The 144,179-nt window shown below is 39.9% G+C and overlaps 3 protein-coding genes and 1 non-coding gene across 8 annotated transcripts; 1 reads left to right on the top strand and 3 right to left on the bottom strand.

Moving 5' to 3' along the window:
* Positions 1 to 5,963: 5,963 nt before the first annotated feature.
* Positions 5,964 to 41,233, bottom strand: MTMR12 (myotubularin related protein 12). Of its 2 annotated transcripts, none has more exons than XM_075739611.1 (16): positions 41,057 to 41,233; positions 32,570 to 32,624; positions 31,246 to 31,382; positions 29,393 to 29,465; positions 28,054 to 28,184; positions 27,299 to 27,392; positions 24,629 to 24,752; positions 23,385 to 23,460; positions 21,530 to 21,636; positions 19,228 to 19,352; positions 15,543 to 15,621; positions 13,819 to 13,889; positions 12,622 to 12,794; positions 11,721 to 11,888; positions 10,617 to 10,778; positions 5,964 to 9,598 (listed from the first exon to the last, which is right to left on the bottom strand). In XM_075739611.1, the coding sequence occupies exons 1-16, from the start codon at positions 41,114 to 41,116 to the stop codon at positions 9,014 to 9,016; spliced, it is 2,220 nt and encodes a 739-aa protein (XP_075595726.1). In that variant the 5' UTR covers positions 41,117 to 41,233; the 3' UTR covers positions 5,964 to 9,013. The 2 variants fall into 2 exon arrangements, with proteins under 2 accessions (XP_075595726.1, XP_075595725.1); XM_075739610.1 differs by lacking the exon at positions 41,057 to 41,233 and adding an exon at positions 39,605 to 39,757 and having other exon boundaries at positions 8,869 to 9,598.
* A 13,824-nt stretch (positions 41,234 to 55,057) lies between these two features.
* ZFR (zinc finger RNA binding protein) lies at positions 55,058 to 103,819 on the bottom strand. 3 transcript variants are annotated; one of them, XM_075739503.1, is made up of 20 exons: positions 103,625 to 103,819; positions 103,240 to 103,324; positions 84,930 to 85,212; positions 83,089 to 83,233; positions 82,070 to 82,288; positions 80,528 to 80,775; positions 79,392 to 79,583; positions 76,966 to 77,254; positions 75,863 to 76,056; positions 73,864 to 73,983; positions 72,764 to 72,909; positions 71,188 to 71,350; positions 69,367 to 69,572; positions 68,976 to 69,126; positions 67,407 to 67,548; positions 62,371 to 62,468; positions 61,453 to 61,548; positions 58,361 to 58,472; positions 58,153 to 58,250; positions 55,058 to 57,425 (listed from the first exon to the last, which is right to left on the bottom strand). In XM_075739503.1, the coding sequence occupies exons 1-20, from the start codon at positions 103,659 to 103,661 to the stop codon at positions 57,246 to 57,248; spliced, it is 3,204 nt and encodes a 1,067-aa protein (XP_075595618.1). In that variant the 5' UTR covers positions 103,662 to 103,819; the 3' UTR covers positions 55,058 to 57,245. The 3 variants fall into 3 exon arrangements, 2 of the variants coding, with proteins under 2 accessions (XP_075595618.1, XP_075595617.1); XM_075739502.1 differs by having other exon boundaries at positions 76,954 to 77,254; positions 103,625 to 103,781; XR_012832948.1 differs by lacking the exons at positions 55,058 to 57,425; positions 58,153 to 58,250; positions 62,371 to 62,468 and having other exon boundaries at positions 58,443 to 58,472; positions 76,954 to 77,254; positions 103,625 to 103,781.
* Positions 88,089 to 88,225, bottom strand: LOC142599618 (small nucleolar RNA SNORA66). Its single transcript, XR_012833196.1, has one exon. It is a non-coding gene; the product is annotated as a small nucleolar RNA SNORA66 (small nucleolar RNA).
* Positions 103,820 to 111,764: 7,945 nt separating the features above from the next.
* On the top strand, positions 111,765 to 127,285 carry SUB1 (SUB1 regulator of transcription). 2 transcript variants are annotated; one of them, XM_075739465.1, is made up of 6 exons: positions 111,799 to 111,827; positions 112,747 to 112,823; positions 113,788 to 113,860; positions 115,568 to 115,687; positions 121,870 to 121,978; positions 123,776 to 127,285. In XM_075739465.1, exons 3-6 carry the CDS (start codon positions 113,789 to 113,791, stop codon positions 123,853 to 123,855), a joined length of 381 nt encoding a protein of 126 aa, XP_075595580.1. In that variant the 5' UTR covers positions 111,799 to 111,827; positions 112,747 to 112,823; position 113,788; the 3' UTR covers positions 123,856 to 127,285. The 2 variants fall into 2 exon arrangements, with proteins under 2 accessions (XP_075595581.1, XP_075595580.1); XM_075739466.1 differs by lacking the exon at positions 112,747 to 112,823 and having other exon boundaries at positions 111,765 to 111,827.
* The last annotated feature ends 16,894 nt before the right edge of the window (positions 127,286 to 144,179 follow it).

Below are 144,179 nucleotides of genomic sequence, written 5' to 3'. Positions count from 1 at the left end.
GACCCGATAGAAACCTAATCCACAAAAGCAAAATACCTATTTCCACAAAATCAGCTGGTGGTTACGTGAGACTAACAGCAAAGGCGGTGTGAGCACACCGCTGGGCAGAGTGCAGCAGGACCCTTCTGGCAGCTGTCTGCGGTGGCCCCACATCAGGGGTAACCCAAACCCAAACGCTGCTGGGACAACAGCATGGAGGAGCACCCACTGCTGCTCCTCCGTGTGGGTGGGGATGAAGCAGAGGCACGCACCATGAAAGCGATCAAAAGGGACTTCAGGCTCTTAGGACAGTCACTGAAGGATTTGGGAGCGCAGGTAATATTCTCCTCCCTCCTTCCAGTTAAGGGCAGCAATGGTGGTTGGAACAGGTGGACACAGTCCATAAATGCATGGCTCCATGGCTGGTGCCAACACCACAACTTTGGGTTGTTTGACAATGGGGTGGCCTACATGGCACCAGGCCTGATGAACCCTGATGGGATTCATCTCTCTCAAAGGGGCAAGAGGATCTTTGCCCAGGAGCTAGCGGGGCTCATCGACAGAGCTTTAAACTAGGCTCAAAGGGGGAGGGGGGATAACATCAGGCTTGCCAGCGACATGTTGTGGGATGATGTGCCCAGGTTGGAGGGACAGGGCGCTGGCGAGGGCCCTCGGCCTACTGCTCAGAGACGTGCTGGATGCACTACAGCACGCTCAAAGCCTAGAGGAGACGAGCCGTGGGCTCTGGATGCAACAGGAACCAACAGGGTAACACTGGGAAGATACATCAAAAGAATTCCAGCCACCCCAGCCAACAAGTCAGCCTCATCGGGGGTACAACTGAAATGCCTCTATGCAAATGCACGGAGCATGGGGAATAAACAAGAGGAGCTGGAGATGTGTGTGCGCCTGCAAGGCTATGACCTTATTGGCATTACTGAGATGTGGTGGGATAGCTCCTATGACTGGAGTGTTGGGATGGAACGATACAGGCTCTTTAAGAAGGACAGGCAGGGCTGACGAGGAGGGGGTGTTGTCCTCTATGTCAATGACCAGCTGGAGTGCATGGAGCTCCACCTGGGGATGGATGAGGAGCCCACTGAGAGCTTATGGGTCAAGGATTAAAGGGAGGGCTGGGGAAGGGGATGTCATAGCAGGGGTCTGTTACAGACCACCTGACCAGGGGAACCGAGCAGATGAGGCCCTCTATAGGCAGATAGGAGCAGCCTCATGCTCACAAGCTCTGGTCCTTATGGGGGACTTCAACCACCCTACATCTGCTGGAGGGACAATGCAGCTGAACGCAAGCAATCCAGGAAGTTCCTGGAATGTGTCAATGACAACTTTCTCCTCCAAGTGATAGAGGAGCCCACAAGGAGAGGTGCCACGCTGGACCTTTTTCTCACCAATGAGGAGGGCCTGGTAGGGGATGTGAAGCTCAAGGGCAGCCTTGGCTGCAGTGACCATGAAATGGTGGAATTCAGGATCCTCAGGGCAGCGAGGAGGGCACACAGCAAGCTCACTACCCTGGACTTCAGCAGAGCAGACTTTGGCCTCTTCAGGGCAGAATACCATGGGACAAAGCGCTGGAAGGAAGAGGGGCCCAAGACAGCTGGCTAATATTCAAGGGTCACCTCTTCCAAGCTCAGGAGCAATGCATCCCAACAAAGAGGAAGGCAGGCAAAAACACCAAGAGGGCCCCATGGATGAACAAGGAGCTCCTGGACAAAGTCAAACACAAAAAGGAAGCCTACAGAGGGTGGAAGCAAGGGCAGGTAGCCTGGGAGGAATACAGAGAAACTGTCTGAGCAGCCAGGGAGCAGGTTAGGAAAGCCAAGGCCCTGATAGAATTAAATCTGGCCAGGGATGTCAAGGACAACAAGGAAAGCTTCTACAGGTATGTTAGTGAGAAAAGGAGGACGAGGGAAAATGTGGGTCCCCTCTGGAATGAAATGGGTGACCTGGTTACCCAGGATATAGAGAAGGCTGAGGTACTCGACTTCTTTGCCTCAGTCTTCACTGGCAAATGCTTGAGCCACACTGCCCAGGTCACAGAAGGCAGGGACTGGGAGAGTGCAGAACCGCCCACTGCAGGAGAAAATCAGGTTTGAGAATATCTAAGGAACCTGAAGGTGCACAAATCCAAGGGACCTGATGAGATGCATCCACAGGTCCTGAGGGAACTGGCAGATGAAGTGGCCAGGCCACTCTCCATCATATTTGAGAAGTCCTGGCAGTCTGGCGAAGTTCCTGCCAACTGGAAGAGGGGGAACATAACCCCCATTTTTAAGAAGGGTAAAAAGGAAGACCCAGGGAACTACAGGCCGGTCAGTCTCACCTCTGTGCCTGGCAAGATTATGGAGCAGACCCTCCTGGAGACTATGCTCAGGCATATGGAAGATAAGGAGGTGATTGGTGACAGCCAACACGGCTACACTAAGGGCAAATCGTGCCTGACAAACTTTGTGGCCTTCTATGATGGGGTTACAGCGTTGGTGGACGAGGGAAGGGCAACTGACATCATCTACCTGGACTTGTGCAAAGCATTTAACACTGTCCCACATGACATCCTTGTCTCTAAATTGGAAAGACATGTATTGGATGGATGGACCACTCAGTGGATAAGGAATTGGCTGGATGGTCACACTCAAAGAGTTGTGGTCAACGGCTCAATGTCCAAGTGGAGACCAGTGACGAGTGGCATTCCTCAGGGGTTGGTACTGGGACCAGCACTGTTCAACATCTTTGTCAGCGACATGGATGGGGGATCGAGTGCAACCTCAACAAGTTTGCCGACGACACCAAGCTGTGTGGTGGGGTTGACACGCTGGAGGGAAGGGATGCCATCCGGAGGGACCTTGACAGGCTGGAGAGGCGGGCCTGTGAGAACGGCATGAAGTTCAACAAGGCCAAATGCAAGGTCCTACATGTGGGTCGGCGCAATCCCAAGCACAACTGTAGGCTGGGCGAGGAATGGATTGAGAGCAGCCCCCAGGAGAAGGACTTGGGGATGTTGGTTGATGAGAAGCTCAACATGAGCCGGCAGTGTACGCTTGCAGCCCAGAAAGCCAACCGTGTCCTGGGCTGCATCAAAAGCAGCGTGACCAGCAGGTCAAGGGAGGTGATCCTGCCCCTCTACTCCGGTCTTGTGAGACCCCACCTGCAGTACTGCGTCCAACTCTTTGGTCCCCAGTACAAGACAGACATCGAGCTGTTGGAGAGAGTCCAGAGGAGGCCACGAAGTTGATCAGAGGGCTGGAAACTATTTTTTTTAAGAGTGAACCCACAGTGGAAAGTCCAGGATGAGAAACTGGAAAATGCAGGAAGTGGCTTGTAGGAAACAAATTGGGTTCATCTGTGTAAGGAATTTAAGAAGCTTGGTAAGGCACATCCTGTTTTGATTTGTGAATTGGGGCCATAGTGAAAGTTGAAATATCTTCTTGCATCATCACCAAAACATGAAGCAATGAGCACTTACGCCCTCTGCATAAAATTTGCTTATCTGTCATCACATCCATGCATGAGCATGCTTTAAATCAATGCTGGTAGAAAGACAAAAGGAAGTGAATCCCACTGACTACAAAGCGAGCTAGCCAGCGAGCCCACAAAGCTCTGATATTTAAAAGCTTACTAGTATTTATAAAATACATGAAGATTTACACTCTTAATTAACACAACTGTACATTAATTCTAGCTGTGTTAGCTGTTCTTAATTGTAAATTTTCTTTGGATGGGAATAAAAAGAACAATAAGTATTGTAAGTAATCTTTCAGAAGTGACACAAATGTCAGTTGATTTCCAGGAAACGCAATGGGTCCCTGGCCTGAATTTTGGCTCCTACAATATCATGAAAAGTTTATTTCGAACACAAAACCAGACATTACCCAAGATAAAGAAAAAAAATTAATCCAGAGAAAACTGGGAGACCTGATCTAACTGTAAATAAGCACTTTCCTATCTGGTAGATGCATTGCTTTTAGCCTTAAAACTACAGATTTCAATCATGCCTGAGCTGCAGGTACAGGGGTTTTAGTTCAAACTAAATGTATTAACTACTGACACAGTAGGTGAGAGAGAGGAGATGGATGGAGGCAAGACTGAAGGTGCTATGGTGTGAGCAAGGGTGGGAAATGCCAAAGTAAGGATGAAGTTGAGGGAAGTGTGGTACGGCCGGACAAGTCAACACCATGGGAAATCAGTCTAGTCTAGTTCTGCTGTTCACAAAATAAATTAACAAATGCACTTCCTAGCTGAATGTTACCTGCCTGCTTTAAGCATCCAGGCATAACATTAAGTGAAGTACCTATTTCATTTTACTGGGTCACTGAGGTAAAATACAGAAGCCAAATGCTCACTGGAAGTGGAGTAACATGCTGCAGTTGAGCAACTGCATTTACTGTTCCATGATGAGGTTTCACAGCAGTCCACAACGCGGCAGCATCCAGCATCCCCTGCCCAAACACTTGCCAAAATGTTAGCAGTCCTCTATCAACCTCTTCTCAGCCTCTGTAACAAGTTTAAAGCTGATACTCTTTAAAGACAAACTTACCTCCCCGCAAGCCTCTCCAGGAATCAGAACTGTTTGCAGTCTCTACCACGTTCTTCTACCACAGCCTGAACCACCCCTTCCTGCTCCCTTTGTATTCAGTGTGGAGGTTCCCTCCCCACAAAACTGTTTCTCCAGCTCAAACATCAGCTGTCCTCACCTTCTGTGTCCACTCCTTTCCAAGATAATTCTACTATTCCACTAGGGAAGAGTTCTGCCATCCTGCAAGGGCTGACAAAAACTGTTTGTCACAACTTAACTTTACTATAAAGCAAGATAAAGGACTCAAGTCCATGAGAAGCAGCATTTTGCCTCTGCCACCCCCCCCCAACTATCAAATTAATCCTGGAAGACCATATGTAGTTCTGTATATAACGCTAGTTTTAGACTCAAAATTTTGAGTTCACTGAATGGGGGTTAGAACTAGATGATCTCTAAGGTCCCTTCCCACTCAAACCATTCTACAATTCCATGATCCATCTCCTCCCTGTTGCGGAAAATGAAGTCCATCCCACATAATTTCTGAGTTTTATGCAAAACCTAGCTCTTTTCAAGAAAGCACCAGGCAGTAAATACCACATATCATAGAACCATTTGGGTTGGAAGGGACTGCAAAGATCACCTAGTTCCAACCCCCCTGCCATGGGCAGGGACACCCTCCACTAGACCAGGTTGCCCAAAGCCCCATCCAACCTGGTCTTGGACACTTCCAGGGATGGGGCATCCACAGCTTCTCTGGGCAACCTGTGCCAGTGCCTCACCACCCTCACAGGGAAGAATTTCTTCCTAGCATCTAATCTAAATCGACCTTCCTTCAGCTTAAACCCATTGCCCCTTGTCCTGTCACTACACTCCCTCATAAACAGTCCCTCTCCAGCTTTCCTGTAGGCCCCTTCAGGTACTGGAAAGCCACAATTAGATCTCCCCAGAGCCTTCTCTTCTCCAGGTTGAACAACCCCAGCTCTCTGAGCCTGTCCTCACAGGAGAGGTGTTCCAGCCCTCTGATCATCATTGTGGCCTCCTCTGGACTCGCTCCAACAGCTCCATGTCCTTCTTGTACTGGGGACCCCAGAGCTGGACGCAGTACTCCAGGTGGGGGTCTCACAAGAGCAGAGTACAGGGGCAGAGTCACCTCCCTTGACCTGCTGATCATGCTGCTTTTGATGTGGCCCAGGTTATGGTTGGCCACACACTGCCATACAAGTGCACACTGCCAGCTCATGTTGAGCTTCTCATCCACCCACATCCCCAAGTCCTTCTCCTCAGGGCTGCTCTCAATATGAAGTTTCCAGCTAAAGATTAGAATGAAAGTAACCTTTGGTGTGACAAAACTAACCCATCATAAGACGTGTAGAGCAGAAAGTGTTCTACTACCTCCTGAAGAAATTATGCTTCGATGTTTTGGGCATAAATGGAAAAAGTTAACTGGAGCAAGAGATCAGGAGGCAGAGTTGGCTGTAATTATCTTTATAGAGTACATGTTTGCATTCCAATATGGTGTACATCAATAGTTGAACATTTTCACTAGTGAACACAGTCTTAAATCAAAGCCAAATGGTCAAAGTACATGCACCGATCTTTAGATGTGGGTGAGGCGGATGCACACCTTGTGTTACAACATGACCCAGCACTTCACAGCTGCTGCACCAGCTATTATTGTATAAGACTTCAAGAACAAGCGTCACAGGCTTTGAACATTCTCAGTGGCATGATTTGTAATTTGTGATTTGCACTAGTGCTGTTTTTGTACAGAAGTTAGTAATTTGTAATCTCTGGAAAAAATCTGAAGTTTTCAATTTGTACTCTGCGTATCACTGACCAGCTCCCAATCCATGCTCAATACACATTTGGTCTGAGACATACCCCACTATAGCAATTTCAAGAAGTTGCATAGTTTAACATTGTAAGAACAATGTTCCCCCTTAAAATGGGGGAAGACAAGTACATTGCTAAGACCAAAATAAACAGTGTTTTTAATAAACCCCCAAATAGTGACAATTCAGCAGACACTTTCTACACCATTTTAGTAACCTTCCATTGTCATCCTACTACACTACACTGAACTTTCATTTTCCTTGAGCTGACAGCACCTCTCCAGTAAGTACAACCAGGTCAAAACTACACAGCTTCCTCCCTCTAACAGTCTATAAAAATCCAGCATATAACTCAAAAAGCGTTGCCACTGCAGATTGTCAGAAGTGTGCTATGATTTAAAACATCATTTGCAAAATATGACCCTAAACATACATTCTCATTTCAGGACAAATACATTAAAGTATATTTTATTGACATTCTCCAAACAGCCCACTAGACAGAAATAACAGTATAAAAAAACCAAACTGTAAAGCTTCTAGCTTGCATTCAGTGTAAGAACTTGGAGGTATAAACAGAAGCCTGGAGTAAAAATATTAAGTACATTTCCAATCCCACAGTGCAGAAAACCAGTAACAATGGTATTTACTCTACATTAGAAGTGTTCTCATGTTCAATTCCACATATATGTTTCTCTTCCATATAAACTTCTAACTTATGTACAAATAAGATGTCCAACATCTGTTCTTTAATATAAATATGTAATCTTCACGACTGAAACATTATAACAGTTTGATCAAAAGCATAGAAAAATCCATTTAATATTTTTTCTATGGCAGTGTTTAAAAAACCCTTGAACCCTAATGACCTTAGAATGATAGGTATTTCTCTGCCATAAAAATGCATTGCTCATTCAACATGCAAAGTATTATTGCATACATGAGTCACTTGAACTACAATAATAGAGTCTGAACAGCATGTGCTGGACAGCCCGTTCTAGCAAGTGCTAGTTCTAAGATCATGTGTCACAGAAGAAAGCGTACATACTATTGTATTTTTAAATAAAACACTATAAACTCAAGTATTGTCCTCGCACTACTAAGACTTAAGGCAATCAGCAGTTGGGAGGCTTCAGGTTAGCATAGTTGCATTAAGCTGTCCCCCTTTCTCCATTAATACATGTATTTTAACATAGTAACATTTATTTTTAGAGGGCTGCTGATATTTTTTTGCTCTACATATTAATACAACTCAGTGTGAAGTGATTAATCAGTAACCCAGCTTAATATCCCCGATTACACTGAGCTGATGTAATTTAAGTAACAGTTTCTCCACAAGTTAAGTTTTCCAGCATGGATTTCTACATTGGTATGAAAAAAAGAGAAAATATTCAATGTCTACCCTCTCAGTATAACTGATTTTATAACTTGCATCCATTCTTGAGCTATTCTAGAATTTAAGGGTTCAAAATAGATTTGATAATCAAATAATATTCAGCTTTACAAAGAATGATTATTTGCAGTAAAAATACTTTATATATAAACATACACACAGTAGATCAAAGTCGACAGGCATTTCTTTATGGCTTTTTTCACTGAGGTACTGTTATAACATCCAGCAACAGGATGCAAGTGCTCATATGGTATGAACACCACATTCATAAGCTGTACCACCAAGTCGTGACAAGTGGCAACAGACTGCAAGTCCAGCTTCACTGCACGATTACAGAAAAAGAGTTTTCCCTTCTATGTGGAAGGTCTCAGTGCAAGCTACGGAAAGCCTCAAAGGCAACTGGCATAAATGGGAACATCAAAACGAAAGTCTCACTCTGTTAAAAGGAAAAAAAAACCACACTCATGGAAAACTAGAATCTGTCAGGCCATTTCTTACAATTAACAGCAAACATATGGGACTTAATATCCCAAGGCAGCAAGGGCATATAGCACAGCAGCCACACAATAAGACTTGAAATGTGTAGTTAAGCTCTTGCATCTGATCCTTAAGTTAAGTGCATGCACAGGCTTAGAGCAGTCAAGCTGCTATTGTAATACCACACAAGGTGAAGCGCTGCAAGCCAAAGTTGAACACTGTCAGAAAAGATGAGGCTGATAAGCACATGACTTCAGTTGATGCCACAGTAGACAGAAAACCCCTGGTGACCACAACTTACTCCTCAGCTGTAAAAAGCTTATTTGTGAATGCACATCTAGTTACACGTTTCCCTGTTTATATTAAATGGGTGGGAAATGCAGATCTATTAAACTCCTAGTCACCTTACTTTAGTACCCTTAACATAAGGGGAAGAGGTTTTATGTGATAGTAATTGTTGCTGTGTGTATTTAGTATTCCACCTTTACATCAGAAAATAATGGGGTTTTGTTGTTTGGTGGTTTTTTTCTTTTTTAAACAAAGTGGCCATATGGCTACTCCAGCTTAGACTTCTGTTCTTACTACACTATACTAAAAATGTGTTTCTGCAATAAATACTGTTAGAGTGAAATTGAAGTTCAAAATATGCTGTTAATTATGGCAACTAGTTCTTTCCAACCAAGGTGGGTTTTTTTAACCCCACAAACCCATTAAACAGGCTGCAGATGCTTGACGGAGTTCCTTATATGAGGATGCAGCACAACATTTAAAACTCAGAGCTTCACCACATACAATTCATATGTTAATTTATATACACTTTATGACATCACCACTTAGATCAACAAATTCGTCATCCCTCTTGACCAAGTCATCTTCGTCTTCCAAGTCTTTCCAGGTGCTAGTGGGTAAGGCTGGTTTGATAGACTGTCTCTGAAGTAAAGCAAATGGAAATAAGGATGACAAACGGGGAGAATTTATCAGCATTGGAACAGAATGTATATCTCCAGAAACAGCTTGACTATGCTGTTCATCCATTTTCACCTGCAGCCTTTGCACTTCCTCCATCAAGTCCAAAATCTTGGCAGCTGTAGCTATTGTACCACCACCATGAAGCTGGGCTTCAGGAATCCATCGTAAATACCGTTGTGCCCAGACTTTGATTTCAGGGCCATCAATGCGAGGTAACAGAAGACCGTGATAGTCAACAGGTTTACTATGCCAGCTATCATAAAATTCCCTGAAGGTATTAGGAGGTTCATCTGAAGAATTCATGAACTTGCCGATTCTTTTACCCAGGATGTTTTTAATTAAATGATCTGTTTCCTCCCTGAAAAATCCTCTCTTCGTGGGAGATTTTGTTTGTGTCAATGGCAAAGAAAGTTGCCGTTGATGCTTTAAGAGGAAAGAAAAGAAAAATATACTGAGGTAAATATTGATGGGACTTTAGAAAACATCTCAAGAGGAAGAAAAGCATAACCTGTATTCAGAAAATACTTACAAGCAAAGTCACTTAAACACAGCCACTGCTTTGCTATATAGTCTAAAACTATTACTCTTCAATGGCTAATACACCAAATACTTCACACAGCGTACTTCGTATTCCCAGATACCTTCCCTAAACTCTAACTATAGCAATGAAGTAACACCGAATAAAGCATTTTTCTTTGAAAAAACTACGATTCTTCACATACATTCAAGTATTACACACTTCCACGTTTAGTTTAAGCTAGTCACATAAATCAAAGAGCATTTCATTTACAAGTTTTTATCTAGCGGTTCCTTACTGTATCCCACTGCGTAAGAGTTCTCTGATTAATGCTGTAGATGATACTGACAGTCTCTCACTCAAGAATGCTTTGTACAGAACAGAATTTAACCAACAGGGATATTACAATTGAAAGAGGCTACTCCAAACAAACTTTTCCTACTGAATTTTTGCTACTTTCCAGTAATGAGGTGGTCCATCCATAATCTTCCATACTGTAGTTTTTGTTGGTGGTCCCCCTCCAAGTGCATACACATGCTCCAATTACACTCAAACAAAATGAGGGAGGCAATTATACACCTGCTGTGTATTTCAGTTAGGTACTCTGTGGAACAACAAAATAAAACTCACTTCAAACATGTCAGTGCAACTCACCTGGATGTTAAGTCCCATGAGTTACCACTACACTTGCACAAAAGTATAAAGAAAAAAACCCCTCTAAGTTCACAGCTATCTACAGCAACTGTAAAACAGTGATTTATAACTGAGGTGGGTGTAAACTATATCCAGGTGACTCTCAGGTATACGTCTATTTTGTCAATTAAAAAACTCTGCACCAACCCTTCCACTGTGAGTACATTTGAACTATGAGTTGTGCAAAATATTTTTGTCACTCAAAAACTAGTTAAGCAGCACATATCTTACTTTGAATCGTGCAGTTTTCCGTTGACTTTTATCTGGTTTTGTCTTCTCTGCATAAAAAGGGTTGTTCAGGAAAGCTTGGGCCTCAGGGTCAAACTGCACAGACCAGTCCCACACAGTGAGAAATCTGAAAGGACCGCTTTGTGTCTTGAGGCTTTCACCGCTCTGCCAAAACAAATAGGTCAGAATTAATACTGCTAGAAAGGAATTCTGACCAAGTCAAGGTGAAATGAAGAAACTGCCTTTTCACAGAAAAGGCCAGAGTTGCAACACCACTCATGATTTCTGTGTATTCAATAGCTGAACATGAGATGTGAGTGAGTACAGACACAAACACTATCTTTGTATTATTGTCTGTAACTTCAGACAGTATTTCATTTCAATACTGCAATCAGACTGTACTAAGAATGCCTTTCACAGTTGACAATAAGATTAAATAATCTAAGGAAAAAACAAGTTTGAAAATACTAGGAGTATGAAGTAGGGTAGGAGATAGACACTTGGATTCTTCAAACACATGGGGAATGTTGGGATTGTGGAGTAACCTCTCCAAACTTCAAAAGTTAACTGCAGTTATGCAGTGCTACAAGTTTAAATTTTATGATCAATGCTTTATTTATATGCAAGACAGTGATATTCACTCTTTTATTTTAGTGTCTGTGCAGTGTTGCAGAGGATACTCCCATTGCTTCCAGCTTCTTGGGCTAGAGAAAAGCATGCATCAAATGTAAATCAACATTTAGGAAACGTTTATTTTGGAATACAATAGAATATACTATACAAGAATTTTGTAGATAACTTATTCTGCAGGACAGCAGGATATTCCTCTCAGGTTAAGGAGCTCCATTTTCATTGGAGAGCAATAAACATGAAGCAATAGCTACACATTAGAAGTAATATCTTTGAGTTGTTTTCCTTTTGTCATCATGAACTCTTAAGTAATGAACTTGAATCCTTACACCCAAAGTTGCACTTATTCATGCTTCAAGGCACCACCCTTCAAATAAGTATGGAAAAACGTGCTGCTAGGGAACAATTCTGAGTGTTTCAAACCTTGTTGGTCAAACCTGTTCAGCACACTGCATCCAAAAAATTACAAATGCTTACCGAATTAGTGTCTTTTTGATGTTGTGAGTTGAAGAAGAAAGTGCTAAAAATAGGCACATAGAGGCTGTCTGACAAGACAGTTAAGTAAGTTTCTGTGAACTCAAATGCTGGCGGATACTGTTGTACCAACTGCCAAACACAATTTAGCAGGAGCAGAAAAACAGGAGCCTAAGAAGAGAAAATATTACATCAGTCTCAGAAAAAAAATATGTTCTACCACGCAGACTATTTTTATAGTATTTAGTGTCTCCAAATACAAATCTTACAATCTGGTTAACTATGAACTGCTGCGTATAACTTTGGCTGAACTCTGAAGAAGTATCCTCTGAGCTACCCTTGGCCAGAAGAGATGAACACTTTTTAATCTGAGTTTGCACACATTAACTTGCTATGGAAGTTGCTGCTATGCAGCCTTTTAAACTTGGCAAAGCAAAACTAGTTTATATCAATTCTTGATCAGAACTAGTCAGTTTACACTTATTTCCATTCTGTACAGCAATCTGATCTATTCCCAAAATATAAACAAAAAGGAAGAGGTGAGACTGCAACATTTAGCAAGACAGCATGAAGTTAAATTCTAGATGTGACAAGAACAGGCAATTCACGTCTGTTATTTCTATGGACACTACTATCACTTAACACAGTATAAAAGGACATGAGATACAGGTCTTTCAAAAGACTCCAAGACTAAATGCAAAATTTTACATTTGTTCTCTTTATAACTAAAGACATTGCTGAACTCTAAACAGCAAAAATTGTGACACTGTAGAAAACATCAACCCATAAAACAAAACAAAATTAAAGAACCTCAAAGTAATTGGAACTTCTGGGCTGACATCTAAATCACTTCTTATGCCAAGTAAACTTTTAAGTAGTAAGGAAAGTAATAAAAAACTCATACCTCCTCTTTGTCACTTTTATGTAAGTGGTTACAACGATCCAAAAAGCCATGTCCTCCAATTACCCACTCCTTCTGAATAAGGCTCTGAAACCCTGACTTTGTTCTGCTGTATGAATCCATCATCACTTGAACCAGACTAGAGATTACACAGCAGAGATCAGTAGCACTCTCTTCTACAGAAGAGAACAGAAACCACATTGTCTAAGCTATTCCTAAAACTTTGTGTAAGAAAGCAAAGTATTGCTAGCTTCACATAAACAAAATTGTATTTCAAGATCAGAGAAGTACACAATTTCTTGCAAGTGTTGTAGCATAAGACAAAGTTAATCCATGTTTCCAATACTTCCCTTTGTAAAAAGGTAAGATTTCTTGTACACTTATACTAGGATAATACTTTCACAATAAAACCTGCAAAAATCAAGCTTTTATATGCCCTTCAGTATCCACAATGCACACACTGTTCCTTCTTCTCTATGCTATCAGGCCAGCTATCTGCCCTTATCCTTCCTAGCCTATATGTATCTTTTCACAAGGTGTGAAATTGCCTCCTCATGCAACATGCATTCTTTACTCTTCAGGTGCCTTCTAGAAACGCCTCTTCCCCATGCTAGGTTTCTCAAATGGCAGTGTGTGGAAAAAAACAACTAAATTACTAATCCAAAAATAGCTTAATGGTTAACATTGAGTTTGGTTTTCCATGTGATTACTTTACTCAATGTAGGAAAACAAACAGCTCAAGATGTGTACAATAAGCATATTCTTTCGTGTATTTTTAATAAAGAGACTACAGAGTATTCAGTGTGTATCTAGAACATAAAAACATCCTTTTAGAAAGTTTTCATGCTCTGTGTTCTTTGTGTAGGTGCGTCCCTCCACCCCCTTAAAGTACAGCAAAAGGTTGATGAGACCTTTAATAAAATAAGAAACAGGAATGCATGAACAAGAGGTAGCATGACTCTCCTGCCAATTTATCAGCAGCTTTCTCAGGCACAACACATTTCCCTGAGCCTGGAACTATGTTTACCATGTTTTTTTCAACTATAGGAAGCATTTCCAGGAGTGAGATTTAGGTGTCTGGTACTTTTGAGTACTCTATGAATTTTACCAGCCTCTACCATAATTATAAACTTACAGCTTAAGCTACATCTAAAGAAATTCAAAAGAAACTTTAAAAAAAAAATCTCATTAAATTCTTACCTATAAGGAGAACATTTGTATGCTGTCTTTCCAGACACTCAGCAACTTCTATTGCTTTCTTCAAGACTCGCCTGTTGTGGTACAGGAAGATATAAGTGAACATTTTCATATCATTTTTACAATTCAGTTTCTTACATTAGTTTCTCCTAAAAGGGGTTAAATGTCATATTACTGAAACTTGACTAGTGCTTCAAAACAACGAAAACCATGCTCAACTCGTGTAAATGAAGAACCATTTAGCCTCAAAAGCAATCTTTCAACAGGTATCTTTATTTGGCCATTGGTCATGCATTTCCAGTTGTTATGTTTGTACATGTGTAATACAATATTCTGGATCAACAGCAGCCACCACACACAACCTAAAGTATTACAATTGCTAGAAGCCAGATCTTTATCCTGTCAACGTCACCACACTTATGTTCTACTACATACTACATTTCTCCCATAATCTGGTTTTAAGAGGCAGAAGGAAGGATCAGCAATCAGATCTTGTAAACATGCAGACAAAATTTATTCAGAGATTATCATTAAACAAGGAAGACTGAGTGGAATTAAAGATCACAAAACCAGAGGTAACACTGTTGGTTTCTAGACCTAACTCTTCATAAAATTGGTTATTTTCAGAAAAAGTGTGCACACAAATCGGGATTCTTGCAACTGCTTAGGTCAGTAATAGAAGCTGAGAGTTTATTTTGTAAGTGTGGAGTTGTCAGATTCTTTATGCTAGCACCTAGAATAGCTAAGGTGGCATTCCATCTAACTGCAAGAGCCAAGAAAAGGCTGATCCAGGAAACAACTGGATCCAAGTAGGGAAATGACCAGTCTCAAAACAACGTAAGAATAGGAACTTGGGCTGGCATTTATTTTAAGCTACTTGTAATCTTGGTTATGTCAATGCATTTCTCAACATACAATCTTCACTAGAAGATCTAATTCATCATACATTTAAATTCTGGATTAAGGAATGAATATCAATATTTATTGATTTTTATTAGGACTAGAAAGAACTGAAGCTGATTGCAGAAGACTGCAGCAGCACTTCATGGTAACAAGCTGATCACACAATAAACTGGCAGACAATAGAGTTAGCACGAAGTAACACTGAAAACAAATAAAACCCCTCAACATTCCACTATAACAAGCCTTAAGTTAGCCAACACCATTCCAACACTTACTCACTGTGGACTGCTGAGAGAAGAAAAAAGAACTTGAGGAACAATCAGGAGAGGAAGGGGACAAAACTGAGAACAACTGTCATTTTATAAATCTTTGGTGGGCTAACATCTTGAACACTGCAGTTCATCCCGTCCTAAAGGATATTACAGAAGTAGAAAGTACAGAGAAGAACGGCAAGGCTAGTCAGAGACACATCATGCAAGAAACAAATAGGATTCTTCAGTTTGGAAAGAATGTGACTAAGTGCAGGAGGGAAATTACTGGATCTATAGTTTTAATAGGTTTGCTGGAAGAGTTGTAATTGGAATGATCTGCTGCTTCTCACATCCTTTAATGTGGGAGGCTTAACACAAACCTGCACTGTAAAAATACTGTCTCACTTATTTCTCTTGTAGAAATAAGATACATAAATGGGACCATAAGTCTGTCTTAATTTTCTTTCCTACCAGAGATGAAGAATGTCGTCATATTTCAAGAAACTAGCTAGAAAAGCCACTATTAATGCATTTGACAACAATTTGAAACTCAGAAAATTAGATATAACAAACCTGATTATCTCTAGCCAGTTTGTGTTCTCCAGTAATGAAAACCATTTCACATCAGTTGCCCAGAAGTCTGTACTGTTATCTGCAAAAAGAAAACCAAAACTGGTTTGTTCACATATATGTAGTGCTAATTAACAGCCATCCATTGTATTACTCTTACGTTATGAACTGTTACAGAACAGCCAATACTAAGGAATCAGTAAATCCTCATCACTGTCAAAGTTAACAACTTATAACTAAATGAGGAAGTGAAGTAGTCCTACAAACACCAGTAAAGTTTTATAGCATCATAGGCTTTTAGAAAAAAAATGCTGTATGTTCATAGCAGCCAAACCAAGTAAATAAATCTGTTGACAAAATGGGAAAGGAAAAAGAAACTGAGTTGAATCAAAGGAGATGGTTCTTCTAAGTTCCAGTTGCCTTGACTCTAAAGCATGATCCATATAAAGATTAATAAGGAGGCTGGATTTTGAAAGCCATTACAATTGGAGCCAGAAACACAAGTGGGTTTTAGGGGGGTTACACAAATTCATGGGATGTAAGACTATATCTGAAAAAGGTTTTAAACGGTTTTCACTGCAACTGAAGAGGTATTAAAATACATTGAAAAGGGAATAGTTAAGACAAACAAGGAGGCCAAGTACAATACTACAAAGTCATTAAACTTAGGAGTTTCACTAGGATTTTTGTAGCTGGTTAAATGCAACCTAAATCTCTATTGCTTTTATTTCTACCAAAGTCAGTATTCAGACATTGGAAAGCTCTTGCAAGCTGATATGGTCAATTAAAATCATAATAAATTACCTTTCCTGCATAAGAGACAAACCTTGAAGCCCAAGGTCTGTGACAGTTCTATTAAGAAACAACTGAGATACACCACACCTCCCTCCTTCCCTACTCTCCCTTTGATAGCTTCAATCCGGCATGTTTCTGTATAACTTCTTTTCACCTCCTAAAGTCTCTCAATATGCTTCCAATGTTTACCTACAACACATACTCACTTCTGTCTTGTTTTCTGCAGCTTGCATCTATGAGACTCACGTGCATAAGCATTTATCTATTTTGTTCCTGTAGCTGTTCTGCCTCCATGTCTGCTTGTGCCCCTCATTCTGTTCATTACACATTTAAAATAAAAATCTTTCTTTCCCTGAGTCATTTCACCCTGGCTATAGAAACTAGTTCTCCACAAAATAGGCATTAGAATGCATCTTCAAGCTCCCTAGTCAGTTCTGTTCACAGATGTAGTTTTCTCCAATTTTTTTCTGATTAACATCTTCAAATTCACATCAAGCCTTTACGTATGATACCCTTTAAAGCATGTACATTACAGTACTTCAGGTAAGATACCCTTTACTCCCCAGTTCACCCTCTTTCCATCTGAATTCTAGAATATTCCCTTGTACTCAAATCTCATGTTCCATTTAGCCTGTCATCACTATTTGAAAAAACTCTGTCCATTCTGAATCAAGGCAAAATTATAGTACTAATTTCTAGTCCTTCAAAACCACCCAAAAATCATGATACCAAGGAAAAGGGATTTCTGTCTTTTTTCCCGTAGAAATAACAGGCTTTCATCTATAGCGCTAACATTTACATTCCATACCGAAGCTTTCTTTAGCTTTCTTACACCATGGATAGCATAGAAGAGTTTTACTCCAGGAAGCTAAGTAACCACATTAAGTGTGGCTGGCTGTTTGTTTTGTTCAATCATGCTCAACCATGATTAGACTCAACCACTTCTATGCAGGCCTCTACAAACAATTGCTTAGTCTGGCAGTTCTTGCCCCCCCGCCAAAGTAATCTCCAAGTCAAAACTGGAACTTATTTTTAAAGGCACAGCAACACATTTGCAGTTTGTTTTACCTCTTAATCAAGGTATTTTGCTCAATAACATCACAATAGAGAGCAAGCTTTCCCTTCCTCCCTATCTTCCAGGACAATGAAGAAATACTCCACTAGGATTTGAGAACTGAAATATTCAAAATCTCATTTAATATATGTGGGGAAATGGCATACAATGAGACTTGTGAACAGTCTACCAAAACCAGGATCTGCCTTTGCATGATTTCAAATAAGAGGAATAATTTAAGAGGATTCAAGCTTTCCCCATTAAAATCCTCTTTCAAGCAGCTGCCTAATATTGTGGTTTCTGCTTTGCTTAATGAGGATTTTCATAACTGAAACTTGAGCTTGGGCATGTGTTCAGGAAATTTAAGTTACAGTGGAAGTTATGTAAATCAAATTAGGCATGTTTAGAACAAAAATAATGGTTAATGTGTTCAGACTTTGAAAAACTGTAGTAAGGTAGTCTATTCCTATAAGATCTTAATACTGCAAGAAGTTACCTGAACAGTTATCTCAGACTGCTAGTGCATAGTGCTATATTCAGTGAGTTACTGTCCACTAACAAAGCTTATTTAAAAAGCTGTAAGCCAAAAACATTTACTGGAACGGAGTTTTAACATACTCCCTTTTGCTTCAAGTAATATAAGACAATCATACAATTATACCACTGAAACATGCAATATTTCCTGAGAGACGCTGAATGACTTAAATTCAAGCTTTAGCCTTTTTCTACAGAAGTGTAAGTTACCAGAAACTACATAAAAAGACAGGTAATTGTTTTTAGCTCCTAAGATTCACTGTGGATTTGACAGTGTATTCTGGAAAAAAATCCCCAATATGAAACTCTGCCAAATATCTCATGTATCTTAGACTTCTCTTCAGAGTGTCACTGGAATCTTTACTACCTATTTACCAGAAACCTTTCACACTCATTTGCAATCAGTATCAACTTACCATCTAAATTCCACGTATAAAAACCAATAGGACTTGGGTACTGGCTGTAGGCTACATTGCAAGTATACAGTTCCTCAATGATGATCAGTTCAGTTATGTGCAACACCAATAGCCACAGGTGATCTGCCCCAGTGTTCAGCATACCACCAGAAAGAGGTTATTGCAACATTTACTCTCATTATCTTGTAGAAGACCCACTGTCCAAAAATGGCCTAACGGCACATTGCACAGTTGCAAGGTGGTGTGGAGCTTTTTTCATGCCAAGAGGTGAGGTCAAAGTACTGTTTCATGACAACAAAATAGTTAAAGAGTCCCAGAAAACAGTTTGAAAGCCTAGATTATACTTTCACATGGCTCCCATTTTTAATCTTTTTAAGTGGACTTACTATTTACAGAAGTCATGTTTAGCCCTACAGTCAGAGTGACAGAATTTTAAGCAAGCTCATGCTTCATGTTTTGAGAACTGACTAGTTTGTAACAAAAGCTAGGGCAAAAATTAATTCATATTTACACTCAGCTCTTGACATAGCACAAAGGCTTGAAAGGTTAATATTTAACATTGAATTTCAATGGACTACAGAAGACTGAAAAATCTGTCCCCTAAATTTCAATCCAACTAACATTTAAACTCTATGGTCACTCTATTTAAAAGTCATTTTCAGATACTGTGGCTGCTTAGCAAGAGGTAGTAAGTCTAAGAACTACAAGTCTCCATTAACGTGCCAGTCATAAGCACCATCTTCAGTTTCATATTTAAAAGTCTGCTTTTAACCACTGTCAAAAGCAAGACACCTATCAGGACAAGGACTGCATTCATGAGACACAAAAGAGCATTGTTATGCTTTGCATCTCAGTTGCTTTAGAGACAAAAGACTAAAGTTTGACTTACCTATCAAAAACAGCTGTTTAAATTTTGTGTATGCAGTCTGGATATCTTGCAGAGATGGAAGGCTGCTTGACAAGTCATCAGTCTTCAGGAGTTCGTAGGGAGGTTTGCTAATTGTCTTATAGATTCTAAATCAAATCATTAAGAGATTAAAGCCTTCTGCTTCACAAGTCAAATAATGCACCAATTATTATGACTGAAGACAGGTAACAGGCATGGTTTGAGAAACAGCTGTAAGATGAAAAGATATACACCCTGGAAAGCGAATGACCTCCATGAACTTTTAAATACTGGCTGGAAGGTTGCCTACAAGTTTATGACAAGTTTTGCTGCTTTGTTACACCAAGAAAATTATATCTGTGCATATCTGTGCAGTTGTAAATATTACAAGCATTACTTGATTTTTATTACTGCTTCTTTAGTATTGTCTTCACTAGACACACCAAAATTACTTTACTAGCGGGCTACTTAGAGATAAATCCAGAAAGAGGATATGGATAGAAAAATCCAACACTGCCCACAGACACTCAAATTTTTTCTTGACTTTTACCAATCAAATTATATTTTGATACCTCACTGCCAGGTCTGCTAATGAAACACAAGTGAGAAAGAAGAAACAGTTGGGACTCAAACAAGACAGTATACCTACCTTGTACTCCCCTACATATCTGCTAATTTTTCCCTAGGAGGAGAGGAAAAAATACCAGGCCAGATGAAGCTTTGGTTTGAACCCAGAACATCCTTCTCATTCAGGCTCCAGAGGTCAGATGAACATCAGCTTAGTAAATACCTCTGTTGTCATGCTGTCTTTTTATTGTCAAGATTTAGGAAAAGCTGCTCTAGCTCATACTTCAGAAGTGAAGCCTTGCAGGCACGTGCCCGGACAGGACAGAATACTTTGGTTCCTCTATGTGGTAGCACAGAAGCCTGCTTTCAGTGAGAACTACAGGAGTCCACATGGAAATGCAGGTTACTAGACCTACTGGAAGATGCATCAGATAAGAGAACTGAGGGGAAAGCAATCAATTGTCACTTACGATACTTCTTCCAAATTGAAGTAAACAATTTGTGCTAGAAGATCTGGCTCTAAACAACTTTTACAATAAAAGAAGCTGTTAATTGTAAATATCTGCTGTGTACTTGAGTTCAGACGACTATTACAATGCCATGTTAACACACACTTATGGACAATTTGTAGATATATTTTTAAACATTAGTGGTTAACCACCAGAGCTCCCCAATACTGCCCCGAGTCCAGACAGCCACAGACAAGAGATCAAAATACTATTTGATACTTTATTACAGCTTACTGCTAGTTTTAGTCACTTTCACACTATGAAACAGCATTACAAAGAGCTGTAAGTCATGTAAACTTCCCCATTTCAGGGGAGAAATATTAGAGATCTGCAGGACAGATCAAAAGCCTTTCCCATGCATGTATAATTAATTCTAAAAACAAAAGAGGTTTTAAGAGTCTTATCAAGTTATTTTCTGTTAGTTCTGTGTGATTAACAGGTTCTCCATCTATAAGGAGAAAGGAGCTAGCAGGGAAGCAGTACAAACAGTAGATACTAGCCTGATCTAATAGCTTGTTGCTAAGATAGAAGCTCTCTCCAGGACACCCAACAGATTAGAAAAAGCCAGAAAAAAAGACAAACAAGTCTTTTTGTTTTAACTTTCAGCCAGGCAGCTGTGCTCTCTTGCCCTTATGTTAACTTTGACTTTTTCAGACTGCTGAGCTAATTCAGGTCACTAACTCAGCTGAAGCAAAGTGCTGTCTGCCGTCACATCTGAAAGTAGCAGTAGTGAACTGCTAGATTGCCTCAGTCATTTTATGTCACTTTATCTAAAGTTATTTAAGAACACAAATCTAGTCCTGAGAAGGCAATAGAGTTCAGAGGGATTTAAAACTGTTTGCAAATTCACGTTTAGAGATGGAAGCCTAGACTTCACTTACTTGCAAACACAATTGAGCCCATCAGCTAATGATACTTGAACTGTACTTAACCTACTGGCTTTGGTGCTGCTTTACCTAATAACAAGCCACAATTTGTACAGATTCATCTGATATATATATACACACACACATATTTCCGCAAATAAGCCTTCAGTGATGTTACAGTTCTGCACAATTGACCAATGCTGTTAGGCCAAGGGCTTAAACCCATTCCTACTACTGTAAACTACTTTTAGATCTAGATCTTGTTTCCTGATGTGTGCAAGCTTAAAGATATAGAATATATGGGAAAAGAGAAGCAAGGTCCATACCAAGCAAAGTGTTGTGGACAGAATAGCTATTACTGACCCATCCAAGAAGGCTTTTTGTGTTTGTGAAGTGCTGTCATCCTGTTCTTTGGGAAATGCAGACATTTTGAGAAGAGCAGCACCGTTATGGCAAGACCAACACCAAATCTGCAGAAAGACATTTACCAGGTGATAAAAATTGGTAAACTGTCCCATACAAAGCTTAAGTCACTGAGTGATTACAAGAAATTTCTCTATGCTGTGCGTTATTGTCTTTTTGGTGTATTCAACAAACCCATCAGCAGAAGCAAGCTTCTACACCTGCACCAAAACTACATGCCTCAATACACTGTGTTATCACTTGCAAGTTTTAAGTTCAGCTTTATACAGGGAAATGTGCTGATATCTCCTGACATTTTATATTACTTTCTCAACTGTGCTCATAGCTAAAAAAATTCATCAAAATGTCTATGGCCAAATTATGTTGGAAAATACGCCACAGCAAGGTGGCTCTTGTAATTAACTCATATTAGCCACCAGTTTCTCCACACAGATATAATAGTGTTTTTTTATAGTTCAGCCTTGAGAGAACTCACAATAGATACTGTCGTACCTGTCATGTGAGCTACACATAAAGGGTCATCCAGGCACATGAAGTAAGATATTAAACAAGAACTCCACAACTAAATCAGATTGCGTAGTTACAGGTATTCCTTGTAGCAAGTCAGTCCTCAAAGCTTATTTCCCTTTACATGTAATTTAATGATTCACAACGACCGCTTGAAGCTCTGAAGTAGATCTTTAAACTTGCTTTGAAACTGGGAGTCAGAATCATTTTCATTAGGAATATTACACAAGCCAAATCAGGAAGTTAGAGTTCTGCTACCAATTTACAGTAGCCAATGGGTGCAGAAACCTCACAATCATCAAGAGTGGAAAAAGTTACTATATAGCCCTTTCACTGCCATCTCAAACTGATTTAACATGGTCAAGCTACTCTGACAGTAGCTCCCCAAAAAGACTTTGGAAGTAATTAGGAGATTTCTACATGGCCTCTGGAACAATGCAAGATGCAACTAAAAAAAATACATCACTTCTGTTTCTGTGTAACAGCCACTGTAATTTGTCTGGTTGATTATCTGAGGAAAAAGTGAACCAAAGTATTTTGAACTTCACTATCTGAAAGGAGAAATTGGGCAGCATAGTACAGCACTGTCTTCTCCACAGACTTATTAAGAGCATGAAGTAAATATGGTTCTCCTTGGCAAACTTGATGGACATGCAGCAACTAAGGTAAGACCTCATAAGTGAGGTTAGTTTGCTCATATCTGCTCTGTGTTAAACTCTGGTATGGGGTAGGAAGCCAAAGCCAGCTTGCTACAGGGTGCAAAACAGTATATTTAACTTCATTTTCTGTTGAGACTGGTAGAACTTGTTTTTCAGCTAGGATACTTGGTTTTGTAAAAATGCTGCTTCATCACAACCATACTACTTACCACTACCCAAGCTAGGCAACCAAAGGTATTCAACTATATCTGCACATTTATGGTCTTCAGTTGAATATCCAAATAGCATTTCAAGCCCTACATCCTGCCCCAGGTAGATGCCAGTCAGTCTCATGAAAAACAGGCTGGTGGATAGACAGACTACTAATATATGAAGACTACAGGACATGAGACATCTAAGTAAATGGGTGTTGTGAACCCCCATTTTGCTTTACACTGCTTAAGGGGAATACAGAATACTTTGAGCACTTCTCCTTCCAACATCTATTTCTCCTTCTACACATGACTAGGTATAAGGGCAAGCTGTTAAAAACAACTTCTAAAAATAATATGCAGTAACATCTGAAATGCTTGTTGAAATTATGCCTTCTCAATAAGATTTCTTACCCTTAGTCATGCACGTATACTTACAGGAATGCCTCTGCCTTCATACTTCAAGATACTCTCTTCAGAAACACATATGGGAACAACAAAATACAAAGGCAGCCTAAGATAACAAAAAAAAGTTTATTGCACTTAAAAACTGAACAAAGAACAATGTTCAAGCTCTTTTAATGATAGTGAGTGCTCTAGCCCACGATAATTACATATTTACTCTTACAATAATCCTTCCTACTAGATAATTATGTTATCCTCAACACCTTCCCTTTATTTTCAGCTGCATAAGGTATTTTCTTCCAATCTTGAGCCGTTCATTAGTTTCACTGCAACATTTCCCTGCCTTTCCAAGGCTGCAATTAAGTCCTACATTTAATTGTAACATCTAAGACTGATTGTAAGGACTGCCTTAGTTCTCTCACTCTTTGTTCTTTCAAAATATACCCTTGTACTATTAGATAGCTAGTTCTGTTTCCATGCCTTGTAAGCAGTTTGCATCACAATTCAAGGATGTCATTTAATGTATCATGAATTTCCAGTATCAGCCAACACTATGTTCAAGGCCCACAGAAGCAACAAAGGTAACTAACCTCAGCTTGGGTCTCTCAAGAGAGAATTCTAGAATAAATAGTTAAGATTTCTCTAAAAATTGGTGTTTGCTTCCAAGGTGTGTAAACCTTTCAGGATTTCACTATTGTACAACAATAGTACACAAAGCCTTGCATACATACTAAAGGGTTCACCGATAGGTACTACTTGGCTAAACTGATAATAAGGAAGGATAAACCTGCCACTAAAGGCAATGCAACTTACCTTCCATCAGAACATCTTGCAGAAATACTTTAAACCAGTTACTCTTTCCCCACCCAACCCCCAACCAAAACAACAGAAAATTTCAAGTGCATGTAACTCAAAATTTTACGAGAGTGAAGGTACAGCACTGAGAAAATGTCATCCTAACCAAAAAGTATGACAAAAGTGTAGGTACCAGACCTGCATATTTTCTACTCCATTTTAAGATGGTACTCTCCACCCGTAAAGCTATCCAAAGCTGACCAAGGTCATGAGTAGCCTGACCTAATGTTGAAGTTAAACCTGCTTGAGCAGGGGTTGTGTAAGATGACCTCCCAAATCAAAGTATCCCATAAATCAAAATGGAAAACAGATCCTAAAAAAATCCTAAACTGTATAATGCTCAGCATCAAAGGTAGCACTGATTTTTGCAAATCTTAATGAAATGTATATCCAAAGTTCGCTATTAGCCAGGGCAAGCTTACTTTTCAGAGACTCTGTAGCGTTCATTGGTAGTCACTGCTTTGTATTTCACATTCCCTTTGGTCCGCTCCAACTCATCACGCCAGTCCTCAAGAGTATCAAACATCATAGTTTGGTTTCTGCCATCTGTCAGACATCAATAATGTTAACTTGGGAGACTATTATGAATTCTAACATGAAAGCATTCCTAAATCAAGTAGTTAGTTTTCATTAAGGTGAGCAATAGAAGCAGTGTGTTGTACAAAGGCATTTTGTCTGATCTTTAACAAATCATCTGTCAAATAATGCTCTAACTCATAACTTCAGGAATGGTTTCTCTTACAGAAACTAATCAGTTCTTATGGAACTTCCATACAGTTGAGGCTGTCCTCACATCTAGCCTAAAATTCAGGATGCTGTGCAACAAATACTATTGTATACTAGTGCAGCTGACTGGCATCTGACAATATAGACTTACATGTAGAATTAACAGTCATACCAAAAGCCTTTCTGCAATTCAGATATTGCATTTCATTTAAAATTCATTCTTTCATCATGGATAAGAGTTTTGCACTGACTAGAACATTTCAGACACTTGATAAATGCAGAAAATTGATTACAGCAGAAAATTGATTACATCGATTCAGTCTTAATCATTTCAGCTGAGAACTTTTCCTGTATTTCTGTCTAGTCACCTCAGCAACAGTTACAACAGCAGGTTGATTTAGCCTCAGATCCCGTATAATAACCATATAATCTATGGAATAAGACCAATTGTTTTAGACACCCATCATACTTAAGTATCCTGCAACATCATCTAACAGTGAAATACCAAACAGAGCTAGAATTTCCACAGAAGATCCAATAGCAAGTTGAAACTCCCCACTGTAAGAAGATAAGGGAGATGAAATATTTACAGCTGGAAACTGAACATTATTGATGAGCTCTAAGGGATAAGTTAAGATTTTGAGAGTACCAAACCATAAAAGGTAGAAAACCCAGTCTCCTAAGTCTACGTAATCTGTCCTGTAACAACTTCATAAAGAATGAGACCTAGCTATTTATTATTGAAGACAGTTATTACAACATGAAAAATTTCCGCCACAACACTTCAAAGTTGCTATAAAGATTAAGCTTCTCCCACATTTGCTTAGTCTCTACCTGGAAATGCTTACAGTCTTTCTGATGTTTGTAGTTCAAACTGAACACTAGTTACAGATGAAGCCTGCAGAAACTACCTGAGCCAGCAATATGCCCTTGCAGCAAAGGTGGCCAGTGTATTCTTGGACTGCATTAGGAAAACCATTGCCTACAGATTGAACGAGGTGATTGTTATTCTCAGCTCAGCAGTGGTGAGGCCATATCTGGCATGCTGTGTACTGGAGAGCCCAGCACTGGACAAGACAGGCATGGGCCTGCTGGACCAAGTCCAGTGAAGGCCCATTAAGATCATTAAAGGGTTCTAAGCCCTCACTTGATATGAAGAGAGACTGACAGCTGGGATCATTCAGCCTGAAGAAAAGGCTCAGCAGGGGCACAGGGTGGCAAGAAAGCTGTACAGTGTATATAAACACCTGATTGGGGGCAGAAGCAGGGGAGGGGAGTAAAGATGGATCTAGACTCAGTGGCATCCAGTGACATGACAAAAGGCAGTGTGCACAAGATAAAACTACAGAAAATCCCATTTAAACATAATAATAAACTTTTTCACTATGAGGACAGTCAAATAATGAAACAGGCTGTCCAAAAAGGTTGCAGACTTTCAATCCCTGGAGATATTCAAAACCTAACTGGACATGACCCTGGTAAGCTTGCTGTAGTTAAACCTACTCTAAACATGGGGAGATGGACAGGAACACAACTAAATGATCTCCAGAGGTTTCTTCTAACCTCAATGATTCTGCAACTCCAAGACATTTTGGTAAGTGTCTGACTAATACCTTGGGTACATGAAAACTTCCTCTGTGAAAGGAACAGGTGTTCCTGGTGTATTAAGAATCAGGTTCCTAATTCAAAACAGTGCTATTACTTCAGCTGAAGTTTGAAATGCTAGAAAGTGCACTGACAACTTTTTATCTTGAATTTTGGAGCCTACTATAATATTCAGCCAAGTTTGGTCAAGTGGGAAGATTATGTAATAAGTTAGCTATAAGAGGAAGTCAGATGTCCACTGGAATGTTGCTATGCAAACCTATGCTTTTGTTGCAGTTGCCTGGGAGAAGCAGATTGCTTGCAAATAAGAGCAAAGAGGGAAATACTTTGTCAGATGCCACTGAAAATGTAATAATTTAAGAATTAAGAGCAGGAAGCTTGGTTCACTGCAATTGTACAGAAAAAACACATTGATAAAATAAGCAAAATATTTTCTAGATGAGAGCACTCTAGTCAAACACATGAAAAGCATTTGCACATATTGATCTCACTAAGTTTTCAATCCAGTGATTCTACTCTTGCTTAGAAAATTTCTGTGCAACTGCATTGAGGGACACAGAAACCAGGAGTACACAATCTAGCAACAAGTTTTTAGCAACAAGTCTAACAATGCATCACAAGATAAAAACAAATCTTCTGATGCTATCTGCCAGCAGGACAGAATCATAAGCCGAGCACAAACTCAGCTACTAAGTGTCCCAGACTTTTTAAGGAACTAACAGTATGCAACAAATAGAACTGAAAACCAGAAAAACATTTACCTGTGTTGTTTGGGGCAGCTGATGCATAAGAGAACAGAAACAAGCGTTTAAGCAGCTTAGGAGTCTGGCTATGATGAACTATACCACTGACGATCTAGGAAAGAACCAAAAATTAGCACCCAAACACAGACTTAGACTGTCAGTGTAAAAACCATGACTTTTTTTTTACCCCTCTCTCCCAGATTTTAAATAAAACTGTTCAATGGGTTCTATCCCCAACAGCTGAAAACTGACTTTTAGAAAGCCTTCTCTGTTGTCTGCAAGACGCTATACCTACTTGGCTTAACAAAAAGTATTATATCTGTTAAACTTCCAGAATGACTCTTATTATTTAAATAAAGGTAGTGGGCTCCTAGTTTGGAGTCCAGATGAACCTGTCAAAAGATCCCAAGTTATCAGGAAAATAACTGCTTTCATATGAAAAAGACTGAAGTCTAAAATGTAATAAAATTGTAACGCTATTCCGTTTGTGATACAAGTTTGCACGAGCTAAAGCTAATTTCATGTAGGACTCTCAAGCTCCAGTTTTCTTCAAAGAGCCATCTGATCTTTTTAACTGCTATATATAATGATGTTTAATGAGTAAGACTAGCTAGAAATCAAAGTCTTACTTTCTCTCTCAATTGAGAATGATCAGAAAACACTTCAAGTTTAAGGGATCTCTCAGGGCAAACTTCATCCTTCCCTCATCCCCACGATTAAATACCCAACACTAAGCTTAAAAAAGGAAAAACAAATTAAGTTACTATACTTACTCTTTTCACTTCCTCTTCTTTTGTGTATCTCAGGCAGAAATGAAATACTCTAAGGTCCTTACAGTAGATAATCAGCTTCTCGGGGTATTTTCTCAGTTGTCCAGTTAGAAGTTTCTTTTTCTCATCATAAACTGCAAAATTAAGAAGTCTAAGTAAATATCAAAAAGAACTTTGCCATCAGTTGATAAAGCTATCCCTGCCTGGCTTTTCAAAATTGTCAAGAAACTAATTCAAGCCCAAGTTTTAGCAAGTCAAAAAAAGGATCCTACAACAGACTGGCAAGCTCTTGTGCTAATATACTCAACTTTCTTTTTTAAAACCCACTCAAAGTACTTCTTGCAAGGTAGAAACCAAACTTGCAGCAAGCCAGCTGGTCAGTAATTATTTCTGTTCACATTCTGACTGCATAATAAGTTCAAAGTTTTGAGATGCATAATAGTAGTTTTGCTTGAGGGAAAGTGCCCAAACAACTGGGATCATTCTAAGTTCCTAAAAAAAATATTATTTTTTTTTTTAACTACCATAGATCCCCCAAGAGCAACTTGAAGCACTGCCACGCAGGCCATTGTATATGAAACTAAATAGTGGTTCATAACCAGACTCCACTAGTCTCGCCCTAGTCCACTCCATCATGAATACACACCACCCTTCATAAATACTCTGAATACTCTAACACTAGCCCAAAGTCAGGTTTCTCAATAAAACCTTCCCACTACTTACAAATTAACAGCCCCATTCTCATTTACCATTTTTAGCAACACAGGCATACCTGTAAGCCCTGCTGTAAAAGACTCATTGAATTCCTTGTAAATTAAAGCCTCATTTTCTATCTCCTTTGATATTTTGAAGACATCATGAATCCCACAAAATAAAGTTCCCTTAGACAAAAAAAAAGTATTGTTTGGGAATTTGGTACTTGTACTGCTCAGCAGTGCTATTGCTCAAGTGAAGTGACTACATTCATATTTATAGAAATAGTTGATACACTGGAAGATCCTTGTGCATCAATCTTAATGAGAGACTTTTCACAGTACACTCTTCTCTGCTTTGAATCACGGCATTTTGACAGAATGGTTTCATCTGTACCAGCAAGATAATTAATCAAAATGTAACTTTGACAAGCTTGAGGGATAAGACTGGATTCTGATAGATCTCTTATCTGTCATTTCATCATTAAATAAAACTGCAGCTGTTTTTTCCAGACTACCCAATCCTAGTTTCCAAAGTGATAACTCTCAGTTTTCTAAAAAGGATGTACATGTACAGATAAAGAGCACCAGCACTACAAGAAACTTAAAAGTGTAAGGCATATTAAACAAAGAGGAGAAAGCTGACCTACCTCCGTAGATTTGATCTACACATTGCAGGGTTATGTCATTTTCTCCTACGATCTTATTCTTAAATTGTGGCTCCTAGGACATGAAAAAATTCTTATAAGTCTCACTACTAAGCAGTAGCACCTTCTCACAAATAAAGGATGTATTCAGTACTTATTTTAATATCAGCATTACTTCTTATTCTTATAAGCTGTGTAAGGCAGAACACCGAAGAACAGTTCTTAAAATAGATGCAGGTTACACAGGCATAGTTTACAAACTGTAGATCCAGTTTTACTTAAGTCTCAGCCATGCTTCAAATGTAGATAGAGTTTTTATTTTTAAAATAGCTTCAAAGTATGCATTTCTATTGAGAGTCACTTTTAAAACTAGAACAGTAAACAGGAAATACAGTAACTTGATGTAATCCAAGCCCTTTTATGACAAGTTTTCTTGCTATGGGAACCTCACAGAAAATAGAATGTCTCTTAAAAGAACAAGTATCCCAAGAATATTCCAACATAACAGCCAGATTTATCACTGGGTAAAATGAAGACACCTACAACCCAATTCTCTTATCTACTGTTTTGCCAAACTTGAAGTGATTTGGGGCTCCCTTCACTTTTATCATTCCATGAGCTCACAGTTAAAAATTACATTTGAATGATGCCACAATTAAACATCCTTACGTTAAATATTATTACCAGAAGACTGATGTACACTACATCAGCAAACTACATTTTACACACAGATGTGAAGTTATTTCCAGGTCTGCACTACTCTGAATCAGGTGGCCAATACTGAACATTTGTTAAGAGAGATATAGTTGACTTAGTTTATTATAAACCCAAGACTTAAAGTTAGTGATGGAACAGAAATCAGCATAGTCACCACCAACTTTAGCACAAAACTCATGTGATCTTTGGAAAGGGCTCTGCAGCTTTGTCCCAATTAATTCCAGAAGGTCCAAAAATCCATATTTGGCTGCAAAAGCCTTACTTCAACATTTAAACTCCCTGAAATTTTGCCCCAAGAAACTTGCAGCAATCAATGTGTGTCAAATCATATTCTTCTTCTTCTTCACTGTCATCATCACCTTGCACTCAAGAGCCATATACTAGGCTCTCCTTCACTTTTATCACCTAAATGGACCAGACTGTTTCAGATGCTTAAGCACGTCCAAAAGAGTGCAGCATTACAATTTGCGTTTGACAGCTCAGTTTGAGTACCAAAGGAAAAAAGATTCAACTCATTTCTAAGACTTGGGGTATTTTTAGCTTTTTTATTGTTCGCCAGCTCAATAGCACCAGGTTTTTAAATCTTTGCTGTCAACACCCGACTTTGAATGGAATAATTCTTTACTGAGCCACACAATTATCTAGAGCACTTCCACTGAATATCAGCTTATTTAGTCTTGTGCAGCCCTGAAATGATTCTGCAGATGTAGCCCAAAATCAAGTCAGACAGATGCTATACAACATTAGAAGTATGTTTCACCTTCACACTGTTGCAATTGCTACTAGATAAGTAGTCAGAATTCAGGCTTAAACTGTTGATTTAATTTTCAATAGATTATTTTTCCTTAAGCTTCACAAAATTACCACCTCACAAGGTATAAATTTATAAACTATGTCTAACATAAGAGTCCACATACAGGCTTGTGCCATTTTTACTCATAGTTGTTAGAGCTTCAGGAAGGATCTGAATTGACTAAGCAGATGCAGACTGATTAAAATTAGTCTGCAGCCATTAAAAGTTTTTATAAATCTATATTCATTCTGTATCCTTATATAAGGGAAAGATATGATTGTTTTGTCGGAGACACTATATGTCTTTAGACACTGTTCGGTCATAATTAGAAGACTTGTCTTCCTACATCATCATCTGAAGCGGAGTCATCAAGGAAAGCAATCTTGAAGTTTGTGCATACAAGTTTCCCATAGGTGCCACGATTTGACCCATCTTCTTGTATATACTTGTATACTGTGTTTGCCTCACAAAGCAGCAGTTCACCTGTATAAAAGAAACACTGACTTGCAGCATAACTGACAATTATAATTGAATTTATTTAACTCTCAAACTCAGCATTAACTTCCTGACAGCTTCTCTTAAGTGTATGCCTGAAGATATTTCATCACTGTTACACAAAAAGACTAAAAGGCAGCTCCTGGAATCAGTACATTGAGAGACTTCCAGGCTATTAACATTACTCAAGATGGACTGAACATTGTTCAATTGCACACGTTTATGAGTTTTGTAACCAGAGGTACCTGTGTCATTGCCTACTCTAAGTATAGGAGTACAATGCATGGAGTTGCAAAGAGCAGCCATACAAGTGTGTTAAAAAAACCACAACAAAACCCACTGAAAAGTAGTTAATGCAGTCAATAAACAAGTCAAAAACTGTTCCAATTTTTTCTTATTGCTAAACTCTAAGAATGTGGAAACATTCGAGTTGATTATTACAAGTTCATCATAGTTAATTTTTCATAGCTTTGACTGGAGATGTTGCTTATTTTACAGGTCCCAGGGCTATTTAAAAGTTCTCAAACACAAGTTTGCATAAATAATGCTCAGTGAAGTTGTCATCTTAAAATTAGCAGGAACTGAACTTCAAGTTAAGAAAGTAAAAAACAGGTTTTAACAGGTATATTCAGCCAGACTCTTGGTCTTTCCTATAAAGTGCAGAAACCCCAACAGAACAATACTAGTTTATTCTAAGCTTTTACTTGTATTTTATCTTAGTAATGTCATCTTTCCTGTTCTTGGAAAACATCTTTTAAAAAGAAAGAATTGTCTCTTAATAAAAATAAAATCTTAACAGTGAATGAGGCATCAAAAGGCCTAAGCACCTCACAGTAGAAGCAGAGCAACCAAAAGGTAAGTTCCCACGCAAACAAAAACCCACCTAACTTTAAGAAACAGAGCAAAATGAAGTATAGACAGTTCTCCACATTCAGCTTACCTGAAGGTACTGTACTCTATAAAAATTGGAAGTTTTATAATTTTTTTCAACAACCCATGCAGATACAGGTATTTAAAACATTTCAACCTGTGTGGGTCACTACAATAAAACCTCTATTTTACTACTTGGGACACTGATGTCACATGTGTGTTTGCTGCAGACATGGGAATATTTAAATATTGTTTACATTATTTTTTTGTTATTTAATTCTAATAATACAAGATACAGCAGTTACCTGGTAATAGGTGAGGATTTACCTCCTTTTCTACGGGTTCCTTTATGTGTATTTCCTAAAGGGAGAGAGAATAATTATTACTCTCCAAAGATCATTCTTTCAACACACGCTGTAAACAGCAGCACTATCCATCTTAAATTCCTCACATTCTAGCAAATAGGCAAATTAAAATTAAGGAAAAAGCTTCCTAAATTAAGGAGAATAAGTTTGCAATGTGCTCCTTCCACTAAAGGTCAGTGGTCTACTAGCTAAATAATTAAGTCAGTGGCTTGACACCCACAGTGTCAGTTACATACAGTTGTAAATACAAAAAAAGGAAATGCATTACTTGTATAAGTGACAGAAATAACGCCTTAGCAATACTTTTTAAGTTCTCTCAATACATGTAAATGGGTAAGCAAAACTAAGTATTACAGCACCATCTCCCAGAGTTCATTCATGAGCTTTTCCACACGACTTAAATTTGTTTCTAATGTACCCTTCACAGAAGCTTTTCAAGCTTCATCCTTCACTATCTGTTTCTGATTTTCTTACATGTATTATTGCAATCAAATTACAAAAGTTACTTAAGCAGTACTACCAAGATTATAGGGAAAGGGATTTCAGAATCTCAGAATCAAGAGGTAAAAGCAGTCACAGGATATCTTTTAGTTTTGACCCAAATTACACAAAACAAATCTATAAAATTCTCAATATCACTTGTTCTAGCCCTGAGGCACTGATAGTTGGGCTCAAATCTCCAGCTGAAAGACTATTAAACTAGAGGACGTGCTACACCCTTCCTGCTCAGCCAATTCAGAACTTCCTCCTCCAAGTCCGAATCACTTCACATGCATTGGAGTCTTTCTGGAAAACTATTAGTTAACTGGAAACCCCCCTGGGGCCACAGCAGTAAGCAAGCTAATTTTAGTTTGTTACCAGTATCCAAAGTCAGATATTGCAAATCAAGGCAAGTAATCAAAAGGAGACGTAAGCAATAACAGTTTCGCTGGATGATATAGAGAGAAACAAAAGCCCTTAAGAGCACAAAAATAATCTCCCATTGCCATTCATACGAACATTTGCTCTCAACACTCAGAAGACCCAAAACAAAATTTGAAGGCTGCACAGAAAAAGTAAAACCACCAGGAAACCATGTCATGAGAACAGCAGAGACATTCAAGACAGGTTGAAGAGGCAAAGGTTATAAAATGAAAGTGGTCATGGTGTAAAGAAAGAAATCTGTAACGACAGCTGATAGCTAATGCAGAAAACAAGCCACAATTCGCTGCCTTTGACTTCTAAGTCTGGATGTCGTACAAGTAAATTTTAAATTAAAGTTCACGCTTGTCAGCTAAATAAGTTGCTACGCAAACATGGCTCAAACTGAACACTGCTGCATTCAGAGAAGAAACACATACACATTTTCCCAGTGCTGTCTTCACCACTGGTAGCTCTAAGCTAAACTTTGGCTTTACTAGTGCCTTTATAGCTATGCCTTCTATCACTATTTGTGTGCAACTAAATGCAACACTGTTTGCTCACAAACTACATGCCAACAATCATTGCTACAGAACAGTAAAGCAGTATACTAACTAGTTGTTTTCCCAATAACTTTTACTTTGGGAGATATCTAAGGCATGCAGTAACTACTGTTTATGCATACACACTGCTTGAATGTTCATGCTTACTGCTGTGAGTACCAGTTTAGGCAAGTGTTGGCAGATAAGACCTGAGGAAAAAAACCAAGAAAACCAACCAACAACAAAAAACCCCATCCCAAAAAAACCCAAAACACAAAAACCCTGGACCCCAAAGAAGTTCTTCGAGCTTACTTCCATTTGTTAAAATGCAATGAAGATTTTGTAACAGGTGTATAGAGGCAAATAATTGTGAACACATGGTTTGGGTTTTGGTTACAAGTTAAATTGGTTATCTCCTGAAAGGAATTAGAATTTTAATTAAATAGCATCAGAGCAGAACAGAGACCTTAGTCAAACACTGAGACCAGCTTGTAAAGTCCATTTTTCACTCTTTGTTGACAAAAACCCACAGACACTGAAGTGCTTACTATAGGCAGAATTCCTATAATATAAAACTTCCAAGAGCTGAGCCTCCAGAAGAGTTCTATTTGAAAGTCATTTATATTCCTGTAATAAAATCATAAATATTCTAAAGACAGTTTACATTCATATGCACTAGAGATAACTAGAATGTAAGCCATGAACATTGTTGAAGAATATTAAATATAAATTATTTAATACATTAAATATTAAAATATATTAAATGCTGCAAATGTCACATTTTGTGTTGTTCTTTTAAGACAGAAGGCAAAGGTCTTTATGAAAACTTAACTCACCATAAGTCAATGCAAGTTGTGTAGGAACTCAAAAGTTTAGCTAATATCTTTACTCTGTTTCAACTTTATTTTTCTAGTGCATTTCAGTTATGGGGCAACACACGATCTTCAGAGCCCGCTGACACTGAAGTGCATGCTCCTCAACATTCCTTTAATCAGTCACACAGTTCGTACTCACCCACCCGCTCCTTTTATTCCTGAGTTTGTCTGACTACCTGGTGAGGTAATTTGGTTCAAAAGATCAGCTGGAAAGGCCGAACTTGTGCTACATTTGGCTTTGTTGTTACTGCCTATTGTTAGTGGAATTGGCTCATCAACAGGTCACATGAGCACAGAAACAAAAGAAATGGCAGCAGCAGGAGCAATGTCTCTACTTCCACAAGCTACTAAATCCACTCAGACCTCAGGAAACTTCATCCTCTGACCATTTGTTGAAGTTAAGCATGCAAGCACTTTCCATATATGACCACTGAAAGCCATGCACACCTCTAGATAGACACTTCTTCATCCATAGCTTCCCCATTACAAATGCCCTAAGCAGCATCTTGGCACTTCTTACTCAAGATACAACTCAGGAAACCTTACTACCAGCAATAGCTAAAAGCAGATACCCATAGGACACCATGCAAATGAGGAAAATTAACTTTGGATTGCCTCAGAAATTATAGAAACAAAGACCTCAACTTTGCTGAAGGCCTTAGAAACTTCTCACTCAGAGATGCTTCCCACCTGTGTGCTTACTTTGCGCTACATTCCTTTTTCCATGTTATCAAACAGTGGTACGCAACACGGCAACACCCCAAAATTATCAATTATAACAGTATAGAGTACCAAACCATACCAAAACTGCAGGCTGACATGTCACACCATACTAACTTACAACGCATCATCCTTCTTGTTAGTTCAAACTGACTTCAGTTGATAGCACTATGAAACCATGAAGTGCCAGGGAAAGGAGACACCGTGCTCCTTGCAGATTCTCTGCTTCAGTAGAGGAGAGATAACACAACAGAGAAACTGCTTTTCTTAAGCAAGAAAAGATCAGCCTTTCCTTTTTACCTGCGTATAGGAAACAACTGCAGTTTGCAATACGCAGGGACTACACTCAGCTCTCCCCAAAAAACGTATTTTAAGGGGCTAAAATATATTTCCCAAATCTGTCTGGGGAGACACCTCTTTCCCAAGTGTTGAAGCACAAGAGCCACCACATGTGAGGCAACATTGAGTTAAGGCAGAAAGATCAGGTAGCAATTATGCTATATTAATAGGGTCCTAACTAAGAGTCAGGATAGGAGACGGATCCCAAATGATTCCTGCTCTTTGTCCAAGAGCCTCCCACAACTGAGAGCAATTTGCTGCCTCCTACTCCACAGGGAGGTAAACAACTGTAGACATAAAGTAAGTAAAAAGTTAAAAACATTCCCTGTGTGCTAGCATCCACATTACTCCAATCTTAACAGAGAAATTGCTTGGGTTTTTTTAATCAGTATTGCAAAATATGTAGACAGGCCTATTGACACTGGACATTGCTCATCACTCTCAGCAGAGATACCATGCATAGTCTGCTGCTGCAAATTACATGCTGTAAGGTCTCAACCTACCTTACCCCACAGTAATGCTTCCATTCATCCATAGCTGAATATTTGTGCTAGAGGTAATTCCAACAATAGAAAACAAGATTTTTAATAAACATGTTGGGGAAAACATTGTTTATTAGATTCAAGCAATGAAGGAACCAGTTACCGCTTCCAGGGTTTCAAGAGCACTGGGTGAAACACACATTCTTTCAAGGCTGACAACAAATAGTAGCACTGTGAAAACACAGGATATTCTAATGTTACATAGTTTTCCACAAGCAATCTCTCCTCAGGAAAGCTCTACATCATGGTGAGGCTTGCTGTGAACATCTTTTCTTTTCCTTATTTACTTATACTTCGCTAAAAGTTCAACAGAGGGCTGAGATAGCTTTCTTAACTATAAATTTATCTTTATCAGTTGTAAAAGTCAAACTGTATACTGAAATATTTGCAAGTTATTTGTGGTGCTTCAACAAGTATTTCTGAGTAAAATCAGACTTATGTCTAACAGTTCCACTGGAATTTCATGCAAACGAGGAAATACCTGTGGACAAGTTTAGCATATACTTTGTATTCAGACACAAACCACAATACATACTTTGTATTTTCTGAAAGAGTATTTCTTGGTCAAACTAGCCTAATCCCATGTTGTATGCCACAATCCAGAGGAGACGCTTACTACACTTTAATAACAGTGCTGAAAATAATCTCTAAATGCTTGTTTTCCTTCCTTTCATGGCTCCAATAGCCCATTAGATCATAACGCATGTTTTCCATGTCCTTTTCATCTTTTATCCTTTCCTCCTTCCTTACATTGTCCTGTCCATCTCCTCTGACTTCAATGCCCAGCTTCCACCACGTCAGTCCAGAGTCCAGCTGTCTGCTTTGGTAACTCCTATTCCTTATGCTACCCTTCAATTCCATCACTCCAGTTTAGAAGTAACATTACACTATTTTAAAAGTGACCACTACAGAACACATAATACTGTACCAAGATTTACAAGCAATGAGTATTCATAGTGGTTATGAGCTAACAGCAATACACGACTTGAGACAAAGCACAAGAGGTATGAAAATTACTGTGATAACTCAACAGCCTGAGGTACGCTCCAGATTTCAGGGACAAGCACCATGAAGCTTTAAAGATTAAGGGCTAATAGAAAACCTAATATTCTATAAGAATTAACATGAACGATTTAAGAATTCATGCACCAAAAGTAACATTAAGCTTCAAATCAAATTTTAATGTCTACATTTTTATATTCAAATTAAGATTTTTAAGGAAGATATGATCCAGCTTGTTAGTCTTGTAAGTTTTAAGTTTTAAAATGTTTTTTAAAATTTTTTTAATGTTTTAAGTTTTGAAATATTAGAGTTAGATAACATGAAGTAATTCCCTGGTTCCTGTTTTTATGTCTCTACAAATATTGCTAGTCTATGATCAGATGTGTCAAAACATTGACTTTATACCCTAGTATTCACCCCACTTCCTGCAAGGTAGCCAAGTCTGTCCTGAGGGGAAGTGTGTCACTAACATCAACATCCTACAGTCTTGCTCTCAACAAACCATTGATTGATCTGTGGTTCCATATAGCAGAGCATAACTAGGTTATATTTAGTTGGATGTCAAAAACGCTGCTTTTCCAGACATTCTGGGGTTTCACAGCAGAAATCACTTCTGCTCCTTTAATAAACTGTATTTTCTGTTCACTCCTTACTTCTGTCTTGCCATATATTAACACGAACAGAGTTCCTGTTTTTTTTCATATTCAAACAAATCCCCAAAGCAGTTTAAAGCCAACTTAATTATGTTTTTCTTAACATTATCTGGTGTGTCCCTCAGGTGTCTGAGGGTGGACTAAACAAGATGGGGCTACAACAAAATTCAGGTCTGCTTGTTGCATTTTCTCGTTGCAGGGCTCCCCTAACCTAGAAGCAGCAGCTTAAGGTCTCAAACAACTTCACAGGCAAACAAGGACAAGCCAATGAATCTGGAGGTTGCAAGCAAGGACTACAGCATAACACTACTATATTGCTCTGTATTGCAGAGTGGTTGATAGAAAAGCCTGTTGCAAGTCAGAAGTATAAACAGATTCAAGGCAAGGCTCCATAAGTTCACAGACAGGTCCACCATTAACTCAAATGCAATTTAGATGTAACCTCAGGCTCATGAAATCTCTGCTAGACCCTGTCAAAAGGTAGGAAACCACCAGAAGCATGAGACTAAACACACCTGCTGCCTACGCTCTTCCCCAAGCATCTGGCAGTTATACTATCTTGATGAAAGGAAAGTTCCCACTTGATCAAACTATGTTCCACATAAGACGGATCGAAGCATTTCCACTGTTTTATCAGTCTAGTCCCAATTTTTAAACCCAACGACATGAAAGTTAATACATACAGCAAACTTGCATTCAGAAAGATAGAGGATACAGTTCCTTGAGAGATGCTCATTTCTGCTTATTTTAGGATATCTAATCAACATGCTTTTTTCAGATCCCCAAATAGCCTCACAGGTTTCATCATATATCTAAAGTTCTATTTTTATTCCTCATAAAACTCACTAAAGTCTTCATCTTCCTGTGTAACCATCCCATTAAGGCAGTCATAGGCTGTCAAAAAGAGAGTAATACCCAATAGAGCAAAGAGTTAAACTTGCTTTACTTGCTACTGCCATCAGATCTGAGTTTCACTGAGCTTTCGAAGGTGCAAAATTCTATGACAGAAGTCAAGCCTGTATTTCAGAGCTCCTACTGCAAGAGCCCATGAAAGTCTTAAATCTAAGTGCATAAAGGAGATGGTTAAAAAGAGCTTGAGGACATAAAGAATTAACGACTGCAAGCTCTAGTGCTTCAGGATATTTCATTAAGAGCTTCATCTTCTAATATTAAATACCTTCGTTATTCTTCCTGCAGCCATCAGGATTGTATTTGAAGAGTTACATTACTGTAGTTATAATCAAGTTAAAGTACTCTTTGTTATGTGGTATCGTCCTGTACTACATATATTTGACTTGTACTTTTTCCCACTGGCCATTTTTTCCAGCAAGCTTTAATCATCCAGCATCCTCATTTAAATGGTGAAGTGTCTTTCAGTAAGTCCAACAAGTGAAGTTCTTACCTTCACAAAATTCAGTTCCTTGAGCACACACATTTTTGTAACACTTGTACAGCGTGCGTTCCTAAGGTAAAAGACTGACTTCACATAGAGATTTATTTGCTGACTCCAGAAATATTTGTACCTATCATTTACATCCATTTTCATTGGGAAATACAAGGAAGATAGAAAACTTTTAAAGTAAACTGATGAAACTACAAGTCACCAGGGCTGAACAATATATAAAACCAGAGTTGCTACCGCAAAACATGAACATAAATTTTAAACAGCACAGCTGACTTAAGCCATAATAACTCCACATTGTTATTTCAGATTCAGTGAAAAATAAAACCAGCAGATTCTCCAAGGTCCTATCAGTGTACTATATTAGTGTTATCTGTACTAAATAACAAGATAAGGAAGAAATTTTTGTCTAAGCAGCTCTCAAGAGAACTGAACATTTAAGAACTAGTTTGACATAGCTTACAAAGAACTATGGAGGCAAAAAAACCCAACTCCACAAATGGCTAGTTTTCATGAAGTTTGGTCTTCCTAGAAAACAGCTGTTTACCAGGAATAATAATGAAGGAATACTGAATAACAACACTGATCTAATACCATCTGCTAACAACATGACCTCAGTAAATTAAGTCTAATCAGACTGCCAACAAAAGTTTCAATAAATAAGTGAAAGGACAACAGGAAGAACAATGAGAGATATGCATAGCCAAGAGTTCAACATCAAGCTGTTAAGGAAAAAGACCCAGGGCCTTACAGAGACAGAACTGAAAGCAATGAGCTTACAAAGACAGAGCACACATTGGGAATGATGTTAAGGGACATTAAGAAAAACAGGTTCGGAAAGCCCCACCTTACAAGCTGCACAGTCACAATGACAGCCTGACATCTGATCACTGATTACAAAAAGCAATTCAAGCGAAGTACCACAAAAATAGTAAGCTTGAATTGACCAGCCAACTACATTTTATCGGCTTTCTCCAGAAGCAACAAGCAAGATGCTTCCACCTCGTTCTCGGGGAAGCACTTTCAAGGCACCAGACACGCAATCCCCGAAACAGCACACCTAACAACCCTCGCACCAGCCCTGCTACAGCCACATTCCCGTCCCACAGGCGCACCACGAAGCTCTTCACGACTCCCCGCGGAAAACTCCCGCTGCAAAGCCCGAGAGAGGGGCGAGGGGAACGGCAGCACGGAGGAGCCCGCGCAGCTGCCTCCCGCCCGACCCAGCCGCGCACGGCGGCTCCCCCGGCCCTGACGAGACCACCAGCCAGGCCCACGCCGGGGCACGGAGGGCTCCCCGCCGCCCTGCGTGCTGGCGCTGCGGCAGCCTGACAGCTCCCCCGCCCGCACCCCCCGCGGCCCCTTCCCTCAGGGCGTTCCCCCGCAGCCCCCTCAGGGGCCGCCGGCGCCCCCTCTCACAGGGCGGCCGCGCCCGCCCGCCCGGCCCCGCACCTCCGGGCTGATGTAGGATACGAAGGAGGGCTTGGCCGCCTTGGCCCCGCTGCCCAACATGGCTCCGGCCGCCTCTCGTCTGCCCCTGGAGCCCGCGGCGGCACCGCTTCCAGGGGCTTCTCCTCAGGGGGGGCCGCGGCGGAGAGAAGCCGGCGGCAGTTGCGCGAGAGGGCAGTATCCGGCAACGTAACTAACCCCACCTCTCGCCCAGTGCCAGCCCGCCCGACATTTCTAGGGCAACGCCTCCCCGCTGCGCCCGTTCTCACTGGGCACAGCTGTTGTCAGTCACGAGCGCGCCCTCTTCCTATTGGCAGCGAGGGGGCGGGGCGGTGGCCGGTGGAGTTAGAGGCCAATGGGGGCGCGGCCCAGCCCGGCCGCCGGGGGCCGCTGTTTCTCGTGCCCCCTCAGGCGGGATGGTGGCGGGGAGCGGGTCCCTCCCGCCCGGCCGGGGAGCTGCGGCCTGGGGCCGGCTGGGGCGGAGGCGGCTGCCGCAGGGCTGGGACCGGTGTCCCACTGCGTCGGGTGCTGTTGAAGCACCTGTGCCTGCGCAGGTAATGAGCGCCCGCTTTTCGGCGCTTCATACCCACGCAGGGTGGCGGCGGCGGCACATGGGCGGCGGTGGGGGCGCAGCCACATCCGTGGGTTTTTCCCGGGGGTATCCCCACCCCTGCCCGGCTGCACCTGCGTGACCAGGCTATGTCCTGCACTGCTGGAGCTAAACGGGTTCCCACTGAATTTTTTTCATTTCAGGGTAAGCACTTATTTTTTGCACCACTGCAAAGACTGCCCGCTCTTGCCAGTTCTTTGGTCGAGTCGTCACTTCGGTTTAATCACCCACAGCACTGTTTCTTAACTCAGCTGCGAAATGCCCGTGTTGTATCCATGCAAGTAAAATCTAAACAATGCATTGAGATGCTGGGGTTTACTTGCAGCAGGAGGTGTGGAAGGAAAATGACACAAAATGGGCTCTCCATTAAAATAATCCTCTAAAAAGTCCTCTAAAACCTGACTGCTGATATATCCCAAGAAGTCCTTTGTCTAATGTCTATTAAAGCGTTACAGCTGCAGCCTCCCTGGAATGTCATCTTTGGACACGGTATAATCAGAGCTGTAAATAAACACCAGGTTTACCAGGTATCTAGGTTACTTTTAAAAGCTTAACTTTTATGTGGATACAGAACAATGCAAATATTGTGAACTGCCTGTGGCAATGCAGCAGCACTACCCAGCAATTTAAATGACGAATGGTAACCCAGGTGACAATTTGCATACAGAGTAGACTTTATGGAAATATTTTTACAAAAATGAAACATGTTTTACCAACTTCAGTAGACCATAGGATGTAAAAATCAATAACTCCTTCGAATATTAATGGTAAGTACTTTTCACATCGTGCTCTCTCTTTTTCTTGTAATACTTCCCTTTATTTACCTTGCTCCAAACCCAGACTTAGGAAAACTAAACGAGAAGGAAAAAGAGGAACCTGGAGTCATAAGAGAGCATTTATAAAAATAAAATGGAGTAACTGTTTTAATTCAGAAATAAATTAACATCGCTATTTTCAGTCTTAAGGAATGAGCAGTCTTTCAGATTTAGTCACCTTCTGCCTGAAAAAAAGAAAACTGAGAGATTAGGTTTTATTATTAGTTTTACAATAAAGGCTATTCTGGTGTGGGATCCCACACAGAAGAGCTCACGTTTCACTCCACAGCTGTTTCCACATCATTCCTTTACTTTGCATCTGACTTCAGCTGCATAGGTCAAAAGTACAGACCATGAGATTACATTGGTGTAAACCTAGGGTGAGGGGAAAATTGGGACAGCACTTCCATGCTCTCTAGTGTATTAAAATACCCAAAGAAAGAGAATAGCACTGTAAAAAAAATTAATCTTTAAAGCATCTGAATTTACATTGGCAACAGCAGGATTACCTCCAAGCACGCACTGAAGTTTACAGCAGACTAAGGCAAAAAGCAGCTACTTGCTGGCATAGCACATACTGGAGAGGAGGGGGTGTTTTGACACCAGGCCAGTCTTAACTCCAATGGGAAGTGCAAAAGGAGCTTTAATTCCCACATAGCACATGGGAATTCATTCTTCAACATCTCATCAAAAAAAGCTCTACATCCCCCAAATTGGAACGTAATCACTATTCTGCAACAGCAAAATATCCACATGGCCCCATGTCCTGTCCCTGGTAATGGACAGGGGGTGATCCTTCCTGGGGTTCGCCGCCCAGGCTGCCAAATGTGCCGGGCTGAACTCATTGCAGGAGGGATTTGAAGTCCTTTTCCTGGAATTTAAGGGGTGGATTTGGATCCCCACTTCATCAATGGAATGGATGAAATAAAACTATCACACGTGCACATTTGCTTACCTCAGTAAAGTACATTTGCATCTGAAAAGGCCAGCTGCAACCACAGACACCATGCCCCACAGAGGGCTTTGGTTATCTTCCCTTTCCCCAGACAGGCCTCCGTGCAGTCTTCTCCCTTTCTCTGTTAAAATCTCGAGTGTCTGTGAGCGCTTGTCACGAAAGCCAACTTCAGCCCAGCCACCTCATCTCCATAGGTTCCCCCTGCAGACAGTGGAGGGAAAGAGGCTCCTTCTGAAGGTAATCGGGGTAACCAAATAAATTCCTTGTTCAGAAACAGCCTCAAGAGACTGCCCAAGGCTCAGGGCACCTCAGGAAATCAGCCTGGCCAGGCTGAAGCTGGCTTTTCTGAGTATCACCCTTCCCCTTCCATCTTTACACTCCCCCTGTAGTCATCTACTGCTTCTCATTTATGTATTTATATATTAACTTTTCTGTTCTTTTCATGTGCCTTCTCCCTCCAGCATTTTTACTCTGTAGTGTTTTTCTGAATTAGCCCCTCCCTGTGAGGAAATAAGAAATAAGACGGTTCAGTGTTGTATTATTTGGGATTGTTCTCATCACCACAAAGACTTTTTAAAATATAATTTCTGCAACAAACTGAAGTTCCTAGGATGGTGTATTAACAGGATCTGTCTTCCCAGGTTACTTCTGAATGGGAAGTCTTGTTCCATGCTGCCAATGACTTTCTGTCCATTAAAAAAAAAAAAAAGCTCATAAAATCATGTAATTTATTTTTGTTCAATTTTAGATGTATGTCAATGACAGTCATGCAAATGTAGAAGAGTAAAACTTTTCAAAAGTCAAGTTCTAGTTTGTCTGTGGTGGGTAAAGAACATATGGCATTTCACCACCCCCATCTTATCCTGATATTTTGCATTCTTTCTAAAAATATATTCATGTTATTTACCTTTAAAGCTGTCTGCAGGAGAGAAACTCACAAACCAGCTCTGCTCTTCCCAGGAACAGAGACTGCTTTGTTTAAAAAACTTACATGCCATAAATTTGAGTCATTCTTTGAGCTGAATTCTCAGCTGTGCCCAGGCTTGGTGGGAACAGCTGATGGAGGGGAGCCACAAAGGAGGTGTTTGCAGCTTTCCTATCAGTTTTCTTTCAGTGATCCTCTTAACTACAGCAAGTTGTATCTCATATTTTCCTTTGTGGCAGTCCTCCTCATCAGGATTGCTTTGGCTCTGGGAAATGAGTAGCCCAGATAAGGCATTATCCTATGCAGTATCCGGAGCACAGTTGGCAAAGATCACTGAATATGGCTTTATACCACCTTTCGGCTTTTCTGAGCTGGGACTTTGTAGACTTTGGTGCCTTGGGGAGTCCCAAGGGTGCTCAGGTGGGCAGGGGTGCAGGTCACTGTGTGTTGTGGGTGCTTTGGTGTAGGTTGGGCAGTTGTAATGAATTAAATGTTAAAAGCCATTGCTCAGTGTTGAGCAAACCTGCGTGACTACATCTGAATTTCTACTCCCTATTTCCTCATTCTGAAGAAAATAAAGGGAGGTTTTGCCCTGCTGTAGCCCTGCAAAGGCACAGATGCATGCAGAGCTTCTATTCCAGAATGGTAAATCACTGCAGGACTCTGCAGCTGTGCTCCCCCTTTGACCCTTGAACCACAGCTGGATCCATGTCTGGACACTGCTCTTAGTAAATGCAATTCCAATGATGACACAGGTAGAGATTTTGAAGTAGCAGCTGGGAAGAGAATCCCACAGTTACCATTTGTCACGGTTTCCTGATCCTCTTTTTCTATCCAAAAAAGGTACCTGGGTACAATTTGAAGATTTTTCTTGCTTTATGCTTTCCTGGGCATTACCAGAACAACTGCCTTTATGTGTAGAAATCTGGAAATTTCTCTGGTATATGCATAATTAGTCTGACACTTCCCAGAGCCTCACAGATGGCTGTGTGTGCTCAGAAGGTAGGAGGTGTCCCAAAAGTGTTGGATTCACCCTGGGTATGCAGAGATTGACCATGCTGGGTCTGATACTCCCAATTTGTATTGTTCAATTAAATAACTCAGTTTAGGGCTTAGTATCAAACCACATTAAAGTAGCTGAAATCAGTATGCAAGAAATGTAGAAGACAAGACTAAACTGGAAGTCAGACTACTGGAAACTATCAAAGAAAAAATTGGAAATGAGGAACGTACTGGGATATCCTTTGGGGAAAGGTCAGCAAATCTGTCTGCCTATAAACAGCCAGCAGCTATCTCTGCTTTACACAGGTTAAAATAATTTCCTACTAAAAGTCATGTATGTTAGCTTTATGCAAATTAATTCTATTAAAAAAAGGTCATAAAAGAAGGGCTCTAGTCTAAGATGGTGCTTTTAGCACTGGATTCACATTGACATTTTCATCTGCTGGTACTTTCAGGTGTCCTTTGGGAGTTTGTTTCCAAACTTGGTTCTGATTTCATCTTTTACAGTCTGGCACCTTCATAGTGAACTCCAAGGTCATATTTAGAGCTGTGGAAGATAACCATTTGTTTTCATTCTCATTTACTAAGTATATGGTCAGAGATTGTGTAATGCTGTCCTGTATGAATTCTTTATCTTCTGTCTTTCTTGCACTGTTCTTTCTTTACTGACTGTATTGTGCATTTAAATTTTTAAAGCAGAGTTTTCTGTTCATTGTTGTGAGAACGTAATTTCTCTGGGGACATTTTGTGTGAATCTGCCCCTAGTGCAGGCAAAGCAGCTCTATACCAGCTCTCCTCAGCTGAAACCTCCAGCTCTAACTCCTGCATCATCCTGTGTCTTAGTCCTGGGACATGATGTGCTCAGTTCCTCCCTGAAGGTGGTTGAGGAGGTGCATTTTATTTCTTAAGTAAAACCATCTGGGAGGTCCCATGTGGCCAGTTCATGACTCAGATAGCAAACAGCAGTTCCTTCAGCAGTCGCAATAGAGACCATTGCAATTTTTTGGTCCATCCCCTAATTACTGAATATTTTTGTTCTGCAAGGGCATTCCAGAGCTAATGAGCAAACTGAAATTTTAAGACTTCGTCAAGTGATACTCTAGATAGTAAAAGGCTGTAGAGAGGGGCCATGGGGGCATCCCACCACTTTCCAGGAAGGCTCATCTGCTGTTTGGAGCACATAGTGCCAAAACATGAATGCAGCAGAGTGCAAATCTAAATTAACAAGTACATAATGAGGAGGAGGACAGAGGCAGTAACTGCTTAGAACACACCCTGGATCAGAGTGTTTCTTTAGTCATAGAGTCACAGCTGGGAATTACATGTTTTAAACTTGAGGAAGGAAAACAAAGTATTGCTATGACAGCTGTGAAAATTGAGGGAACAAAGCACCTCACGTCTAATATCAAAACTACTTCCTTTTCTTAGCTACAAATGGGAGAAGAGGAAGTGAGTAACTAATAACTCTACTCACTCAAGGAAGCATGGGTATCAGAAACAAGAACACAGGAGCTAGAGAAGTTCCCCACTTTTTTTTTAGCTCTCTTGAAAGCAAACACAATTACTTCTTCATGGGCATGCACAGACTTCTTTGTCATGTGGTGAACCTCTTCCTTTTATTCTCCAAAAGGCTGTGAATCCAACTTACTTCAGGCTAGAGGCTTCTTCTCCTTCATAGTACCCAAAGGGTGAGCCAAAGCCCATCCATATCAGAAAAAAGCCTATGCGATGGCTGGATGTGAGGCAGAGTTAAGTCAGGGCTCACCTCTCACCCTCAGTTCTTCTCAACCTGCAGTCCAAAGGGAGGTGCAAAGGATCATGAGCTCTTAGGAAACAAGAATGATAAATCGACATATGGTCCTCCTGAATTCAAAGAGCTTGAATTGACTCTATGTCTTGGAGTGAACCTCAGGAAAGAAAAGATCAACATTCTAGTTCCAGTGTATCTGTAGGGAGAAATACTCAGTATTAGGCCTAGACAGTAGCTTCTTCTCTTTCTGCAGTACACATAGAGACTTGAAGCTTTTGCTAACAGCATCTTCTCTCTTCTGTTCTTTCCTTTAGCCATGAAAATTCTATCTAGTACATGACTGAAGTAAAACATGTGCTTGTTTTACTTTGCCTCCTAGGCCTTTGACATACTCTTGGCTTTGATTTCCTAATGAAAAATGCGTGTGTGAGTCAATAATCACATATCTGGGATACTGACAGAAGCCATCTAGCTAAATGCTCATGCTGTCATCCCCAGTTCCCATACAGCTACTGTAACTAAAAATTCCAGCCCAGCTAATTTAAAAAACAGGCACAAACCTACCCCTTAAGGAAACCTACATGCTGTTTAGCAGAAACTAATGACCCCACATGACATCCTTGTCTCTAAATTGGAGAGACATGGATTTGATGAGCCATTGGCTGGATGGTCACACTCAAAAACTTGCGGTCAATGGCTTGATGTCCAAATGGGGACCAGTGATGAGCGGGGTCGTTCCTCAGGGTTGAGTACTAGGACCAGCACTGTTTAACATCTTTGTCAGTGATATGGACAGTGGGATGGAGTGCACCCTCAGCAAGTTTGTCAATGACACCAAGCTGTGTGGTGTGGTCAACACACTGGAGGGAAGGGATGCCATCCAGAGGGACCTGGACAGGCTTGAGGGGTGGGCAAACTGCATGAAGTTCAACAAGGCCAAGTGCAAAGTCCTGCACATGGGTCAGGACAATCCTAAGCACAACTACAGGCTGGGTGGGGAGTGGATTCAGAGTAGCCCTGAGGAGAAGGACTTGAGGTTTTGGTGAACAAGAAACTCAACATGAGCTGGCAGTGTGCATTTGCAGCCCAGAAAGCCAACCGTGTCCTGGGCTGCATCAAAAGCAGCATGACCAGCAGGTCGAGGGAGGTGATCCTGCCCCTCTGCTCTGCTCTGGTGAGACCCCACCTGGAGTACTGTGTCCAGCTCTGGGGGCCCCAGCACAAGAAGGACATGGAGCTGCTGGAGCAAGTCCAGAGGAGGCCACGAAGATGATCAGAGGGCTGGAGCACCTCTGCTATGAGGACAGGCTGAGAGAGTTGGGATTGCTCAGCCTGGAGAAGAGAAGGCTCTGGGGAGATCTAATTGTGGCTTTCCAGTACCTGAAGGGGCCTACAGGAAAGCTGGAGAGGGACTGTTTATGAGGGAGTGTAGTGACAGGACAAGGGGCAATGGGTTCAAGCTGAAGGAAGGTCGATTTAGATTAGATGTTAGAAAGAAATTCTTCCCTGTGAGGGTGGTGAGGCACTGGCACAGGTTGCCCAGAGAAGCTGTGGATGCCCCATCCCTGGAAGTGTTCAAGGCCAGGCTGGATGGGGCTTTGGGCAACCTGGTCTAGTGGAGGGTGTCCCTGCCCGCAGCAGGGGGGTTGGAATGGACGGTCTTTGAGGTCCCTTCCAACCCAAACCATCCTGTAGTTCTATGAAAACAGAAACATGAATTTAGAGGCTGGCTGCAGTTTTACATTTTTGTCCCCGACTCGAGAAAGACCTTTGTCTAAGCAAGGTCTAAGGTAAAGGTAAACCTTTACTTGGTACGGACAAATGAATCTTTGAAGTAGCAAACCTTGTAGAAGCAGCAAATCTTGTAAAAGAAATCTCATAAACCCATGTGTTCTTCCATGTTAGCAACTGTGTGTGATTTGCTAGAACACTTTCTCCAGAATTGCTGTGGTTATCAGCTCCAGACCTTTGGAAAGTTTCTTGACCAAACTTTCTAGAATTAAAACATATTCATACTGATGTCTGCATAGGAATTTGGCACACCTGAATGTCGGATGGGTATTTGGAAACATTTGTCTCAGGGACAAATGAACTCACCAGAGCTCACCTGCACTTCCAGAACTCCAGAAGGTTTTTCCAAGGAAATAAGTGATTTTAAATTTTCCATTGTTTTCTCATGCTGTTGTGATTAACCCCGGCCAGCAAACACAGCCGGTCACTCACTCCCCCCTGGCGGGAAGGAGGAGAAAATCAGAAGAGTAAAAGTGCAAAAACTCTTGGGCTGAGATAAAGACAGTTTAATAGGGAAAGCAAAAGCAAGACAAGGAATTCATTCCCCAGTTCCCATGGGCAGGCAGGTGTTCAGCCATCTGCAGGAGAGCAGGGCTCCATCACACCTAATGGTGACTTGGGAAGACAAATGCCATCACTCTGAACACACCCACCCCCCACCCCCCACCCCCCCCCTTCTCAGAAAATTAACTCTACCCCAGCCAAAACTAGCACAGATGCGTGGGTGGCATTTGTAGAGGAACTGTTCCTCAAGGAGATCATACAAATCACCAGAGAGTCAGTGGAAATTTCTTGTGTGGACCTTGTTGCAAGCCCTTGGCTTTCAGGTCATTTTTTTGTCACTGTGCTGCACTGCTCCTTAGGAAACACTTCAGCCCTGGAGTATCCTGTAACAGGAGCTCTGAATTGGTCACACAGCTTGTAAATTGGCACATCTCATGCCTTTGTATATGCCGGAGAACATGCTGGGGACATTAGTTAAAGCATCCAGAATCCTGGTTTATGATTTACCACTGCCATATGAGGAATGCTTATTCTGAATCTATTGCCCTGAAATCACCCCTGGCAGCAGCTGCAAGAAGTTTCTTAAGAAATGGATGCAAGAAAGCAGAAATGCACAATTGCATCTGAAATTTCCCACTTCTGTTCCCAGTTATTTGCCAGATACACTCTTTTGACACATATTTTCTCAAGTCTTCCTTTATAATCTGTGTCTCAGGTCGCGTTCCTCAGCAGGAATCCTTTCCTGGGAGAAATCCTTCTATAGCTCATTTCTTCCTTGCAGCCCCCCAGTGATTCTGGACAAATCGAATCTCTCTTCTCCATTCTCCTATGCCTGCTCTGGAATGTTTCATTTCTTCTCCCCCAAAAGTATTTCCTTCTAATTTATTCATGAGATAGTCCTGATTGTGTTTCTAACCACTGGTCTGTTCTTATGCACAAACAGATTTTTCGTATTGGATTTTGCTGCCATGGCAACTTTGCTGGTTTTTTATTATTATTTATTTTTGAATTCTTTTAAATGCATTCTTTGGCAATAGAGAGGAATGCTGGAGTAGCTGAAACATCAGGTTTTGCTTTGTGCTTGTCACAGCAACGTGAAAATTAACTCTGCCTTTCCAAATGGAAGCTGCTGCTAATGACAGAGCGCTCTCTGCTGTTGTGAGCACATGGAGACTTTCAAATATTAGCTCAGCTGAGCCTGTTAATTTCCTGCATAACGCTGCACTTTTTTTTTTTTTTTTTTTGGCTGTGCAGCATCCATTTTGGTTTCCAAGTGTTTTGAACAACGTTCTCCTCTTCATTCACATGTAAGGGGGCAAGGCATGTATACTAGATGTACAGTTTTACCCGTGAAGCAGGACAGATGGAAGAAAGGTTGGTCCCTTCTCTTCATCTCTCCCTTCACTTTTCCTCCCAGCGCATTTGCAGTGACATTTCATGTAAAAGTTATTAACACCTGGCCCAAGCCATTTCAGTCTCAAACTCCTCAATCACCTGACACTTACTTTTTCTTCTATCTTTTTGTGGAGCACTGCAGTTGCTGCATGGGTAGCAAATCACATACTGGACTAGGTGTTCTCTCTCCACAAAATAGAGCCTTTCTCTTCATTTTCCCAAACTATTTTTCTAGTTTGTAGTTGACTGTTTTACTGCTTGATGTAACTTTTCTTTCATTTTTTATTTATTTGATTTGTAGCTCTCTAACGGCCTTCCTCATTTTATTTCTTCACTTAGGCGCATTTAATCAGCTCTGTTCTTTCTAGTAGCATTTTTCTTGAGCTTTTCCCACTTTCTTCTCTCTTCTCAAAGTCATAATTCACTCAAAGACTACTTCTTTTCACTGGAAAAATGCAGCTATTGGAGTGATTGACCATCAAAGGGAAAAACGCTGGGAAGAGTAGACATTTTCCTGCTAAAATGCGTGTGCCCTTGGTTCTGTAAAAGGCCACCAAAATGATAATGAACTTGAAACAGGATATATTATTGGAAACAAATATTTGGGAATGAAAATGTATTGAGTGACAGTCATCATACTTACAGCCATACAAAGGTGGTTGCTCCATATAAGAAATAAGTCGTGTACGCATTGTTCTGTTCAATGTATTTAGCAATGATCTGGATGCAGGAGTTGAATGCACCATTAGCAAGTTTGATGACGATACCAAACCGGGAGGTGCTGTTGACTCTCTCAAGGGACAAGGGGCCTTGCAGAGGGATCTAGACAGATCGGAGCATTGCTCTATGATTAATGGGATGAACTTTTAACAAGTGCAAATGCCGGATTCTGCACCTGGGACAGAGTAACCCTGAGCACAAGCATAGACTGGGGGAGGAGTGGCTGGAGAGCTGCCCTGCAGAAGGGGATCTGGGCAGCCACGATCTGTGCCCTGGCAGCCCAGAGGGCAAACCCCATCCGGGGGGGGGGTCATCAAACACAGCAAAACCAGCCGGCCAAAAGAGGGGATTATCCCACTGTATTCAGCGCTGGTGCGGCCTCACCTGCAGTGCTGCGTGCAGTGCTGGGACACACCATTTAACAAGGACGGGAAGGTCCTTGAATGTGTCCAGAGGAGAGAACAAAGCTGGTGAGAGGGCTGGAAGGCATGTCCTGTGAGGAGCAGCTGAGGACTCTGCGTTTGTCTAGTTTGGAGACAAGGAGGCCGAGGGGCGACCTCACGGCTCTCTGCAGCTCCCTGAGGAGGGGAGGTGGGGAGGGAGGTGCTGGGCTCTTCTCCCTGGTACCCAGTGATAGAACACATGGGTACGGTGCAAAGCTGCGCCAGGGGTGGTTTAGGCTGGACATCAGGAAGCATTTCTTTACCAAGAGGGGAGTCAATCACTGGAACAGGCTCCCTACAGAGGTGGTCCATGCCCCAAGCCTGTCAGTGTTTGGCATTTGGACAATGCCCTTAACAGCACGCTTTAACTTTTGGTCAGCCCTGAAGTGGTCAGGCAGTTGGACTAGATGATCATTGTAGGTCTCTTCCAACTGAAATAGTCTAGTCTATTCTGATTCTATTCTAATTGTATTATATTCTAAATTCTTTTCTATTTCTATTCCCTCTCCACTTACAAAACACACTAGAAAAAATATTGTAGTTATGGGGAGAAACTGGGATGGCCTTTAATTATCGTAGGCACTTTACTGCAACAAGCATGCTCCGTTGTGTACACCACACCACTTCCTCCATGATTATCCCACCTTCTTGAAATTGCAGTTTCACGACTATATTGGCAGCACTCTGGATCACACTGGCTCCAGTTCTAAAAAGTACCCTCACTTTTCTCTCACGCATGTGAACACATGGTTGTTACCTAACAATGCCATTCTAGGTGTCTGAGGCATACCAAGGTATCCATATGGGGCTGGCAGCTATGGGTCTGGAGCTCTGAAAAACCCTTCCCCTTTTGGAGCAGCACATACCCCAGGAGCGTGTAAAATTACATTAAACCCCTATATTCAGACACCTTCATCTCTCCCCATATTGTTCTCACTTGCAATGCAGCTCAGCTTACTGTCTCAGTAAGAAAACATTAACTTGTAAAACCAGCAAATTACTGGCAAATTTAAATGTATGCCAGAAGTTAGGTCTGTGATAAGGTCATCTTACATACTCTGGACAGAATTTCCTAATCATATATGCATACAATTAATACAAAGATGATGCAGCATGCAGAAAAGAAAAAAGGTTACATAAGGAGCAAGGTTTGTGATTCTCATGTAGAAACAAGAGGCTTTTTGTCTCCCTTTTGATGTTAAAATAACCTTTTACTGTAGAAAAAGTGATTTATTTTCTCTTGGTCAGCTATTCCATGCTGCAATCTTAGATTTTTAAATATAGAAAACTTCAAAAATCCATAGAGGTTTCTTGATGCCAATCTGTATTCTTTGGACTTAGGACAACCTGAAATAGGATTGCTGTAGAATATATGTGAAAGTATTCAAGCTACGCTGAGCCTCTAAAAGCTGTTAGGCCTTAAACTACCCTGCAATAAATCAATCACTGGTTTCAGAATAAATATTAATGGCCATGGCTTTGCAAAACAGTTTAAGGAAACACACATATTAAAGAAGATGACTCTTAACGATGACCCTTGCTAATGCAGATATGTTAAGGCTATGTTAAGTGGGAAAGCATGCACTGTGCAGGATAAAACTCCCCAGCAACAGCTGCCGATCAGTTCGTGACGAACTCATGAAAAACAAAGACCTTTACCCTGTTTGGAACTTTACACTTGCCAAGTGCTATCAGGGCAGCATTTCTTAAAATGCAAACTGTAAAACATCAGAAAGCCATTCAATAAACATCAGCAAATTTCTCTCAGTACTATAAACATATACATACGTTTTCATAATCCAAATGAGAAAGCGGATCAAAATAGGAGAATATGAATTAACAGGTATTTAGAGAATGAAGCCTGATTTTTATCTGGATGTAAATCAAAACCATTGTGATAACTCTGTAGATGACACTCCTTGGATTTTTTTTTTCCTCCCCAAAAGACTAGATGTCTATTTCATTTTAAAAAGGCTGAGAAATACCACACTGCAGGAAAAAAGAACTCTTGAGAAGATTTATAAAAGAATCTCTCAGAGAAATTTAATTTGCTAGCCTTTTTGGCTAGGAAGCTCTTTGCCTTACAGCTTTTAGAGAAAAAACCCCAACAAACAGAAGGAAAACAGGTGTTTTTGTTGAGTCTATCACTATACTGTGTAAACCTACAATGTAAGTGGAAAAAACCCAGATTGTAAATTGTGCCTACTACTTTTTTTTTGCTCCTCTATTATTAATGGTATGCTATTAAAATCCATTTGGGTAGTCCAAACAAGTCTCAATTGTTTACTAAAGAAATGAATTTGGCATTGTGTGAATGCTTAACAGACTAATAATCAGCAGTTATTCAACCAGGAACAAGAATGTTAAATGTGCATACCAATTGTTGTAGGAATATTGAAAGTTGATTCCAACTCTCAGAACTTTGCTAGGTACAACAATTTTAAGTACTATTAAATCACTTCTGAGTAGTGAAATAGGTCTAAAAACAGAAGCGGCAAATGAACCCATCACATTCAATAGCTCTAAAAGATTTAACAGTTCTTCTAGCATTTCATAGTAGGGCAAGAAGTTGATGGACTGTGTCCAACAGACTTTAATTTCTAACAATGCCTCTATACAGGAACCCATGTGAAACCACCACTCACAGACAGGACACACTTACAGACTAAGCAGACAAGTCAAAATTTGAAAAAGCTTCAAAAGAGAACAGCTCACATTTTCACAAACTGTTCTTCCAAGGTGAGCACGGATGGGAAAACTCTTGCCATGTACATTTCTCTTTGGTGTATGATGACTGTAGTGTCTGGTATTTTGAGATTAAACATATAGTGCAAACACTGCTTATTAGTAAACTGCTAGCTGAAACAGAGGATATTAAAATGATTACTTGTTCATAAATTGATTACTTGGTCTTTGGTTTTGTCTTCCTAAGTGCACAGTGTAATATTTAGAGTCAAAGCTACCTTTGTACTTTTAAAAATCTTGTTAAATCTATGAAGAATGGAAAAACAAGAGCCAGACGTATAGCCCAATAAAATGGGCAGGAAATCCAGAAACGAACTGCAAATTCACTCTTCACCACACAGCACAAAAATCATGGTCACAGCTTCATTTTTAATGTGGAATCACTATAAGTATACAATATTTCAAAAGATCCAGAAACTGGTTAAGAGTTAAAAGCCAGCAGAACAAAAATACAGGAAATCCAAAATACATCTTTGACCTTTTTAATCCTAAATTTTAGGGTCACATGCCTGAATAGACAAATTTGCTTTATGAGGAAAGAAACTTTGGTATGGAGTTGAACTAGCCACATGAATAGCACCTGTAGCTGTCAAAATAAATAGTAACGGCTAACTAGACACCACGGCAGCAAGATGTCCTCTTAAAAAAAGGCTAAGAACAAGCACATGCTTGGAGCTACGCATCAAGGGTGGACAACAGAAACTAGTGTAATCTTTTTTTTTAAAACATTTCTGCTTTCTATATTTCTGATGGTGAAATTAATAAGAAATCTTTCCTACAACGAGAAACTTTCATTTTATTTGCTAACCACTAATAATCACTCCCTTTAAAATTGCACTCTGATGCTTGAAGAACAGTGTATTAATTTTCTTTAAGTCTTTAGAGTCCAACTATTTTTCTAAAATATTGTATTTTTATTCAACAGGCCCATGCTGCTAGCAGTAGGTGCTGCAAACAGAAATATCCCCTTACTCCAAGAGTTACTTATTAAAAAGGTCAAAGACAAATTCGACCTCAAAATAGAACAAAAGGTTTTTTTAATAAATGGTACCAGAAATAACAAATGATCTTTGTAATGTGTGATAGTCTCCTACAGCCATCGATAAAGTAATTGCTGGAATGTTAGTCTATGTTAATCTGTTTTTTATGGGTTTGTAGCAAAGCATAATACACATTGAACAGAATGAAACTTCAGTTTTCAGTGTATAATGAATTTTAGTCATTTAATAAATTTTAGTTTTTATTTGTGTATTCCACTGTAGTGCTGTGACAACAAATCACACCTGTGTACCAGAGCATACATCAACAGTATGATGTAACTTTACTTACACCACTGCTATATTTAGCTTTTTGAAAGAGACATAAGCATACACTATGGCCACATCAAATAATTTTCTGGGTTTTTTCTTTGATAACCTTCACTTTTTCAGTAATACTTCACTTTTAAAATTTGAATTATTGAAAAAATCACAGAAAGTTTATACAGGAATAGCTATAAGGAATAACCTCACAGGCACTGATATGACAAACATTTATTTTAAGGGCTGAGAGGCATTAATATCATATCGACAAAGTTGACTGAAAAGAATGACTAACTTTGTCTAAATGGGAAATGCCTGCCTTTGCTTGTATGTTGAGAAAAGAAATTCAGAAAGTTATTTTTTGGCCTTGCTATGTCACAAAGTCAATCATACAAAGACCTACGCAATTAACCTAAAATGATAGTTTTAAAAGCCCTTCTATTTAAACAAAAACATCATGCAAAACTTTGATCAATTATGCAGTTGCTTTAAAACTGTTGCAAGACCATACTGTATATATTAGCTTTTATACTGCTAATGCACAACTAACAGCAAACTTGATTAGATTAACACAAATTTGTCTTAATTACACCGTTATATCACACTAAGGAGACAAATGCCACAAGATTGGCAAAAACATTTAATTCCGAGCACTCAAATGGCAGGATAATTATGTGTTGTAACCCCTTCACATTTAGAAAAAAACCATAATCCTGCAGTCTCACTTTAAAAAAAAAAACCCAAACTTCTGTAAAATATTAATTGGGAGGGTAACAGTTTATACTATCTAACACAAAGTAACTTATACAACTAGTGTCAAAGGCAAACAAAAAAACCTTCTAAATAAAAAGTCAAAATACACATAGCAATGGAAGCACAAATGCTGCATTAAATACAGTCAATATAAGAAGACAACGCACTTGTTAATAAAAAAGACCAAAAAAAAAAAAAAAGGAAAAGTTACTAAAGTTAGCAACACATTTAAAGAAAATGCAATGAGGGAAAACTATTTTTTCCTATGACAAGAGTTTCCATTTGCAGTCTTTCCATCCATAATTTGTCTGTTATTGTACATCCATTAAAATATTCAGAATCTCACAGAAGAGCTAAGTTGTGCTCTCCCAAATCTAATTCCCGAGTTGGTTTTGGATGTTTTAAACAGACATTATTATGAATGAAGTAAATGCAAGGCAACAAATGGACTTTTTATCACCTTTGATCTGATGACAAACATTTTTAAAAGTTATCATAATCTTTTTTGTCTTTTTTTCCCTCTGCTTCAAATCCATCAACCCCATCACTGTCCCTTCTCCTTTTACGATTATTATGGATGTTGAAGCGTTGGTTCATCTGTGGTAATGGATCCATTCCTAAAACTTTGTGTATTTGACGGAATGCAAGGAGTCTCAGTGCAAACTAGAAAAAGGGTAGAAATAAGATATTTCTGTTAGAAACCAATGTCAATTTTGAGTACTCTGTCAAACCATTAATGAAGAACATTAGCAGTGTATGATATTATGCTTAGCTCTCATAATCTCCTCTTCCTTCCACCAACAAAGTCAACACAATAAAATGTGTATGCCACATTTGCTGCTTCTGTACAAAGTACATCATCTCAGCTTAAAAATAATGTACATGTGGTTTAGGTGCTGGACTTGCACTGAAGCAGCTAAGGCTTGTCACATATCGCATTACGCGTTAGTAATCTGTAGCTAAAAGATCAAATGAAGAAGTAGGGGCAGTAACCTCTTAAGCTGCAAGCGTGAATAGTCAATACTCTTAAGTAGATACAACAAATATGAAAAATTAAACTTACACAGACTTATTCATAAAATATTAAATGCCAATGTAATTTGAAATCTAGTAACACACTTCTGTAGAGTGAGCATCTTTATGGATATAAATACATGGGAGGGCTTCAAATTTTTCAGGAAAACATGCTAATTTTAGTGCAAAAATGAACACTTACACATTCTCTGTTGTGACTTTTTATTGCCTAGCTTAAGACTGATCATCTGAAAGACCAAACTATATTCTAAGAAAGGAAAATTCATGTCAACCATACAACTCCATTTAAAAACAAAAGAAAACCACCTCCAAAACCAGCATCAAATTTAGTTACTTCACAGGTATGTTTCCTTACCTGTGCACTCGAAGTAATATCCTCTCGTTGCTGATCTGTCATTACAGCAAGTGTATCAAAAGGATCTTTCTCACAAGGGTCCAGAAGACCAGGGCCACCTACAATGGTTAGGCTAATTAGTAACACATATCTACCTTATTTCAACCAAGATTACAGATTTTACAGTAGTAAAGCATAAGTATACAGACACTGATCAAATGCAACTTGCCTTTGAGGATTATTCCTGAAGATATACACTCAAAAACTCTTCTCAGTGCATCCCCAGGACTCTGTGGTCCAGTAGCACTGCTGATTGCTTTTTCCACAAGCAACTCCATAGCCTAGACAAACAATAAGAAAATCCAACCAATTTAGAAGATTAAACCAGAAAAAACCTACTACTGTTGTTCAATACAGAACTTTTGAATTCAGAATTTTGAAGAACATTACTCATCACAGAACACTTTCAGTTAAAATGGAAAAAAAATCAGGTATTTTGTAAAGATGAATAGAAAGAAAGCTGGTGCAACACTGAGTACTGATACTGATAGGCTTCTCATCACAAGTTATTCAAAAGCTTTGTAGAAATTTATGCAGTAGTAGTCTACATATGCAGGTAGACAACTTGCCCAACCATTTTGTGAGAGAGTATGAAACATGGTGGGTCACATTAATGTGTCAACTACATGAATGAACAGCACACAGTATATCTAATGAAATTAACAGGATGATATAGAAAAATATTTTTTTTCTACAAAAGTACAGAAACTTAAAGCATCCTAAATTTAATGATCTTTAAACATTTAAGTGGTTACTAGTTCTTCAGTTTAGCAAAACTGAAGTTCACAGCAAGTTTTCTCCTGGATATAAGCTAACACTAACTCAGATGTTAAAGAAGTGTAAAAAAAATACTGATGACAAACATGTTTTCTGAAATTGATACAATTGATATTTGACATTAATTAAAATGGTTTGAATGCTCAGCTGTACTTCAAACGTTGGGGTTTTTTTCTTTATTTCCATTGTTTACCTTTATTAGACACTATTTTTTCCAGAAAAACCTGTAAAAGATATTTGCAAAAGTAAAGAATACCTTTCCTTAGTTTTATTTCATCATTAAATGGATGTTTCAATACTACCTCTTTGGCAAGTTTAATTCTCAAGCGATGTGTCTCTTGGTTTTTGGTGGGGTTTTTTGGGGGGGTTGTTTGTTGGTCCTCTCCACTGAATTTACAGTTGTTCAAATGCTGCCTTTTATTTTTACTTTCCAGGAGTAAATACCTATTCTGATGCATGCACGTCACTACAGGCAGTGTTGATTACAGTTCTTCACTAAGGGTGCCCATTCCTTTCTACTTTAGCTCTATTTAACTGATAAATTTCAATTCTTGATTATGGTATTTCCACACTCCCACTGTATCACTCAGGATTTAGCAACAGTACTTTAGTTGTTTTCAAGTATGGAGCAAAATACAGCATGAAAGAAAAAAAGCAGATCATGTTCTTGCATTTATTCAAGTCTAATTCTTTTGGATACTTATACAATACACTAGAGTCTACAACTTAATCCTAGGAAAATGTGAATTATGATGCCCTGGTGTTTACATGCACAAAAGGCTGGATTTCAAGTTTAAAAATCAACCTTGAATAATAGTTCGGAACTTGTTGGAACTTGACAAAATTCTTCCAATTTAGGTAAAGAGGGTGCTACTAATGTCGATATTTAGACTTCCTAATATCTTTTATTTTTACAACTACTTAGGTTCTTTTTGGAAAACTCTGGCATCTCTTTAGTTTGTAACAGGATGCTAGTGTACAAGTTAGAAGTTCTGTATCCAGAAAAATATATTTCTTCAATCTATGAAATTCCATCTTTGACTGGCAGAAATTACATATATTTAAAATCACCATTTTCATTCTGTCATTGTTTATCAGTAAGACTTTGCCAACTGGCCAAAAGAACAGCTGACCACATAGACTTCAATGTTGATCTATGTCACTGAGAATGCATCAGGTAACAGGAGCAAACCAGGAATCACATTTGGAGAGAACTGAGACACCGCTAGGCCTGACACATTGCTTCATACCTCTCTTCCCTTCTGGATGTGCCAGGTAATGTAAGAAATAAGAAACAACATTCCTTGTTCTTCATCTATGTGCCTGGTGTGTGTTACAAGAGTTCTAAGGATGCTTTTCTAAAAGTATGCCAGGGTTTATTCTTTGGCAACTTGGTATCATAGTGATATTAAAAGGGCACTTGCATACTTCTTAGCTTCTTTCAAGCTATATTTGTGGAGTGTATCTTTCATGAAACGTAGCACAGAAACTGGAATTTTAAAAAAAATCTTAAATATTTAAAAACCAGAAACAACTGCTCCACATTTTTCCAGAAGCAATAAATATTATCATAAGTAATTTAATAAAATTGTCTGCAAGCTTAATACAGTTTTAAAACATTTCTTATTGAAATAATGCCAACCACTCAAACTGTCTTGACAATGTTAGTGCTCTTCCTGCCAAAACTGAAAAGGAAGCAGCACAGTACAACAGGATTTTGTCTGTGAAACAAAACAGTCAGAGATAAGTTTACTTCCACATATTCCATGAATACATGTTTCAGAGATTTTGTTTCAGACTAACTTTGTCCAGTCCACAGACTGAACATCTGTTAATATGTGGACCACAAGCTGTATTCCTGCAGAGCATCACTGAAGATAGTCAATGCAAAAGGAATGCTCCAAGAACACTTGGCTGCAAGAATTAAGTGAGGTAACCTGGTACTACCTAGAGATCTAAGTGTCACTAATTAAAATGCTAATGGTGACACATCCGCAGACTGTACTGAAGTACTGTGGTATTTCATCTTAATGATCACAGGAATTACTGTGATTTATTCTTTCAAGTAGCCTTTCTGTTATCACAAAACTATCTGAACACAGCTGACACTATTTTAAATAACTTCCAGTAAACTCCAAGCAATTCAGAGTAGGTGGTTAGAAAAAAATAGATTCTTTTATACAGAGTAAAGGAAAAAAATGCTAAAATCTGGAATAAGAATGCTACCCACAAATAATACAAAAGAACAAGAAAATTCGTTTTGGGAAAAAAAAATAATCCAGCTCCAAATGACAAAACCTCAGAAAATTAAATTTTTAGAGGGAAACAAGATTATTTGCTGGGAAAACCACCCAAAAAGCCCAAACAAAACCCTACATTACTTTTTGAAAAAGTCTACATTTAAAAACTGTAGTAACACTTCCCTATGTATTACTTGCAGTACCATGTGTATTAAAAAGACTCATTCAAAAGAACATTACTTACCCAGCTTGGAAAATCAGACCAAGTTGGAACCCGCTGACAGAGGTCACGAAGAATACGTATGATAATCACACAGGACTGCAGACCATTAGCTCTAGCCTTGAGAGCAATACAAAATCAAATTAATTAATTCCAGCATCTACAGCAACTAGGACTTGTTGAAAGACTAAAACACCACTGTTCAATGGAAGCTCAGATACAAGATGGAAACAAATCATTCTACAACTCTATTCCATGAGCTGCCATTTACAGCAGTATTTTATACAGGGTTAGTAATTTAAGGTTGTAGAAGTCAAAGTGCACAGGTTATACAAGAATAACATTTCTTGATCCCCTGTACACTTTGACCTATGTTCACTTGTAACAATAAATACAGTATCTTTCTATATTAGAAATAAAAAGGATAAAGTAAAGATCTAAGAAATAGGTATAGAGACTGAAAGGTCAAGGGAATCTGTTTGGTTTCTTTATCGTGCCTTTGCCAGAATGCAAAGTCACTAAACCAAACAGTTGCTTCTCACCTTTCATTCCCTACACTTAATGCACTTAAAGAAATAGGAAAAAAAAAAAAGTCTTAAATCTAAACACAAAGCTTTAAACACATATTCCATTATTTAAAGCAAAGTTACTCTGCAGCCTTATGGAATATATAACAAATATACAACATATGATCACCTCAAGCGAGTCAAGCTTTCAACATCGCCTTCTCAATGACCAGAAAAAAAAATGTCAAATGAGCAATAACTGCAGCAAGCAGTTCCTCTATACTCAACTTTCTACATTTAAATTTAGGGACCAGAAAAATATTAAGTATTATTAGCAGAAACAACGCTGAGTGTTTTCACACAATTAAACATTTATATTGCAACTGAACTAATCTCTCATAAGGCTACAAGAAGAAAGTAAAATGATGTTCCGAACCTGGAACCACTTAGCGTGGCGTAGAGCAGCCAGAGCGTCAAGGCATTTTTGCCTGTCCAAGACGTCCGGTGGGTCTTTCACCATACCCGAGGTTACATCTAAAATGGATTGAATTGGCAAAATGCAGTGAGGAATGGGTGTTTGACCAGGTGAGCAAGACACTTCCTTAAAGTAGCTTCAATGTCACACATGCCATTTAAAGTTTAAACCCTTGAACAACAAATGTAAATGTTCAATAAAAGTCATTCAATTAGGATCAGGGCATCGACCCAGTACAAAGACCAAGAGCATATTATATTTTAGCTCTGAGGTTATTTTCAAATGCATTGCGGATCATGCAATGCGTAGTACTTCTTTATTTAAGCTAACACTGGAAAAACACATATCCCCTAAAATTAAATACTGAAGGAAGGATGGTTGGACACAGTGCACCAGCACAGAGAACACAAGACAGAAGGAACACAAAAATCCACTTTAACCAAGTAGAAACATTCAGACTTAGTTTCTTGTAAATTTTAATGGTCACGTGCTATTTAGGACCTACTCTTTAAAAGAAAAACTAAGTATAACAAATCTTAAAAGCACTAACTGTTTAACAATGGTGTTATTTGTCTCATACCTTAAACTTGAAATTATTTTGCTTTAAAAACCTGACTAAAGGAATATGAAATGTTCTTTCAATATTACAGAGTTCCGTTATTTTTCTAGTACCCTCTCTCTTACTCTTACAAATAAAGTTCCTCACCCCATAATATATGTGCTCCAATATCATTTTGGATGCAAGGAAGGATCTGAAAGGGGACTGCTTTACTTAAGATTCAGCAGGAAAAAGAAAAGCAAGGAATAGTTTAAAAAACAAAGCAGAATGCCTGAAAGATAAAGAAAATATAGTAGATCTTGTATATTTAAATGTTCAGAAAGGGATTTAATTACCAAGCTGATTGTTTTGTTACCAAAAAGGAAGAGACAGGCTCTTTTTGGAAGTAGTTTAATCAATGAAACTGGAACCACTGAACAATGTGAAATGGTATCCTTGGGTTACTTGAAAATTCTACGTATATAATGCAGTGATCAGCTTTAAAAGTTATTTGTTTTACTCATTATGAAAATGGCTACTGAGACTAGTAACAAATTATACTGGTGACATAACTGGTGATACACCAGATAAGATGAAACAAGAAGCCCTCACTCAATTGCACTCATTTCACAGGAGCCGCCTGTATGGAACAGTATAGTTTATTCCAGCAAGATATAAATTTATAATATATAATATATTGAGACTCATGAAACATGCCTGCAAGGAGAGGCTTTTAGGGAAGCTGAAGAAAGACGGCTTTGAAACCACCTATTTTATACAAATGTAAAATAAATAGTAGGATACTTTACAGACAGCTAAAAAGCCGTGAATGAACATGGTAGTACAATTTTGCAATATAGTAATTAAATTTAATCTGAAGTACTACATTCAGATTTGAGCATTTTTAAATGATAGCCCCATTGCTCTGCACTGTGTCAACAGGGAAAGGATTTCAAAATAAGAACGAAGCTGAGAAGAACATAGGTATCTTCTCACACAGATATTCAAACTTATGGACTGTATGTTAAAGTGGAAAGATGAAAAGCTGCACTAACAAGGCATTTACAGGGCAAATGAAGACATTTAAAGTGGTATTTCCTTTAAAAAAAAAACCAAAATCAAAAAACCCCCAAACCCAAACCTGTACAAGAGAGGTGACAGGTAAGGTAACTGATGAAATGAGTACAACCTGGATATAAGAGACAAGAGTACATTTAGAGAAAACCTACAGCAGGAAAAAGTGGCAAAGTAAGGTTGAGAAATTGAAAATAAAATATGTGTTGTTGGGCCTAGTAGCCTAACCAATTATTTACACTCTTCTAAAGCTAATATGCAAATAGGTGACACTGTGCAAACTTTTAGCACAATTCATTACATAATTTGAAACTCCAATTACTTCTAGTTCTGAAAAACTTCAATTTGGAAATTAATTTTACTAAAAAGAATTACAGTTTAAGTGCACAGAAGAGGATTTTACTCAGTGTTGGAAATGTCGATCTAAAATGTGCTACTAATAGATATCATGAATACGCTTGAAACTTAAAAAGACTCTGAAAGTCAGAAGTTGCCAAGGCACCTATTGCACTGAGAGTACATTGACTGAAAAAAATCTATCAAGGAAACTCTTGTAATATTTAATCTGTGGATTTTTGCACCTGTTTCACATTTCAGGATTAACCCCTTAAAGACTATTTAACTAAATTCAGATGCCTAACCTGCCACTCTGTTAAGCTAAAACAAAAAAAAAGAATTAATTTACAAAACACAAGCACAAATTCTTACCCTACATAAGTGAATTTATTACTAGCCTAAATATAAGGGGTTAATCTTCAGTTAGACATGCTGTGTCCACACTACCTCTTCATTAAAAGTTAACAGGTATACAAATTTCGTTAAGTTTTATCACGGGAAATACATTTTACCCAGTCAACTATTTCAAGACTAGTGTGAACACTGCTTAATTCTAGGAGAGAGACAAAGACGAAAAGAAAAAAAGAACAACACAAAGTAACAGCAGATGCTAGGACTATGCATCCAAACCCCCTCCTTTGTAAGGCATGGCAGGTGTGACACTGAGCTTTAGAAAACCTTGGTCAAAAATCCTTCCGATGTCTTGGCAGCAACCCCTGACAGGAATCAAGTCCCTCTGCTAGAAGGCTTTGGACCGGGGCTGTTAGCTAAGGATAAAAAAGACACACGCGCACACATATATGTGTTTTTAAGTATGTACACTTTGTTTGCTGAAGGAAAGATTCCACAGCAGGGGTTAGAGCACTTTGAATATATCAGATTCGGTAAACTGTCAAACGCACAATACTGTAAGGAACAGTAGTTATGCGGTTAACAATTTTATTTCACTGTATTTTTTTTTCAGCCTTTTATCATGTATTGGTATTATTACACATCAAACATGGTTCTACTCCACGTGCAAGTCTCAGTCTCATCTTTACTCAAACTGGTTCTTCCGGTAAAGCCTTCCTTATCACCTGAGCTAGCTCCCCAAGCGGGCTAAAAAAAAGGAAAACTTTAAACCATTGTAAGACACAGAGCATGAGAAGCTGCAGTAAGAAAAAACACAAACACATACTGTTATTCTGCAGCAAATAAGCAGCAGTCTTCGTAATAAGGCCTTCTTTGCTGCAAGAATTTGCAATTCAGTCTTCTATTTGCTCTAGTTTCAAAAGCGAACTTTTCTGCACATCCATTTTATACTGCTCAGTGTCTTGAAGAGAAATCTAACTTGATTTTGCTTGCCTAAAGGCAGTACTGCATTCAGCAGTGAATAAACTCACAATGATCATTTTAACTCAAGTGTGGGTCAGACAAAAATACAGATTTGTTTCCTTTAGGTGGCATAAATTAAGGGATTAATGGTAGTAATTCTAAATTTATTTCATTTTTAGTCCACATCATAGAATTTTAGGCCAGAAACCACTTAATTGAAATTGAGTATTGTGGCAGGAATCACTACTGCACTTTTGCACAGTACATTAAGGAATAAACATGGTGTTTAAGGTTAACTTCGTTTAATAGTTAATCTAATTTAATAATCAAATCTTTTAAGCTAAAGTATTCTTTATGAACTTAAATAATACGTGAAGTCTGATTCAGCACAGACAAATCAAGAGTCACGTTACAGATTGTCAAAAAAAACCCAGAATTGGTTGGGTGTGACAGTACATGTACAAAGCCTTTACAGCTACGAATAATACGCAGAGCTTAAAAATCGTGTACAAAGCACTCTTAAAGACTCTTCAGAAGTCATCCAAACCAGAGAACGCATCTTCAACTTCTCCTTTCTGATTATGTAGGACGACTTTGTTAACACAGCTTGCTTACAAAGCACTAGTCACAGCTACAGAACATTTACTAATGCAATATAAAAACCTCAAGTATTTTAGAGGACATGTAATGATGAGATGAAATAAAAAACTTCTGTGGCTTATATAAATACGTATATACACAAGCACATGTATACATACACACATACAATTTTTTTCAACCTGTACATGCGAAGTGTTAAGATAGCCTCAAATTTCCTATTTATAGGTTCACTGTTGAACACCAGAACCCTGTTTGCCATGATCTCTTTCAACTATGAAAATACAGGATTAAAAGGAAACAAAAGTTTATTTTATCTGACCCGTAAACAAAAAGAACCAATGTACTGCAGACATTAATCATGCTTGTTGGCTTAAAAGCTTTTGGAGCTTTGAAAGTGTTACAGAACAGACCCTAAAGCAACACTGCTGGCACCAGAGAAACTGTGGACTTCAGAAATGTAAATTGATTTACAAGCTCCACCTTCTGCTTCAGCTCAACGACAAAGCCATTTCGTATTGTACTAGTCTGGGTTTGCCAGTTGGATAGAAGACTGATTGTAATACCAGGAGCCTAAATATATTCAAAAAGCACTCCAGACCAAAAAGCAACCTCAGAGAGCTGGAAAAAATTGCATTGTCTTTTAAAGTTAGAAGCACTGTTACCATCAAAAGTATAATAAAAGTGCATTTGAAGTGGCGCTGCTATTTGGAATGTGTAAGTGATGGTAATACTGATCCAGTTTAAACCCAAAAACCTGTGATTTGATTTTCTAAAGCCATAAATCTTTCTCTTAGGGCAAGACTGCTCTAGAAAGCCAGTTTACAGCCACTTGCTATAAAATACTTAGTTTTCAACATAATTTTAAAAGACAAAAGAAAAATCAAGTTTGTACCTTTTCCAGAAAGCTGAGGTTGGACATACAGTTAGAAATTTTAAAAATTAAATTAACACATCATATAAGCATTTATTTTAACCAACTGTTGTCTACCAAGACTGGTTGTTGAAAAACAAGGTTTCGATCAAATACATGTGCCAGCATGTTGCCTTCCAGGACCTTAATGCCATCTTAAGCAGAATAGATAAACATTAAAAAAAACAGGTGAGAAAGAAGTAACGTCTTTAACAACTTCCCAACCTCCATCCCTCATGTTCTCCTCCCGAATGACTGGAGATGTCAGTGTGATAGTAACTTGCATTTTGGGTTCCACACATGAATTTAAAATTATTGCTGCTTCTGGGACTGCACACTTGATATCGTATTTCTCAGGGCTTATTACCTAAATATTGAGAAACAGAAATTTCCATTAGCATATGGCCAATAAAAGTGTGGGGAAGAAAATGGATTTCAACATAGTCTTTTTAACAGAAAGATAGAAACGCAGTATAATTATATCAAGCAGATACCTCTGTGTTCAAAGAAACCACAGTTTACACAGATAAGATACATCTATGGACTTGCATACTGTTTCCAAACCATTAATGAAAATACACAGCACTCACCGAGCATGCAAAAGAAAAAAGCTACCCAAAAAGGAAATTCATATACAAGTAAGTTACATAACAAGAACCTTCATAGCGTTTGAGATAAGAAAAGCCTTAGTGCCACTTAAAATGTCAGCTGGATATGTTTCTCACTGGAATACAGGAGCCTTTAAAAAGCACAAAAATGCAGTGTTTGTTCTTCAAGCTTGCAGTTACAGGATGGGTACTGCTAGGTACATTCTAGACTTGGCTGTCACAACATGCTAAGAACAAAAGGCAAGATAAACACCAGAGAAAAAATGTAAGAGTAACTAATAAGGTGGTTATTCTGAATTGCTTCTTGCAACTAGATTGCATAATTCTAAACACCCTCAAAAGGAAGCTGTAGGCACCTGTCACCTTCTTCCACAAACTAGAGGGACAAGTGACTTCTCCACAAAGCCAGACCAAGATGTGCAGTTTTTAAATTTTCTTCTGTTCAGTTACTTCAAATGACAGCAAACTCAGGATTATTTTCTAAATAATCCGATCCTGCTAAAGCTTCTACCTTGCCACTGAGTCTGCCGAACATTTTACTACACAGTACTGAAATACTAATGCTGTGACAAGCGTTCTATAACAATGGTGGACGGGCTCTGTTCAGCAGACAGCAGACTTTATTCTATACTTTCATTTCTTGTGGAAATAGAGCAAATGGTTTATATGAATTCCACTGAATGGTCTTAAGACTGCGTGTAATTTGTTTTTAAAGGACCAAATTAAAAAAAGCCCAACACACAATATTTAGTTAACTACCTGTGTAACTACAAAGCACTGACACATACAAATAGGAAACAAGATGTAAGTACAAACAGACTGGCATTAAGGGAGAACTTTGATCTTCGGACAGCAAGCTTCCTGTAAACTGCACAAATTACCTCTATCGCAGCCAGTAACTGGATAATAGTCTTTCTTCTGTTCATTTCTATTTACCAATTAAATGAAATCTATTAAATGATGATTAATACTACACTGCTAGTGTTAACACCTAGACATTTGTATGGACACAATATACAGAAAGCAAAACATGTAGCATAGTCCCTGAATTCAGATGGAAATACTCAGAAAATGGAAACAAACGGAACCTGAGCTATGAAACGTGGTACAGTTGAGTCTCACAGACATGTGACTTGAGGACAGATTTTTACAAAAATTCAAATCCAAAAATCTAAATTCTACTTACTGCAAGTTGTTTGGGAAGACTCTCAGCAATACGACTGAGTAATGTCTTTGAAGGCTTCTCAGCACATAACAAAACAAGATTGACATTTCGGTCTCCACGGAGTAGCAAACCTTTAGCCAAAACGCCTACTCGTAAAACTCCTTTCAAAGCTCTGTGAATAATAATTAAAAGTTGCATTTAAAGTAATATAAAAACCTTAAAATTAATCCTTAAGATAGAAAAGTGGGGAAAAAATAATAAAAAAGGAGTATTCCACATACATTTGAGGCCATAGTGACATATACTATATCAAAACCCAAAGAGAAGAGAATCTTTGGAAGCACTGGTAACAGTGTAAGGAAAAACTTCAAAAACAAATGATAAAATTCTTAAAAAGTAATTAAAAACATACCTGTCTTTACTGCCATCTTTTTTGTCATCTCCCTCTTTGTTCTTGCTTTTTTCATGATCAGTCATGTTGTCAGAAACAAGTTTCAAAGCACGCTCAGTGATAGAAACAATTTTTTGTACTGCTTGAAGTTCCTCCTCTGTTGGATATATAGCGGCATGTTTGGTCATCACATAGCGGTCATCAGAGGAGTCTGGGCGGCGTAGAGGCTAAACAGATGAAAAAGCGTATTTCTGAAATTTGGGTACACTTCCAAGTTCACAAATGGTAAGTGACCAAAACCTAAACGTGTGGCTAAACAACAGAATATTCAAACCTCAAATTGCTGAAATGTAGCAAAACATAAAATGAAGTGTCCTTAACAACTTATAATGGTCACAATCAATCATGTCTGAAAAAATATGAAAAGTATCAAAATTAAACTATGAAATCCCAGTATCTCTCCAACATAAATATCTATTGTCTTTCTATCAACTTGGAAATACTTGCGTATTGCTGCAAAATAAAGTATCCATGATTGCTTTCAAAGAATGACAGAATTCAAATAGGAAGGGACCTCAGGAGGTCCTCTAGTCCAAGCTCCTGTGCAAGCCATGGTCAGCTATAAGACCACATCGTGTTGCTCAGGGTTTTATCCAGTTGGTACTTGAAAACCATGGAAGATAGAGGCTGCACAACATCTGTTTGAAAAAAAAATTTCCTGTATTCAATCTGAACCTCTTCTGTCTTAACTTAAGCTGGTTGTATCTCGCCCTCTCATGACTGTAAAGAGCCTGGCTCCACTGTCTTTATAACACACAGGCATTAGAAGGCTGTTATATTCCACTGAAGCGCACTCTTCTCGAGGCTGAACAAGCCCAGATCCCTCAGTCTCTCCCCACAGGGCAGGTGTTCCAGAGCCCTGACCATCCTGGTAGCCCCACACTGAACCTGCTATGGTTTACAGTATTTTTCTTGTACTGGAATGCAGTACTGCAGTTTGGTTCTAATGAAAGCTAATCACTTCCCTTCATCTACTGATTATGCTCCTGTTAATATAACCCAGGATGCTGTTGGCTGTCCTTGCTGCCAGGGTACAGTGCTGACTCATGTTCAGCTTGCTATCTGCCAAGATCCCCAAATCCCTTTCAGCAGGGCTGCTACCCAGCCTGTCCCTCCCTGGCCTGTGTCAGTGCAAGGGGTTATTCCTTCCTAAGTACAGCATTAGGCATTTGTCCTTCCAGAATTCCATAAAGTTCTGTTGGTCCATTCCTCCAGTCTGCCTAGGCCCCTCAGTGGCAGTGGTAACCCTGCCACTAAATTGATTCAGTTTCATGCCAGCTGCAAACACCTTATGAGTGTGCGCTCACTCCATCACTTTTCAGATCATTGATGAGGTGCTAATGAGACAAGTTCCATGATAAACCCATGCGGTATTGCACTTGTTACTGACCTCCAGGTAGTGAGCGTAGGACCCACCACTAACCATTATCCTCTGGGACTGACAATCCAACCACTTTTTATCCATACATTTATCCACAATTAGATAAATAATATATAATGCAACTAAATAAAATAAAAAGTAGTACACAAATCCAGAGTGACTTGTATTTCAGAAGAAGCAGTATTTGTCTTTAAGGCATCCTTTTGTCATTTCAGTGGACTTATTTTGGAAGACAGGTCCACCTACACAGTTTCATTAGCATGTAATTTCTTCTTCACTTTTCAAAATCCTTTATTAAGAAACTTTATTAGAGACAACTGAACTAACACTGAAAAATTTATAGTTCTTAACTGTGCCACCTGGTAAGTAACATTTCTTTTTTTTTTTCTCAAGAAACTCACAGCTGGTCCTTGGGGCTGAGGAGGCATTCCTGGTCTAACTCCCAACAGGCCTAGAGGTCCTGGAGGACCGTGAGGATATCCTCCATCTGGTATTCTGCGACGATCATCCCAGTGATGCTGCTCTTCCTCCATTCTCCTCCAGTACATGTCCTCTTCATATCGCCTGAAGTGTATCAATCAAAGTGTTCTCTTTATACAACAGTTAATATTTGCAACCATTCTAAATTAATTGTTCTATGTCCTCACTAATTCATTTCCAGTAGTCATAAGCAAATACCAGTGAACTCTTGTGGTGGCGCAATATCCCCCCGTCTTGAACAACTGTACTTGGTGCAATTTCTCCCCCTTTTTCTGGGCCACATGCCAGGGCAGCACACCAGAGCATTAAGGCACCCCTTTAATGTGCAGGGCTCTTGTTTCTCTTGGGAATGGAAACAGCCCAGTACATCTGTACTTGGACCGTGACGCTCTTGCTCCCCTGTTCTTTGGGAACAATAATGACAATCAATCACATATGGAGAGCCTGGTACACATGTACCTGGGTCATGGCCCAAAAGGGGGTGATGCCAGAAAAGTTCTGAATCTGTGTGACTAGTGGAAAGTGTCAGAATATTTTGCCATCCAAGCTGGGCGTAAGTGGAAAAGTCAATTATCTCAGATCCTATGAACACTGATTCTTAGCGAGACCCTTTGAGCTCTCCTGAATCACAGCGGTCTGTGACCAGCATTGCTCCTGAGCTGGGACACCTCTCAGGCACAAACTCCTTAAGAACTGTCTGCCAATGGAAGGCGAGGGCAAAGTCAGCCTCCTTGAGTCTCAACTATCACGCACTGAGGAATGCTGATGTGTTGTATTTACTCTAAAGTGAAAGAGGGAAATCTTAACAATAAGCTAGCTTCCTTTATCCACCTCTCTACCTATGTGTTTAAATACACACATTTGCCTTCCTGACCGTGGGTAACATATATCACTGGGCCCAAATATTTCTGTCTCTGACTACCTGCATGTTTTATGTTTTTATATATATATAGGTATGTATCTATAAACTTTGATTTAAGATACCTTATAGTAAGTTAGTGTGAATCTTGTCATCTTTGAATCTGTAATTAAGTTGCTGTTTTGATCATAATATACTTAACTGAATTACTTGTAAATCTTCACATTAGTCAATCATTGAGTGCTGCTAAAATTCAACTTTTAACTCATCCTATTAATAAATTTTGAATTGACTGAATTGTAACTGTGTCAAACTCGTTCATTCGCAACAACTCCTGAGGGTAACTAAAATGAATGGTTATTTTGAAAGTGGGTCTGAATTTATAGGAAAATAATTCTAGTAAGTCTGCATTCCTCAGAGGGATTGAACACAAACAAATGTGTTCAATCAAACAACAATTTGATTGAACAAACAAAACAAAGGATAATGACAGAAGGATAATGACAACTTAAGCTAAAACAAGACAGTACAGAGTTCCCAAAACAAGTATTCGAAATAAGTAACTACAGAAACAGAGTCAGTTTTAGATAATCTGACTGCAGCTTTGTCTCATTCATTGACAAAAAGGAACTCATTACCTCATTTCCATCCTCCAGCGTTCTTCCTCTTCTCGCCTTCTCCAGTATTCTTCTTTCTGCATCTGTTTCCTCATCTTCTCTTCTTGAATTTTTCTTGCTCGAATACTGGGCTTTACTTCTACTTGTAAGTCTGGGTTTACTTTTTTCTAGTTCAGAAAAAATAATAAATGAAATGTTCTTTTCCTCTTTTCATCTCAAGGTTACAGAGCTCTTCTGACAAGTTTAACACACACTACTGCACTACAATAAAAGCAAGGGGAGTAAAATGCAGTTTTAGAACTGCATTGAACGAGTAGTTGAAGAAGAAAAATCTGTGTCCAGTATTTCAAAAGAAAGAAATAGCAACTACAAATAGCATGAATTCCCTCTTCACTTATATGAGAGCAAAGGAATTTAAGATTAAATTGTCACATGAAATACTAAGTAATTTGCTGTTCATTCTGTAGCAGGATGACTACTCCATAGCCTGAAAAGCACTTCATCTTAACCACAGTGTGCTTCCTGATGCCCTGCTCTTGAAGGGTCCCTCATATAGGGGCATAATCATGAGTTACTGAATAAAATTTTCTGCCAGTTTTTCCTCTTCTTTCATCCCTTTCATGATTATGCAGGTCCACTGCATCTCCTGTGACCACAGTAGATTCTTCCAATATAATCTCACAATAATCAAAATGCACACCATATGTCAGTACAGGTGTCTCTCCATTTGTGATGAAAAAATCTGCAACACTTGTTTTTCAAATGTCTCCACAAAGGGTTTATATGGTTTATCCTACTAAAAGCCTGGAGCACTACTATTTTACACAATTTGAAATTTATGGTAAACAATATAAAGAATCTCCTGTTGCTTCCATAAGTTGTACCATATTTTAATGTGGCAAAGGTTGCCTGAACGAAATGTTCAAAATGTTTAAAAAAACCCAAACCATTTACAGTTTCTCAGTTTGCATTACTCCCTAAGAAATATATTTCTCTACCTTTTTTTATATGCTGTTTACTCGAAGGACCTACTTAAGTCCAGTCTTTAAATGTAAGAATATGTAATCAGTCAGCTGACGTCTGGTGGATTTGCAGATAGAAGCATTAGCATTTCAACTAACCTTATATTGAAGTCTGTGCCGCCTTCCTTTTAAGTGCATCTCCTTGGCATTAGGATCATTAAAACTGCATTCGCAAAGTTTACAGTGAAAGCGGATCACCTTTCCTTCATCATTTCTTACCTGGAAAATAAAGTTATAACACATTTGGCTTTTTTTTCTTTTTTTACAAAAAAACAAACAAAGCTGATGTAAAAATTAATCTAATTCAGTGACACTGGATAACGTCTGCTTGTCTCAAGTGAAAAAGTTCAAATAACTGAAAGAAGACAAAGTAGAACTTTCAATTCTGACACAACACCCCATTGTGCTTGGTAATGAATAAAGAACAAAGTTCTTCCATTCCAAAGAGTACACAGCTTTAAACTCAAGCCTTAACATACTAAGTTGAATAATTACAAACACGTAAATCATGAAAAATTTACATCAGACTTCATCCACATATCTCATGCCACCCACATGAAGAATGTCCCACTAAGCATAAAAGAAACATGCGCAATACAAAAATGTGAACATAAGCGTAAGCCTGTGCAGGTTCAATGCTTTGTCATTTTTATCTTCCAGGAGGACCCAGGGAATTACAGGTCACTCAGCCTCACCTCGATCCCTGGGAAGGTGATGGAGCAGCTAGCCTGGAAACCACTTCCAGGCACATTAAGGGCAAGAAAATCAGCAGCAGTAGTCAGCATGGCTTCACCAAGGGGAAATCATGCATAATCAACTTGATAAATTTCTGCAATGAAATGAAATAGCCGGCCTGGCAGACAAGGGGAGAGCAGTTGATATTGTCTACCTGGACTTCAGTAATGCCTTTGACACAGTCCAACCATAATACCCTCATTCACAAGCTGTTAATATATGGGCTGCATAAGCACACAGTGCAGTGGATTGAAAACTGGCAAAATGGCCAGGCCCAGAGGGCAGTGATCAGCAGAATGAAGCCCAGTTGGAGGCTAGTAACTAGCAGTGTCCCCAGGAGTCAATACTGGGTCCAGTCCTGTTTAACATCTTCATTAATGATTTGGATGATGGGGCAGAGTGTAGCCTCTGCAAGTCTGCTGAGAACATAAAACTGGGAGGAGTGACTGATATGCCAGAGGGTCATGCTGACATCCAGAGAAGAGAGATTTCGATGGGCTGGAGAAATGGGCTGACAGGAACCTCATGAAGTACAACAAGGGGAAGTGCAAAGTTCTGTATCCAGCAAGGAACAACGCCTTGCACCAAGAAAGGCTGGGGCCACCCAGCTGGAAAGCAGCTTGGCAGAAAAGGACCTGGGGGTCCTGGTGAACAGCCAAGTCGAACATGAGCCAGCGATGTGCTCTTGCAGCAAAGGCGGTGAATGACATCCTGGGCTGCATTAGACAAAGTATTGTCAGCAGGTCGAGGGAGGCGATCCTTCCCCTCTAACGTGGCGCTGGTGAGGCCACAGCTGGAGTCGTGTGTCCAGTTCTGAGCTCTCAGTGCAACAGAGACATGGACATGCTGGAGAGAGTCCAACAAGGGGCCCACAAAGATGATGAAGGGGCTGCAACATCTCTCCTATGAGGAAAGGCTGTGAGAGCAGGGACTGTCTAGCCTAGAGAAGAGAAAGCTGAGGGAGAATCTTCTTAATGTATATAAATACCTGATGGAAGGGTGCGAAGAAGAGAGGGCCAGCTCTTTGCAGTGGTGCCCAGTGACATGACCAAAGGCCATGGGCACAAACTGAAACACAGGAGGTTACCTCTGAACATAAGGAAACACTTTTTTACTGTGAGGCCAGCTGAGCACTGGCACAGATTGCCCAGGGAAGCTGTGGAGTCTCCATCCTTGGAGATACTCAAAAGCCATATGGACACGGTCCTGGGCAATGGCTCAAGGTGGCACTGCTTGAGCAGGTGGGTTGAACCAGATGATCCCCAGAGGTCCCTTCCAAACTCAACCACACCGTGATTCTATTCAATATTAAACAAATTTTTACTAAAATAGTTTAAAAATAATACACATTTTCATATAATACCTCCTCCACATAGTCATGGCCCACTGGCTGGACATCACTTTGCAAGGCAGCAAGAGTTGTGGGAGTCACTGGTTCAGCTGCTGTGTCTGGTTTTACTTCCTGTGTTTGTACTGGAGCAGCAGGAGTTGTTTTAACACTTTCGGCTGATTTCATTTCTTCTAGTTTACTTCCTGTTGTCTGAAGCTTATTGCCACCTACCAATCAAAAAATTAAATCATTAACTTTCATTAAATGAGAATGTGATTACATATCTGAAAGATTTGTATCACATTTGCAAACTGAAGACCTTATTTGCAAATATCAATGTTCTGGCCAAACCATTATCAGTTTTTTTAAACTAGTTAAAACTTAAACATATTTTAAATACAATTAAAGCTTTTTAAAAACAAGTTTAAAAACATTCAAGTTATTTAAACAGTTCATTTTAACAGCAAAGAAAAATTTTTGCTTTATATAAAGCAATTTTTATTACTCATTTTCCTGCTTTTTTGGAAGAGATAGGACTGAATGGAACAACTCAGCAAACGTATTTTAATAATCTCTTTTTTGTCATCAGATATATTTTTTGGTAAATGGATCAAAAAAAGTACTTCAAAACCTTCTTATGTTTGTACTAACAAAGGTAGTATACTCTCAGTGTTGCAACTGCATATGCCTTTTCTTCAAGAGCAGGATAGCTTATTGTGGAACAGCTGCTTCCCATCTCTGTCATGTCCATTTCAAAAGTTTCCACTGTTACAAGGATGTTTCAGTTACCCAGTTATCAAGTGCCCACTACTGCACGTTGCCTTACCAGCCCAGGCTGTAAACTGAAATTAGGATCAACTGGACTACAAACTGCAATACGCCAGCAGCTACTACTGATGAAGGTGGGAGAAGCTTCCAAGAGAGGTCAGGTGGAGACCACCAGGCAGAAAACACCATAAATTTTGAGGCAAAACTTTTATATACATTCTTATTTTCACCTATCTGTAATTCTTTTAAACACAACAGTTACTCATGCATAAAATTAATTAAATACATTTGTATTTGCTGCACTAAGTCTTAAAAAAAAATTATAGAGTAGGTTAGGTTTCAAAATAAAGACTGACTTCTGTACTTGCCAACAAAGTTTATTTTCGGTGTAGATATTTTCTTTACAGCTATATTAGCAGCAGTTGAAGATGTTTTGTTGTTGGACGCAGTGTTAAGTGGTGTGTTTGTCGTGGGAGTAAGAATTTTCACTGCAGAGGATGCAACAGAGGAGTTCACAGTACTGCTGCTAGCTGCTATATTTGAAGCAGAGGCAGTTGGTTTGGAAGCAGATGTGGATGTTGAGGAAGTAGCTTGGGTAACCACATTTGGTTCGGTTGAAGGAATGGGTTTGCCAAGTTTTGTGTGCAACTTCACTACCTGTAAGAATGAAGAGAAATTCATAATGTGATCTCCCTAGGATTGACTATAAAAATGGAAAATAAAATAAAATAAAATAAAATAAATATAACCAAAAAGTTAGGTATTGCTTCTTTACAAAAGGTGATCTTGCCAAAAAAGAAAAAAGGATGGACATGTAAAAGCTCTTGTAATCTGTAACAAGGAAGTAGTTAATAGTTATCTCACATTGCTCATTTCCATTAGAAATTTACTCCAAAAGATACGTACGTAAGAACAGAAAGCCAATAAATTCACAAGCCAGTACAACTCCAGGAAACATTGTGCTCCAACTGTTTCAATGTGAATGCTTTGTTGCCTGGTTGCTTTTTACTCTCCCTCCAAAAAGTGTAGTATATTCAACTATTTTCGTCTCAAATAATATTTGTAACTAAGAGTTATTTAAGATTCAACAACAGTCTCTTTTGATCACTACATTTTAAGAGTATTCGTATTGAAAGAATTTCCAGGTTACCTAGCAGAACTGAAGACACTCCTTAGACAAAAGTTTTTTGTTTGTTTGTTTTTAAAAGAGCATATCTGCAGAGACAGTTAAGGAGGATGTGAGGCATATTTCAGAGCTCTTTAGTATCTCACAGAAAGTAAAGAGGTACATGCTTATTCTTAGAAGTAATAAGCAGAGGCCTTTCCACAACATGCTTGAGGTAGAATAATACTTCTTTTTGGTGACAGCTGCCCATCACCTGAAAAAGCAACGCATGTAGTCCGTAGGAACAAAACGTGCAAAATGAAAACTAAAGACTGGGTTTTGAAAATAGCAGTAAAAAAATACAATTTTTTGAGATATGCCCTTAATACAAACACATGTACACAATCATGACATGCACACAACTGTATACATACACTTCTTGGTTTCTGTTCTTACTTTTTTAAGTATGTTCCCCATCAGAATACAGACATACTAGTGTCACACAGCACTATAAATTTAAGTTCAAGCAAGTCTTCAAAATTACTTTTTTTCAGTAGAAGGCACAAGATTCTTCAGTGTACCACAGAAATAAATAGTGTCCTTTGAGATTTCATTTTTACACTGATGACAACCTATATTAGCAATGGCTAGTGACTATCTACAAGGAAGAGAAAGCAACATCTGAAAATATAAGGATAATATATACCTATAGAGTTACTGGGCACAACCCAAAAATTTAATGGCTCAACTTACTAAAGAAAGAAAGAATACGAGGCAAGTCTGTCTAAATTATAATTTTTGCTCTTGTACTAACAAAAAATAATAATATTGGAAAATTGTTTTTAATCTACGAGATTTATTTTAATAGGAATGATGTTACTGATGCCACTTTGTACAGTGTTCTGAGATGCAAAGAGCTATAAATGTTCAACATTAATACTGTATTTGTTACTGACATTAATCTGTCCAGAGTTATAAGGAAAATCTGTAATATCTAAACAAACATTCTACACTGCCATTGCATTTATTATTGTACAGATGAAGTTAAAACACATGTCACAGGGGTTCACAATGCAACCCACAATCTTTATTCCACAATGCCTACCTAACTGCACCCAAACAGTAGGGAAAGAATGCTTATTAAAGGTCTTCCAAACATACTCTTTATAAAGTCTACTACAAGACATTGTTCCTTGCTCCCATATGTCAATCATCTTTCCAAGAAATATCAAGAAGTGATGCATAATAGTCCTGTCCCTTGGCACTGACTCAGCTTACAGTGTTTCAGAGTGCACCAAAAACTTCACAGCACCAGACAAATAAGACAAAAGTCAAGAAAAGTCTTAAAAAGAATTAGGGGGCACAAGTATCCTACCGCATGTACTCATTGACTCTTTTCCCCATCTTACTCTACACCTTCTTCCTATGATTTGCATACTTTCCCCAACATATATCCTCTTCTCATTGATGCCATGGCAATATTTTTCCTCCTTTCTTCCAACAAGGCCCTTCTAATAGTAAGCTTAAAGATAAGTTTGAAACAAAAAGCATAACTAAACATCTTTAAACAAAATAATTCTAACTGTATTGTTACTGCATATTTTCTCCTAAGATGAGAAAAAACAATGCAAGAAATATGTAAGAAATATACGACTGACTTGTATAATATGAACAAGAGAGAGTTCTTACTTTCTGATGCTTGGCTCCACGGATATGGGCAGCGTAAGCATCCGCTCCTGTACAAGACACATCACAAAGCTCACAGCGCAACTGATTTTGAGTTCCACGCGCAGAAGTGCTGCTGTTATTGGTGTTCTGGGAAGCTTTTAACGCTGCTTCTTTCTTTTTGTGTTTCTGGCCTTCTAAGTGTTCTTTATAAGTCTGTTTAAATAAACAATACACACAATAAGCTTTGTACTGCTTATTCATCATTCATGTGAAGACATGTAATATAGAAAATAGCATAAAAAACATGCTTTGTATAAGAAATACTTCCTACACTGAATATTTCTTCCATACAACATGCTCTATGGCATTATCAGGCCACTTCTAAAATCACAAAATTTTCTTCTCCACCATCAGGATTGCACTTTTAGGTAATACAATATGGGCTTATCTCCTCTAATTTCTCACTTCCTCAACCAACTACTGATCAATAGATATTACCACTGAAAACTTGATATGATCAGAAAACTGTACTCAGTTGCAGCTTCTTGCACCGCATTGAATTATTCTTGATTTTGAATGCAAGTGTATGCAGAGAACTAAAAAAAAAAAATTCAAAAGAAAGTAGCGCATATATAAAGCTGCACTGAAAATGAAATGCCGAAGTTGATGTTTGTTCCTATACCCACACTGGCAGACAGGGTGGGAAACAATGACAAGTTTACCTAAAGAGTAAGAACTGTTTAGCCAGACACACAAACATGCACTTGTACCCACTATAAAACTAAACTTGGATGCTGGAATACAATGAAGAATAAATTTTCAGGTTTACCATTCACAAAATTTATGTAATTCCATAGTTTTGAAAAAAGTATTTTCTAAGAAGTTTGCTATGCTAAAAAAGCTAATCATATTCAAAGTTTAGAATATTTCTGAAGTCCAAAGCACAGCTGAAGCTTCTCTGTACAAGCTCAGGCAATGTATCTTTTTTGTCTTCTCTCAGGAATTCTTTCTATAATAGCACACATTTTCATTTAATTATTCCTGTAGAAGTATAGAATCAGATCTTTAAAAATTAACAAATATTCTCAAAGGGGTCAGTTTTTTAGCTAAAAAATTATGACTAAAGTATACAGCAGAGTATTACATAATACAGGTACCTGTGGTCCAGCACAGCTGATCTTACAAACATCACAGTAGTGGATCTGGGGCGGTTTGGGAGGTTGTTTTGGTTTCAGTTGCTTATTTTGGAATGGTGCCTTTTTAGTAAAGGTGGTCCCTGTCCAAGCAGCTGTGGCAGCAGCAGCAGCAGCTGCTGCCGCTGCCTGTTTCTGTTGCTGCTGCTGCTGCTGGTAATAGGATGATGCAGCTGAATACACTGCAGCTTCATAGCCGGAATAAGAGGTACCTCAAAGATCAAAATAAAATAAATGTTACTTCACTGTACATCATGTATCAATTACATAATACGCTAATTCAAAACATAGCATAACAGAGTTGGGGGGCGGTGGCAGGGCAGGATATAAACGATTTATTGACATCTGATTAGGCAGTCTGAATTTTTCTTGATGTTTCACAGTACACATAGCTACCAATTGTATCAGGAATATATTTGATTTTAGACACATCTTTGCAGATACACAGTTATGTTAGATCTATCAAAGCATCCCTAAAGAATATGTGAAATTTCCTGTTACATGTGATAAGACTGAGTATGATGTAACAAGAACTTTAATAAAAGATTTATCAAAGGCCGCTTGAAGTAAGCAGTCTTCCAGAACCAGATTAGCTGTTCAAGTTTCTAAATGGCAAGGGGGACAGACATTATGTAGAGGAAGGGGAAAAAAATTAACATAAAAGACAGAATGGCTAGTACTATTACATTCTATCTCAATGGTTTAAGTTGTTTTAGTGCAGAGAAGCTAAACTGGGTTTACAGCCTGCTAAACCCCAGCTACGCAGTCCTTGATTTCTAGTATCAAAGTTTAATAAATCAGGGAAACTGGGCTTTCATACATTTGAGCCAGTTTTCCCATAAACTTTCTACATCTACTGGTTCAACTATTTTAATCCTCTGATCAGGCTCTGTCTCAAGGAAGACTCAAAATCCCTTTTTTAAACAGAAAACAAAACAAAAAGTTCAAGGTAGCTATAATATGCCATGTGATTACCACCTGGCCATAAAGTTGCGATCTTTTAGTATTTAACTACTTTTTGGATTTCTAATGTTTGAATGAAAGTCTTTTTTTTTTTTTCAGCATCCATTCTCCTCCCATTTTGGGTCAAGATAGCCCAAACTTACAAGATTTATATTGGACTGCTCCTCCCTGTCTCTGTAACTGCTGTGTGATGGCAGCACGCTCCCTTCCAATTTCCCTGGGTAATATTTGTGTGGATGTGTTTCCTTACTTTCAATATCCCTCACCTGTTCTTTCCAAACCTTACAGTAAGTCACAAAACACTGTGCATGTAGCAATGCCAATGATTTGTATATACTCACATGTAATAAAACAGGCACATAAAAACATCAAACTGCTTTTAAAGATACAGCAAAATATTTTGCCATTGTAATGATTTAACTGGTTGATATTTCTCAGTAGACCGTGATATAACTGAATATAAATTGCTAAAATTCTGAGTATTTAAAGCCTCTCCTGTAGCAACTGCAAAGATCCAAGCAACACAATATGCAAAATTCTTACCAGAGTAAGTAACCGCTGTTGTACTGTACGTTGCACTTTGAGTATAGGATGGAACAACAGTAGCTGCAGCTGCTACTGGCTGCACAGTAGAGGATACTGGATATATAGAAAACGTAGTTGTTGCTGGACTTGGGGTTGCAGGTTTTATAGCTGTCACTTGTCGTGTTTGCTGGGCTTGGGTATATTGAGTTGCCCCTTGGCTATATCCTGCTTTTGGAGCTAATTAGGATAGAAAATAAAAGTGTACAAACATTGATGTTTTAGCTGAATGAAATGCAAACAATGTTAAGTGATACCTAACGATATGCTGGGGAATAAAAGCGCAATAAGTGTTTTTTGTTTTGTTTGGGTTTTTTTGATTGGTTTTGTTTTTTTGTGTTGAGTTTTTTGGGTTTTTTTACAGTCATGGTGATGCATTGTGTACCATGTATCACACAACTATTTAATCACGTCACAGCTCACACTAATAAGCCTCAGATTTATTTATTTACTTTTAACTGTGCTGTCATGTTTTTAAACAACCATCTCATTCAATGATTTTACTGGAGTACACTAAACCAAAGTACATCTAAACTTTCCTATTATTTCTAACTAAAGTAAAAAAAGTAAATAGGATTTATGCTCTGTAGCATCATGATACCAAAAGTTAAACAACTACATACATTAAGTAACTAAAGCATTAAAAAAGAGTCTTTCTAACCAAATTATCATCTGAACGCACCATTGACTATTTGAACCTACTTCACCAAGGTTTCTAGACAAATCAACATGAAGTCTGCCTATAAGTATGTTTTGAGTGTATTTCATAAAAACCCCAAGCTTCAGAGATAGCTACTTATGGCAATGTCACAATAACATTCAGGTTGTAGGTGCAGCAGATCTTCTTACACATTAACAGAGATTACATGACAAAACTTTAAAAAAAAATAAATCTGGATAATGTGAAGTATTCAAAAACTATTTCTGTGGTATTCAAGCAGACTGTGTATAGTGACAGCAGTTTGAATCATGCCACCCACCTGTCTGGTAGTACGATTCAGCTACTGAAGGTTGAGGCTGGGCAGCAGCAGCCACTGCTGCCGCAGTCGCTGTTGGCTGTTGATAGTACTGTTTGCTGTCATAAGCTACAGCTGGGGCGGTAGATCGAACATAAGAATAGGAATCCTAAAAATTAAAAAAAGGGAAAGTCAGCAGATTTCTCCTTTAAGTATATATCTGGAGTAATAAAAGTCATTAGTGGAGTCAAAGAAACAATGTATTTTCTTCTGGTCTACTAAAGTAGATTTAAAAAAAACATTCACAGATACAGTATATAAAAATAAAAGCATTAAATAAATTAAATTTATCTTTACAGATACTTCAGGCCTGAAAACAACCCTGATGGTCTTTTTCAGACTTAATATAGAAATTAACCTCATGCTATTAAATCACTTTCCTTACCAAATTATTTTTGTTACTGAAAAACAACCACTCTCACTAGTTTTTCGTAACGACTGAATTACATTTCTGTAAAATATGAAGCCAAAAACAACCACAGATCTCCACAAAATACCAACTTCTACAAACCACAATAAATTCACAAGTTTGCAAACATGACCCTATAATGGCTTCAAAAATCCCATAATCAACAATACTCTTCTTGGTGATATTTTTTATAGTATGAAAGTGATACTTTCAAAGCCTTCTTTACTTTTTGGTGTATCAACCAGTCCATTAGGGAACCACATGTAGTCTGTAAGAGCAAGTCAAGTAGCCCATTTTGACACCTCTAGAACTCAGGAGATGGCTAGCTAGCTTAGAAGGGGAGGGCTTGGAAGCCACTGTATGTGGCTTACCATATAGTTATGGTAAAGCATAAAGAGTTGATCAACTGAGGGGTAGCAAGGCATGAACTACTTATTATAGCTGAAACGTACTAATGTATAAAAATTCTTTTTATTTCCAAGAAATATAACAATAAAATCTCCTTTCCATCCAACCTGTGTATACTGGAATTATTTTTATTTAGTTTAGGGGACTCTTTTTTTCTCTCTGCATGCATTTAACAACTGACCTCGTAATCATGACTACACACGCTACTGAAAAGCCTCCTATGTTACTATTAATTACCATATGTAACAAATTATAAAAGCTGTACAAAAGAATTAAGAACATGCAGCAATAACACAGTCCTGTTAAACAAACCAAAACACTAATTAGAATCTAGATAATGCCTTGGTAAGTTAAGGACTAAAAATTTAAAAAATAATTACAAGAGACATACTATTTCAACATCCAAGATGAAAATAGAAAAATAGTTCCCTTTTGCAGAAGCCTATAGCCACATGAGGTTAGGCAGTGATCTTACAGCAGATACCCAAAAACTACCCAAAGTGTAGTTTTTCTCCTAGGGCAATCTTCTATGCTTGTACATTTAGTACTAGAACTCCTGTGGCACCCAGGAATTTGACAAGGGAACTATTGCTACCTCCACTGAAGATTTTTATGCAACAGTCTTTTCAGCCACATCTGTTTCATGACCCAGTTTAGTGCGGGCCACTGAACATTTAAGCTAGCTGAGTCAAGGCAGTACTTCTCTTTTCAGCAGTAGTTTCACAAAATCACAGTTCATTGTGTGAATGTCTATATCCTAGGTCCTGCAGTACTAGTGCTGATAATCCTCTATATGGACCACATGAGACTGCAGTCACTTCACATTCTATCAGTTTTCGCTACTAAGTAATTTGAGTTGTACTCAAAATGTGATTCACAGAAGGAAAAAGAATATAAATATCATCACATTCTCTATCCAAACTGGCCTCCTTCTTTTAACATATCTTTTAAAAATCATACAACAGAAGTAATTTTTTTTTTAACCCACCTGGTAATTCTGTGTAGTGACAGGAGGTGGTGGTGGTGGAGCTTCTTGTTGCCTCTGTGTATAACCATAATCTGTGGCTGTGTGCGCTGTAGGATAGCCTCCATATGCAGCAGCTGTTGCAGCAGCTGCAACAGCTACTGGAGCAGGCCTGGCTACTGCAACTGTAGCTGCTGCTGGAGCATAGGCTGCAGTCACTGTGTGCGCAGCGACTGGTGCCTGGTGGACAGTGTAGCTAGCAACTGTAGTCGGATGGGAATAGGCTACACCCGAAGCTGGCTGCTGGCTATATTGGAAAAAGACAGTAAGTAAATAATTAGATTATTCCAACATACTAAGCTAATGCCTACACATTTCAAAACCCCAGATTTGATTAATACTTGTCTGTTCTACAAACAGACCTGGAGCAGCTATCTATCTATGCATAGAGTTTAATGCCTTTTATTGCCTCTGTTCCACCCCCATTAGAAAGGCTGTGTCATTTTGAAGTTTCTGTGGATGCACACATAGCATGCAGCTGATGACTTCCTTAGCAAGGGGGCGTTTGTGTTGGGGTTTTTTTCAAGCACTGGAACACAAGTCTTTCATTCAAAGTAATAAAGAAGTCTTAAACTGTTATCTTTTCATGACTGACAAGGTTTTAAATGCTTTAGTAGTTCTTCAGTAAAACTGACATACCTGTCATATTAAGAAAAATATTACCTTTCTGTGAGAGCTCATTACTGACCTACACTTGCATAAGTTTTTCAATAAACCATATTAAAGTAATGAGATTTTAAAGACTTCCATGAAAATTAGCTCAGAACTCTTACATTTAATGCAGAGACACTTCAAATACACACCTCTGAAAATGGACTTCTCCTGCAAAACTTTAGAATTATAAACGCTGACCCCATTTGCTCAAACAGAAGTCCACTGCCTCACAACACGAAGCATCAAAAGGAGACAGCCAGGCCAAGCAAGATGACTGCTACGAGAGCTCTGGCAATCTTCCAGGCACGTGCTGAGACTAATCTGCCTCTCTAAAATTTGCAGGTAGGACAGTAATATGTGGCTATTTGCTAAGAATGAGCAAATATTAACAGTGGAAGTAAAAAATTACGGCTTCAATGATTTAATTATTTGAACAGAAACCAGAATTATTGTTCTATATTGACGTGTAATTCTGCATTATGATTACAAGCTGAGAATAGTTATTTTTAAACAAATAAAGTGAACTGGGCAAAGTATCACTATCTGACAGTGATATGAAGTGTATATTGAGTGATTATTCTGAATGGTTTAGTAACTATCCTGCACTGTTGTTCAATAATATTTAAGAATCTCTATAGGGTTTCACATCTCTGTAACACTATTAAAAGATAATGGATTGAAAGCAGCCCTGAGGAGGAGGATGTGGGAGAGCTGATTGATGAGAAGCTCAACATGAGCCAGCAGCGTGCGCTTGCAGCCCAGAAAGCCAACCGTGTCCTGGGCTGCATCAAAAGCAGCGTGACCAGCAGGTCGAGGGAGGTGATCCTGCCCCTCTACTCTGCTCTGGTGAGACCCCACCTGGAGTACTGTGTCCAGCTCTGGGGGCCCCAGTACAGGAGAGACATGGAGCTGTTGGAGCGAGTCCAGAGGAGGCCACAAAGCTGATCAGAGGGCTGGAGCACCTCTGCTATGAGGACAGGCTGAGAGAGTTGGGGTTGTTCAGCCCAGGAGAAGAGAAGGCTCTGGGGAGACCTTATTGTGGCCTTCCAACACCCAAAGAGGCCTACAGGAAAACTGGGGGGGGACTGTTTTTATAAGGGCATGGAGTGACAAAGGGTAATGGCCTTAAGCAGAAGAAGGGTAGATTTAGATTAGATGTCCCTTCCAACCCAAACTGTTCTATGATTCTATGATAATTCAAATTCATGGCTATCAAGGAGGTAGTATCCCCTATTTTTCAGAAGAAAATAGAAAAATTAAATCCATTTGAAGCAAATCTCATTAGTGGCAAAATGGGATTGTAGTATGGTTATGCTCAAAATCAACAAGTTACAGTATTTTTTTCCTAAACTTTGCAATAGTATTGGACTTCCATGCCTGCACTCCATTTTCTTCCCATCATAGGCCCCTGATTGCTTAAAAGACCACTTGTATTCCATCCAAATTTAATTCAATTGTGAGTTGTACTCACAATTACATTTAATTTTATTTTCAATTTCTTAGCATATGAAGGAAAAGACCTAAAACACTTTGGTGCAGCTCCCACCACTGCTTGAAACAATTCCTTCTGCTTGACATAAATAGGAAGAGTCTCTATTTTGTTGGTTTAAGGTGAGAAATTGGACTCCACCAGAAAGTTCAGGAAGAATATTTTATGATGGTAAAAATGAATGACACTGTATAAAATTAGGCTGCATTATCTACACAACTACCAATACAGAAGTGTGAAATATTCACAAATTCTGAGGTAATTATCATTATTTTATATATACCTCTCTCTCCACTAAAAACATTTTTATGATGTCTGAGACAACAGACAGCAGACAGTTTAACTCAGACCGCAGCTGAACACATCAACAGACCGATACTGCCAACAAGGAAAGTCTTGCTCCACCCTGTCCCCATTCTTACTCTTCCCTCCTCCCATATACCAAACCTGGCTAAGCCACTCTTTCCATCCCTAATGCTTGTTCTCCTACTTGTCAAGATATTCACTGCACTGATTTAACTCCTTAATCTAGCAGAAAACAATGAGATTTTTTTTTTGCTGGGCTTGTTTTCTAATATTGTAGAAATGTTAGAAACATTGGAGCTTACAAAACAAGTCTGATGAGTGCCAGAACCCAAGCAAGTTATACATGCAGAAACAGGGGGAAAAAATGGGAATCGGAGAAAGAACAGGGACCTGTCCAGGAAGCATTAACTTGGCTCTTCCAAGTTTCATGAAACTTAAGTTATTATTACAAAATACAATACAGTGCTCACAACACACTACATAGTAACAGTACCAGTCCGTTTATCAAAAAAAAAAAAAAAAAGCCTTTGTTCTCAGAATATATATGATTAAAGTTACCTGACAGTTTTCAGTATTTAATATTGTGAAGAGATTACTATCATTATCAGCAGGACTATTAACAAGATTGTAGTACAGACAGTTTCATTTCTTCTATGTTTTTTTGTATCAAAATTCCTTATCCTGGTATAGAATTAACAGCCCAAATAATTTGATTTCTAAGGCTAATACAGTTCTATGACCATGTTTACTTCAGTAAACCTGTTCCCCTTGCTTCTGCAACATCATGCAGAGCTAGTGATAGTGTTTGCAAGACTGCAAGAAAAAATATTCTACAATTGACTGCTTCTTCCTTTTTAAAAGTTACATTACATTATGTTACAGAAGTTCATGGTGACATCTTTTCTAAATTTATGACGTTCCTTTTTTTGCTCATGGTCCTAATGAAAAGCTTTTAACATTAAGATGACCAGATGTTTTCATGTAATTAATTTACATAAAAGGATTTTTGTGCCAACTGCTTCATTTAACTTACAAGAATTTTTATCCTTGTTTGGTAACTAGTGCCTCATCACATTTGTTGAGATGAACTTACCTCCTCCTAGATTATTTTGCCAGACTCCCTATTCCACTGATCTTTCATCTGTGGTAGGTTCATCTGTAGGTTCATCTGTGCACCTATCCTAATATTATCTATTCTTCTTTCTTGACTACAGATGACAAGAACCATATGCATCATTTCAGATGAAGTTTCAGCTGTGCTACCCGCTCTGTTCCAGAGAGTGCTTTCTTTCCAAACAGTCTAGCTTCCTCAGAGCAGCTTCTTGTAAAGTTACCTGTGTATTGATAATATTTTCCTTGCATCAAATATGACATGCCATACTAATACACATACTAATTAAGACTCAGAACCAATCCATAGGGAACTCCACTGCAATTATCCATATTTGACAATCACTCTTCTAATTTTACTAAACACCTCTACCAGCTCCTTCTCCACAGTTCTTTTACTAATCTCTACCTTAAGTAATAGTTTTCCATACTGCGCCTCATCAAGTATTTCAACTTAGTCCAAATAAATAAGACTCCCAAAGATTCAGGCACATGATCAAGTTACTAGAGCTACAACGAAATACAGTATGTCAGCTGAGCTATGGTGACAAACTACATGTGTGTTCTTCACCATAACAAAGTAATACAGTTTAGCTTAATCCCCCAACACAGTGGGGAAAAGTTGAACCAAATTACTCAGTATGGGCTAAGGACATGTTAACAGGTACTGCAGCACAGCAGAGAAGCAGGTAACTTCGTTTTCTTTGTAGATCAATTCTTCTCTTCCCCAAAATAAATTCTAATATCCTTATTAGCATCTTTGAGTTCAAGGAATTCTACCTCTCTTCATATGAAAAGATACTCAGTTCAATTGACTTTACTAACTAAGTGGAGCTTAAAAATCACAGAATAATTTAGATTGAAACAAAGATTTGAGGACCATCTGTTCTAATCCATTGCTCAAAGCACATCTAAGTTTAAAATTACATTAAGTTTCTCAGGGCTTCATCCAGTCAGGTTCCATCATCTCCAAGACTGGAGATTGCAAGACTGCTCTAGACAACGTGTCCCAGCATTCGAACGCTCTCACTGTCAAGAACTTTTTCCTTAGTTTATTAAAGCTTCAGTTTCAAAAGCAAATGAGCTCTAGACCAACATTTACGTAAGGCAAACCCAGTTTATGACCACTGAATTCAATGAAACTTCATATTACAATTCTTATAGTGTTCTAATTTACTATCAAAATAAACATCATTCTTTGATTTAAGAAGTTATGGGTGAAGGACTTGGCAGCTTCAAATCATGTTCTGCTGTACTGCTACATTACCTCTCCTGCCAGAAATTTTCTTTCAAGGAGAACATGTTTTATTCATACCTGTGCTGATTTTGGCTGGGGTAGAGTTCACTTTCTTCATAGTAGCTGGTATGGGGCTACAGTTTGGATTTGTAACCAAAAGAGTGTCGACAATATAGAAATGTTTTCATTATGGCTAAGCAGTGCTTACACAGAGCCAAGGCCTTTTCTGCTCCTCACACCACCCCACCAGCGAGTGGGCTGGGGGTGCACAGGGAGTTGGAGGGGACACAGCTGGGACAGCTGACCCCAGCTGACCAAAGGGATATCCCATACCATATGGTGTCATGCTCGGCGTGTAAAGCTGGGGGAAGAAGAAGAAGAAGGAAGTGGGGGGGGACGTTCGGAGTGATGGCGTTTGTCTTCCCAAGTCACTGTTATGTGTGATGGAGCCCTGCTCTCCTGCAGATGGCTGAACACCTGCCTGCCCATGGGAAGTGGGGAATGAATTCCTTGTCTTGCTTTGCTGGCATGTGCAGCTTTTGCTTTACATATTAAACTGTCTTTATCCCAACCCATGAGTTTTCTCACTTTCACTCTTCCAATTCTCTCCTCCATCCCACTGTGGGGAGAGTGAGCGAACGACTGTGTGGTGCTTAGCTGCCTGCTGGGGTTAAACCACGACAAGGCCACACCTATTTCTTTAGGTGATCATAATATTAACAGTGCTTCCCCACCAAGCTAACTTTGATTTCTATTTTCTAGGAAGAACAGACATTCTTTGATGCTCATCTTCCAGCTCAGATTACTATTTCACTGCATTTTCACTATCCCAGACAGAGCCAGTCCACAATCTACATGTTGTACTCAATTGTTCTGCTTCAGGTTCTGTAGATGTATTTTTCAGTCAACTACAGCAGGTCATTTCCAGCACCTTACTTAAGGTGTTTTGTCTCTCCCTACCTGCTTTAAACTGCTACGTACATAATGCTATTTCCTCATGTTCTTTGCTTCCTCCTCCCAAATCAGCTTGCTTCTATTCAAAAGTTTTATGCCCCAGTGTACACCTAGCTTGCCCTCATCTTTCACATCCTACCTAAGTAACCTCACGATTGAGAGAATTAATTCTTTATTCACAATTATTGTATTACAGTGCATGAGAAAAGTATTTTTTCGTAGAACTTCTTTGACTCTAATATTTGAATTACACCTATTCTAATTTCTACTGACACTAATGATGGGAAATACTAATCTTTTTGATGCACTGGTATCAGAACGAGTGCTGTATACTACGAAATACCACTATGATATTAAACCTCCTAGATAAGGCTGACTGCAGTGAGCTGTGACCACGTATCTTTCTCCACACTAATTTCCAATTTCACATCAGCCTGATTTTCTGGGGGGTGAGGGGCCACACTGGCTCACAATCTTGCCAAATTCATCCCAGAGCAAAGGCCACAGCAAAAAATGGCCTTGTCCATACTGTTGTGTGGTGTATACGACAAAAAGTTCACACCCTGAGAACAAGCTCTCAGAACAGAAGGTGTTAGCCATCATTACTCTATATTAGTTATTAAAATAACTAGATTAATTTCATATTTCTGTGGGTAATTTTTATTGCCCTCATCAAAATCATAATGTTGAAGAAGCAATTAAAAACCTTTTCTGAACTGCACAAAGATCTTTAACAAGGAAACTAGCAGTGTTTTTGATATTAAAAAATAATAGACTTCCAAAGTGAAAAAAAGCTGGCAGCACACTCTAAATTATTAAGAAGCTGGCTAGGAGGCAGAAATTGCTGATCAATAGCAATTAATTAAGTATTGGTGTCCACTTAGTAAAGCATTGTTCTCCAGTTCCAAAACAACACGGGTTTGTCTAACTGATATAGCTATATAATATAGGTTTATAAATGAGCAACACTCTTTCACACAAAAAGCTTAGATGAGAACTTGTGTTATAACTATTAGATCTAATACAGCAGAAGCCTCAGTTTTTAGTTACTGTTACATATCAACACTGATAGAAGGTCTGGATTTCCTGTGATAATATCAGCCCAAGAACGACAGAGAACTAAGAAACAAATATTGAATTCTCTCCTATAGAACACTTTGCTCATGTCCTTTATCATTTCCAGCTGTTGGCCTTTTCTAGTAAAAAAGCGTTGAGGCTTTTTTTGTAGAAAAGCAAGTTCAAAGTAGAAAGCTTTATTTATTGTTTGCACATTAACGACATCAAGAAAATACAACGCTTTGATCTGATGCTATGTATTTTGCCAGGTAATAACTTCAGATGACTTAAGATTGTAAGATATTGTATTTTCCACATTAAGATATTTGTGGAGTAAGTAATGCATTAAGAAACTTAATAAGGTATCTGTGGAAATTATTGTCAGAGGAATATGCTTTCGGGAAAATGCAGAACATAAAAGGTTCCCTGTAAGCCCTGCTCTTCATCACACTGACTGTTTTAAAAACAAAAATGAATTGTAGTTCATATGCACATAAGCCAAAGAAAAACAAAAATGCTAATCTCCAGCGCATCTCTGTACTAACAATCAACACACACACAGACTAATGCTGTTGCTATTCCAGCTCCATTTAGTGTGCCAAATACTGAAAACTCTCTTCCTAGAGGCAAAGAACATATTTTTGGGGGGGTTTTTTGTTTTAGTTTTCTGAAGAGTGCTATTTTGATAGAGAGTTAAGATCAGGACTAAAATCAATTTTGTCTCTACCCAAACTATTAGATTCCTCAGAAATTAGAACTTATAAAACATATTTCTTGCAGTTTTTTTTCATTTAAAGAACTGATTTTCAGGCTAGCTTAGCACAATATTTAAACTACTCTTAAAATAATTAAGCTACTCTCAAAAACTACAATTTTGCAGTTTTTCTTTCGGGGTACAAAGATCATAGAACCATAGAATGGTTTGGGCTGGAAGGGACCTCAAAGATCATCTAGTTCCAACCCCCCTGCCATGGGCAGGGACACCCTCCACTAGACCAGGTTGCCCAAAGCCCCATCCAGCCTGGCCTGGAACACTTCCGGGGATGGGGCATCCACAACTCTTTGGGCAACCTGTGGCAATGCCTCACCACTCTCACAGTGAAGAACTTCTTTCTAATATCTAATCTAAATCAACCCTCCTTCAGCTTAAAGATTGAAACAAGTATAACCTAACTCTACAAAAACTGAAGGAAGCACTAGAATCTGCTGCTTCTTCAGATCCTAACCTAGGAAGAGGCACTACTGAATAATTGTTCACATGAAGTTTCATGTGAGTTAATGGGAACCTGGGCAAAGTAAAAAAAAAAAAAAAAAAAAAAAAGTTTCTTTCTTCCTGAACATGCTTGACAATAAACAGCATAAAATAGTGAAATGAAGTATCACGCTACATTAAGTTGTACTTTACAAGTGCCTTTACTTCTCTTTTTCTAGAGCCTGTCACTCATGATGGGCACCAAATTTTGATGAAGACAGAATGTATCTTTTTAGAACTTCAATGAAAATTGTTATTTCCCATTATCACAAATTTGTGAACAGAATATTGTTTGTAATGCAATTCAGTAAGAATTCAAAAAGAGACCTGAAGGCATGCAAATGTGCAATGTCCTCTTGAATTCTGTTGAATTTCAGCAACTCCTAGTAATGTATTCTATGGTTTAACTATGCATGGCCTAAAAAAAGACAGTTCTTTGCAGCAATTTTGAGATTCCCTTCCTCTTCCTTGTTTCTAAAAACATGCTTGCATCATTCCATTACAAAAAACACTGATTGCTACTAGATAGCTAAACCATATGCTATTAATAACTCACCTCAAAGATGAATTTCCTTGTCTTTTCAAAACACTGTTACTGCTTTATCAATCTTCACATTCAGCCTCATGACCTGATTTAAATCCAATCAAATTCTGCAATGTTTTCGTCACTGTACATCACAGAATCCCAGAATGGTAGGGGATGGAAGGGTCCTCTGGAGACTATCTAGTCCAAGCACCCTGCTAAAGCAGCATCACCCAGAGCAGGTTGCACAGGATCGCATCCAAGCGGGTTTTGAATCTCTCCAGAGAAGGAGACTCCACAACATCTCTGGGCAGCCTGTCCCAGTGCTCCATCACCCTCAGAGCAAAGAAGTTTTTCCTCATGTTCCGATGGAACTTCCTGTGTTCCAGTTTGTGCCCCTTGCCCCTTGTCCTGTCACTGGGCACCACTGAGAAGAGTCTGCCCCCATCCCCTTGACACCCACCCTTTAGATATTTATAAGTGCTGATGAGATCCCCTCTCAGTCTTTTCTTCCCCAGACTACACAGCTCCAGCTCTCTCAGCCTTTCTTCATACGAGAGATGCTCCAGTCCCCTCATCATCCTTGTAGCCCTCCGCTGGACCCTCCCCAGTAGTTCCCTGTCTGTCTTGAACTGGGGAGCCCAGAACTGGACACAGTAAACATAACATCACAATGTAACCGCAAGTGTTTGTAACAGTGATACAATGTATGGTCTCTATCTACCTCCTTTTACTTAGTTGCACACAATGGACAGCTCATTTGCCTATAGTGCTTTTTTCATTATCAACACATGGATTTTATTCAAGTCTAGTCAATAGCTATGTTCACAATAGTAACACAGAAGACAAAAAGAACTGAGTTTAAGATGTTACATCTGCCTGAAAAAGTATCAACCACTAACATTTTCCCTGTCAAAATCACAGAATGGCTGAGCTTGGAAGGGACCTCTGGGGGTCATCTGGGAGTCCAATCCCACTCAAAGAGGGCCACCTACAGCCAGTCACCCAGGACTGCTTCCAGACAGCTTCTGAGTATCTCCAAGGATGGAGACTCCACAACTTCCCTGGGCAACCTGTGCCAGTGCTCAGCTGGCCTCACAGTAAAAAAGTGTTTCCTTATGTTCAGAGGTAACCTCCTGTGTTTCAGTTTGTGCCCATTGCCTTTGGTCATGTCACTGGGCACCACTGCAAAGAGCTGGCCCTCTCTTCTTCGCACCCTTCCATCAGGTATTTATATACATTAAGAAGATTCTCCCTCAGCTTTCTCTTCTCTAGGCTAGACAGTCCCTGCTCTCACAGCCTTTCCTCGTAGGAGAGATGTTGCAGCCCCTTCATCATCTTTGTGGGCCCCTTGTTGGACTCTCTCCAGCATGTCCATGTCTCTGTTGCACTGAGAGCTCAGAACTGGACACACGACTCCAGCTGTGGCCTCACCAGCGCCACGTTAGAGGGGAAGGATCGCCTCCCTCGACCTGCTGACAATACTTTGTCTAATGCAGCCCAGGATGTCATTCACCGCCTTTGCTGCAAGAGCACATCGCTGGCTCATGTTCGACTTGGCTGTTCACCAGGACCCCCAGGTCCTTTTCTGCCAAGCTGCTTTCCAGCTGGGTGGCCCCAGCCTTTCTTGGTGCAAGGCGTTGTTCCTTGCTGGATACAGAACTTTGCACTTCCCCTTGTTGAACTTCATGAGGTTCCTGTCAGCCCATTTCTCCAGCCCTTCGAAATCTCTCTTCTCTGGATGTCAGCATGACCCTCTGGCATATCAGTCACTCCTCCCAGTTTTATGTTCTCAGCAGACTTGCAGAGGGTGAAAATGTTAACCAGAAAAAACGCTAAATCTGTCAAGTTATCTATAAAAGGAAAGAAACTTCACTAGTACGGAAAATAGTATTCAATTCTTAAAACATTCTGTATTTCTGCCTTAAGCTATTACTTTGCTTTTCTAGTACCAATAGCACAACTACACTTTAACCTACCATTGTTGCATTTTAGTAGCAGACAAAATTTTACACGTAATTTAACACCCCACAGTTAAGCCTACAACCATCAATCCATTTTGAGGTTACAACTACAAAGGATGTAACTATACCATTAACAGAAACGCTTCCCCAAGTGCCCTGTTTCTAAAGACATGAGCTGCAAATTTCAACTAGTTGGCAGACTTCCCACCTAAAAATGACAAAGGCTCCTCCGATTAGTGAGGCACCTTTCCTCCCCAATTACCAGCACCTCCTCTGTCTCCCCATTGTTAGTCAATTGCAACACAGGCATATAGCCCAAATTAACAAACCCAGAGCCCCTTATTGCTTTTCTAATGTTGGCATACCTCCAACATGAGGGTGGGACCTCAGCGATTTAAAAATCAAAATCTTTTTATAAACATCAGTAGCTTACTGGAGGCATCTTGTGTACAGTTAAATAAGCTAGAAGAGTATGTTTAGAACTGAAGACTAACATTGGTTGAACAAAAGAGAACCAGAACCATGCAGCTCTATCATATTCAGTGAAGTCTCTTTTGCTAAAAATGTGTATGCTTTAAGACGTGATGGAACTCAAGATAGCACAGGCATAAAATTCGTAGAAAGAACACATTTGGAGTTTTTATACTATGATATAGATATGTTCATCCTATGAAAATACTATGATTACTTTCAATCCTCATGCATTTTAGAATGGCGTGCATGTAACATAATACTGCAAGATGAATAAATGCTTTTCTAAACAGAAGTTTAAGTCTAGCAGTATGTTTTCACTTCAGAATAAGCCGTAAATTCTACTCAGTATTGTCCTTATCTTCCTGTGATCCACCAGTTCAAGTCTGAATTATGCTTAGTGATACTTTAAGCTTGGGCTAGTAGGCCTGTGAATTACAGCCCTAATGTCTCTGAAAGACTGAATACTTTTGAAACCAGTGTCAAGTTGAAAAAGAGGTAACTGGGGGTGACACTGAGGACAAAAGGAAAGTTAATTAGAAGTACTGGCAAACATGAAAAAGCATTCCACCCCCAAACAATTCTCAACAGCCAACTTCGCCATCCACAGCATTTCACCTTCCTTTGCTGTTCTGCACCAGCCTTGAATATCCAGTAACATCATGCACTGCACTTGAATTCCAAACCAGCTGTAACGGCAAGAGTTCTCTTCCATATGGCTGCCTAGAAGAATGCATCTTAACCTAAACTCACAGGCACTGTGGTCTGCTCTGGACCTGAACTGCTAAAATTGCCTTTACCTGTGAAGGGTCACCACACTCATGCTACTTGAGGGCAAGTAAAACTTAACAAATCACTCCCAACTACCCAAGAATCTCCCATCTGTAACCTGTCTCATTAAAGCAAGGGACATGGTATGAATATCACTCAAGATGAAACTCAAACACTTAAAGATTGTTTATCATTTTTAACAGAAACCAAAATCTTAACACAAGGTTAGTTAAACAAGACAATCACATTTGCATATTTCTCTGCCCAAATAATTCTGAATGTCCCTACCTCTCCATCAGCATCACCACATTTCAATCAGCCAACTTTAGAATAAAAGAATAACTATGACTTTCTCCAGCACCAAATCAAGAATGCTAGTATTTTTTACAGGTGAAAGACAAGCCAATATTAGGTTGGTTGTTTCAAACTGAATAGACACACAGTGGTTCAAGTGAGTTAGAGAGCACACACATGTAAAGAAAAGAGGACTAGTATCACCAAATCCACATTTATTTCAGGCTCCTAAATTGATGGATTAATACAGTTACTTAAATAAGTAACAGATGAAGTTTGCATTGCACGCAGATTTATAACCTGCTGTAACACCACCACTAGCAAAAAAGCACAAATTGTAAAGGTATTGCAATATTCAGAGAAATCTTCTGTGTTGGCATTTGCATAACCTAACGCTTCTCTCAGTAAGTCATGATATTATTACCGGGTAGTGCACACAAAGAATTTTGAATGAGTGGGGCAGCAGGAAATTTTATGCAGTGACAACACTGAAAGGAACAAGAACGCTTCTAATACATTATTTACAGGTTTAAAGGGCACTTAGCTCTTTTGCTGCCTTTGATTAAATATGAAACAAGTTAAGATTTCAAATGTGCTGTATGAAAACTAGTATTTAGGAACTAATAAAGACAGACATTATTCCCTTTCTTATCTACTCAATTCAGGGAACTATATTGCTTACGCTGTTACAACAGTAAATACATTATCAACTCCTGCACATACTACTCCTGAATTTCCAAAATCCAAGATCTAACACCTGAGCACCTACCAATCTGGTCTTTATAACTGCTTCAAATATGAGTATTTAATGTTAAGACTATATTCCTTGGACAAATTTTAATTTGTCCTTCGTGTGAAGGATGAGAATGTATTTAAATGATCCACCGTGGCCATGCATAAACTAGAATCACAGGAAAACACAGAGATTTTGATGCAATAATAGCTTCATCATCTTTTCAGTTGCATATTTTAAGAAGCTATTTCTTGAACCCAATAGTTCTAGTATGTTGTCCCTTCACTACTATTATAGAATCATAGAATCATAGAATATCCTGAGTTGGAAGGGACCCATAAGGATCATCAGTCCAACTCCTGGCTCCACACAGGACCAGCCGAATCAGAGCATATGACTGAGAGCGTTATCCAGACACTTCTTGAGCTCAGTCAAGCTCGGTGCTGTGACCACTTCCCTGGGGAGCCTGTTCCAGTGCCCGACCACCCTCTCAGTGAAGAACCTTTTCCTGATATCCAACCTAAACCTCCCCTGTCGCAGCTTCATGCCGTTCCCTCGGGTTCTATCACTGGTGACCAGAGGGAGGAGATCAGCACCTGTCCCTTTGCTCCCCCTCGTGAGGAAGTTGTAGGCCGTGATGAGGTCTGCCCTCAGTCTCCTCTTCTCTAGGCTGAACGAACAAAGGGACTTCAGCCTCTCCTCATACATCTTCCCCTCTAGACCCTTCACCATCTTTGTTGCCCTCCTTTGGACACTTTCCAATAGGTTTATGTCCTTTTTGTACTGTGGTGCCCAAAACTGCACGCAGTACTCGAGGTGAGGCTGCACCAGTGCAGTGTAGAGCAGGACAATCGCTTCCCTAGACCGGCTAGCAATGCCGTGCTTGATGCACCCCAGGATAGGGTTGGCCTTCCTGGCAGCCTGGGCACGCTGCTGACTCATGTTCAACTTGCTGTCGACCAAGACCCCCAAGTCCTTTGCAGCAAGGCTGGTCTCCAGCGTCTCATCGCCCAGACTGTATGTACAGCCAGGGTTGCCCCTTCCCAGGTCCAGAATCCAGCACTTGTCCTTGTTAAACCTCATGCGGTTGGTGATTGCCCAGTTCTCTGTTATTTAGACTATTATCATTTTGAGACACTGGAATTCCACCAGGATTGATACTGGTCTCCAGCAAGTCTAGAATTGAATACGGAAAATCTTTATTACCAGCACCTTTCAAATATCACTTACTACATTAGATTTTCTCCTTTGAGTCCTCTGCGTGGGAGGACCACCGCTGTGGGAACAGTGGCTTTCCATTTATGGACACTGATATTGTAAGGGACCAGTTGTACCACTTGAATATTCACAAGTCCATGGGGCCTGACGGGATTCATCCCAGAGTACTGAAGGAGCCGGATGTTACTGTAGGACCTCTCCCGATCACCTACCAAAGGTCTCGGGAGGTCCCTGCTGACTGGAAGCTAGTCAGTGTTATTCCAATTTACAAGAAGGGCATGAGGGAAGACTCCAGAAACTACAGACCTGTTAGTCTAACCTCAGTTCCTGGAAAAATTATGGAGATCATCACACTGAGTGCTACTGAAAAGCATTTAAAGACCAATGCAATCATCAGGCACAGTCAACACAGGTTAACAAAGGGTAAGTCTTAACTAATTTGATATCCTTCTATAACAAGGTCACCTGCTTAGTGGATGAAGGGAAGGCAATGGATGCAGTTTTTCTGGATTTTAGTAAGGCTTTTGATACTGTGCCTCAGAGCATCCCTCTGGACATGCTGTCCAACTGTGGGATGAGTGGATTCACAGTGTGTTGGGTGAAGAACTGGCTGAAGGGCAGGGCTCAAAGGTTGTAGTGAATGGGGCTGCATCTAGCTGGTGACCAGTCATGAGCAGTGTTCCTCAGGGATCAATTCCAGGGCCAGTTCTCAATATATTTAGCAATGATCTGGATGCAGGAGTTGAATGCACCATTAGCAAGTTTGAGGACGATACCAAACCGGGAGGTGCTGTTGACTGTCTCAAGGGACAAGGGGCCTTGCAGAGGGATCTAGACAGATCGGAGCATTGCTCTATGATTAATGGGATGAACTTTTAACAAGTGCAAATGCCGGATTCTGCACCTAGGACAGAGTAACCCTGAGCACAAGTACAGACTGGGGGAGGAGTGGCTGGAGAGCTGCCCTGCAGAAGGGGATCTGGGCAGCCAAGATCTGTGCCCTGGCAGCCCAGAGGGCAAACCCCATCCGGGGGGGGGGGGGGGGGGTGTGGGGCATCAAATACAGCAAAACCAGCCGGCCAAAAGAGGGGATTATCCCACTGTATTCAGCGCTGGTGCGGCCTCACCTGCAGTGCTGCGTGCAGTGCTGGGACACACCATTTAACAAGGACGGGAAGGTCCTTGAATGTGTCCAGAGGAGAGAACAAAGCTGGTGAGAGGGCTGGAAGGCATGTCCTGTGAGGAGCAGCTGAGGACTCTGCGTTTGTCTAGTTTGGAGACAAGGAGGCTGAGGGGCAACCTCACGGCTCTCTGCAGCTCCCTGAGGAGGGGAGGTGGGGAGGGAGGTGCTGGGCTCTTCTCCCTGGTACCCAGTGATAGAACACATGGGTACGGTGCAAAGCTGCGCCAGGGGTGGTTTAGGCTGGACATCAGGAAGCATTTCTTTACCAAGAGGGGAGTCAATCACTGGAACAGGCTCCCTACAGAGGTGGTCCATGCCCCAAGCCTGTCAGTGTTTGGCATTTGGACAATGCCCTTAACAGCACGCTTTAACTTTTGGTCAGCCCTGAAGTGGTCAGGCAGTTGGACTAGACAATCATTGTAGGTCCCTTCCAACCGAAACATTCTATTCTGTTTTTTGAAATTATTTATCAGAAGCTATTTAGATTCTCTTCTTTCTGATGTAAAGCTTGGGGGTTGTTTTTTCTGCATGTCTCCAGCTGAAGATTTAGCAGTTTCATATCCTGAGATGTTCCAAGAAAGGCGTGTATCCTACAAAGAACTGCAGAGATTTTTTTGCACTTAGCTGAATTAAGTGCTGAAATGAACCAGATTCTATACAGTATCATTAGGGAGCAGTCACTGATATCCTTCAAAATTGCAGCCTAAAGTTCTCCCAATATGTCAGAATTTTTACAGCCATTTTGTCAAGAAACAACCACCAAAATCTGACCAATAACAATGTGTTAATTATGAAAAATTCTGGTACTTGCTATAAAAGTACAGCACTAGGACTTCTAAATGGCATATATCAAAGAACTAAGGTCTTCGGTTTCAAATGTCTGATTGCCCTCCTAAAACAACTTGCTGCTGTTGAGCAACTTTTTTTAAAATCCATGGATTAGTCTTATGGCCAGAATGACTTTTGTAGATTTATGAGGCTCACCTTATAGTATTAACTATGCAGATAAATATCCATTTGTTGATCTCTTATCCTAGTTTCTAAGAATGAAAGAATTTTATTAGTCTATTAACTGTTACTTCAAATACTAGTAACAATCTTAGAAGACTTGTTCCAATATTAAATCTTTTATTATCTTTCCTGCCACCACTATCTTTCTCAAATATACTGAAGTGGAATATACATTTTGTAGCACTCTGTAAACAAGCTACTCCTGTGCTTTCTGCTCAAAATATTAAACTCATTCTTATGAAAGGACTGCTTTAACTTTGATTGCTGTGTCTCTTCACTTTCAGGTGTGGTAAATATACAAACCATTTATAGGATGTAAAGTATTTTACTGATACCAAATTAAATAGTATCTTGCACTTGTGATAGCAAAGAAAAAAGCTTCTGAGCAGTTTTCCCATTTTCTCAAGAACACATTTGGAATTAACTATGAAAACAAGTTCTGAACTTGAACATTATTCTATTCCAATTGCATGTTTTTATATTGCAATTCAAAAGGAGATTTCAAATGACTTGTTCAGATTCCTAAGTCTAGAGACCACCTCAGCTCCACAATAAAAGGAACAGTAATTTTAAAAATTCATCTTCACTTCAAAACTGCAGACATATGGATCTCATTAATATGGATTAAAGATAATTTGTTTATATTTAAAAAAAAAGAAAATCGTATTTAGAAACTCCTTCATACCTTATGACAACTCAGTTTCAAATTTCACTATAACTGTCAAGTAGAACATAAACATGCTGTCAGCACCTAATCTTGAAAGAACTAGAAGACGAGCTAAGTTTAATCCTCTCCTTTAACTATTAATTGAATATCATTTACTCCAATGTAAATGTACTTCATGTCCATTTCCAGGAAAAATGAATAGGAAGAATAGATTTGGAGTCATTCGAAGACCTTCATAAAACTATATACTCCTGAAACTACGTCAGGTTTGCAATTTTTATTTGCTGGTTATCAGTAACACACATCTGCATTTGTTTGTTAATAAACTCTCATATATTTGCCTTATTCTTCTGGTTTTCCCATTAATCAAGACTTAGAAGTCAAGGAAGGTTTTTATTTAACGTTTATGAAATGAATAACGTAGATTCAAATGTGGAATTTAAGGTGCTATTCCAATGCAAGCCAAACCTGTAAAGATGTTCCTGATTTTATCTGGGTTTTGCCAAATTAAGTAATCTGATTTCAGAAAATGTGAGATAATAGGTGCTAACAATTACTTTTTAAGACTGATACACCATTTGGACACACAAACACCACAGAGATAGAAAGACTTATGGCACTATGTCTATACAAGATGCACAGTTACAGGTCACCGAGCTCCACTAGAAGACCTGCTCCTGGTCTTAGATCTATCAAAGCTGGAAATCTTTTCAAAAGATGCCTGGCCATCAAAATACCTTCAGTACTTTCTTAGAGACACTGATTATAACATTGCTTCAATGGAATGAAGTTCCTTGCATTTTCTGGTGCTTCAACTCTTCCCTTAGCCATCCAGTCTCCCCTAGGTTGGGTTCTAATGTATGTTAAAAAGGACTCTGATCTCCCATACTGACATAAGAGGTGGCAAAGACTTGGGGAGCAAATCCCATCTTCCCTTAAGCTGAAGGAGGAGAAGGACCTGGGGACAGCAGATGGTAACTCACTGGTGGTATTGCCTGCAAGTGGCCATTTTAATTTAAGGGCCCTGGGACCTGATCCTGCTGCTGATTCTCCTCCTCGGTGCCCAGCTCCACCTCTCCACCCTCATACCACTGGGGATACCGGGAGGTCCTGACCAGGAGGATAAGAAAACACACCCGCGGGTGGGGCAGGCCAGCAGAAGGGTCCCAGGCACAACCATCCCCAAGGAGCGGGGTGCATTAGAGGCCCCCGTACGGGGCGAGGGATGGGAGCAGTCCGGAGTCCTCTACCCGGAGGGGGCCGGGAGGTCCCGGACAGGGACAGGGGATCGGAGGTGAAGAGGGAAGAGGGGTCTGCGGGCCCGGACAGAGGGAGGGGCGGAGCAGGGCAGGGCAGGGCAGGGAGGGGTCGCGGTGGTTACCTATACTGGGCAGCAGCCCCGCTATGGGTGAATCCAAAGTAGTTGCCGGTGGCCATTTTGGCATCTTCTCCCAGCCGGCTGGGCACTGTGGCGACGATAACCAAGAGGCGGCGGCAGCGACGGCGGCGGTCGGGGCCATGACAGGAGGCCCAGCAGGAGGAGGGGGGAGAAGGAGGCGGAGGAGGAGGGGGAGGGAAGGAAGAGAGGGGGACAGACAGACAAGAGACAGAAAAAGCGCGCGAGCGCCAGGTCACACACAGTGCCTCAGGACCCCCCCCCCGCCCCGCCCGCGGGCCGCATCCCCTCCCCCTCCGCCTCCCCCGCGCGCGCACGGACACACACACGCACGGACACACACACACACACCCGGAGCGCCGTTACTTACCATAGGTGAACGAAACTACCGGGCATATGGGAATCATTAGTCCGAGCTGGCAGCGACAGCGGCGGCTGAACTCTCAACTCTCACCCCCCCCTCCCTCCTCACCGCCGCGCTCGCTCCCTTCCCCCCACCCACCCACCTACGGCGACAACGGCGGAGTGCGGCCAGGCCGGCGCCGTGCGCACGCGCGGGATGTGCGCGGGGGCCGCTGGGAGTCGTAGTCTGGCCGGTGGCCGCGCCCCCCCCCCACCCCCCCGTACGCAGAACCGCGCGCTGCCTGCCGCAGGAGCCGTCGCCGCCGCCGCCGCGCTCGGGGCGCGGAGTCCCCCCATGCGCATGCGCGGGATGTGCAAAGTCTCCTGGGAGCGGTAGTCCCGCGCCCTGAGGCCCAGGCGCCATGGAGGAGCGCTCTCGGCGGAGCGCCGCACGGACGGCCCGCCTGTCCCTGTCCTCTCTGCGAGATCCGCTGTTCCGCACCCAAAACCACACCACGCCTCTACCCGCCGACTCCCCGTCGGTTTCTCAGTCTTGCCTGCAAAGGCGCAACACAGCGCACTAGGGGTTCCTGTGGCAGGCAGCCAGGTGAAGAGGGTCACCGCCGCCCCTGCCACGTACCGGTGTTTGTCCCCACGCACGTTCTGCGTGTGTTAGTATTTGATGGATTTCCCACGCATGCACATGGTCAGCTGAAGCCTGGAGTGCACAGTAGGTACCTAGTTAGCACCCTTGCAAGGCCACGGAGCTAAAAGCAGCTGTGATTAGTGCACGCATGCGGAGTTCACAGTAAGACCTCAGACTTGACTAAACCTGAAAGCAGTTTTAGATTCACCTGGGCCCCAGCTGCACCACCACAACTGCATACAAATCCCAGAATGGCAGGGGTTAGAAGGGACCTCTGGAGACTATCTAGTCCAAGCACCCTGCTAAAGCAGCATCACCCAGAGCAGGTTGCACAGGATGGTGTCCAGGCGGGTTTTGAATCTCTCCAGAGAAGGAGACTCCACAACCTCTCTGGGCAGCCTGTCCCAGTGCTCCATCACTCTCAGAGCAAAGAAGTTTTTCCTCATGTTCCGATGGAACTTCCTGTGTTCCAGTTTGTGCCCCTTGCCCCTTGTCCTGTCACTGGGCACCCCTGAGAAGAGTCTGGCCCCATCCCCTTGACACCCACCCTTTAGATATTTATAAGTGCTGATCAGATCCCCTCTGTCTTTTCTTCCCCAGACTACACAGCTCCAGCTCTCTCAGCCTTTCTTCATACGAGAGATGCTCCAGTCCCCTCATCATCCTCGTAGCCCTCCGCTGGACCGTCTCCAGTAGTTCCCTGTCTGTCTTGAACGGGGGAGCCCAGAACTGGACACAGAACTCCAGATGTGGCCTCACCAGGGCAGAGCAGAGGGGGAGGAGAACCTCCCTGGACCTGCTGGCCACGTTCTTCTTAAGATACCCCAGGTACCATTGGCCATGAGGGCACACTGCTGGCTCATGGAGACCTTGTTGTCCACCAAGACTCCCAGGTCCTTCTCTGCAGAGCTGCTTCCCAGCAGGCCAGTCCCTAACCTGTACTGGTGCCTGGGGTTGTTCTTCCCTAGGTGCAGGACCCTGCACTTGCCCTTGTTGAATTTCATTTCATTCTTCTCCACCCAGGTCTCTAGCCTGTGCAGAGGAAGGGCATGTGAAGAGCAACATCACTGTCATCAAACTAAAACCATGTGCACATTGTCTGACCTGTCCTCAAAGAACAACAGCTGGTGCATGTCCACAAATTAATTCTGCAATAGTTCCCATGTACTTATTGTACACAGGAGGCAAAGCCTCACCCATGCAGAGCCCATTCACCTGAAGTTTCTAGACACCAGCAGTCCATCACATTACTCATAAAAACCGTTGGGCGGCGTATTGCAGCCAGTGCAACCTTTCATTCAAAGTGACTGATTTCGCATGTGTTCCCTATGACTCTGTTCCACTTCTAGGCAATCCTTCCCTCTGAGTGGTGGATGCCTCTCAAAGCTCTGAACAAAGCAAAACTTAAATCCTTAAATACTTGCATCTCATTTTTGTACTTTGTCTGTGCTATGATCTGCCTTTTTCATAAACTAATCAAGACTTATAAAACACTTCTGGATTAATTAAAAAGCAATCATTTTAGAAGTATTTGTTTTCTGTAACTCACACCTACTCAAAACACCCCTGCTTAGGATCTCCCACGGTCCTCACAATAGCAGGGGTTTCCCTTCTCCCACAGTACCTGCAGTCATGTTAGGCAGTAAGTCTTCAACAAAGATATTATTGTTCGTAAAACAAATAAAAGGAAAGTCATTGCTCATCTAAAGCTTACATTATTGCACCAGCATATGAAGTATAGCTACTTAAGATGTCAAACCTCCTTGCCAATTCACTGAACATAATTTGTTGGTCTTTCTTATTAGTTTTGCATAGGAACTAAATAGTTCTGTACCTCTTGTTCTTTCTTATCCAAAAGGATAAGGAACCTTACAATAGGAAAAGGAACCTGCGTGGGAAAGGGAATGAATTTCCAACCTCTGTGATGCATTGCTACTCAAACTGCTTTTCTGTGAATAAAATGGGTATTGAGTGAAGACATTTAATTGCTGTGGCGTATAAAAGCAAAAGCCCTAAACCTGAAATTATATACAAGAGTACTTCAGGAGAGAGCTCTGCACAAATCTTCTGTAGAACTTACAGGGCTTGACCTCTGCCATGAGAGCCTCAACAGACTCAGGACTCAAGATACGCAAATGATAGATATCTATACTTTCCCCTCCTTATTTTTCTTAAAAATTGTTCATAATTGGACTACTAGATCATGGTACTTGGACAAGAAGGAAATCAAAGTTTTCTTTGTTCCACTGTCTTTTGATTTTTTTCAGTTATAAACCTTACAATACACTGATAAATACACAGTATTCAATACACATTTCATTAAAAATATAAGCATCTATATATACACATAGACATTCACACACCTTTTAACACTGTACCACTAAAGCTGTATTTCACAAGTGGGTAGGCCTGCAATTGCCTATTCCTTCTTCACTGATGAGATAAACTTGAAATATTTACCTTCTTTTCAACCTTTGGCTCTACAAGCTGGGGAAGGAAAAAAAATATTCTTAGTCACAATACAGATTTCTGTCTTAGGTTTCATAATTTCTTTTGTCCATGTAACTTTTAGTGGTTCTAATTCAGATATTCCACCCTATATGTTGTGATTTCAGCCCTGCATATGTCTGATCATAAGCTCCCATTTGGCAGCCCGATTCAGCTGCAATTTCAGCAGAAGTTTCAGATTACTTTTCTGGCTGAATTTTGCATATTGAATCTTCAGTGCAGATATCACTTTAAAAAGATTTCAACATAGTAAGTGTGACTTCTCATAAACTAAGTGTGACCAAAAAAAAACCCCACAAACCCAAACCAAGAAGGTTTCCCATTTTCTTGGAAAAAAACCCCAGTGGTATTATACAAGTCTTTCCTTCACCAGTTTCCTAATAAGAACCTGATGCTTCCTGGTGACTTTGTGAACCATTACATAACATCTATTTATGTTACTACGTGCTCACAGGATCAGATTCATACTCTATACTTAAAAAACCTCAGTGGGTTATAAAACAAGATTGCATCTCTGTAAGACAGGTGCATCAGATTTGCTTGAAAATGAAACAGTAAAATTCAGATTAGATGCTTTATGGCATTTTTAACTTTACCAGTTTCTGTATCCTTAGCTGGAAGGAAAATAAATGGAGTAATGAAGTGCAAATTATGCAGCACAGGGAGAAAGGCAGAAAAGGTTTAGTGAACCATTCAAAATATTTTTTTAAAATAGGAAAAAGAAACTTCTTCTGTTCTTATCAATATTACAGAAGAATAGCCAAGAATTTTCAGAATGAAAACATACACTGGAATGCAAAACTTTAATTTGAGGTTAAATAGTACTTTATTTGTGCAAAGTTCAATGCATCTAAAAATATTACAGACAAAAATGAGAAGGCAGCATTCAGAAAAACAAATCTGTGACCTTCATTTCATCTATATGAAAGGAGATCTCCAAAATACGGTGAGAAGAAAGCACCACATAACACGCAGTGTCACCAATCCTACTATTTACTTTAACGTCCAAGAGGCACATCTCTGCTGCTACCACAGGAATGCAAAACTGTAGTTGAAACACAATGAGCAAAACTCTAAATCTTTTGCACCTTCTCTGTAAAGCACTAAAAGTGAGTAAACATGGACTTTTTTGGTAACAGATGGAGGTAAGATTTCTCAGGGGCAACCTTCCAGTTTATTTAAAACCAGACCCCCATCTGGCTTTTGTGTGACCACCAGAGGGCAGGGCAGATGTAGCAGGGGATTAAAGCTTTCCTACACAGAACAGGGGAAAAAACCTAACATGGTTTTGTTAACCATGTTAACAAAAGCTGCGCTTTTATTTCCCGAAAGCGTAATTTAATACTTCGTGCTGTCTTTCTAAAAGCCCTAGAGAGCAGGAGGTTTAAAATCAGTGTAAGGAGTCCAATGCTCACCTGGAAGTTATTTGAGATTGCTACAGAGACAAGACATTCATCAGCTTATCAACCTTCTTATTTCGAAGTGAAATTACATTTTTAAAGCAGTGAAGACAAAGACCAGATGTTTTCACCAAGGTTTTCAGTGATTAAAGCAAAATAATGTTACCTTTTAAAAACAAGATTTAGATGTTGAACAGTGATCGTAACAACAGAAGTGTTAATAAAATAATTTACTAAATCACAGGTAGAAGTTATTGGTGTTTAGAATACCAAATCGCAACATAAAACTCCCATCACCCAAACCCAAGCATAATACAAAACTATGCAAGTCCAAATGCAAACTCAAATTACCAATCATACGCAAATGATAAATGAACCAGTTACAGCACAGAAGCAAAAATACTGCCTGACAACATCCCTTACTCATTTTTTCCTGACACTTGGTGTCCATATTACCGGATAGTTACTACTTCCTCAGCCAATTTCTTCACCCTTTAAACTAGTAAGTACTGAATACTAGACCTTTAAAGAGCCGTCCCTTCTGCTTGGCCCAAAATGTGTTTCCTACCAGCCTACTATTTGTAACTAGAAGAGTCAACAATTGCAGTTAGTAATCTGAAGCATGAGCTTGTATTTTTCAGGATTCCTATTCAAATCTACAGGCTAAAATTTCTCTTTGAAGAAAAAGCTAATGCTCCAACATTCTTCTCAGCCAAAGACAAGTGTCATATGAAATGAGGCAATCAGGCAGCAACTAGAAGAATTTAAGCCCTTTTAAGGCAGCCACAGAAGGGAAGTGTTTGATGAGAGAACAAACCCATTACAATAATCTATTTTAAGAGCTCAGAAAGTGAACTATACCCCTTGAGGGGGATAGATGACTCATTCAGAAGTTAACAAAAGAAATTTACCTTGGAAAAATTAAGGCTTCTTCCCCAGTTTTCTAAAGCTAGCATCTTTTCTTAGTATCTTCTTTCTTCTTTTTAAATAGAATAAAATATAGTAATGGTAATTTACCAAAAAGCTCAAAGAGCCACTATACTCAACAACCAGAATAATTCTCAAAGAAACCCATCATTACTGAAAAACAGAACATGAATTCCTCAGTTGTAGCAAACACTGTCTTCTCCCCACTGACCTGTTATTTGGGAATTCAGCTGTAAGAATAAACTTGGTGCTTACTTTGGTGGAAATGCTGCAAGTGGGAGAAGTTAACTCATTAAGATCCAGCAGCAAAATTTCTTTTAGTCATTTTGATTTATTTCAAGGCCAAAGGACTTGATTAAAAGGGAAAAAAGAATTGTTGATTTGGATATGACGCTCCTAAAACCTTACCGTTCTTTGCGTATCAGGTGTTGACCTATAAGAAAGCAAAGCAGATACGGATTACAAAGACCTGAACTACCATTACTATTCTAATATGAAAAGTTAGTAAAAGCCTTGAAAAGAATAACTATGTACTATGACTATTCAAATTAATATTCCACATATGAAAGCTATTTTGTGTGAAATAAGTATTTTTTGTGGTGGTGATGGAGTTAAGCATTAAGTGTTAAAAGATCATCTGTTCATCTTGCACAATTAGATGGCTTGACAAACCTAGTATTTGCACAGTGGTGATAATTACTCTATTTCTATTTGGTTTACTGTACTTTAATTCTGTATAAAAAAATCATAGTTTTATTTTCCAAAGGTCATACATGTAGTAAGAACTGTATATTTTTCTATTTTTCTTTTCATTTTGCAAGATACACAACCACCTTATGAAACAGCCAGTTTCCAAGAATTAGTTAAAAGAGTGCACTGCTAATTTCTGGTATTAACTTCCTGTTTTCCTTCTACTAAAGTGAAAAAAGGTCATACTGAGAGCCAGTTTACCTCAATTCATGTCGTGGGCTGTACAGACCTCATGGATCCCTTCTAAAAAACCTCTTCTACCTCAGGCAAGTTTTCAGAAACACTGCTTAGGACTTGCAGCTGCTCGTGGTGACTATGGGGCATTATCGCCTCTCGAAACATGACATTTATCCTTCTGGCCCATGTTAATGAATTTTGAAAAACACCCAATACTTTTGATTTTCAACCCTTTGTTAATAGGTGTTTGTTCTTGAAACTACAGAGGCCAATCACCCACTACCCCACTCCATCTGTACCAACAACAGCTTTATCTGGAAGCTAGGGCTGGGACCAGAGTCCACTTCCTATTTCTGATAGTTTGCTTGCACTTTTTACAAAAAGCTTGCATTGTCAGGGTAGCAGAAGCACAGGTCTAGAGGTAATAACAATGAGAAAAGGACTAAACTAAGCAGATAATGGGTATCTGAAGCACTGGGATCCTGTCACACTTAAGCACACCTACCTGACCCATTGGTGCGAATGGTGATAAGTGAACAGTAACAGGCTGTGCTAGTTTTGTGTTTTGTATGAAGTTGTATCAACTATGATAATATATTTAATGTTAATAAATCTCATAATAAACTGAAAGTACAGGCTTGAACAGGTAACATAGGAAGACACAATATGAAACCATTTGTGCTCCGGCAGCATGCTTGGCCTGCAGTTTGCAAAGGCTGCCAAAAGTCTTCTCCTTTCACAAAGCTGGGACCAGAGGACCCTATCCCCAGCTCCCCTCCAAAGAGGTGTCATTTTGGTTTGTCTCAGCAGCTGTTGCGTAGTTGTTTAGATGAACTAAGCCGACAGCACCTCTTCAAGCCCTGAGGCAGGGGACATCATCAGCAGGGCACTTAGGGTGCCGTGTTCTGTTGTAGACGTGCTACAGAAATAGGCAAGATTGTCAGATGGTATTTCTGAGTGCTTTGGGTTGGGGTTTTGCGCCTTTTTTTTTTTTTTTTTTTTTTTTTCCTTGGAGGGCTTTTAAAAAGTAGCTGTTTAAAACAGGAGCCGAGATTGCTTTAACCTTCAGTCCCCAGCGCTTCGGACCTGGGCCTGACCCAAGCGCACTCCCGACACGGGAGCCCGAACACTCGCCCCCGCCGCAAAGCTCTGCGGGAAGAAACGGCAGCCCAAGTCACCCGGTGAAAGAAAGGGGAACCGGCGCTTTCCTCAACAGCGCCTCAGGTGCCGCCCGGGGCTGCGGTTTCGCTATGCAAAGCCACCGCAGCGACACCGCCTCACGGCGCCTCCTCCGGCGCGGCTGCTGCCCGGGCGGCTCCGATCGAGATCGAGGAACGTCTGCAGCGTGCGAAAGGCGGCACGCATTTACGGAGAAGGGTTCATTTTAAGCATGAAGGGCCCTGCTCCCGGCCGCCTCTCGCAGCCCCTCAGCCGAGGGCAGGCGGCTGGCGAAGGCCCGGCCTCGGCGGCGCCTCCCCTCAGCAGGGCCGCAGGGGTCCTGGCTCCAGGCTAGGCCGGGATGCGGGCAGGGCCCTGCGCTCACACCCACGGGCATCCCTCGGAGGACGCGTTTCTGCCGCCCCCAGTTGGCGTGAGGCGGCGATACGGGGACCGTCCCCACGGGAGGCGATCGCTGCCGCCCGACTGAGCCCCCCGCCCGCGCAGGGGGAGGCGGTAACGAGTGACAAAGGGACGTGTCCCCTTTAAACACCTCCCCACCGCCCCCTCTCACGTGGTACAGGGCGGGGATTCCGCTGTACATCACTTCCGTTTCTCTCGCGGTGCGGAGGAGCAGCGCCCGGAGACGGACGTGAGCGCTGGACGTGAGTGTTGGGGTTCCCCCCTTGCCCCCCACCGGGTCTGCTGCCATTTCATCCGCCCCCCCACCCTCTGTGCGGGGCTCGGTACCTCCCAGCACCTCCCGGCCGGCGCGGGGGAGGCGCGCTGGGCAACCGTGTGGCGAGGCTTCCCCTTTTCCTCGAGTGCCCGCTGTGCCCTGCGGGAGGGATGCCCCGCTGTGGAGTGGGCCTGGGGCGGGAGGAGGAGCCGCTGTCGAGGAAAAGCTGCCATGTTGGGGGGGCAAAGAGGATTTGAGTGAGGGAGAAAATGGCGGCGGGGAACCGCCCGGCGCCGTTCCCCCCACGCCGGGATCTGACCCTGCCCGCTCACGACCCCCGACCCCCCCCCCTTTTTTTTTTTTTTTTGTGCTGCTTTTTCTCTCTTCCGCCGCTGGTGACCTGCAGAGCTCTTGTTGCCGCTCTGACCCGGGAGGAGCTGGGTGTCTTTGCCCAGGCCCCCCTGTTCGTGTCCTCGCCTCTTTCCCGTGGGGGGCAACACGAGCTGTGAAAAAGAGGAATAGGGGAGGAAAATGGCGGCTGGGATCCGCCTACCTGGTGTTCCTGGCTCGTCCTCGCTTGTCTTTCTCCTCTTCCTTTCCTTCGTCCTCGCTTGCCCCGTCTCATTCCGCCCCCGCTCTCACCGGTATTTTGGTGTCTCCTCGCGTTCTGCTTGACAGTCTCTCCCGAGGGGCATCTGCCACCCCCCATTTCTTTTTTCCTCCAGTTTCCACCTCCACCTTCCTCCATATTGTCAGTCCCTCATCCTGATGCAGACCCTGGGGTTATCCCTGCTGGTGCCCGCACGCACCCCCCCCCCCCCCCCCCCCCCGTATCAAGTGTTTTCTTGTTCGGCTCCCCGATTGCATGTCATCACTGTAATTATTTTTACATTGTCCCATTACAGCTCTTCTCTGCCTCCATCCTGCTTCCCCATACTCTGTTTCATTTTAAGTGCTACAGCTTCCATCGTTGTGCTCCAAGGTATTATGACAGAACTTATCCTACTTTAGAACCACATTGATCCATTAGCATTATTCAGACTCTGTTTATTTCCTTTGCATATGGTTTATTTCACTGCAGTTTGAAAACACTGCTATTTCTTTTTCTTTCCTGAGATATGCAGCTTTAATCTTAGCCTTTCCTAGCTGTAGTTCATTTTTTACCATTTCTCTCTGTGATGCTTATTTTCATTCTGACAAGAAGTGAGCTGTTTATTTATTACAGAGAGTTTCTGGTAGCAGGCACGATGTGCAAACTGCTGTATCTAACCACATGTTTGCATGCTAGATAGATGTAGAAGCACACCTGGCAACATGCATTCAAGGAAAGTTGGAATGTCCACTTGTCTGGCAAATGAATAGACTCTTGTGACTGATGTGTTGAAGCTGTAGTGGAAATATTAATTGCAATACTGTAGTTCACTGTAACAGAGGTGTTTTTTCTGACTCTTGTATTATTGATGGGAACTTTAGCTTCATGTATGACGATTATGCAGTGTGTTGCTTGCAAACCAACTGTGCAAAATGCCTATATAAAAGTATAGATAATACTGGGGCCTTGATAGTTCCTATTTGTGAATGTAATACTAAAAAATTCAATTACAGGACAGTATTGCATTTTATTTTTTTACGTTATGGTTTCTGTCATATGTGGGTGTATATGAAAATGGTGAAAAATGATCACTTTCTAAACAGTTCAGAAACTTAACCACTGCATTTAATGCAGTTGCAGCAAAAAGAGGAAGAGGTATAAGGGGGAAGAGGTATAAGTGGGAAGAGTGTAGATGCGATCTCAATGTGTATTAAAGCTTATATGAAAAGGCAGTCAAGTCTTTAGGGTGGTTTTGAATAAGATGAGCCTTTGCAAACAGATTTGAAGATGGCTTTCCAGCCAAAATGGGATGTTATCCTTGTATAGTGTTCTCATGTTATTTTTCTCTTCCTAGAATGCCTAAGTCAAAGGAACTTGTGTCTTCAAGCTCATCTGCCAGTGATTCAGATAGTGAAGTTGACAAAAAGGTGAACATTGTATGCAGTTTATTACTACTGTATTAACTCTTGTATTTCAGATTGGGCTTAAGGAATTAGGTGAGCATTATGTCACAACATGCAAGTCATTCCATATGATTTATCAGACACTTCACCCAAAAGACCCTCTTCTCCCACCCCCATCATCTCCATCAACTACAACAACAAAAAACCCCTCCACCTCCCAAGATCGATCGGAGTCTGGGTGAATAGATTGCTTTTTGCTTTGCAGTAAACTTTTTTCTGAAGTTGCATTTTGCTCTCTTCAGGGTTTTCCATAGGATATATCTACCTACAAGTTTACTGGAATTCTTTGCTGCTTTATGGCGAGTGATAGAAGGCTTCTGTGTGAGCTGCCCCTGGTGGGAAGAATTTGCCTAGTTTTGAGGACAAACACCCCCACGCATGCCTTTTGATATCTGGATTACTTGTCCAAAACAAAAACCTCCACTTGCTTTGTCCTCCATGTGCCACTTGTTTATCTTGTTAGCGTGTTCTTCTCTGTTTCTTCCAAATTCTTATATTTACTGTAATACCACCTGCTAGTTTCTCACTTAAAAGATGAGCCAACCTGAATGTCTTTGAGTTGGTTAATTTTAACATGTTGACTGTTTCAAATGTATAAATTGAGTGTTCCCATTTATTTTTAATAGTTAATGTGTAAGTTTGTATAGCTGTACCAGTCGTAATATTACAAGCAAAACTGAAAAAAAAAAAAAACCAGTGAATTTTATCTTTTTAAAAAATGCTAGGTGGTTACACAGACATCAGGTCTCTTTGTGTAGTCTGTGAAGAGGCTCAGTCTGCTTTACTGAATTGTTTCAAATGTGACTTGGTTGTACTTTGCAAATTAGGTGCTCTGTCAAATCTTAATATAAGAGAAAATGGTCAGATGATTTTTTGATAGGGAAATTTATTCCTGAAAAGACATAGTCTAACAGTCTGCTTTAGTGGGCAGTAAGGTGCTTTTTTTTCCTGTTATAATCTCCAATATTTATTGAAACTGTTTGTCTTTAAGAGATTACCCACAATACGGTTCTAGCAGGTGAGACTAATTTTTGCTATCTTTGTATTACTCTTTTTTGGAACAGGCATGGTTACTATATAACCATTAGTAGAAATAGTAACTTTTTAGTATCTGCAGGTAATCTGATTTACATGTGGTATTGTCTGAATGTTTTAAAACTATGTTTAATTGATCATGTGATGGACAGAGATTTGATGGTGATTTTAAAAAAATCTACTATGACAGAGGTGATTTCCAGATCCTTTCTTCATTATCTCATCTTTATTTCTTCTTTTTTAGAAGAGTTGTAAGCTGTCCTGTGTATTTTTGTTGTACTTGGAGGAAAGGAAGGTGAAACTTCCATCAGACTTCAAATTTTTTATTAAAACTACTGAACCAATAGTATTACTGTGCAGAAAGAGTAGGCATTTTGAAATGTGTTTTGATCTAATTCAGTTCTCTTTAAAGCCAAAGTATTATGGTAAACTTCACTGGGAACAGAATGAGGCTCATTTGAAGATTTTTTTTTTTAAATTCCAATCTAAATGTACAGTATTGGATTCTTGCCTTTACATAAGGAAGGTGATAATGTGCATTGCATGGTAGTATTTTGTGACCCTGAGCATAAACCTTTTTGTAACTTCTACAACAAGTTGTGGTTCATGCTTTTCTTGTTTTATTCTTGCTCCAAGGCAAAACGGAAAAAGCAAGCAGCCCCCGAAAAACCTGTAAAGAAACAAAAGACTGGTGAGAGTTCAAAAGGTGCAGCTTCTTCTAAGCAAAGCAGTAACAGAGACGAGAATATGTTTCAGGTAAAATTGATGACTCTTAGAGCCTGGTTAAGGTAATGTGTTACATCATATTCAATATAAATTTTACAAGGTAATCTGAATATCTTGACAGCATAGTCCTTGGTTTCCTGAAGCCTTGGCCAAAGGGGATTACGATGCTAGCATGCAGATGGGCAGCTCAGAAAAACCATTGTCAGGTTTCAGCAGAATAAAAGAATCTGAGCAATTGATCTAACCCTCATGTCTTTGCCTGTGAGAACTCTGAGTAGTCATTTTGTTGGTAAATAGAGCACTTGCCATCAGTATACTGTAAATACTAGATCAGGACTATGTCTACATGGAAATGTTTTTTTAATCAGGGCTCTTGAAAGAAAAGTTCTTAGAAACTGAAGTATGGGCTCTTCATTCCTATTTAACTAGGTCAAGGGCAGCTTGGCCTCTATTATAAGACAGTGTCTTGGAGTAAGTTTTGCTTGTTTTTTGGTTTTTATGATGCCAGTTTTTCTCACTGAACATCCAAACCTATTGTAATTTTTGACATTGTTCTTTGTTTTAAGATAGCATGAACATACATTTTTCAGTAGCAAGATGCATTTGTGAATTCAGGGTATTGAAGTTCATGGGGTTAGCTGAAGCAGTAGCAGTGTGTGCTGAAAGCTATGCAAGGAAATATATAACTCAAAATGACCTGTTTTGGGGTGTGGATCAAGGCTTACTAAATGTCTCTGACTAGCTGGGTGGAAAGGAACTTAAATTCTTAGAGACTTTCATTCTTAAGTTTATGACACAGTATTACCAAGATGGTAAGGGGACTGGAGCATTTCTCATATGAGGAAAGGCTGAGAGAGCTGGGGCTGTTTAGTCTGGAGAAGAGAAGACTGAGAGAGGATCTGATCAATACCTCTAAGTACCTGAAGGGTGGATGTCAAGAGGATGGGGCCAAATTCTTTTCTGTGGTGCCCAGCAACAGGACAAGGTGCAGTGGGCACAAACTGGAACACAGGAAGTTCCAAACGAACATGAGGAGAAACTTCCTTGCTCTGAGGGTGTCAGAGCACTGGGACAGGCTGCCCAGAGAGGTTGTGGAGTCTCCTTCTCTGGAGAGATTCAAAACCCGCCTGGTTGCGATCCTGTGCAACCTGCTCTAGGTGATGCTGCTTTAGCAGGGCGCTGGACTAGATGATATCCAGAGGTCCCTTCCAACCCCTGCCATTCTGGGAGAGGTGCCTAATAAGTTGTGCCCAACACCAAGTTAGGCAAAAGAAATGGTTTTGGGCTGTAGCTGTGCAAAGTAATACGGCAAAAAAATATTTTCTAGAGAGAAGACCTGCTTAACTGACACTGTAATAGAGGACAGTTATTTTTAATGCATCAGGCAGTTCTCACTTTCCCCTTCACACATAGTTGAGAGGGAAAGCTTCAATTGGAGGCAATGCCTGGACTTTCCCATTGAAAGAAGAATATAATATTTTTAGTTCTGCTGGGGCACGCTTAGAACCATGTAGGAAAAATGAGACAGTTCTACACTTCATGAGGTGAACTGCAATTAGAATTAAAAAAAAAACCCCACCTATGTATAAGTTTTATGCTATGTTTGTAATAAGTTCAAAAATTCCAGCCTTGGGGAAAGCGGTTAAAATTTTTAATGCTCCCCAATGGAAAAAACCAAACCAAAAAAACAAACCCCCAAAACCAAACCCTTTCAAATGAAAGCAGAATATTTGTATGCTCTGATTTCTTTCAATCTTTTTGACCTAAGATAATAAAAAGTTGCTAAAAACAGCCAGTAGAGGATTCCTATGAGTCTGAGAAGAACAAGATTCTTCCAGTGTTGAGTATGCTAAAGAAAAAAAATTTGAACATCACCTTGACCTGTAACTGTTACTTAGTCTCTGCCTGCCCTTTAGTTAATCAACAACAATTTTTTTTCTTAGATTGCTTATTTTATGTGAAGCACTGTGAGATTTTTTTCATGCTACATCAGCTTATGTGTGGTAATTAAGATGCAACCATTTCAGTGTAGAAATAGCACTGTAGGTCTGAGGGTACTTCCCCTCTCCCTACCTAGGAGAGCATGTTAGAAGATCTAGTTGTGTATTAATTTTTTACATAGGGTTTTGTTTGTTCTAGGACTATTAGTAATACTAGAAACTCTCCTTTCTGCTTTCATAGAATCATAGAGTGGTTTGGGTTGGAAGGGACCTTAAAGCCCCTCTAGTTCCACCTCTCCTGCCATGGGCAGGGACACCCTCCACTACACCACATTGCCCAAAGCCCCATCCAACCTGGCCTGGAACACTTCCAGGGATGGGGCATCCACAGCTTCTCTGGGCAACCTGTGCCAGTGCCTCACCACCCTCACAGGGAAGAATTTCTTCCTAACATCTAATCTAAATCGACCCTCCTTCAGCTTAAACCCATTGCCCCTTGTCCTGTCACTACACTCCCTGATAAACAGTCCCTCTCCAGCTTTCCTGTAGGCCCTTTCAGGTACTGGAAGGCTGCGATTAGGTCTCCCCAGAGCCTTCTCTTCTCCACCCTGAACAATCCCAACTCTCTCAGCCTGTCCTCATAGGAGAGGTGCTCCAGCCCTTTGATCAACTTTGTGACCCTCCTCTGAGGGCCCTTCCCATGGCAAGAAAATGATCTCTGATGTGCAAGTGACTTTGCAGTATAACTTACAAGTGTGGCTTCAACTTAGGGAAACCAGGCTGTAAAGCATTCATAGGATAGTCAGAAGTTCTGTGGTGTCCATATTGTGTGTGGGAGTGGCAGCAAACGATGCTGAACTTAAAGGCTTGTTGTTCTACACCTTTAGGCTGTGTTCTTAAGGTATACAGCTTCTGTTAATATAGGGCTTGCTGTGGCAGCTGTATTGAGAAGATTCAGCATTTTCATCAAGATCTATGTTTTATTATTTTTGAGACTAATGTTAGTGTAATGGTATCCCTGATGCTAATTATGAAGAATAGTATAAATGTAAGTAGAAGGGAATTAATTCAGTATCAGAGACGGAGTGTATTTTATTTACTTATTTACATGTCTTGGCCTTTTTAGGTTTTATAGGTAGCCTAGTATGCTTTGGAATTTCTTGAAATGTTTGAGTGCAGCTGGGGTGCAGAAATTTATCTTACTCTCATTTGTGATGTACTAGAGGCCCTATGGATGAGCATTATTTGTGTTAACATGGAAGAGTTTAGGGTTGATATATTAGACTCCTGTCCATGGCTTCAAGCCAGTGTGAGCTCTGCATCATGTGTTTTAGTCAAGTTTGACAAATCCTGTCATCTCCCTATGCCTGATTTGGATAAGGTGTCCTAATGCTGTCAGGATACAGTATTAATGACTATCCAGAGTGGAATCATATCTCACATGATCGTGCATTTCACTGAAATCATCCTTCTGTGTGTTGTCCTGCCTCCCCACCCCCTTTTTTTAATTTAAAGTTTAGGTCGTATTTCCTTTTTGACTTGTGAGAAGTAAGTTCTTCAGTTCCCTAGAAATATCTTTATATATCACAGGATCCTGAAAGTAGATAAATATTTAAGTTTATGATCCTCTGGGAAAATGATTGGTTTAGCACATTAATTCTGAAACTTAAGTGGTCACTGATGCGTTTCACAATCAATTTGCTGTGTTGCAGATAGCACTGTTTACAGGACTCTTTATTGTGCTTCTTCTAATGCTATGCATACAGTTATCAGCTAAGAAAGAAGGATGCTTTTTTGCTGTTTCTATTTCCACAGTGTGTGTACAGTTTAATCATGACAAACTGGAAATGGAAGTGGTGAAGGTGGTTGCTGAAACTCGTACAGGAAGTCAGTTGCATAGTTGTGAAAGGAACCTAGACACAGTTCAGTGCATTTTATTCTAAGAAACAGAAACCTGGAAATAATGCTTTTAATGTCTTCTGGTTTATATAATTCAATAAAATAGTATAATCTAAGGATCCATAATATTTAATAAAAAGTGTATGAACTTGTCTGTGACAGTTGAACTGCAGTAACTACGCTGCAGTAAGTCAATACGACCCTTGGAGCACTACTGTGGCTATCGAGATACAACGGTGTCTTAGATCAGTGAAATTATCCTAGGACTATCAGCTGCTGTGTGAGAAAAGAATTGTTCAGAAGTTAATCTGTGCCAGAACTGCAGGTAACTGAATAGCAAGGAACATCAATTTACTTAAATGTAGATTTTTGTTGAGGTTTTTAACCTTAAATGGTATTTGAAACTGTACTTTAAAAGCCTATTTAAAGGTTTTAGCAGTGGCAACTGTTTTGCATAGAGTTCAACTGAACTTTCAAGATTTAATGTGAGCATTCTGCTGAAATCTAGACAGTGATATAAAACCGAACTTAATTTCAACATTTTCATACGGAACCATTTCCATTTAAGGTAGACTTAGTGATTGAGTAAATATGAACTTTGCATTATTGCCCCTTGCCTTACTGTAGTTGAATTAAGACATACAGTCTTATCCTTAAAATGAAAATCCTAAACCTTTGCAGCTGCAAATCAGTAAAATCTGCTATATTGTATCAGATTTTATTTCCTAGAGTAAATCTGGAATTACTTGGCAATGTGGTAATATTCTTTGATAGCCCTGGAAAAAGATGATTTTGTAGAGTACTACTTCTTGAAGCTGTTCTTAGAGGTGGCCTTAAAAGTCACTGGAGTGTTAAAGGGTAAAACGAAGAAATGTTGTTCATGTAGGCTATTTAGGATATACTTTGCCAGCAGTGCTGACAAACTTGGGCATGGTACCAAGTTTGGTCTGAAAGAACTAAGCTACCATGATATCATACCTTATTTTGAATGTTAAATTTGTAGTACTGTGAAAGTATTTAATAAATCAAAATCCTGTAATGTCTTGTTCATTTTAAAGGATGCTTTCAAGTAGGAAAACAACATCTTCAGGCTTATGGTATCTAAAGACATCCTAATTGTTTAAAATCTGTTTTAGAGTTAATTTAGCATGATCTGCATAAGAAGAAAAATTACTTTAAGCAAACATGAAGTGTTCTTGTTTATATTTTGTGAAATAACAGCTTATGATTTAAAACATCTGTGGATGATTTTAGTTGATTTAGTTGATTGGAGAGTTGTTCAAGCTTTCTGGTCAGACAATGCTAGTAAGATGTGTTTGGGTCTTTGTTAAATTATATCAAGATGCATAAACTGAGACAGTTGAAAACTAAAGTTAATGTTTTATCAGGAAGCAATAATCTGTTCTAAAATTGTTTACTTTAGAATGTGTTCTTTCTTCATAAAGTGTATCCAGAAGGTGCACACAGAATTTTTTTATACATTAATTGTATTTGATTGTGTTATATCTAATTTCTGATTCTCAAATTCACATTATACTTTGAATTTATGTGAACAGATTTTTTTAATCAAATTTGGAAATAGCTTTAATAAGCCTAAATATGTAGTGTAATGCGTAGTTGTTATTAGTGTGCCTGTCCCTCTACCCCCCACCTCCCTAAAAAAAAAAAAAGCACGTGTAATTCTGTTGAGCCACTATGGTGCAGAAATTATGGAATTCTGAAGTCATTTGATGCTATGCTACATGCTGGTAAACTTAAAGGATTTGGAATTTTTTTTTTAACATCTGTTACAGTGAGAAAGTCTTAATCACAGTTTCAATGAAGTGCCATGAGGACTTGGGAACAGGCATGGTTCGTGGCTTACTTTCATTTCCATCTGTATTTACTGTGTTTAAAACAAGAAAAAACCCCAACCAAACAAAAGCACCTCTAGAAATTGTGATTATCTCATGTGAATATCTAATTTGATTTCTATGCATATTGCATGGACTAAAATTTAGATTTGGGAGTAGAGCTCTTTCTTTCCTTGTTTGTTTACAACTGCTGCAAAGATGGTTATAATACAGGCAAAATTTTATTTCAGAAAACAGTATATTATTGGTTTTTGTAAGAAGTGAGCTTATAGGTATTTTTATTCTAGGAGAACTACTTTCGTATTCAGCATTGAATGCTCAACTCGTTTTATGTCATTCATCCATTTATATTGTCATTACTTATTAGCCTACTGACTACCCTAGATTAAGCTTTTGATCTAGTTGTTTCTCTAGTGTCCAAAATAAGCTGCAGTGTGCAAGGTCACATATCTGAGTCTGATACTGCTGGGGAAAAGTGAATCTGTAAATACCTAAAAGATCCTTGTGTGTGTTTTGACAGATTGGCAAAATGAGGTACGTCAGTGTTCGTGATTTTAAAGGGAAAGTCTTAATTGATATTAGAGAATATTGGATGGATCAAGAAGGTGAAATGAAGCCTGGCAGAAAAGGTACTGTGCTGCTTCATGTCATTTTGTATTAAAACATTGTCTGCAGTTTCCTGGACAACTCTGTATATCAGATTTCTATACTTCATTGCTACATCATATTTTTAGAGTAATACTTTTTTATATTTTATGAGTTTTATCTGGAATTTATAAACAAAAGCATGCTGGGCTTGTTGGTCTGTTTTCCTAAATGGAAAATTTATGGAAAGCAAGGCATCAAACACAAGCAAATGTGGTATGGGAGCTATAAACATAGTCATACTTTCTTTACCTCCATTAACTCAATTTCTTTTTTTCTATTACAATTGGATTTCTTATTTCAAAATTCACTGAAAGGATTTAACTTACTCATTTGTGTTAAAGTTAACTTCTTTAAACAATTATGTCCTTCTATTTCTATCAAATTTCAGGTTAAAATAATTGAAACATTTAATGTGACTAATTTTTGAAAAAAATGTGTCAAGATTGTAGTTGAGGTGAAAATACTTCAAGTATTCTCTAATTTGCAGCACAGCATAAGCCATTGAACCTTTAAGTGCCACTCCCATACCTGCTTTTCATGGTATGCCTTCACCCAACCGTTTTCAGAACTTTGCCACCTGCAAGAAGAGGATGTGAGGATAGCTGCAGTAGTAGCGCTTTGCTTAATGTCATGTTGCTTCTGTTAGAAAAGCCTGCTTTTAATCATTTTGCATATTGTGCCAAGGAGAGAGGTAGGTATGAAACATTCTGCGTGGGAGATAGAAGACATTTAATATTGAATCAGCATAAGGCTTCTGGTATGTCCAGGAGCAACTTAGTGAATAGACATTTGGAAAGCTTGAGAAGTATTTTCAATATTTGTTAAATAACCATTGAGAATAGGTTTGTATGAACATGCGTACTGATAGTCTACAGGAATATTTCTTGTTTTGGATTTGTAGTTGCTACTTAACAAAAATGATCAACTTGTAAGGACTTTAACCTGCTGTGTTTTGAGGTCCTGCTCAACCTACAGAGAGAAAGCAATGAAGGACAGAGAGAAAGCAATGAGGGAAGCCTGATCCTGAGGGGGGAGAGCTGGGGGTAAATAGTAGAAGAGCCTTGCTGGAGAGAGTATGAGAGTCTGTACTTGCATAGAGGCAGCATAGAGATTGTAGGGGAAGAATGAAGAGACTAAAGCGTAAAGGAAACGTGTCTGGACTCAAGCTTGAAGTACAAATTTAGAATTGAGGAGATGGATTGTGGGGCACTGAATGTTTATGGATTAACTGTCACTAGAAATTATAGTGAACTTTAAGTGGAAAGAAATAACTTCCATGTTGGTTTGTGAATACTGGGGAGTGGAATGGAGTCTCTCCAAAATGTTACTTGAAGTATGTATTATTTACAGTGCTTTAAGAAGCAGGAGGAAAAAAATCCCCAGAGTTATGGTACTTTAAAAGTGCATAGAAGTTCAGTCCACAGAGATACAGCTTTTAGGAGCCAAGAGGAATACAGATAACTTCCTACATCTCACCCATGGCTTCTGTGCTGTCTTCTATCAAAGCCAGAGCTGTATTTGACTTCTTGTGTTTAGCCTAAGACTTGTGAATGAATTTCTCACATTGTACTCATTTTCTTTGTAATTTAAACTTATCTGGAGATAAGCTAAACTGAAGTGTTCCAAATGAGTAATTTTGCTTTGTAACTGAGATGGTTGTTGAAGTAGCATTAGTAGTTATGACATAAACTTTGTGTATGAAACTAGTGTTGATAGTAATTATGCAAAATCCTGCACCACAATTTTCTTTTTAAGTGTTTATTTTTAATGCATTTCAGGTATTTCTTTAAATCCAGAACAGTGGAACCAGCTGAAGGAACAGATTTCTGATATTGATGATGCAGTAAGAAAACTGTAAAGACAGAGCCATACAGAAACTTCTATCATTTTAGTTGTTTTAAGCAGTCTTTTTACATTGGCTTTTGTTTTCTAAAATATTGTTTTCCAAGCTATTGTATATTTGGATTGCAAAACAATTTGTAAGATGAATACTTTTTTTATGTGCATTAAAAGTGTATTCTGAGTGAGGCTATTTGTGTATACTTTACTAAAAGAAAATGTGGTGTTTTCACCTCATGGTGCAAAATAAACAAATGAAATAATATGTAAAGCATACTTGTTCATGGCTTTTTGACTGAAGGAGTTTGCTGATAAGCCCACCTAATAGTTTTAGTCTTTGTTTTAGTTTCAGTTTAGTTAACAGTTAATATGAATTTGTTTTCTGAGGAGATTTAAAATACCTCCATTTAATTATTTTTCTTTTATTTGATACTCTTTGGTATTGCCCTGACAGCTTTCTGCTTTAAGACTTGATACAAACAGTGAATACATGGTAAAACACATTTTTGTAGATAATTTAAAATGCTGTATTTGCTAATCTACCCTATTTATTCAGATGTAAACAGTCCTGAGTATATAGATTTTTTTTGCATTACTTGCATGAAGTGTTATGCTAAACAATAACACTTGAACACAAGCCATGTGCTATTTCTTCCCGGTTTTCTATAGCTTGCTTGACTTAGAAAATACAATTAGCCTTTTTTCTTAGACCCTAGATTTTAGAATGTGATGCATAAACTTCTATGGTAATAGACATATACCTCAAAGTAAGATAGTATTTAAAAGCTCCAGATGTGGTTATTAGTTAGGTACCCTTTTGAAGCTTTGCATTAAATTCATTCTTGAACACCTCCTGACTAGTTATTCTGTAGAAAAGAACAGTTAACCTGTCTTTTTAGGGCTTTTGTTCATTTGAGAGTATTGTGTAAACAGCAATGCTTAAACTGTGCTGTGACACGGGTTAAACAGTCAAGCAGGGTTAAAATTGCTCCAGCCCAAAGGTCTGGCTCTTGTACTTCTGCCCTGTCCACACTGCCTCCCCATACCACTTACCTTGGCTTTGTGTGGCTTACCTTTGCACAGCTCTTTGACCTTTTGTACAGAGGATACTTGGCACTTAGCATGGGGCACTGGTGCGTAGTGTTATCAGGACTCTAACAAACTTTGCTTGTCAACCATAGTACTATTGTGGTGAGAGAAGCTTCTCTCCAGTCAAAGCTCTGTTAGACTAGGTGCTGCCCCTGTTGAAGGGCTTTTGGTAGGTGCCACAAACAATGGAGCGAAGAAGGGAGAACATAATGTTTGTGTAGAACTTGGAGTGATAAGGGGCACATGAGTATGGAAGGTAACAGTGAAAGATCAAAGCTAGCTGACACTAATTTCAGTGAAGAAATGTAAGTTAGCAGAATTGGAGCAGAGTTCATTTTCTGACTTAATTCAGTTAATCAAAGGAAGGTGAAATAACATGAAAATTGACATTTCAAGAATTTGTAGTGAATGTGCAGCTTCATTGGTTCAGCTGTAATTTTTCCATTTGATATTAATGTATTAAAATTTGTATAGACAAACAGGATTTACTATTTGCTTAATTTTGGAATATCTTAATATACTTGTTTATTGCAGACATGCATGGAAGTGTCACACACAGACTGTTCTTGTGCTGCAGAGTTTATAATTCAATACAAATAGGTTTTGAAGGGTGAGGAAGGGTGACTTCATCAAATTACGTATGTATTATTTCATTTAAATATTAGATACCTCTACCTACTTTTTAACTTGCCATTGTTGACATATTACAAATAAAGTTAAGATCTGGTTTTCAGTAGCTCAGGAAATCATGAGTTTTTAAGAGCTGCTTGAGGGTGAATAAAAGGGTGAAGAGATGTTTTGTGGTAGCAGATGCATTTTTGGGCACAACATTCTTTTTTGAGTGACTTAAAGGCATGTAGGGATGTTTGGACCAACTAGAATGAATATGAAATATCTGCTAAAATTTCACAGCTGAGTGAATGCAATAAATTGCTTCAGATCACTATCAATAGGTCATAGGTTTCTTTTTTTTTTTGTTTGTGGTGGGTGTACATGATGTTTTCCATCAAATCTGAAATTTTGCAACCAGATTTCTCCCATTTTATCTCAAAACTTTCATGTAGCTTCTTTAAAGTGCATGATTGTATTAGAGGGAACATTGTGCTCACTTAGATTACTGTGGTAGTAGGTCAGTGGATGGCAGTTGTGTGTCAGAGTACAATATAACTGTTCAGGAAGGTGGAGAATTCAGTTATTTCATTGGGGAAGAGTAAGTGAAAAAGCTTTAATATAGTGATTAGTCCTCTTGTGGAAACTGATGGTAGAGGTGTTCAAAGAAATTAGTATTTGTTGACCAGGAACTATTAGTTCCTATTGTAGATAATCCCCCTTACTGAATTTGTGGTGTTAATTACAGGAGCTATTTATCCCATTTTACTTGAGAAAACTTGGGACAGTTTGATTTCACTTAGCTTGTGTGTTTAAAAGTAGTTTTCCATCTGCCCATTATATTTCTTCTTGTAATAATGATAACATATCATATATTTTACCTGAGCCAATCTTTTACATATGTTTGAATGTCTGACAAAAAAGGTAACTAAATAACCCACAGTTTCACAAATGAACTCCAAACAGGGTGAGTTGAATTGTGAGGGAATTCATTGCACCTCAGATGACTGATGTGCTTGTTACTTGATAAAAATTTGACACATTCAATGTTATTTTGAAATAGTTGGTTGTGATTTGTCATGTAATTGTCTACGGCTGTAGACTTTCTAATTTGAGAAGGAAATTCAGATTTTCTTGAATAAAGATTATTTTCTTGCAGACAAAATGGTAGTTAGGGAACACATAGAGGGGTCCACGGAAGAAAAATGTGCATGTATGAGAAGGCTGTGTAAGATGAGTTGAAAACACTGCTCCTTTTCCCATTGAAGTGGCAAAAGAAAGATACGTTTGATTCTTTATGCAGGGCATATTAGCAATATGTTTTATAAATTAAACCTATTATGGAGCTTAGGAGGAAAAATACATCACAGTTGGAGCTGCCAAAGTACCATATGTGTGATAAATCAAACTGTCATGTACGATGTTGCTCTTATGTAGAGATGTTCATATTGAAATTAAACAAATTCAGTACTAAGTTTGATATTTCTGTTAAAGGAAATGCCCCAGTTACGTACTTTTTATGTGATCTGTTAGAAAAAAAAAAAAGATTGTAATTCTGGTAACTCAAATGTCATATTGTTAACAATGCAGAATGTTTCATGTTTTGCTCTGGTGGTATCTACTGCAGAGAGGCCACTGCAAATATGACCCCTCCAACTGTAATTACCTTAATGTAAAAAATAAAAAATAGTTAAATGGAATACATGTAATAACAATTTGAACACTTGGAAATAAATGAAGACTTATGTTGACGTAGCGTTATTTTTAACACAAATATAGCTGCACTAAAACTTGGTTTTTTTCTTAAATTGTTATGGAAACTGCTGTTTGTTTTTCAACTGCTGTAATTTGGAAATTTGAAAACTTAATCATCTTATACTTGGTCCATGTTTGCGGGTGGGGAATTGATTGTGTAGCCCAGAGGGATAGAAGTTTTTCACTATGACAGAAGAACAAATGTCATATAAATACGGAAGCAGCAGGTACAAACACACTTTCAAACATCAAACAGAAAAGTGCCTGATAAGTTGCTACTTGTAAGAAAATAGCTGATTATCTTTTTCAGTGGAGTTTCTTTTTGTTCTGACAACAAATGTAACCATAGATTAGATAGAAAAAAAAAACCCTCTACTCACCCATTTATTTATTATCATTGGTCAGTTAGGTCAGTGTAGGCTGCTTTAGGAAGGATATTTGTTTTTCACATGCTTGCTGTGACTGATCTGTAGGGAGTGGATTAACTGAGTGTAATCCTGAACCTAACAGTAATTTTGATTAGTTTAACAATTTATAGCCACAGAAACAGAAATTACTTGGCTCAAAGGGAAGAAATGGAGTTTGGGATTGATGGAACATCATTATGTCCTCCCTGTTTCTCGTTTACTGCCATCCACTTACTTGATATAGGATCTTTAGCTGTAGCTCTGGTGACTATGTATGGAAGAGGAATCTGATAGGCAATGGTTTTTGTGTTATGAATCAAGCCTTCCCCTGCTCTCAGCTTCATATTGCTATGTAAAACTGGAACACCTGCTGAAGAACAGAAATAAATGGTGCTTGGCTTAGCCTCATGGGCAGAGGGACATGCTGTTAGTCATGGGGTTAACTTAAAGGTTGAGAAAGTGGTGACAGCTTGTTCCCTTGGTATTGCACTTCATGTAACAAAAATGTTACAATTTTTTGTAAGATCTGCCTTATTTGGTTTTCATTGTACTTCTTACTTGCTTTCAGTGTATCCATATACTTGTCATTGATTGGATGGCGAATGAGTTAGGAACTGAGGTTGGGTGGAGGAGTCAACTTTTTAAAAACATTGTTGTGCTTTGGGAGGAGGTGGGCTCTCAAGCCTCAGGATGAACAGAGCTTGCTGTAAAACTGTGGAAGTTGGTGTAATGAACAGACAGTTCTTGGAGATCTGTAGGTGTATTTGATAAGGCTGATAAGAAGAACATTTATGCCTCCTTGGCCAGCATGCCCAGTAGACTACTGTTAGTTATCAGTTCACTTGGGCAGAAGTTAATGAGAGAAAAACTGCTGAAGTAAAGAAATGGTAAGATTTTACATAACCCTGTTTCTTGTCTTGTTATCTAAGGAAGAACTGTTTCACACCTTAAAAGTTTAAGTGTTTTATGCTATAACTAATAGGTTAATGTGTCAGAATAATTTTCAGGCTGTTGAAAATAAAGCCCATTGCATCTTAGGAACGGAAAGACCTAAGTTGTTCTATTCACTAAAATATCACCACACAACATATTTGAGGGAGATGCTGAGAACAAACTTGAGGTAGACATGACCTATGTAATCTTCGAGGCTTTTTATTATCAATCTCAACATGAAAGGGCTCTGCAGAGCTCCGTTGTTTCCTATTCTTTCCATTTGCCATCCATTACTGAGATCTGCGGTTCCTTCTGCACTTCCTCTATTTGTATTCTGACTGGAGGCATCATTCCATCTCTTGGAACATAAGCATCTCTGGCTACACTCATGTTATCACAAAACAAGGAATATCTTAATGACTGGATCCTAATGATAGTTAGCAGACACAGCTGCTATTGGTAACACAGGCCAATGAATATATGTCTTTATATTATTTTTTTTAGCATTGTTATAAAATACAGTTAAATATGTTTATTTATGCTAAACTGTCCTTAGCACCATGAAAATTTTAGAATCATAGAATGGTTTGGGTTGGAAGGGACCTCAAAGATCATCTAGTTCCAACCCTCTGCCATGGGCAGGGACACCCTCCACTAGACCACATTGCCCAAAGCCCCATCCAACCTGGCCTGGAACACTTCCAGGGATGGGGCATCCACAGCTTCTCTGGGCAACCTGTGCCAGTGCCTCATCACTCTCACAGGGAAGAATTTCTTTCTAACATCTAATCTAAATCGACCCTCCTTCAGCTTAAACCCATTGCCCCTTGTCCTGTCACTACACTCCCTGATAAACAGTCCCTCTCCAGCTTTCCTGTAGGCCCCATCAGGTACTGGAAGGCTGCAGTTAGATCTCCCCGGAGCCTTCTCTTCTCCAGGCTGAACAATCCCAACTCTCTCAGCCTGTCCTCATAGGAGAGGTGCTCCACCCCTCTGATAAGCTTCGTTGCCTCCTCTGGACTCTCTCCAACAGCTCCATGTCTCTCCTGTACTGGGGCCCCCAGAGCTGGACGCAGTACTCCAGGCGGGGTCTCAGAAGAGCAGAGTAGAGGGGCAGGATCACCTCCCTCAACCTGCTGGTCACGCTGCTTTTGATGCAGCCCAGAACATGGTTGCCTTTGTGAGCTGTAATCATGCATTGCTGGCTCATGTTGAGCCTTTCATCAATCACCCCCAAGTCCTTCTCTCAGAGCTACTCTGAATCCATTCTCTGCCCAGCCTATAGTCGTGCTTAGGATTGCCCTGACCCATGTGCAGGACTTTGCACTTGGCCTTGTTGAACTTCATGCTGTTCACACGGGCCCACCTCTCCAGCCTGTCAAGGTCCCTCTGGATGGCACCTCTTCCCTCCAGTGTGTCGACCACACCACACAGCTTGGTGTTGTCATCAAACTTGCTGAGGGTGCACTTGATCCTGCTGTCCACATTGCCGACAAAGATGTTAAACAGCACTGGTGCCAGTACTGACCCCTGAGGAATGCCACTTGCCACTGATCTCCATTTGGACATCAAGCTGTTGACCACAACTCTTTGAGTGCGACCATCCAGCCAATTCCTTATCCACTAAGTGGTCCATCCATCGAATCCGTATCTCCCCAATTTAGAGACAAGGATATCATGCAAAACAGCGTCAAATGCTTTGCACAAGTCCAGGTAGATGGTACCAGTTGCTCTTCCCTTATCCACCAATGTGGTAACCCCATCATAGAAGGCCACCAAATTAGTGAAGCCATGTTGGCTGTCACCAATCACCTCCTTATTTTCCATGTGCTTGAGCATAGTTTCCAGGAGGATGTGCTCCGTGATCCTGCTGGGCACAGAGGTGAGACTGGTCTATAGTTCCCTGGGTGTTCCTTTTTTCCCTTTTAAAAAATGGAGGTTATTTTACCCCTGTTCCAGTCAGTGGGAACTTCACTGGACTGCTACAACTTCTCAAATATGATGGGTAGTGGCTTAACCACTTCATCCACCCATTCCCTCAGGACCCATGGATACATCTCATCAGGTTCCATGGACTTCTGCACCTTCAGGTTCCTTAGATATTCTTGAAGATGATCTTCTTCTACAGTGGGCGGTTCTGCACTCTCCCAGTCCCTGCCTTTGCCTTCTGTGACCTGGGAAGTGTGGCTCAAGCACACACTCGCCGATGAAGACTAGGGAAAAATTTGTTGAGTACCTCAGCCTTCTCCATATCCTGGGTAACCAGGTCTCCTGTTTCATTCTGAAGGGGGGTCACATTTTCCCTCATCTTCTTTTTATCACTGACATACCTATAGAAACTTTTCTGGTTGTCCTTGACATCCCTGGCCAGATTTAATTCTATCAGGGCTTTGGCTTTCCTAACCTGCTCCCTGGCTGCTTGAACAGTTTCTCTGTATTCCTCCCAGGCTACCTGCCCTTGCTTCCACCCTCTGTAGGCTTCCTTTTTGTGTTTGAGTTTGCCCAGGAGCTCCTTGTTCATCCATGCAGGCCTTTTGGCTTTCTTGTCTGACTTCCTCTTTGTTGGGATGCATCGCTCCTGAGCTCAGACGAGGTGATCCTTGAATACTAGCCAGCTGTCTTGGGCCCCTCTTCCCTCCAGGGCTTTGTCCCATGGTGCTCTTCCAAGCAGGTCTCTGAAGAGGCCGAAGTCTGCTCTGCTGAAGTCCAGGGTAGTGAGCTTGCTGTGCACCCTCCTCGCTGCCCTGAGGATCTTGAACTCCACCATTTTGTGGTCACTGCAGCCAGGGCTGCCCTTGAGCTTGACATCCCCTACTAGTCCCTCCTTGTTGGTGAGCTCCCAGTCTGCTCCTCATCCATCCCCAGGTGGAGCTCCATGTACTCCAGCTGGTCATTGACATAGCGGGTGACACCCCCTCCTCGTCTGCCCTGTCTGTCCTTCCTGAAGCGCCTGTACCCTTCCATCCCAGCACATCTCTGTGATGCCAATAAGATCATAGGCCTGCAGGTGTGTGCACAGTGCGTATGCTCATATCACTGCTTTTCACATTAAAATTATTCAAGATCTGAATTGAAAACCTTCCTATAAAACAGTTTGACAACCTGTTAGTAAATCTTTAACAGTGTATGTGATATTTCAGAAAGGTGAGATTTTTTTTCTGGATAAACTTTAATAATTACTTTTTAATAACTTATATTTCATGTAACAAATATTCATACAAATCTCTATGTAAGTGGCTACTAAATGCAAGTACTGTGCTGACAGCAATGCAAACTGTGAGAACTGTGCTACGCTGCATCTTCTCAGGCACCAAGAAGTCTAGGCCACGTCTTATCAGGAGATAACAGCACCAGCCAGAGCTGAGACTAGACAAAACTAAAACTGCCACAGCTGCGCAAACACCAAAGGAGAGGGGTTGGACTACGGGTCCATCACTTTACGCTATAAATGCCTGTAGCCTCCCCAAGCCCATTAAGCTTTCCAATACAGCAGGGGGATTTATATACACATATTTATATATGTGTGTGTGTATATATATATATGTATATCCAGCTGTAGCTTAATTATTAGAAGTGTGGTGAGAGGCAGAGTGTTTGACTGCTGCCTAAATTATTGTTTAAATCATCACTTAAATCATTGTCAAGTCGCTGTTTAATTACCACTCAATTATTGCTTAATCACAATTTGATTACCATTTCATTTTCATTCACCCATGAATTATCATTTGATCATTGTTTAATCATTAATTTTAGTTAGCACCACTACCATGACTTCTCTTAATAAATCACCTGTGATAGGTACTAAGTCTGAATCCATGCACTTGGATGTTGTAGAGTAGAAAGGTCATCGCAAGTGTTTGTTGTAGAATTGGAAAACTACATGTATGTGGCCTGCATTATTGGGTTGGAATCCTTTAGTCCGAAAGTGTTTCTAAAACTCCTTGATATTTTATTGGTCAACCTCCTCCGTGTTTTATGGAGGACTCTATTGTGAAAAGAGTAAAGTCAGCTCAGAGAAAGTGTTGGGTTATGACATCCAATAGTTGTGAATAAAGCTTGTTTGAGGGCTCTGTAGTCCTGGCTGCCAGGTGCGCCCGAGGCAGTTGCAGCCCTTCGAAATGAAACATCTGTTGGAGGGCTTTCCTCCACTTCTGGGCACATGAACCTTCAGTCAATACTTTGACTTTGGTGGGGCAGGGATTTGAGTCATTGTTTTCAAAGTAATAAGTGTTGAAATTAAAACATTGTCTGAAATAACACCCTCTTATTGTCCTAATGATGGGACTGGGGATATTAGAGAACAGTTGTTTTCAGCTCTCAGGGAAAACTTTCCTGTCTCAATTCCATTTGATGACTTAATTGGCCAATGTTTTGCAGATGTATTTTTGTCTTGGTGTGACTACTTTGAACAATATGTTAAAACAAGACATTGTTCATTGTTCAAGATATTTAGAATAACATGTGTTTACTGTTGCTAAGAATTTTGTTTCAGCCTGTAAGAAAGTTGCCAGAGCAATAGGATGAAAACCAGCACAGATCACATGGGCCACATAGTGCCTCTATTGCCTCAGGACTTTGCTATTTCAGACAACACTGAACATTTACTGCTGTAAAATACATGAAACTTTGCAAAATTTGTGAAGATGGATTACTGCATGTGGGTTTCTTGGCTTGTCCTCTGATGAGGTAGGCTTCACTCATATCTGTTCTTCTGGTACTGAAATATGGTATTTTTTGTGAAGTATGAATTCATTGCTCTATGACATACAGGTTTTCCCGAATGATCATCAATCTTGCTATGGTCCTACATTTTGTAATTCTCCCTAAACTATCTTTCACCCCCGTCATCTTCTCAGTGCCAGTGGACACACCTCCTGAGATACCGGTAGCAACAGCAATGGCACCTATGAGATTTGGCTGTCTGCTTTGTTACCTGTTATCTCCATCACTCCTTGGCACCAGAAAAAAGGAGAATAGCCTTCTTCCACCAAAGTTTGCTTTGAAATGAGGCAAGATACAGTTGCAAAGTACAGCAACAGTAAGAGCAAGAGTCTTCGGACTCTGTGGAAAAAAATAATGCAAGAACAGCTGTATGGAGTGTATCTCTAGTTCGGTGACTTGTTTCCAGATGAACATGTGCCTCCTGCCATTAGAACATGGCACAAGTCAATTTCCAACATGAGGAAGGCTGACTTGCTCATCTCTGGATTATTTGTTTTACTCCTGCACAGGGTAAGACAAAGGATCAGCCTATACTCTTCTATCATCAAGTGCTCTTCTAACAACCAACATTTTGAGAAAATTTCAGACCAACTTTGCGTAACTCTGAAGAGAGAAACCATCTCACAGTTTAGTAAGCATGTGAATATATGCAGAGCTTTCCAGTCTCATCTTCAAGAGCCTGATGCTTAAGTTATACTGGAAAATTTAAATGTGCTGCATAAGCAAGGGGTCTGTTCTCGCATGTTAATACATCAGGAGGCAAATGCAGCATGGGAGGCGTGTATGGGCAGTGATGTTCATTTCTTGGAGATGTATCTATTTAGATTTTTCCAGTTTTCTGGCAGCTAAATTGAGCAGAGCTGCAGTCCAGAACCAAAATGAAATCCACGCAAATGTCTTTGCAGAACTTTCTTAGAAAGAGGTTCATCCTTGTATAGCTTTAATTGATAGCTTATAGGTGTGTCAACAAAAAGCTCACTGTGCAGATAAGACAGGACAAGATGTTGTTAATCTTTGCCCTGTCCAGGTTTCAGGGTCCTCTTTGGTTATCTTTGGGGTCTCTCAAGGTCTGGCTTCTTCTTCTGGGTGCCTTCACTTACACTCAGCCCAGAAGGTCTCTGGCCTGCTCAGACCAGGAGCAGTGATGCTCTAGAGCAGACACTGAGGTGTAATCGGGGTTGGGTTATTATTCAATGTGCCTCGCTCTGGCATAAAATCTGATAATTTTCAAACAGTGCCTCGCTCTGGCATAAAATCTGATAATTTTCAAACACCTGATATTTCTGGGAAAGTCTGGACTCTTCTCTAGTTTTCTTTAGTTTCAGTTGTCTGCAGTCTTGACCCCATCAGCTTTTAATCATCTGGCTTCTAATTTCTTTTATCCTGTGGTAATTTCCATCTACAACAGGGGAAAAATAATTTTTTTTTTCTCTCCTTCCACCTCCCCCCTTTTTTTGTTTAAATTCAATTTATGATCTCTGCAAAACTAGGGTGCATTTTCTCTGTTTGAACAGTGCACGACTGGGAGGGATGTGACACTTCCAGCTGGAGCCTCGGAAGGGTAAGAAATAATGCTGGACACACGGAAAAAATAAATAGCTTTGGCCTGCACAGAGGTGTTTGAGTGCAGCCAGCCACTAGATGTCAGCATTATTTTAAATATTAGCAGCCGAGATGCCACTTGGCCATTCCTGCTTAAAATGTGCTGATGTGAAGTTGATTTCTGACAACGTGAAACTTGGTAACTAGTACCGAGTGGCTACAGGCTTTTGCATTTGTGAAATGCTCAGTGAAACCCATGCTGCTAGCACCATACCAGGGTGAATTTTCCTAATAATTCCCTGCATTTTAGTCCTCATGAGAAAGACGCTGCTAACTGCTAACAGCTAAGAACAAAGTAAGATTTAATAAGAAGACTTTTCAAGTTGAGTTGCACTTGCATTGAAGCATGGATCTGTCAGAGAGGTGAGGGAGGCAGGTCCCTGCCAGCAAAAACGCTTTTGCATCACAGTCCCCCTTAGCAAAGCTGAATGCTTTTGTGTGCAGGTTAGGGCTGCATCTAGGGGGGCAAGTATGCTAAACCGATTTAATGGTTCACTGATGCAGAAAAGATACAATCCCATTCCTTTCGCCATTGCTCTTCAAGTTGCTAATTTGGCAGAAAAACAAGCCAGTAGGAATAAGCAAGTATTTTTATTTTGGGGAGAAGATGACTTCTCTCTAATCAGATGAGTGCCTGCATCAGCACCAGGGGTGAGGCAGTGCAGTTGAGGACTGGAAGGAAGAAAGGCAAAGGGGCAACATATTTTGACAAATGTGACTCATTAAGTTTTTCCTAATTTCCGTTTGCTCTCTTTGGCCAAGAGGCACAATACCTATCTGTCCTGTACAAGACTCAATTTCCACCCCCTCTTGCTCCTCTTGCTTTTCATGACCTTTCCTTCCCATTTCTGCCTTACCAAAGATGCTCGGTAGAGCTCTACAAGTGTCTCCTGCAGTTCTCTACTCTGCCAGTTTTCTTGTCCTCTGGAGAGGACTAATCCACTGTTTCCCTAATCCATCTCTTCCCATTCATGTCATTTTTAAACATTTCCTTTTTCTGTATTTCCCATAGTGATTTGTAAAAGTGCAATTAACTCTTTATTTCTAGCCTTGTATCATTTCTTCATTGTGTTGTTTCATGCAGTCATTGAGTTTGTGTTGGCAGATCTCTTTATCCATCTTGATGTTAGGAGTTTGAGACAACTTAGGAGCTGGCTGGAGCAAATGGCAGAGGGCCTGCAACTGTAAATCCATCAGGACAAGGGCTTTCTGGTGAAGAACTGAACACAACATCAGTGCTTAACAACTAATAAAGAAAAACATGATAGTAGCTCATCTCAGGCTCTGCTTCATGTCAGTGTTGAAACTACCTCTGTTGATTTGCAAAGGATGTATAAACTCCCCTTCTCTTCCTTTTTGGTATATTGTTATGGTTCCCATGCTGCATAGTTACTACATAGTTCATCACTTTAAGTGGTTTATAACATTTTGGATTTTATGTGGGCTTTTGAATGCTTCTGCTAGGCAGATCTTTTGCTGAACTCCTGTTTTATCTATTACCATTACTCATTCAGGATGAATCTCACTTAAGTTTCTGGAGGAAGGAAAGAAGTTAGCCCCTGTGGCTCGTGAATCCCTTTGTCTCAAATGTACCCAAGATGAAGAGGTTTTGAATTGTGATTGAATCCTATACTCCCTGAAGCCCTTGTATGTTTTGCAAAATTGTTATGTTTGGTAGAATCCAGTAAATACCAGACATATACTCTCTTCTGAGTTGGGAATTTCATATACTTCTGGAACAAAATACTTCATTTCCCACATGTTTTGACTACATTGTATTGGCGCCGTTCATGTAACTCCACTTAAAATTGTGTCAGCATTCTCATTATAAACTGTTTTTCAGAGGTTATAACTTGGATGTAAAAATTTGCTTCCACTTAGAAACTTGGTCTCAGCCCAGAAGTAATTATGAAAGAAATAAATGCAGATTTTCCCATATAATTTATGTTATTGTTTTGGGAGGGGAAAGAAGAGAAAAAAATTAGCGCTGAAAAATGGCAAAGTGTGCATTGCAATTCATTCTACTTTGACCAATTAAATGATGGAAAAAATCAGAATTTGTCCATCTTTTTCAATTGTAGTAAATTGCAATATCTTTTTTTAGTTTTATAGGTTTATTAGGTAGAAAGATGGAGAGAAATAGATCTGAATACATAAGATACATCTACCTCCTACCCCTATGGGCCTGCAGGTAGAATTCCTTCAGCATTTTTCTAAAGCTGGGAGATCTGGACATGTTGAAAGTCTCCATCCCTACTCTGAACTTTAAACCCCATTAATCTGAAAGTGCCTCAGCCTACTGAGTTTACTACACCTCTTACGTTTCTCAGAAGCTATAATGCATGTGCCTTCCCCTGGGGTAGAGGAAGACATTATATAGAACCAAGATACAGTATACCTAAGCAATTCCTTTTTTTGTAGTAGGTGCACATGGACATGCTGCCTGGGGGAGAGGAGCAGATGGACAAAAGGGAGTTGGAGTGCCCCAGGTGGGGCCCCTCTCTGGGTGAGTTGTAGTCAGGAGATACTGTTTGTGGGGCTTCGAAGTACGTCTGTTTTCTTAGTGATAACTAGTTTACTGAAGTTCCAGTGATTCTTGGGTTTTGCAGGATGGAAGACAGCTGCGGGGGGTGGGGGGGGAGAAAAAAAGAAAAAGGATTTTTTTGTTGCTTGGATTTGTTGAAAAAGCCCTGCAACTGTCCAGCTAGATCAATGTTTCTCTTGCCATGTATACTTACAGAAAGCTTCAGGAAACAGGCTGATTATAAAATGCTACAGAGAAACCAGGTGACTATTCCCTGCAATAGAAGTAGGAAGGCATGTTTCTTTAATGAATCTGCTACTGAAGTTTTTTTTTTACTATGAGAGGGGAATCTAGGAGCATACTTTGCCTATTAACTTAATCAGGATTATGTCAAAGAAGTACTTCTTGCATTTCAGCAAGCAAGTATTCTGCATAATTAGGAATTCCAGCAGTGGTAACTGCTGATGATAACTGTGCAAATGCCTTTATCGACCAACAGAGAATTGAAGCTGAAAAAAGATGGCTATCTTGTTACAGTGAAATGTGAAAAACTAAACCAGGGTCTCCTCACATTTTAAACCCAATGATTATAGAGTGTTTTATGCTTTCCAGCTTGTACAGAATTTGGGGAGATAAAGGGAAACCTTGCATCCAGTGTGAGGCCTCAGACAGTATTGGGTCTGCCTTTCCAGTTTTCTAAAAACAACAAAATGCAAAAAGAATATAATCTAAAATTGCCAATCTGAAAAATGCCCCATCAGAAATAGTGACAAGTTTAAGCATTATCCTGAAGGAAAACCAGACAATGTCTATGAAACAAAAATGCTGCAGGTTCAGGAAAGTGAGTAATAGTGGGCAAAGCTGGAGAAACCAGTGTGGAGAGGTGCCTGCCTTCCCCTCGTGGCATTCTGGATTTGCTGTGCACACTTGTGTGACTTTTCTTTGGATTGAAGCAAGATCTGTGATTAACTGGTAAATGGCAAACATCTCATGAGTGCCCCAGTCCAGTAAATGCACTGGCAAATAACTCTACAGTAGGACCAGTCACCTGAATTTTCAGGGTCTCAATGAGAAGGGGCAAGGAACCAAGATCAGAAGGGCAGCTCAGTTATGTGGCCTTGTTCCTGATGACGAGCAGCTGTATTTGTGATGGCAAATGGTCAAGGGAAATGGTCCTTCTCCCTTGGCTCGCACTGGTGAAGCTCAGCTGGAGTACTGGGTGTAGTGCTGGCACATCCCGCCCCCCCCCCCCCCCGGTACGAGAGAGAGATGGGCTTACTGAAATGAGTCCAATGAAGGGCCACAGAGATGACAAAGGGACTAGAGCATCTGTCCTGTGAGAGGAAAGGCTGAGAGGTCTGGGTCTGCTCAGCCTGGAGCAGAGAAGGCTTGAGGTGGGGTTACTGATGCGTATAATCCCTGATGAAGGGGAATAAAGAAGACAGAGCCAGACTCCTCTTAGAAAAAGGACAAGAGACAATGGGTACAGACTTGAAATACTTGAAATTTTATTCAAACGTGCAAAATCTTTTTTATTCCAAGGGTGGTCCAACACTGAAATAAGTTCTCCAGAGAGTTTGTGGAGTCTTCATCCTTGAAGATATTCAAAACTCAGCTGGTCATGATCCTGGGCAACCTCCTCTAGCTGCCACCTTTGAGGAGAGGATTGGACTAGACATTCTCCAGACGCCCCTTCCAACCACATCCTTTCTGTGAGACTTTGACTCATTGAGAAGTAGATCACAGACCTGAGGCTAGAAAAGCCACTTATGAAAGATTTAACAAATCTGAATTTCTACTAAATATTTCATTTCCAGCAACAGTTTTATGAATCAGGACAAAACAAACCTGATTCTTACTATCACAGCAACACAGGGAGGGAAAACCAGGCTCATAAACCATGGAGAGTCAAGGATCCTCAGTATCATAGAGTCAGTTGTTTTTCTAAGTTTGGCCTTGAAATAAAATGTTCAAAGTGAAGGCTACTACGCCAAGCTAGAAAGAGAACAGTATTGCTAGCTACACTGCAAATAGTTTTTCTTTAGAAATGCATTTTACAGAATTTAGTAAAACAAAGTATTTTTAAGTTTAAAGAATCCACAAGAAATTCATTCTAGAATAGAATTTGACCATAGACGTATGTCCCTGAAGAGTCAAATCCTTGTCTGAGTAATCAAATATCATGGATCTGTTCTAGTTCATGAAAATGTCAGCTATGATTCAGGCCTGGCTTCATTGATGATTGAAGGTTATGATGAGCTGAGGCTGATCCTAAGCTGATCTGCTGGGGAGCAGATGGAGCTTTTAATGGAAGAAAAGAGGTGGCTGGTAATCAGGAAAAAAAAATTGCCTGTTGAGTAAAAATGGGGAGCATGAAAGTCTGGAGTTCAGTGAAGAGAAATTTGGGATATGAGCCTTGATGGATTGAGTTGAAGAGGAGGGATGTCTTAGGGGGAGAGAGAACTAAGGCCCAGCTGCAGGGAGGAGAGGAGATGGAGATGAAAATGCACTTAAGTGCAGTCTCTTAGGTTTTGATTTTGCAAACTGATATGTTCAGGCAAACTCTTACACCCACGCAAAGCCCTGTTGAAGATAATGGGAATCTGTGCAGGGTCACATGCATCAGCTTGCAGGAATGGGGCCTCGAGTCCTCGGGAAGAGTTTACATCAAGTGCAAGTAACACAAGAAATAGTTGGAAATGGCACATCTCAGCAGTTCCTGGTTTCGAACCAGGAGCAAAGCAGCAATTGAGAAAGAAAGCTGGTTTTACGAAGCATCCAGGAAGATAAAGTTGTATTTATGATGTTGTGCTGTCAGTGCTTCTGTTAAAATCCTTGGTGGAATTTAGATTTGGTCTTGTGTCCCCTTCCCCCAAATACCTTTCAGGCTAAAATTTGGCAGATAAGAATTCAGCCTGGGAGGCTGATGTCTTCTGAAATGTGAGTGCGAATCATTTCGACACTCAGCTTTGCAAGGAATCTGGAAGGGAAAAAGTATCAGCTAGTTTCTCATTTGCTTTACAAAATAGTATTTTATGCTAGAAAAGCTCTGTGATGTGGAGAATATTGTTAAGGTTTGTCATTAAGCTAAAGTAGATTATTCCTTGCCACAAATACTGTCAAGACATTTGTGACATTCATTACTTTGCAATCCCTATACTGTATATTTGAATCTCACAGATAATTTCTAACTGGTAATTTCAGTTATGTGTGACCGTGATTGCATTACCTAGCTGGTAATCGCCTGGCTGTTCTGAATGCCTCGTTAAGCCCAATTGCAAAGACCTAATGTGACAAGGTGATGACTGAGAGATTTTATTACAATTTCATTGCTCCCAGGGCAAGGCTAGTCTTTGAGGATCATCATCTTTGACAGCATAACCCAGCTCCAGGTTAGGATCCCAAAGGATCTGCACGGGGCGGCCATTCCCACTGGCTGTTTTGTGATCACAGCTTTCCCAGAGTTTCTGTGCAAGATGTTCTAACCTCCTGTTTTAGCTAAAATCCATCTTGTCTGTGCCAAAGAGCATAAAAATTCTTACAATATTGGTACATTTAGTGCAAGTCCATAATTAGGAGTGATGAATTTTTTTGTATGCTATTAGAAAAAGTATTTCAAAGATGCAATGAGATCTTAAATAATTACCTATCAAACCTTATATATCTCTACTCTGTATCTTGATTTCATCCTGAACATACATTTACTGTGCTGATTGGCAATTCTTGCCTGTTTCTTCTTGACACAAACCAAGGAGTTTACTAGATTAATTCAAAGAAGGCAAACATTTTTGGACATCTAGACAGATCCATGGTGTTGCTGCACCTGTGTGAGACCCCAAAAAAGACTGGGACTCCCTAGTCTGTGGAAAGATGGCTGAGGAGGTCTGTGATTAAATTTAGGAAACCTAGAAGGTGGTGGATAAATGAAATGGGAGATTGCAGTTCTGCAAGTCCTGCAACACAAGAACTAGGTGGCACTGGGTGAAGTTAGTTGGAGAGAATTTAAGACAGGAAAAGGAAAGTACTTCTGGAACCCACAGCCACAGTGACTGGTGGAGGCAGGTTCAAAGGATGTGACAAAGGCAGCTGCTTAAAGAGATACTGAAAAAAACAAGGAAGAATGTACTCACTAACATCCCCGGTTCTGGATGCTAGGGAAGGATGGGGAAATGGACAGCAGAAAGTGGTACACTTACGAGACCATGCCCTAGACAACGTTCTCTTGACCACTGCTAGATAAATAATATTGAACTAAATGGACCATTTGTCTGACTCAAGAAGGCAGTTTTATAACAGAATCAGGGCTGTTACAGATCCTATCTTGCATCTTCACTCATTAATAAAGACAAGAAGCAAGGTCCTCGTGTGTAAGAATCATAAAGTCATAGAATTGTAGAATCATTTAGGTTGGAAAAGACCCTTAAGATTGAGTCCAACCATAAACCTAGCACTGCCAAGTCCACCTCTAAACCATGTCCCTAAGTGCCAGGTCTACACATGTTTTAAATACCTCCAGGGATGGTGACTCCACTACTTCCCTGGGCAGCCTGTTCCAGTGCTTGACAACCCTTTCAGCGAAAAAATGTTTCCTAACATCCAATCTAAACCTCCCCTGGGGCAACTTGAGGTCATTTCCTCTTGTTACTTGGGAAAAGAGGCCAACCCCCACCTGGCTACAGCCTCCTTTCAGGTAGTTGCAGAGAGCGATAAGGTCTCCCCTCAGCCTCCTTTTCTCCAGGCTAACCAACCCCAGTTCCCTCAGCTGCTCCTCATCAGACTTGTGCTCCAGACCCTTCACCAGCTTCGTGGCTGCTCTTCTGATAACTGGCAAGTCAGACCTATCCAGTGATAGAACTGAAGTGCAAAGTTTCCTTTTGAGTGCCTGTGAAAGCAAATGAACTTGCAGGACAGTAGACAGCACCAGAAATGTGGCTCATGCATTAGTTTCCAGTTTCGTAAGATGTAGATACATGGCTGGCAAAGCTAATGCAAAACTTGCCAAATGTGATTCTGTTGTGGGCAGTGTGATGGCAACAGAGATTAATTTGGCCCTGGGTATCTTTTCTTAGCTTGTTGAAATATAATTCTAAAATATTTTCTTTCAGCTTTTAATAATATTTTCCTTATTTTTGGAAGATCTGCAACTTAAGCAACATATGACTGCATATAAACCTGCTGTAGATAGAGCAGTGTCTTAGTTCATTCTTAAACAAATATTAGAATAACGTTCAGATGTATATTTGCCTTTCTGTGGCTTTGCTTAAAGCTGGTTCAAGGTTAAATCTTTTTTAATTTGACCAAGTGTCTCTGACTCTTTTCACCCTGCTTCCTGCACAGAGCTGATCCGCAGATCCTGTGGAATTTTATCACTGCTAATTTGTGTGATTACTCTTAGATGTTTTCTTAATAAGTTTATTAGCTGTGTAATAATCTGATCCATATGGATCTTTTGTATTAATTTTTAATATTGAGTAAAGAACAATTAATTCCTCTTCAGTTACACAAGCTACTTAATTAAATAACCTGGGTCCTCAAGTGCCACAGTAAAAAGCAGGAATTTAAGTATAAAATTCTGTCTCTAACTTATTATTATTTTTATGGTACATCTTGTAATCCAGACCTCAGGGCATGTAGCATGTAGCCGCTGCTCACCCCCAATGCTCCCAGTGCTGTGACATCACTTTTGCAAAATCGGGAGGGTCACAACTCTCTTCCAGGCTGTATGTAAGTATGACATTCGTCGGCCTTAAAATCTGTGGGACAAGGATGCTCTCTGACTTGGTGTTTTACAGTCAGTGCTAAATGGTAGCAAGCTTTTCTGTAAGGCAACGATGGAGGGGTTGTAAGAAGAAAAAGAAAAGAAAGGGCAACTTCCCCTTGTGGAGCAAAAGCTAAGTGTGCTCAGGATAGGAGAACTATCACAAGGACATGCAGACAGTTAGTGATGCTTTGTATCCACGCACAACAGCAAAGGCATAATTCTGCAGGGCACAGGCCAATGCGTAAGGGATGCAGGCAGGAGGCAGCTTTCCTTGCAGTAAGGTGTCCTCCATCAGAGAGGTGTTTGAAGCAGCTGGCATTTCAGACAAGACGTTGAATTAGAGGTCAACAGGCTGATCCAGGCTGGGAATTTCCGGGCACCACAAGCCTGTCCAAGCTGAAAGGAAGGCAAAGAATAATTATGTGGTTAGAAGGAAATAATATATTTTGCATGATTTCTGATTCAGGAATAAGTAATTTCATTAATAAAAGTGATAAGGAGGCCTAGTGACATCTTTAAAAATTATCTCTGTTTTTTTAGGATATGCAGGCTTAATGTGACAATCGCAGTCAATTCTCCTCTTTCAGATTTTTATGTTACTGAACATCCAGTATGTGACCTCTCATCACAATATCACATAGCATAAGCATGACAGAGTACAGACTAGGTTGCACATAGGGGAAATAAACATAAAAAAATCCTTCTTCCAAGGCGTGTTTCAGATCTCTTTTTGATCTTTTCAGCCCTTCTAACAACTGTTCTGCTGCCTCTGTTTCCCACAGGAGGTACAATTTGCCAACATCTTTCACTCTTAAGTTTGCTGGGTAAGAGAACTGCTCTTTTAGCTATAAAGTTACTTTTCCCAAATGGTGGACTTAAGGGAAAAAGGGAAAGAATTCAGTCTAAATGGTAATATCTTCATTATCTCTTAATAATTTAAA

The sequence above is a fragment of the Balearica regulorum genome, chromosome Z (genome assembly GCF_011004875.1).
Source record: "Balearica regulorum gibbericeps isolate bBalReg1 chromosome Z, bBalReg1.pri, whole genome shotgun sequence".
NCBI classification, from domain to species: Eukaryota; Metazoa; Chordata; class Aves; order Gruiformes; family Gruidae; genus Balearica; species Balearica regulorum.
This window is presented reverse-complemented; position numbering and strand designations above follow the sequence as displayed.

Coding starts and splice junctions, on each gene's coding strand:
- MTMR12 (XM_075739610.1), bottom strand. CDS start 39,748: ATGAAAATGGATGTAAATGATAGGTACAAATATTTCTGGAGTCAGCAA. Junction 27,393..28,053: donor AAGAAGAGGAAGTGAAAAGA/GTAAGTATAGTA, acceptor GTTCTTTCCTAG/ATCGTCAGTGGTATAGTTCA. Junction 13,890..15,542: donor AACTGGCTAGAGATAATCAG/GTTTGTTATATC, acceptor GTACCACAACAG/GCGAGTCTTGAAGAAAGCAA.
- ZFR (XM_075739502.1), bottom strand. CDS start 103,661: ATGATTCCCATATGCCCGGTAGTTTCGTTCACCTATG. Junction 73,984..75,862: donor GCCATGACTATGTGGAGGAG/GTATTATATGAA, acceptor TTTATTTTCCAG/GTAAGAAATGATGAAGGAAA. Junction 69,573..71,187: donor CTCAGCCCCAAGGACCAGCT/GTGAGTTTCTTG, acceptor TCATCTGTTTAG/CCTCTACGCCGCCCAGACTC.
- SUB1 (XM_075739466.1), top strand. CDS start 113,789: ATGCCTAAGTCAAAGGAACTTGTGTCTTCAAGCTCATCTGCCAGTGAT. Junction 113,861..115,567: donor ATAGTGAAGTTGACAAAAAG/GTGAACATTGTA, acceptor TCTTGCTCCAAG/GCAAAACGGAAAAAGCAAGC. Junction 121,979..123,775: donor AATGAAGCCTGGCAGAAAAG/GTACTGTGCTGC, acceptor AATGCATTTCAG/GTATTTCTTTAAATCCAGAA.